General features: G+C 37.1%; 2 protein-coding genes across 3 annotated transcripts; both read right to left on the bottom strand.

Moving 5' to 3' along the window:
* Positions 1-41351: 41351 nt before the first annotated feature.
* On the bottom strand, positions 41352-73967 carry drm (odd-skipped family member drumstick). Of its 2 annotated transcripts, none has more exons than XM_028315440.1 (4): positions 73720-73967; positions 50392-50649; positions 43176-43252; positions 41352-42772 (listed from the first exon to the last, which is right to left on the bottom strand). In XM_028315440.1, the coding sequence occupies exons 2-3, from the start codon at positions 50607-50609 to the stop codon at positions 43228-43230; spliced, it is 243 nt and encodes an 80-aa protein (XP_028171241.1). In that variant the 5' UTR covers positions 50610-50649; positions 73720-73967; the 3' UTR covers positions 41352-42772; positions 43176-43227. The 2 variants fall into 2 exon arrangements, with proteins under 2 accessions (XP_028171241.1, XP_028171242.1); XM_028315441.1 differs by lacking the exon at positions 73720-73967 and adding an exon at positions 51273-51473.
* A 17373-nt stretch (positions 73968-91340) lies between these two features.
* AGO3 (Argonaute 3) lies at positions 91341-101443 on the bottom strand. The gene is made up of 8 exons (XM_028315439.1): positions 101268-101443; positions 100545-100722; positions 99435-99692; positions 97774-98001; positions 95987-96170; positions 95258-95423; positions 94338-94556; positions 91341-93611 (listed from the first exon to the last, which is right to left on the bottom strand). Exons 1-8 carry the CDS (start codon positions 101441-101443, stop codon positions 93347-93349), a joined length of 1674 nt encoding a protein of 557 aa, XP_028171240.1. The 3' UTR covers positions 91341-93346.
* Between the last annotated feature and the right edge of the window lie 3550 nt (positions 101444-104993).

Below are 104993 nucleotides of genomic sequence, written 5' to 3'. Positions count from 1 at the left end.
CTGAATAGAATCTATTAGTGTAAAAAAACTAGAATTGACTCCAAAACAACTGCACTAGATAAATACAAGTAGAAAAATTATTACGTTATTTATTTACTAGGCCTTTGCAATCAGTATCCAAATTAGGAGCTAGTCAGAATCTGTAACTTAATCGATTTACGTGAAGAAAACAATTTATATTTTTCATACTCTTATATGTGTCCAATATTTTTTGATAATGTAAAATTGACGGACCAAAAGTCTTTTTTAAAGAAACTAGCCTATTCCTATGGCCACATTCCAGCTCCATCATCAGACCCTGCAGTTTCCCTTAGAGAATTGAAGACTCATGATTTTCAAAGTAGCGTACCTACTTATTTATTTATTTATTTATTTATTAATAGGTACAGTTACAGTACATAGAATACTACTTATTTAGTAAAAAAATACAGCTACAAATCACTTACAAATCTATGGACCAATTACAACTGCACACAACTATGCCTAATAACTTAAGTGCTTAGATAAAACAACAAAAACTAATGTTAGCTACAACAACAACTAATCCAACAATCTAATCAGCATTTCTTAATTTATTTTTAAAAACCCGAAATGTATGCTGGAATATGTCCTTGTCAACGTCAAGACTATTGTAGGCCCTGCACATTCTGTAAATAGGGTGATTTACTGAGACATTATTTGTAGCGAGTGGTACATGAAACAGCTGAGGTCGACGCACTGAACGTTTTGGAACCCTAAACAGTATCTTTTGAAGCAGTGAAGAGTCGAGTTCACCATTCACTACTTTATGCAAGGTGCAAAGATCTACCACATCCCGACGGTAATGCGTTACACGACGGTCCTTACATAACATTAGGTACTTGCTTATACAGGGTGTCCCAAAAACAATGGATAACCCTTCAACCATCGATAGGCCTCGCCATGGTCTCCCTAACGTCCAATTTTGACCCCAGTAAAAATATCACCGTTTTCAAGATTTTTAAGTTTTTGTGCATTTTTAGAAAATTGTAATGAAATTATTTAGGTATAATAATAAATAAATACAAATCAAACGCGCCTTAACTCGATGGAATAATATCGTTTATTCCCGGAGTTGCTATGGGGCCACTGGCATTCCAGCTCTACCATCAGATCAGCTCCATGTCATCACAATATTGCATTGTCACCCGAATTACATGTATATCCGAAATTTGAACTCAATCAATTGATGAAGGATTTCTAATAAAAAGACAAATACATTTTCAGTTTATTCTTCATAAGTGATAGACAAAAGCAAAAACAAATGCTTTTTTAGGCCATAGACAATACTAGGTAGGTACTAATGCGTTCCAATAGGGATGATGACTGGGTAATGAAATCGAAATTCTATTTAGTCCGTCAGACAGATAATTAAAAAATTTTAGCATATTTTTTATTTTTTTCCATAATCGAATAATTACAGTATTATATTGAGTTGAAATGTCGCGTGACGTCACATTTGAGTAAAAATTCTACTCAAGCGTGGCGTATCGCGCCATTTCAACTCGATGTAGCACTGTTATTATTTAATTATGAAAGAAAATAAAAAATATGAGTCTAATATTTTCTAATTATCTGTCTGGCGGACAAATAATTGAAATTTTGTCATCTAGCCTAGTTGTCGTCAGGAAGTTGGTCTAACTAATTCAGCTTCCAACTAATTCAGCTTGCAAGATTCCACCCGAACAAACATTTATGTAATTACCTACATACATCATAAATTGCAAGCTAAATAAAAGCTTGTAATAAAGTCGGGTTTGTTCAAATTTCGAGAACGACTGAACCGACAAAAGCATTAGAAAATTTAACGAAAAATAAAATAAAATTTTATCCCGTACAAAATGTTCATGGATTTTGTTATTTTTATTAAATACCTTTACGCCTGAGTTAAATGACACCGACATCAAGGTTCATCAATTTAAGTTTAAAATAATAGGCAGTAATGTATGAAGAAAGAGCTTCTATTCTGTATCTACCTATGCCCGTGTATTTTTGATCGGTGTCAAATCGGAGTTTTTGGTGCGGGGTACGCGGGTGTTGCTCGCGGCGTGAAGGTCAAACGCCCAAGGTCATTGAGGACTCTAATCGCCTTAATTTAGGTAAGTGCTCTTCTACTTTCACACACATTAAAAGATGTACTTGGAGACATCTCGCATAAAAACGCGCATAATTCCTTGAACAAAAAGTACGACTTCGAACCCCTTGTTAAGTCCCCATCCGAGAACACGGCGCGGCTGATCGTCGCACGCACGGCCGTTGTCGCGGTGAATAGTGGTGCAACTCAAAATTTAAGTTTTTATAGTTAAAAATTGAAATGTCATTCACAAAGTACACATAACTATCCTTTATTGCTTGTGAAAGTGATTTTAAATTATGGGAAAACAAAGAAGAAGTAAGATGAGTTAGAATTAAGATATTAATTGATTACCTACTACATTACTTTATAATTTAATTTTTATGTGGTTTAAGTTTAATTTAATAACCTTGTTGGTGTTCAAATAAGTAAATAATGTAGGTATAATACAATTTTTGAATCAAGTAAGGTATTTTTTCAGTTACTCTTTTGAGTGAAGTGATACACATACAACCCGATCAAGTAACCTAGCAGCCGTGACCTCACATCGACGCTCTGGTACCTACAGACGGGGCGAACTTGTGGAGATTTGTGGGTTTGTGATTGTGTTTGTGAGGGAAAGTCGCATTCCAGCGCAGTTAGCTTGATCAGGTTACAAAATATGTATCCTCTGAAATCATATGAGCTGTATCAATTATTAATTATAATTTATATCAACTCCGTCACAAGTAAAAGTCACAAGTAGTGACTGAACAAAATCTATCACTTTAATAAATTATACTAAATTAAATATAATCATATCGCGTATTATGAAGGTTCGTTGCAGACGATCCAAGCTTTTGCTTACTTCAAAAATATCATTCTTTTCAGTTAGCCCATTATGCACCAAAGCCATCATCGTACTTAGGAGCGAACGATGTAATCGATTCGACGCACGATGCTTATTCAATAATCGAAACACGGCGATGTCGCCGCTCCTCTCGTAACTTTCTGCATGATGCGTAATCTTATTAATTTATGAGTTGTTTTAATAAAGTATCCCCTGGGCAAATTGTTGATTGGATAAGTGCATTTGTGTGTCGGTACTTTTTGGTACAACGTTTTTAATCTACAGAAAAGCTTGAGAGACAGGCTTAAGGTACAGTTATACATGCTCATTACTAGCAAGAAAGCATGCGAGTATTTGAGCAATTGCTACTTAGTAGCATGTGTGCTGAAACATTGCTAATGATAAGCATGCTCATTTTGAGTTATTCAAGCATGACATTTTATGAGCATGAGTATTTCTACCTTTATTGTATTTGGTTTGGCGAGCCGTATGTACAGACTTGTCTAATTCACCTCTCGTTTATTATTTCAAATAACCTCCTCCTTTTTTGAAGTCAAGCAATTCTGCGAGCTATGTCGGTCACTTTGGTTCTCCTGCGGATCTCCTCATTTCTGATTCGATCACGCAGGGAAACTCCAAGCATGGCCCGCTCCATCGCCCTTTGAGTCCCGGCCGCCCGGCAGTGGGCGGGACACATAGCTCGTAGAGACGATGGCCTTTGGGGCAGAAAAGTTCTCGAGTGGCGACCACGGGCTGGAAGACGTAGCGTGGGCAGGCCTCCTACTAGGTGGACCGACGATCTGGTAAAGGTCGCGGGAAGAGCCTGGATGCGGGCAGCGCAGGACCGTGCATTGTGGAAAACCTTGGAGGAGGCCTTTGTCCAGCAATGGACGTCATTTGGCTGAAACGTCTGGCTGAAACGTTTTTGAAGTCAGTTAAAAATACTCTGTGCGTAGCCTGAATTACAGCCGTCAATGATGGCTCCGGGAAGTATTTTGGGTGTAGAACTCTAGATTCTGCATGTGGTTTATAGCTTTTTTTTTAATATTTAAATTTCGATATGATTAAGCTTCGGACATATAATGAAAATGGTACCAAATAAAATAGATGCTCGAACAAGCAAACTTCGCAAAAATTGTGAACCAAACAAACACTAACGGGCCTTATTACAAAAAAGTTACTCCCTGGATGAACACTGGTTTAAAATGAAATTAAATGTCAATTTAAAGTAGAGTTCAACACTAGAGTTTACCTTTTTGTGATAAGAGGTTATAGACAAAGATCTAGTGATTATAAAAGCTAACGTTAGTAGAATCACAGTCTATTGAATATACAGAAAAAGCCACCGTAAAAGTTAGACTTACGTTATACCATAAAATCTGATTTTTATGTATAATATTGGGGCAATAATTAGAAGTATTTTCCCCAACAGACAGTTTTGACAGTTCCAACTCCTTGCCAGACAGTTTTTTAGGGTAGCTCCCAAATCCACGACGACCCAAACTTCATGATTCACCAACATTATATCCTATATTGGGAGCATACGCTGACAAATTTCAGCTTTTATAAAATAACGTAGGTCTGGCGTTCACTAGCTCTTAGTCTATTATGAAATCTACTGAAGTTGTAATAGATAGTACGATTTTCCAACAAAAACGTAATAACCTGTTCTGTAGACTGTACAAACTAATCACTCATCAAAATATAATACAAATCGCTTAACATATATTTTATGACGTTACCAAATTATAGGGGATTAACAAAACCTAATATTTAAGCTCATTTATAATAAGCAGTTTCGGTAGTAGGTAACAAAGTTGCGGTTCGTAAAATTATACCAGATTTTAATCTCGGTTTAATTATTGTTGCAGTTAACGTTAACGGGTGCAGTTTTTGCATGAAACAGTATAGTGTTAATGAAGTATTGTGATGAAACTGTTTCTTAGAAAACAAAATGCATGTGCAGTTAAATAAAAAGAGTTAGTAATCCGTATGTTAAAATACTAAAAGCTGTAAGGAAGCGAAAATTTAAATAACACAAGGATTTTCTTTTACAGGGTGAACCGGTGACCTCTTAAAGGAGGAAGGCGCTGGATGCAGCTACCAACCGAACAATATGGAATATATTGGAGCAGGCTTATGTTTAGCAGTGGACGACCTGTGGCTGAAATGATGATGATGTGAGATTTTCTGTAGAGTAAAAACAGTGCATGCAGGTGCTATTAAATTCAGATACTGACTCGATATAGTCTCCTACATTCAATTTTTTGTCGAATCTATAACCAATTCACATGTGGTTATAAAAAGATAACCCATTAAAGCAACATAATCACTCCACAACCTAGAAGGCTTATTTGCCTAGTTGACAAAAATGTTGGATCCAGTACTTTTCTCTGGCAAATCCCATCCCAACTATAATATTATAAATGCGAAAGTAACTCTGTCTGTCTGTCTGTCTGTCTGTCTGTCTGTCTGTCTGTTACGCTTTCCCGCTTAAACCTCGGAACCGATTTTGATGAAATTTGGCATAGAGATAGTTTGAGTCCCGGGAAAGAACATAGGATAGTTTTTATCCCGGTTTTTGAAACAGGGACGCGCGCGATAAAGTTTTTCTGTGACAGACAAAAATCCACGCGGGCGAAGCCGCGGGCGGAAAGCTAGTAAACAAATAAAATAAACATCCTTGGACATTTTACACTGCGCTTCTAGTCCCAAACTAAGCAAAGCTTGTAATATGGGTACTACTAGACAACGGATATTATAAGATATAAACTTACTTAAATACTTTTTTGTAAATACATACTTATTATACATAGAAAACACCCAGTCCAATACAAACAAATATGTTCATGCACACAAATGTTTCTACTGTGCGGGAATCGAACCCGCTACCTCCGGAATAGTAGTCCGTTTCGAACCACTACACCAAACGACCGAATGGTCGAGAGGTGCCTCGAGGTATCCGTCTTCTAGTCTTAAAGAATAACACATCATCCTCATATCAGCCACAGGACTTAGGCCTTCCTGCTGAACATAGGCCCCCCCAATGATTTCCATATTGGCCATATTGTAAGAACAACACATAAAACTAAATCACTGACATAACTACACACAGAGAGTAACACCCACCATCTAATTACCTTCGCACAAAGATCCACAGAACAAAATATCTCCATCATCGAATAGACGCAAAGAATATCGATGGTTTATTCGTTTTCGCGAATCGTAAACGCAACATTGACGATTGATTCTCGGACAAGAGTTTTATGACGATGTATACGACTGGATTATATTTCTCGACCTCGTTAAGTTACGTCGACGACATTGTTGTAAATGGTAATGCCCGCAAATACATATATCTGGGTGCCACTAGGGATGCCAGGTGTCCGGCTTTACTCGGACATGTTTGGCTTTTCACAGACGTTTCCGGCCAAATATTTTCTCGTCCGTCTTTTAATGTGGCTGCCGCGCCAGTCGAAATACGAGCGCATAAGTGAAGCCATGACACGATTGTTTTATTACGAGATATTTTTCAGATTTTCTTCTTGTTCCTCAGTCCCTTACTGATGAGGATCGCGAATTCGCGACCATATTATAGTATTCCTCCACAGACTGCGGTCATAATTTCAGATTTTAGAACAACACATTATCAGGGCTTTTCAAAAGCTATAAAAAAGGTATATTTGGCTTTAAGGTTTTAAAATGTCCGGCCAAATTAAGCACCGAGTCCGGATTTTGTGTTTATGGGCCTGGTAACCCTAGGTGCAACATTAATGGGCCTACAAGCTGTTATGGCTTCATCGTACTGCGAGCGAAGCTGTAATACTATAGTTTAAGTTATACTAACTGTTGGTTAGCTATTGTGTTACTGGCGTAGAATAATTGATATTGCTTACGTTTATTGGACTCCTGAATAAAATTAGTCAGGACTCGAATTCATGTAAAATCTTGCCCATTTTGCAGTTGACTCAGTCTTGCACAATTGTTGTACTCTTACCCTATGCTCATACCTATCAAAAGGCGCGTTTGTAGGCTTTAAAAAGAAACAAGTGACAAACTAATCTTATTGTACTAAATGTTAATATATTTATTTGATATTAGAAACGTATTGTAAGGATTTAAGTTACCCTTGCACAGAACTTATATCATTAGATACTAAAAAGTCATAAAACTCATTTATTTTTACAAGTAGGCTTTTAAAAAGCACTCGTCCCAGTATTAACCCTACCACTGCTTCGGAACAATAAATGGGCCAGTGCTGAGAAGAAGCAGCGCAAGAAACTCACGCCCGTATTCACAAACATTACTATGATGTCTCACAATGCGCGTGGACGCACAGGGTGATACAAGAACCAATAGCAGAGCTCTATTCAACGTTGTGGGTTCGATTTGCTGCTTCACTTAAGCAAGTATCGTTTGTGAATACGGGCGTAAGTCACTATAAAATGTGACGTTGCTCCGACTATTCTACATTTTGAACGACAATTTTGACCTTGTCTAGTTGAAACCTGCGCGGTCTACCTACAGCAGATCAGAGTATCATTTTTATTGCATTAACTACAACTGCGTATGTAAGAACCAAAGTATATCTTTTGCCTTATATCGCCTCGCCTAGCCTTCACTGTGCCTTATCCTTACACACGTTTTTATAAGTTTCTCCACTCTATTGTGGTGTCAAAATGTTATGGCATTTACTTCGGCAAGTTGCCTGTAATTATAGCAGCTGACTACTTAGCTGGGACGATGAGCCATCAATCAAGAACAATTGTTTAGCTATTGATTTATAGATGCGATGAAATCGTGATTATTTTCCTCTTAAAGGTTACTGTAGTAAAATCTTTGAGGTACAAATTAATTTAGAACACTGTAATTTTGTATTGAGATTAACGATGTCTTTGTTTTACTTTTTTATTGATATAGTAGACCTAGTAGGAGATAATCTAGGTAGGTATAATATTAATAATTGATAACAGTGATGCAATTTTCTATTTCTTATGCTGAAAGTCCTTTGTCCAGCAGTGGACGTAACGTCTTTTGGCTGTGGAGATGGAGAGAGACTAATAATGTTGTAAGACTCTGAAATATAGAATTTCAGTCAATACTTGACTCGTAGAGTTCGAAAAAGACACTCGTAGAGTTTTATAATAATAAAGATACTTAGTTTATAACACCCTAAAGGTGGGTAGACGACTTCATAAAGGTAGCAGGAAGGCGCTTTATGCAGGCCGCTACCAACCGGGCGATATGTAAGTCGTTGGGGGAGGCCTATGTTCAGCAGTAGACGTCCTGTGGCTGAAATGATGATGATGACATCTATAGGTTAGCTTTGCTAAGTCTTTAAAAATATCTAGATGACCTGAGAGTCTGTCCGGACCTGTCACCCACACGGCTGAACCATTTAAGAACCTAGTAAGTGCAGCGGAGCAAATTTTACAGGAGAGCGAAAAAACGCATTTTCATTTGCCCTGCTAAGATGCTTAAAGATTTGGATAACTTCCGATGTTTATATTAAAGATTAGTTACTAAAGTATACTTTATGGAATAAAAGAATATATTTAGTTAAAAATTGCAAGTTTTATGCTCTTTACTAACACTAAAAATTATTTTTTTGACTAAAGTGCCTCGTAAAAATCAAAATCAAAATCGAATATGAATCAGTACTCATGTAGTCCCCACATTTTGATATGGTTATCGAGTGTCAGCCAACAGAACTCGAAATAATATTTAAATTACAGTAGCATTTTACCTCTAGTAAGTCACATTGACCATTTTGAAACCTAGTAAGTCCATGCACTTACTAGGTTTTAAATGGTCATTGTAACTTGCTAGGTTTTGATAATGGTTTTTGCAGATTTGAATTGGACTTACTAGGTTTTTAGCAACGCGTTTCTCCGGTGTTAAGTGTAATAGAGCGATTTCTGTCTTCACATCCTGTGGAGACCTTAATTCTAAGGTGATTTATGACAAAAAACGAAAATCTGCAAAAGTGTCCCTTACTAGGTTCTTAAATGGTTCAGCCGCACACTTTCGACCTCGACTAACTTTTAGTTAGTGAAATGTTAATTATAATTATCTTAACACTCAAAACGCTTCCCATTAACTCGAAAGGTTAGTTCACTAGGCCGCTTTCTTCAGCCGAGTGACCTTTGACTAATGCGCTGTCCGTCTATAGGGATAGCCAATAGCCAAAACCAGTAATTAGCAAGATTAACCGTCAGTATAGCTCATCAAGTTACACAATTTACTTGCAAAATCGCACTTATTATAGCCAAATAAGATGCAACAGTGTTAAAATTAACGTGCTCAAAAGTTACGTCGTGCTCCCACGATCTCGAAAGATATTCTCAGAAGTTACTTCTCGCTTCGCCTAAAAGGTTTTAGATTAGATAATTATACGTAATAAGGGATGGGTGATAGCTCGATCGGGACTATACTGAAAGTATAGTAACGTTAGTGAGGTATTGTATTCGGAATGCCCCAGTTTTTAATTTACAAACGAGGTTCTGCTTAAGCGGTAGGTAAACTTTGTTTTCACGCGAATTGAAAGCTATTATGGCGGTGTATAATTTTTTTGTTGAACCCAATTTACAGGTTTTAAATCTATAATTTGTGATCTTAGGTTATTTGGTGTAACAATTCGTGTTGAGATTTTGTAAGTTAGAATCAGACTAATACGCTGAATTTTATCGTGGGTGTAAATTTAATATTAAGGCCTCTGATACACTATAGATTGGCACCACAGCAGTGCGAAAGTGGCTCTACATTTCCATGCAGTTTAGAATAGCAATATAGAAAATTGTAATGAGGAAGATTGAAATTGGCCCTGAATATATTCTGTTGTTATTTCTGTGTGGTCCTAGTACAGAAAGGTCCTAGTGCAGAGAAACGTCACAGTTAGTCGTTGTTACAGTTGAGACGATTTTATCATATCTTTTATACGAAATAATCGAAGCATATTCTTGGATACTATGTAGGTACACGCACACTCATTTACTGCTGGCAATTTTCAAAACCTCAATTTGGTTGAGGTTTAGATAAATCACGCCGCGTTTTGATCGCGTCACACCCGTGCCGGCTGTGTGTCAGAGCCTTAAGGGTTACTTAATTGAGGATGACTTTACATCGGTTATGCGGTAGCCTAATAGCTTTTACCTTTCAAGCATTGACGGGTAATTTAGTTGTCAGCCTTAAATTCCTCGGTGTTATAATTTCTGTTTGCATTGAAATGGCGTTAAAATGTTTGAAATTTTGTTTCGTGATGCTGATGATGAGGCAAAAGTGATTTTGTAATCTCTGATACCCCAATTTTCGGGTGAATAATTTTATTAAATATGAGTTAACAAAAAGAAGTAGGTTAAGATTTCAAGGAGGAGTAATTATTAAATGTGTTTTATACCTTATGAAAATACCTACGTGTAAAGTTAAATAACTCTACCACATTGCACCTATTCTACTATTTATTTTCAAGCTATTACTTGTTCAACAAAAATTTTAAAAGTAGCTTTAATTTATAAAAAAAATATCAGTACTGAACGGATTTTGATACTCGGATACTTTATATCCGAGTATCAAAATCCGTTCAGTAGCTGTCATCCATCCTTAGAAACTTTCACATTTATAACATTAGTAGGAAGTAGGTCGTTATCAAGGATTAACTAATTTTCCAGTTAAAACATTTCAGTAATTGAGGTGTGGCGTGATGACTAAACATATAATTATTTTATTATATCAATAAAGAATTGTTCACGCCTTCAGATAAGATTGCTTTAACAAAGCCCCAAGTTTTATTGCTTCAACAAACATGATGTAAAACAGCGTTCTTTCAACGTGAACTCAAGTACTTAATAATAAATTAAAACAAATTGGCAATTACGAGGCGAGTAATCCCGAACGGTTGGTGATCGTTTCAAATTGAACTGAAGAGGCAGACATTATTAAAGTTACGCCACAGCTCAGAGAGAACAGCAAAGCCAAGCGGAATAACCGCAATCGACGATCGGTTTGGATTGAACATACCAACTACAATACTTATAATAAAGTCTGTGGACAAGGACAATCAACAAAGGACGTTGAAATTTGCGCGTCAATTCTATTCGATGTCCTCTCTCTAAGACTCTAACCGTGTGAAAATTGATACCTAAGACATTAATTCCAGTCAGTTTTTTAGCACATTACCACCACATACCACTTGAATGTATCCTCGGTTTCCAGTCACCAATGCTACGAGTACGACTAGTGTTATATTGACTTTATTGTACTTACAAGCATTACTTTGCATAGAATGTAGAGCAAAACCTTATTGACCAAGTACAACAACATAAAAAACTTTACTATCAATGAATTTTATTTACCAAACAAGGTTAGTCGGTCAGGTTACTTGCATCAAACTATACATTTATTGTTACAAAATCACACGTATTAGGTAGGTACTTCCTTAACACTTTCCTGGACAGTAAACTGCTATTAGCCGTCATAATAATTAAACTTCTATTGTATTTGGGTTACTGTCCGTGAAAGTGTTAAGATGTCACAGATGATCTTTATTATTTTGTTTCAGCACCTCATCGTCGCACTGACTTGGCTGTTCCTTCCCGTCTGTGGTTAAGGGGCGATCATTAGCCCGTACCATTTGCGCCGGCTTCTGTTACGCCTTTTTGTGGAGTGAGCTCGATTACCCGCCGATAATATATCGACGATACGCATCTTTACAGGAATGCTTCATACAGGGTGCTGGTTATTGAGGCAATATGGTAAGATCGATTTATTTAGAAATAATTACTTACGTCATTATTTTACTAGGTCATAACAATGTAGGTAGGCAAATAATACGTTAATCTAGACTAAATCCAGATTGCGAGCAAAGATATGACGATAATATTAATAAACCATGTACGTAAACCAGTAGGTAAGCATTTTTTGTGGTTTTTGATGGGTTTTTTTTCAGGCAAACTTTTTTTGCTTAAAACCATAATAATAAAATTGATGAATTGACGGACATACATCATCTCTACCTTATCTCTAGCACTATCTCTCTAGTATAGATAAGATAGGTAGTACCTTTTCCCTTTTTGCTTACGATGTAGGTATGTATGGTTTCGAAAGTTCGCATATAGTACCTACAATGCAAAAACAAAAGACACGTCACAATTTCTAAATTATTGCAAACTCAATAACAGCACTGGCACGAAAAATTAGCATAAACCTTTTGTCCACACCCTGTATGTTCATGTTAGGAGAGGAATCCGTCAGTCTTGTCAAAAAGACGTAGTGGTCACGTCAGTCAAGCGGAGGCTTCTTAGCAAACAAAAAATAAAATCGCCAATTATAGAAGACTTACCCTTAATGGCTTTTAGTGGTACTGATTAGCGAAGGTGTTGTATTACTGCAAGTTTTTGAACAAATTCCTTGAGTTTTGATGGATCGGTTTCTTTTTAAAGGTATTTTTGCGATTGGGCAAAAAATCCCGGTTAAGTTTTGAACTACTCGTATCTACTTGCTTTATCTATACTCTACTTTTGTTGCAATTGAGTATTCTTTATTTAAAGGCAAAGATAAAAATAACTTTATTTACCTACTTTTCATTGTTTTGATTACCACATCCAAATTTTACTACAGATACAAATGAAAATCATATTTTTACATACCTACGTAGGTTGCGGGAAGCGCCCGGATGGCGGCAGGGAATGATCGATTGTTGTGGAAATCTTTGAGGTAAGCATTAGTCCAGTAGATATTTCCCGGCCAAAAGGATGATGAAGAATCCCAACTAATATTATAAATGCGAAAGTAACTCTGTCTGTCTGTCTGTCTGTCTGTCTGTCTGTCTGTCTGTCTGTCTGTCTGTTACGCTTTCCCGCTTAAACCTCGCAACCGATTTTGATGAAATTTGGCATAGATATAGTTTGAGTCCTGGTAAAGAACATAGGATAGTTTTTATCCCGGTTTTTGAAACAGGGACGCGCGCGATAAAGTTTTTCTGTGACAGACAAAATTCCACGCGGGCGAAGCCGCGGGCGGAAAGCTAGTTACTTTATACGTGCGAACCTTCATATCACAACTTTAATTAAAAGTGTAATGGATATTAATTAACAGACCCTTACTCAAAAGTAAGAAATAATTCCGAGAATAATAAAAGGAAGAATAAACAAAAAATGGTTTCACAATTTCATTAACAAGCCCCACAAAGGTCAATCCGATGTTCAAAGGTTAATCAAACTTTGATCTTCCGGCGTCCGATCTGCAAACACTTCCGTACACTACCTTGTAATTCGATTGATTAACCTAATCGATTGTTTATCAATCGATTATACTCGCGACAGGAAATCACGATGCTGACAATCGAATCAAATTGATTAGCAAAGCTTTTGTATGGTAATGAAATAAAACGCAAAGTTTAGTAGCTAGCGTACTTAATTTTTAATGAACATTGTGTACTGACTCACAGTTTGCAAGGTAAATTAACCATATAGATTTCGAACTTGTACTTAATAATTGAGCATTTCAAAATGATATCGCACGAACCCTATAACTGATTAGGTGGTTAAGAAAATGAATGTTACATTTCTTAGAAAAGATTTGGCGTTGTCTTTCTGTGAGAACAGAGTATAAATATTCAAGTCACTAAAATGAAATCCAGAAGCATATCAAGGTAAACACTGTGGCATCCAGTTGTAATAAAGAACGTGATTTTGCAATAAAAATGTAACGCGTCAGACATGACGTGTTGTCGACTCTACATAAAGGCTGAGTTGCACCAACTTACTTTAACCGTAACTATGTATTTTAATAACCGGAGCTTTTGTACGGAGTTTGACAGATTTTTTACGTCTATTAAAAGTACGATGGTGCAACGCAACATGACGTTTAACTTGCAACTTTGCTAAAAAGCTCTATACGGACGACAAATCAAGTTATGCACATCATATTTAGCTGTAATAGTAGCTGTTTTAAAAAAATGTTTAAACTGCTTAGTATATTTTACCATCCAACTATCTTCTTCTTCTCAGTCGGTACACTCTTGTCAGAGTGGTCGTGGTCATCATTGTGAATCACGATTCAGAGTGATGTTCCTCGTAATACGGCGCCATTCCTCGCCGACTGCAGCTTTCCGGGTACTTTCGCTAACCGAGCACTTAGTTGCGGCCTTTATCTGGTCCGTCCATCTCATTGGTGATCTACCACGTGGTCTGGTACCCTCAACTTTTCCCTGCACTACGAGACGCTCTATGGAGTCATTACTGCGCCGAGATACATGGCCGAAGAAGGTTAAAATGCGTCCAACTATGTATTACCTAAAAAATTACATACTCTTTTGTTTCCTGGAACGCAATGAGATAAAATCTATCTGACTGTACAATGCACTACTCTAACACTATAATTTGAATAATACCGTACATTGCAGCATCTGGTTTTGTTATGCCGCCTATTATCATGTACACTAATATGCAATTAAAATTTTTGTCGGTCTGTCAAAACGTCTCGGTGGCAATGGATGGACTCGAACCCACGACCCTTGATTCGTAGACACTATTATTACGACTTCATGTTGTAGAAACGGTAATTATGTGTGATGAAAATATTTATGTTTTTGTTTCACTTGCATAATGTTAAGATAGAGTTTTTGTGATAAAACTTGGAACCGGCTGAGGGTGTAAATTACGAAGATACTGTCAATATATTTATTATTCAGTTTGAGTAATGGAAAGTTTCACTAAGCTTTTTTGAAAACAGGACATTTGTAAGGTAAGCTCCTCTTAGCCAAAGTTATTTTAGCCACACAGTGATTACGTGCGACTTCATTTCCTTAAATACTAAATTCATCAGCCTGAAAAAGTTCCACAGGTGGCGCTCCAATCCAGTATCCCAAATGAAACTGTGGGGTCACATCCGTCCAATCGAATTCATAGAAACACAGCCCCGGGCCATAAACGGGCCATTTATGGCACCCGCATTTAACCCTCCACTCGCCGTAGCAAATCACACAATACGCTCCGATCATTTTGTCTAATCAGATCAGTACCGACACTTCCCATAAGCCATTTGATTAATTCAAAATACGTACAATGCGTGAAGGGTGCACTCAATAAAATTTGCTTTTTAATTACACTTTATTATCCTTTGTTTTTTCTCATAGATACCGTTCAGACGGCGGCCTTTGTCCGCACATCGGCCTTATTGATGATTTTATAAGGTCAATAATCATTATTGACTATGATCATATAATTAACTAGGGGATGGGGTGCAATAAGCCAAATTGTTACCGGTGTTAACGTGCGGTTCAAATATACCCCGACCATTTTATTAAATTGTGTGATTATTTTGTCTTTGAAGTCAGGTTTAACCCTTAAATGGCGTTGAAAAAATACTGACAAAAAATAGGATATTTTGAGATACACACGGAATATAACTTTATCTACAGCATATTGAAAATTAACTTTGTTTTCAGGTCTGGTATAAAGCTTTTTCTTTAAAATAAGTTGAGTCGTAGAATTTATGTTGTTAATAAATAAATAAATAAATAATAATAAATATCCTTGGACATTTTACACTGCGCCTCTAGTCCCAAACTAAGCAAAGCTTGTATTATAGGTTAGACAACGTTAATAGTGTCAAGTACTCAATTTAGGCTTACAATGCCACGTCAGAAGCAAGTTTGTAACAAAATACGTATTCAAAATTGTATTGTACGATCAACAAAAAAGCAATGGCGGATTTTATGCCACATGCAAATAATAATATACGTAATATCGTAAATTTGTTCAAAGGCATCCTATCTGGGGTCCATTAATACATGCACACCAAGGTGGTCACTCGATAAGCTTGTTTGGACAAGTTGTATTTATGCAGTGTTGGGACGAACACCTTTTTATCTAAATTACGGCGTTGGAAGCCCCGAACATATCTATTTAAATTCCAATCTCAATTAAGATTTTTCTGAGAAACACAAATCGTGTTTTTACGACGGACTAACTAGCATTTTTTAATCTATAATTTGTAAACAGATTCAGTGGTAAACAACATTGTAAACTGAATAGTGATTTTATTTTAGCATTCTAAAACCTCTTACCATATAGGTACTCGTATTATTGGCTCTCTTGGTAGTTTTTCTTTACATTAAACAAAATGTTGAAATTTAACTGATGGCGAGATGAAATAGTAAAGAGTGAGTCACAAAAGCCAATTATTATGTTAATGTCAAATTAACTTAACGTTCGAACTGACGAAAATGTTGCTAATAATAAATTTAGGTTAGTACATAATGAGTATAGTACCTAAGTTGACAGAACAAGGTTAATGATGCAGTGTTCAAGTCACGTAAACTAATAATAAATAAATACAGTATTCTTCATAATATCGCTACGAAAAAGGAATTTGCTATGTTAAAATCAAACTAAAATACCACCACTAACACAAGTGTTCTGATTTATCGCCAAAATATCAAGATAAACCGGGCTTCCCAAACCGAAATTTCGCTCAAACTCGACGGTGCCGAAAAATGTGTAAACTACACATTAATTACACCGAACACTATCAGCCAATCGGGTCGGAGACAAATTAATTTTGTTAATCAAGAGTGGCGCGGGCGCCATGCATCATGCGGACAGCGCAGATAACATGGTGTGATATACTGGACCCCGAAATGTACAGTGTATATCAAGCTATACATTTTTATGGCAAAATCAGACCTAACACCAATACATAAGACACCACTGATGCACCAGCTTGGTATACTGGACCCGAAATGTATACAGTGTATTATATCAATCTATACATTTTTATGGCAAAATCAGACCTAACACCAATACATAAGACACCATTGCTGCACCAGCTGGATGTGACCAAAAATGTACAGTCCTGCATAGGCTGCATATCCAACTATACTTTTTTCTGACAAAATCACACCTATTACAACAATTAAAAATGCCAGTGTTATAAATGTTATAAAGGTAAGGGTTCAGCCAAACCAACGCGATAACACGCGATCAGCCGGCGTGCAGCGATGGCGATCAATGCATTTAAGTCTGGTCGCCATCGATGCACGCCGGCTGATCGCGTGTGATCGCGCTGGTTTGGCCGAACCTTAACACTACGAAAAAGAGGAAAGTTTTATATCATTACACAGGTATTTTTTTCATTAAAAATTTCAGTTTTAGAATTAGAACGGGCTGTGACAGGGTTAACACTACGAAGGAGCACAGGCATGCATCAGTCTCTATTACATGTAAAATCGCACTTATAGTATACAGAATGGTTATGTCACTCACTTGACATGACGATGTAAGTTTGGATAAGCACTTCATTTAGCAAAACGAAAAACTTTACAGGTCGCTTTCCTTGATGGCCTTGCTGAAAAAGCTTCAGACTAGTCCAAAAACGCTGTTTTAACTATTATAACTCTAGGTGCCGATAATTTCATTGAATTTACGTGGCAATATTTCAGTTCAAAACTCCACGAAGTAACAATGTTACAAATTAAGAGTGTACCTTCTCAACTCCAAGGTTCTGGATTCGATTTCCGTGTAGAGTCAATTTGTTTTATTAGCATTTACCCCTAACACTAGGGTTATGCTTGTGACCCCAGTTATTATCTCACAAAGTTAGAATAAGTCGGTTACTTCATTAATTAAGTATGTAAGTTAAATAATAACTTGTTTATCATTCAACATTACAACATCTTACATAATATTCGTGTAATGATGATCAAAGTTGTGTCAATGATTTATCACAACACAGCTCATGTTACTCAATAGCACAAAAATATTAAGTTGTTATTCAACACGGGTTAGGTGAAGACAAGTGTATTACTAGTGATTAATTAAACTAGTATTTTACACGTTTTTACCTCTCAGTTGAGGAGCAAAAAGGTTACTCGGTTTTAAAGAAGAAAAAGTGGGAATTAACCTGAGGAATTAACCAATTGCTTTCCATAGCAAACTTCAGTCCTAGCGTATAAAAAGATACTATTTTATATATTTAAAATGTGTGTATTGTATTTGAGATATTTAAAATCGAAGAATCCACAGTAAAAATAAATATCAGCAAACAAATGCTTTCCTTAGAAATTTGTAGAGCTCTGGTTGAGTTTCCCAAATAAGTTCACATTTAATAAATCAATAATGTTTTTATCTATCTACTAATATAACACCGTTTTCGAAGGAGAATAGCCATATGCGTCATGTAATTTTTTAGGCCCAAATCTTGGGTCTTTCGACAAAAAACCGAAAAAATGTGCGACGTGAACATATTGACTACAAGCTTTTGCAATTTGATGGCGCTTCATTTAGGTAACGAATAAAGAAATCTTGGACATAATTCGATGGATTTATTTGAACATTAACGCCAAGAATGTTATATTTAGATACCAACATAATATTTATGGCATATTGAGAAGCAAAAATGTCACCTATATTATCCTTTAATGATCCTCCACCTTTTAATGAACTATTATTTACTGTATGAAAAAAGTCAATCAATACTTTTTTTATTAAAGTTATGCTTATAGTACTAAATCATCGCAAAATAAACGACCAAGTCATCGGCATTTGCCTCAAGGCTCACGTTCTTTATAATCTCGTCATCTATCAACTGATTGACGGATCGCTTATTGTCCTCCGGCTACCTGTGTTACACCTACACCCAAAAAACGACGCAAGCACAACAATCACCCAACTCAAATTGAGTCTAATTTCAAGAGTCCAAGAGAACAATTTCCTTTGGTAGAGCTTAAGTTAAAATATCTAAGCTTGCGTGCGCCAGCTACCGGTCTTACGCGCGATAAACTCGCATTGAAAACATAACTGTAACGGGATTAAAATAAGATTTACTTTAGAGTGAAGCTTTATGTGTTTGTTCCTCGGTGTTTGAGCATCAATTTACAGGCAGTGCACCCTACATTTAGGCCCGAGAATACGCATTGTTCTCACAAATATGCATGTCGCATCAGATACAACCTGTGAGTGCCAATTGTTACAATATAAATGTTTTGATACTTGATATCTATCGTTATGAATACATTCAAAACTTTTTGATAGACACTTTTACAGTTTACTTATATCTGAATTATAAAAATTTGGAAACATTCAAAATGTTCGAAAGAAGGTTGGTAGATTTTTGAACTGTAAAATTGCTTACGTAAAAAATGGAAGAATTTTAATGGCTTCGGCAATTAAAGACAAAAACTAGAAGAATTAATTGTTGTAATTTTAAATACTGAAGTACCAACTTTATTTTAACTTTTAATGCAAAGGATCAATCAACCCGAATCGCGGTATAAACATTGATTTAATAACATCACCGACCGGAGCCGATCGTTCGATTCCCGAACGCTTTTGATTTGCCGGGAAATTATTATAATCTGTCGCCGGGACAATGGGGGGCGGCCATGACGGGCAGGGTGCGTCCATTCATCGCTGCGCTTGTGCCCCGAGAGCGTAAAGGCTAAACATACTGATATTTTACTGTAAATATCATGCCATAATCTGAAACTGATTCGAAATTTCAACGTAATTAAAACAGATTATTTCATTGATTTTACTTTGCATATTCAACAAGTTACCTACGAAACAATATCAAAATTCTCAAAAAAAACATATCCTCATATCAATTTTATAAAAAGGTAAACTATTTTTGAAATAATTTAACTTCCTCCTCTTTTGGGGAAAATTGTTCCATTTGCATTTTAATCCTTTTGTTTGATTTGATCACCCACCAATGGGTCACACTTTAATGAGCTAGATGATTCTGAAATATTTTATGCTTTAGGCCTTGCTTTTTTTAAGTGTGGCAATCCGGCTTTACCCGATAAAAAATAGGTGGATAGAGCTATGAGATCAATTAGTATGTTGAACGAAATTACTATTCTTAAGTCCCAATTTCAATTAATGGTGTTTGTAAATACGCGCCCGCACATTACACAAGGACAGCGTTGAATCTCCATACAGTGAAATAATGATGAGCCATGCCAAACAAAATGTATGGCCGACAATCATTTTGATGGAATTACCCCCGTGCGGGGTGTAAATGATACGACTGCAATTCATTGTGTGTAGAAACTGTTTGTTATATTTATGAATAATGATTATTGAGAAAATACACGATGACTTGGCAGCGATGAGTTTAGCATTCTCAAAAACTTACCGTAAAATTAACTACAGCCTGAAATGTTTTAAGAGCGTTTACGCCGTTTGGCGCAAAAACAGCTTTTTCAACTCGTTACAATCATTAACCAGTAATACTACAAATATGTTATAGGCATAAATAGTTAGGCAATTTCGTCGTCTAAATAGTTAATTGAGAAAATATTGCGATTAGTTTAATATTTAAGAATTCTATCAAGATAAGTTCACACAGGTTTTGTAAATTTCCACTTTAGCGTCAGTTTACAAGCTGAAAATTTTATAAAAATACTGTGAAAACGATTTAACAAACATTTATATCCTATAGCATAGATCCTTGGGCAAATAGTTATCAGAGAAAATTTTTAGATTTAAGCATTTTACAATAAGAAATCACAAATTAAAAGAACGTGAAATACCCAAAAATCAAAGTGATTTTTTCACCAATATTCTTCCTTTATTCAACATAAAAATAGCTTAATATAATAAAACAACATCTTCTTTAAAATATTTACTTTGAAATGATATTTAATTCATTGTTATTGTTTTGCTATAAACATTTGAAAAATATTAAAAAACGCCGCGCGCGAATCATTTCCAATGATGCCCCTTGAAACGCCGCGCTTCGCGTAAACGCTCTTAAAAGCATTGTAGGTACATTTCTAAATTGACCAACAATATTGGTAATAATAATATGAAAGAGTTTTTCCGGTCCTGAAGTAGCAGTGATTTTTATTTTAAAGTTTATGTTTTTTTTGTCTGTTAGGTATTATAGATGGAGACCAAGCGGTCAATTTGAGGCATTAAATAGGTGTACCCTACCCCTACCCCTACTATGAAACCTTTTAACAAGAGGTTTCTTTATCTGCTATTTACCCATGGCCACTTGAACCATGATGTTCTTACATAAATAAAAGACACAGCATTTGTAAAAGACCTTTGTACGGAACAAATATGATTACTTTACATACTTACATCCGTTCTAAGGCAATTTTAAAGTTACCTTAGTGTGCAGGGAACATACACGTAGGTTCTTTACTGTTTACCAAAATAGGTTGTACATAAGCTTTTATCTATCAAGCAATTGAAATTATGTTGATGTTAATGAGCCAGTTGATTCACTGTTGTACAATGTCATCTCAATTCATGCCTTTATAAAGAGCTTGTAATCATAATCATTTATTGCTGTAAGTTAAATGTTGTAAAAAAATTAAACCATAGGTAATTTCAGCGCGTTTTTTCCTGAAGTTCACAATTTTTTTACACTTTGTAAATTATAATCTAATCTGACAAATATTTTATTAGTATTATTATACCTAACTACTTACACGTTTGTGAAAAATAAATAATAATGAGCATCTTCAATCATGGAATTGTTTGAAAATTCCATACTTCCCAACCACCCATTAGTAAATAAGCAAACTATGCATTAGGCAGCCCTATTTAATTAAAAGTAAACGGCAAACGCCCATACTACTAAGTGTAGTGTAGTGCAAGTCTTGCATTCACAAGTGCAGTCTAAAAATCATCGCTGCAAGCTATTCAAGCCTGCATGGGAGATGGCAAATGAAATGGCATTAGACATTTAACGTACAAGGCTATACATTTTAAGAGCCGCGCTTATGGGCCGCTTGTGACCTTATGTTGTCTGTCGCCACAGCCGCTACGGGTTTAGCGAAAGATTGCGCCTGCGCCGCGTAGGGATGCAATCGATATCTTCGTTTTTCGATATCGATATCAAGTTTATAAAAAATGTCCTAAGTAAAATTTTTGAATAAATAATGCGCGACTTGCTCAATTTTTTGTAGGTACTGCAAAGTATGGAACTACATACCGGAATCGGTTTTGACCATCTAGCTGAAATTGAAAAATCTGAAGACTCTTTTTTACTGTTTGTGGGAAAACTATTGTAAATAATATTAATTTAAAAATGACGTGTGTCTTTTTATCTTACTCAACCACAACTAAACTATGTTTAATTATAATAGTTTGAAACTAAGTATTCTAGAATTTACGTCCTACTACTATCATATCATACCGTTTACATTACATAATCATCAATTTTAGAGTAGGCGCACACCGTTGATTTTTAGTTGGCCGATAGTTGTGCCCGATTTTAAATTGTATGAAGAATCGGCCAAATCGAATCGGCGTAGAGTGCGCACTCCCATACATGCCCATACTGATCAACTGCCTGACTAAACTATCGGCCGACGAAAAATCAACGGTGTGCGCATAGTCTTACTGTTGCACTTAAGTTGTGATATTTTATAGTTTTACACAGTTAATGACATTTAAACTTCATTTCTTTCCCGAGTAATTTAATTTGATGTTTTTCCTCAATATTCCATTTCCAATCAACAGTTTTCATCGATTCTCGACATAATTTCTCAGGCAACGCACATCACTAGGAGGCCGCCCACGCGGGTCGGCGCGCGCGCCGCCCCGTGTTCGTGACATAACATCACCGGATCGTTCAATATCTTTCGCAAGTCCACGCCGCACATCCCCAACCTTCGGCACATAAAAATATAAGTTGCCTAATAATTGATATTCAAAATTAGTACTTACTTAAAATTAACCCACAAGTTATGGCTTAATTTTTAAAAATGTTAAAGCACTAGGTTTATGCCCAAAAATTACAGGTACTATTAATCTTTAAAATGAACGCACAAAGACCTATTTTCTCGTTCGTCTTGTTCCAACAAAACTGGTAAATTGTCCAATAAACCAAAAGAATGAACAATGAATTTGAAAAAACGAGTCCTGTCAATTTTGTTCATTAGTTACGATTCTCGATTGGCCTCTTAATTCGAAAAATAAACACTACCAAAATTGCCGCGGACGTCGCGACGCAACACCCACGAAAAACTATTATTAATGTCGCCGTATCACATCCATTCAGGCCTCAATTAATGTATCCATTGACTGGTCACCAACGGGACCGGCCAGTCACAATATTGTAATATAATATCAGATCATTAAGGCACTTAAACGCGGAAATGTGTGGGTGCGAAACCACCGTATCTAAACTATAATTTGAGATCTATCCGACGACATACTGCAGAAACGTTCAGCAGGCTCTACATTTACTGCCCTTATGAAATCATAACGCTAAAAATATTATGTATCTAAAGTTGATCAAGATTATGTGACATACCAAACACGGTACAGTTAAAGTAACTTATGAAATTTAATTATTAAATTTGCAAATGCGAATGCAAAAAAAACAAGCAAAAGCTGGCCTGTAATCTACGTGGGGACAAACGCGACAAATCTGGTAAATAGCGAAAAGAGCTTCAATTTCTAGAAGACTCTACTAGTGCTCAAATGAAGAACCAACCACTTAAAAGTAGCTGGGTATACCACCCACAGATGATGTAGGCTTCATTAATGATGTTAAAACAGAGCTTGTTTAAGTCGGAAAAACCCAAAATATCGACCACCAAGCATCGATTGCGACTGCTTAAATAGAAATACGGGATTTCGGGTCTTGGATTTCTACTAACTCATTATTAGATAAGGTACATGGTGATTCCTCCACGAATCAAAAAGAATCCACCTAAAGAAGCTATCCAAAACAAGACGTACAAGTTTAAGGATCTCTAGTATCTCTACCTTTTGCAGTTTCTACAGATTGTTGCAAGCAAGTATACTGAACTTATTTGCATTGCGTTAAGGTCCGTTATGCATCGATAATCGCCGTGACCACGTATAATTGTGAAGCGGTGGTTTGTTAAACCAAGGTTTTTAATTGTTAACACGTGCGTCCAAATTTGTATGCTTTCGGTTGATGGCACTCTATAGATGCTCTGGCGCAACTTTCTATTTGAATATGGTAGTTGTGTACCGTGAAAATCGATGAAAATTCGTCGAGCTAACACTTTACTTTTCGCTGACATTGGAAAAAAAAGGTATCGGAATCGAAAATATACCTGTGTCATTATTATGAACTTAATCCTTCTTTCCTTTAACTTTTCAGCTTGATAACCTTTTGAAGTCCTATGGGATAGGCAAGTAATATTTTTAGGTATTATAGATAATTATATCACGCATAAATATAAAGTAAGAAATACTGTTAAAACGCTAAAACAAGGGAGGAAAAATGTTTTCTGAAAATCATAAATTAATAAATAATTCCTAAATTACTACAGAAATAACCATTTACTTTTGCATAAAGGTAGACGTTATAGTGATAGGTCAATTCATTAACAAAATTTTAACTTTATGTTTATTTAGTAGAAAATATGCTTCTAAAACTGTTTTTTTCTTATAACATCATAAAATCAAATATTTCTTCGAAACTAAGCAAAAACAACTACTAGTGACTTCCGCAATTTTATACACCATAGTAATATATCTAACGATTGCAGTCATAAAACATGGATGTCCGCACTAAGGCAATAGTACACACTGTGCTATCTAGGCGTACTTAGAAGAAGCCCTACCATCAAACAAACCGTGCCGTCACTGGGAATCGAGCCTGGGACCCCTGAGTCTAATACAGGTGGTTTTACCACTAGACCCACAGTCTTTTGTCCCCTATAATCAACGAATGCATTTCTCCAATGGTTTCATTCATTCTAACGTCAGTTTTCCACGTCCACACGACGCAGTTGACCTGGTGATCTCCGCCCACCGGCCCTTCTTACCTAATTCCCAACTGTCACTGGTAGAAAGCAAAGCAATATAAAATTAATGTTTATGGTCGTACCATAATAAAAACAAAGGCAGAGAGTCCACTTGGAGATTACTAGTTAATCTACAACAAAAGTTACCTACCCACATGGTAGTTTTCCAGCAGGCAGCTACCAACCGGGCAACATGGAAAGCTTTGGGAGAGGCCTATGTTTAGCAGTGGACGTCCTATGGCTGAGATGATGATAATGACATGATAGTTTTACAATTGACCTTTAAGTGAGAATTGTTAAATAATAGAGTTAGGTATTTTAATAAGAGTAAAATTATGTTAATTGCACTTTGTCAGTGGCATCTATCGATGTATATTCACAAAAAACTTTTGTATTTTGACTGTGCAAAAAGGAAAGGATAATAATTCGTAATTATATCAATCAACTGATAATATTGAACTTTCAAGCTTTAATTTTCTTCTTCTGCCATTTAAATTGCTAACAATTTTACGTAGGCATATTTTTTAAGAATTTAAGGGAACAAGTCTACTGTCGTCTTCTTTATTTGTGTTTACCTCAGTCGCTTGCCATGTAAACCTAATAGACTCCTAATTATTATTGATTTAAGTGACGGAAATTAGAAACCTCAGCCTACTGATGCAAAATGTCAGCAATAAATATACGTGTAACTGTATTTGGGCGTGAAAATTAATATCGAACTTTGACACTCCAATATTTGCCTAACCAATAAAGATATAAAAGGAATTGATGTATGCAATTAAACAACGATAAAGATAAAAGATTTTATTGCATCTTTATTTTAGTTTAATAATAGAATGATATATTAGTTTTTCATAATTTGTATTATTTTAATTGGTAATAAATAACATAATGTATTCGAAGACGAAATTACATTAAAAAATATCAAGTATCAACCTGTCTGGTTGTTCGCGGTTTATAACGCTAACCACGTTTGCAGGTTCGAATCCCGCGAGTATTACGTTATAAAACTGCCATTAAACTTTTGATACAAACTTTTCACACTTCCGAAGCACGATGACGGTTGTGATAACAAACTCTTCTTAAATATGGTCAAAATGGTCACACATTCATTAACGCAGCGTAGGTTGGTAAGTGGGTTAACTATAGTGACCAAAACGCTGCCGCTACTTCAAACACCTCGGCTCTAGGTAACTAACAAAATGGTCTAGTTATTGGAAAAAAGAAACTTATAAAACTCATTTTATTTTTACAAGTACGCTTTTAAAAATCATTTTACACGTCCCAGTAGGTACTAACCCTACCACTGCTTCGGGACAATCAATGGGCCAGTGCTGAGAAGAAGCAGCGCAAGAAACTCGGCCACTATTAAGAACTAAATTGGTACTAAAAAGTTGGCAATCCCTGCAAATTCGGTACCGGACCGCCGTGGTAAGGAGGCACGCGCGTCCCTTCCCCCGTACAAAACATCCGCACTATTTATTCAATGGAGATACCTATTCGCTTCGGTTACACTCGTATTGATAGCCTACTCATTCGGTTAGGGTTAACGTAGCAAAAGCTATGTAGGCTTATCTGGAGTATCGTATGCATTGAATTTTTTTGCCTCTGGAAAATTGGAGAGTAGTGGAAACTAAATAACCCGAATAATGTTTTATGACTGTTCATCAAAAAATGAAATTTTACTTACAAGCTGTTTGTACCCTCTTAAATAAAACCCTAAGTCGCTGCGTGAAAAATGTCCTCAAGGTATTCAAAATGCGTATTGATCTAAAACTAAAAGTCCCGAATCAGAGATTATAGTGTGAAAAATGGGCGTTTTGTGCCTTAATGAAAAAGGTCTTTGGCAACCTTAAGAAGTGAAGCAAATACCATTTTTCTTAGTGAATGGAGAGCACTAAAAACCGCTTAGGCTCGCCCGCGTACGACAAAATGACCCACACTCCGCGGTACAGCGCGCAAAATGTCCCCAAGTTATTGAAAAAGTGTCATAATTTACTCATTTAATGTCCCTTTTACAGGTTATATTGATGTTAAAAGTGTATTTTATGTAAGTATTTAAGTTTAAGTTCCTTGGCAACCCTAAGCAGTGCAGCAAATACCATTTTTCCTAGTGAATGGAGAGCACTAAAGACCGCTCAGGCTCGCCCGTGTACGACAAGATGTACCCACACTCCGCGGTACAGCGCGCAAAATGTCCCCAAGTTATTGGAAACGTGTCATAATTGTCTTTTTTAGAGGTCAGTGTCATTTAAATGCGAATTTATGTAGGCTCTTGCATGGCAACCCTAAGCAGTGCAGCAAATACCATTTTTCCTAGTGAATGGAGAGCACTAAAGACCGCTCAGGCTCGCCCGTGTACGACAAGATGTACCCACACTCCGCGGTACAGCGTGCAAAATGTCCCCAAGTTATTATAAAAGCGTATTAATTTACTCATTTACCTAATGTCTTTTTGAGAGGTCAGTGTCATTTAAATGCGAATTTATGTAGGATCTTGCTTGGCAACCCTAAGCAGTGAAGCAAATACCATTTTTCCTAGTGAATGGAGAGCACTAAAGACCGCTCAGGCTCGACCGTGTACGACAAGATGTACCCACACTCCGCGGTACAGCGCGCAAAATGTCCCCAAGTTATTTATGCACGATAAACTCGCTTTGTTTTATTGTCCCATTTCAAAAATCGAGTCGGAGTCACTGGCTTTATACGATCAAGAGCGATGGCTGCAATCTCGTACTTTATGCGGGACATTAACAAGAACCGAATGAATATTGCGACTCAGCGCTCTATTTATAAGTTTCTCACGTTTTGTTTATGTTCCGAGCTGGATTTATAGGTTTTTGGTGTATTGGGCGGAACATGAATGAGGAATGCGAAATCATTCACTGACATTTCAAGAGGACTTTAGGGTTGGTCTTACTAGTTATTAAATGTTCTTGACTTGTTCCTGATTTCTAAAAATTAAGGAAGAAGACCACAAGTGGAAATCTACCGCACATTCGGGATTACAGTGTAGAGCTACAAAAAAGTTATTTTATTTAATGATAGAGAGAGATAGGAGAAACTACGTCACACTCACAATAAGTTTAAGGTTAAGGTTCTAACCTTAACCAAAAAGTAAAAGTAAGTAGTAACTTCAAAAAATTAAACCCTAATTCAGGTCGACACTTATAGTGGGTGTGACGAAGTTTCTCCGAATGGCACCGCGGCATTACGTTTAGTGCGACCACAGCGCGCCATTATCGCGATAGCATGACACCATCGACCGCACACTCGGAATCGGAACGTTGAGCTACCAAAGTCAGATATGGTATTCATTGATGTTGTGGCGACATCTACGATACGCCACTACAAACTAGTGTACCAACAGATGGCGCTGTTACGACTTCTCTATGGCATACTCCACCGCGCGTATAATCCTGCATCGCGGTGTTGGAGTTTTCTCAAAACCAACCTAATTCAATAACTAACAAGTTTCAAATGCGTACCTAATGCAGCAGAACGAAGCTATTGCAATAGTAAACACTATCAATGGCACGCTTGGAATTGCAACGTTTTATGCTATAGCACTGAACTAATTGAACACTGGCTCACCCAGAAGGTGGACAGATGACCTCCTCTGATTGGATGCAGCAGGCTACTTGCTACCTATCGCCCAATCTGAAAATTATTGGGTCTCCCCCTATGTTCAGCGAGGACATCCTGTAGCTGAAATGATGACAATGACAAAAAAATGGGACTATTCCCACCTCTCGTTCCCACCGCTGCAACTTCTGTGTAGCCAGGATCTAGCTTGACCGCCATAAAAAAACCCAACCAATGAAAGTCAAGTTTGTCTTGGGGGAAAGTTAAACTGTCATTGGACCCGCAACGAAATTAATCAGAAGAACATAGGAGGAGTTCGAAATTAAGGTTCGACTTCCCTCCATGATGATAATGACAGAATAAATTGATTCTTAGCTTACAATTGGTACAGTCTCACTAATAATTCGTAACATGATAATCTCTGTGGAACAACTTAGCTGCAACCAATAACTTTTTTTATTGCAGAACTAGACGGGTATTTGACCGCAATCGTACCTGATATTAAATGAGATGCTATCTAGGATAGTATATGCTTGCCCTGTATTTACTCCCGCCTAAAAGACCCAGATTATAATGTTCGGGAAAGACATTTAGTCAAATTAAGGTAGTAAAATTAGGCTGAGTTGCACCACCTAACTTTAACCGTAACTATAACGATAACCGATGTTTTTTGTATGGAGTTTGACAGACCTTTGACGTTTGCTCAAGTCAAAGTAAGATGGTGCAGGCCAGCCTTAATTTGCAAAAATTAATCTCAATATCAAAGAAGCTACATCCAAATCTTCCCAACTCCTGCGCATTGCAGACGCACGCCCCACTTTATATTGCAACAGCTGATTTACTGTGTATAGAATTTCTTCCTGCTGCGATCGCCGACATTATACGCACATCTATCTGTGTTATGTCTTAATCGCTATGTTTTGCATAATGTATGTGGACTGGCCGTAATTCAAATGTAGTCTTAATATTATTGCAGAGCAATAACTACCTGCTCCTTTCAAGGACTCGCAGTTAAGAGGTATCTAGGTTAATATAAATCGTGTTTAATTCAAACTAAACAGAACCTAATTATCATAAAGACAAAGAATAGAATATCACGTTATAAAGTAAATCTTCCTTATCAAATTTGAAATGAAAACGGTATTTTTTTTAAGTTACTTACTAGGTACCAAAATTATTAACTGATATTACAAGAAAAGCATTTAAGTTAATGAAGAAGCTTTGAACAAGCTTAAGCTGACCAATTGGTCAGCATTGAGTATAAAAATACATCCAATAAATGAACCAAAGTATCAAAAGTAATAGATTGTGCCCACACAATAACAAATGTGAAATGTTACCACAACCTTAACCTACACACTCATCGTGAAATGAAAAAAAAATAGCGACACAAGTCAATAAAGTGAAGCCCTGAATGAAGGCAAAGAATGTTAACAACATTTCAAACGATCAATTTGCACGCAAACCTTTCTTAATGAATCCAAACACTGAATGGGGTGTCATTATCTTCATTCAATAGAACCTTCCATTTATGGAAAACTGATTGCTTTGCGGTCAGCATTTTTTGCGAAATTGACCGAAAATTGGGATGAACATCAAAAGTTGTTTAGTCGATTCGTTACATGTCATGAATGGGTGTGATTTTGTCTAATCTAATAGATTATCTTTATTATCTACTAATACTCGTAGTTGATCAAGGTGTGGTCAGACGTCATGTTAAAAATATTAATGTAAATACAGGGTGTCCCAAATAGTGTCAAGCTGAAGTCCTTAGGATAGGATGGTGATTTTTGGTGACTTTTACTTAAGAAACATTATATTACGAGTATTACACTAAGTTATCCAGGATTTTTTTAAATGGGTTCCTCAAAAAAAAGGCGTGACCTCGTGAGATTCTTAATCTCTGAATACGTTTTCTCAACCCTTAAAATAGTAGTAGTTTGGTATCTAATCAAAATTAATTGCCTCTCCCAAAAAATCAGTCACGCTGAATCTTTCGATACATCGTTACTAAACAATTACTTCCTTTGGGATCACAGAAATGATCTGGCGCATGATAATTTGATATTTTACTATTACTAATACCCTCAACCGTGTCAGAAACAAAACTAAACAATGGAAATTAAAGTTTGGCCTCACACGCAACGAATGTTATTGAACTGTGAGCCGCTGTCATCTATTCCACAAAAGAAGTGGACGCAGTAGTGTCTTTTTGACACACATTTGTTCAGCGTCTTTATTAACTATAGAAGTTGTGAATTACTAATGATAAAGCTACTTACTGTACCCCTTCTACCTTGTCTAATTTTCATAAGAGCTGCACTTTCACCATTGTGGTATAAAATGTATAGTATAAGAAAGAAATAATTTGCCAAGTCTAAGAGTTGATAAAGTCAAGTACTGATCTATCAACTCTAATGCATAACAAATACCTCTCTATTCATCTAGCTAGTAAAATGACATATTGCCATCATACTAAGTGAACTTATTGTGTCATTTGGATTGGATTGTATGTCGAGTAAGCGTACTGAATAAGATAAATATCAAAAATTTAGGAACTCGATCCCTTCAAAAGCTAGCTTTTAACTTCATGGTATTAAGCGCCATACCAATACTAACCAAATGGTGTCTAAAACAGTACTTATTCCCTTTTTTACTGCACTGTAAAGGAAGTCTACCGAACCGACCTTTAGTATGCCTGAACCATTCACGGATCTTCCATTGATAGAAAACCAATTTACTTGGGGTTTGACTATAAAACCATTAAACTATAATTGCCACACTCTGGCAGCCGTTTAACTAATTTGTCAGAAAGAACCAATGGACCGAACAATTAATTTCCACTCTGTATAAATATTTCCTTTATGAAATTAAAACTATTATAGTTTCTAATGTAGGCGTAGGCGTAAGGATCAAAGATCGGGTAATAAAGACTTTTTATACGATATGGTCATTACCGTAGGTTTAAAACAGGGTGTTTTGATCCATAGTAGGCAATTGTGACTGTTAATACAAATTATTTTTACTTTGAAGCACCAGTCACAGTTCATTAAAAATCATTGTTAATTCTCTTGGTTACAACAACTAAACCAATTGTACATGGTAAATCACGTAGCATTAAAAAAATACAGTGAAAATCATTTTTATCAGTTTTCTCTAATTTTAAAAATACTAGTCAAGCTAGGTTTCAGGCAGAGTCACGAATCTTTCATAACAATAAAACTGAATTTGACCAATATAAAATATATCATGTTCCTAACGAACGTAATAAAAAAATTGTATTCGACTCTATTTTGGTGCATTTTGTTTCTCTCCAAAGCATCAAATTGTTTTCATCAAAACTTTTTTTCATTCCGTAGCCGTACTTAATTCTAACTCGTATTCAATTTCAGCCATTGCAGAAGCTGTATTTATCTAACACTAAAAGACAATGTGTGTGAACCAAACTCATTAGCGAGGAACACCTACGCTCGCCTACTCGCTGACCGGTCGGGATTACAAGGTATTACTGTAATACAGGGTGATTGGCAGCAAAAATAGCTTTAATTACTCCTTCTGTCACGACTTTTGGATTTTGAGGTATTGTGTTTTGTGCGAGTGCAGTGAACCCTTTTTTTGAGAGATTTTTTTGTTCGATCATTGTCACAAAACATTTAAAGATCATTGAAGTATTTACAACTTAATTCATTACTTATAGGTTCTTGTTTTAACAGTAACTTACTTAAAGACAATTTTATTGATTAGGAAAATAATCTTGAACTACCTATAACAACGTTAGTGGCTGGAGATCTATACCAAATCTTCAGTAATAAAATAAAATTTTGGGACTATTTTGTATTATTAGGACTGAAAGACCTGTCAATTAAATAAAACAAGATCAAATCTTCTAATATTAATATGGGATAAATAAAGACATTCCGTTAGCATCTACCCATCTCTTTGAAACACAGATTAACATTTTATAATGTTTAACAGTACATAGTGTCTAAAATTAATTTTAAAACAGCCACCAATTGTGTATTGACTTGTGCACTGTGGTCTTACTAAACTTCAAATAAAGAGATCAAAAGCGGCAAATAAATCATCTTGACCACTCGATCGTGCGAATAAAACAAATACCGATCTATTCCAGACTTCCCAAGTGGAAACAAACGCTGTGGGCTGCGCGCGCACAATGCGCGGAAGGCGCTCTGTTTCGCGGCGCCAGAGGTGACGCGTGACGCTCGTGCGCACTCGTGAGCACTCGGCTTGCTCAATGTCCGGGGTCTACATGATCTTCTAAAGGCGTGACTATAACGTTATTAGTAGAGCTAAAGTAAGTAAGTCAATGAAAACAGTCTGAATTCGAACAAAAAATTATGGTTTAAAGGCGCCAGAGGTGATGCTCGTGCGCACTCGTGAGCACTCGGCTTGCTCAATGTCCGGGGTCTACATGATCTTCTTAAGGCGTGACTATAACGTTATTAGTAGAGCAAAAGTAAGTAGATTTCTTGAATATTGTGTCAATGAAACGGTCGGATTCGGTAAAATTTTTATTTCAAGGCGCTCTGTTTCGCGGCGCCAGAGGTGACGCGTGACGTCGTGCGCACTCGTGAGCACTCGGCTTGCTCAATGTCCGGGGTCTACATGATCTTCTAAAGGCGTGACTGTAACGTTATTAGTAGAGCAAAAGTATGTTAGTCAATGAAAACAGTCTGAATTGGAACAAAAAAATATGGTTCGAAGGTGCCAGAAGTGACGCGTGACGCTCCTGCGCACTCGTGAGCACTCGGCTTGCTCAATGTCCGGGGTCTACATGATCTTCTCAAGGCGTGACTATAACGTTATTAGTAGAGCTAAAGTAAGTAGGTTTGCTGAATATTGTGTCAATGAAAACGGTCGCATTCGGACAAATTTTGATTTCAAGGCGCTCTGCTGCGTGGCGCCAGAGGTGACGCGTGACGCTCGTCCGCACTCGTGAGCGCTCGGCTTGCTCAATGTCCGGAGTCTAACATGATCTTCCTATTATTAGTAGAGCAAAAGTAAGTATGTTGTGTCAATGAAAACAGCCAACATTTGAAGAAACGTTGGTTTTCATTTAGCGTAACTATGGTACTATTAGGCCTGATTCGACCCAACTTTTATCCGAGAATAACTCTTGGTATAACTGGCACATTGACAGTTTCAGTATGGGAAGTATGTCAAAATGACAAGTTTGGTCGAATCCACCCTTAGTAGAGCAAACGTAAGTAAGTATAACGCGTCAATGAAAACGGTCGGATTCGGTCAAATTTTTATTTCAAGGCGCTCTGTTTCGCGGCGCCAGAGGTGACGCGTGACGTCGTGCGCACTCGTGAGCACTCGGCTTGCTCAATGTCCGGGGTCTACATGATCTTCTAAAGGCGTGACTATAACGTTATTAGTAGAGCAAAAGTAAGTACTCGTAGGTAAGTCAATGAAAACAGTCTGAATTTGAATAAAAACATATGGTTTGAACTTTGATGGTGCCAGAGGTGACGTGTGACGTGTGACGCTCGTGCGTAGGTACTCGTGAGCACTCGGCTTGCTCAATGTCCGCGGTCTTCATGATCTTCACTATAGCGTTATTAGTAAAGCAAAAGTAAGTAGGTTTGCTGAATATTGTGTCAATGAAAACGGTCGGATTCGGACAAATGATTTCAAGGCGCTCTGTTTCGCGGCGCCAGAGGTGACGCGTGACGTCGTGCGCACTCGTGAGCACTCGGCTTGCTCAATGTCCGGGGTCTACATGATCTTAAGGCGTGACTATAACGTTATTAGTAGAGCAAAAGTAAGTAGGTGTGTTGAATATTGTGTCAATGAAAACAGTCGGATTCGGTCAAATTTTGATTTCAAGGCGCTCTGTTGCGCGGCGCTTATTAACGCGCTTCAACAGTCGGAATTCAAACAAAAAAATATGATTCGAAGATGCCAGAAGTGACGCGTAACGCTCGTGCGCACTCGTGAGCACTCGGCTTGCTCAATGTCCGGGGTCTACATGATCTTCTTAAGGCGTGACTTTAACGTTATTAGTAGAGCAAAAGTAAGTAGGTTTGTTAAATATTGTGTCAATTAAAACGGTGGAAACTCGAACAAAAAAATATGGTTCGAAGTTGGCAGAAGTGACGCGTGACGCTCGTCCGCACTCGTGAGCGCTCGGCTTGCTCAATGTCCGGTGTCTACATGATCTTAAGGCGTGACTATAACGTTATTAGTAGAGCAAAAGTAAGTAGATTTGTTGAATATTGTGTCAATGAAAACGGTGGAAACTCGAACAAAAAAATATGGTTCGAAGGTGCCAGAGGTGACGCGTGACGCTCGTGCGCACTCGTGAGCACTCGGCTTGCTCAATGTCCGGGGTCTACATGATCTTCCTAAGGCGTGACTATAACGTTATTAGTAGAGCAAAAGTAAGTATATTTGTTGAATATTGTGTCAATGAAAACGGCCGGCATTTGAACAGAATCGCTTATTCCCTAAATATTGGTTGAAGGCGCTCTGTTTCGCGGCGCCAGAGGTGACAAGAGACGCTTGTGCGCACTCGTGAGCCACCTTGCTCAATGTCCAGGGTGCCTCTACAATTATACATGATCTTTTGGCGTGACTGTGGTGCTATTAGTGGAGCAAAAGTAAGTATATTGTGTCAATGAAAACAAATATTGGTGTTGTTAGTAGAGCATAGTTGCTTGGTAAATGTCAGGAGTGCCTCTACATGATCTTTTGGCGTGACTATGGCTCTATTAGTAGAACAAAATTAGTAGTGTGTCTATGAAAATAGAAGGACGTCTCTCTCTAATTTACTAGAGGCAAAAGGGAGTATTTGGCTGGTACACTTTTATAATTACATCCTTCTAATTATAATAACATTAAATGAAAAGCCCCAATGTCAGTACCTACTTACCAATTTAGAAACTTGTTCTATACTCTTCATTATAGCAACAGTCGTGACGATGGTTTACAAAGTAACAAACCGACACTTATCTTTACACTACCGCTGGTCTCGCTGTGTAATCTAATTCCACCTTTATAAGTCAGTTGAGACCCTGGTTATTGGTTAAACAATTACATTGCTTCATTGCGCCTGAGTTGCTGATTATCCTTAAAATGTCAGACGTGTTTATTTATTTAGAAGATGTAAGATATCTAAGCGAGCCCTTATTAAATATTATGATGAGATAGAAAAGAAAACGGTCAAAGATTTCAAATACCTACACGAGCACAAATGAGTAAGTGAGCTTATTTACCTACTCACTAAATTAAACTTTCGGCATTATCCTTGCACCACCAGCTCATATGGTACATGCTGAATTGAAGGTGACAGGATAAACTTAATAACTTAATAAAGGAAACTTTTCCTTAATATTGCAATAACATCGATGAATATTTAAAAGGAAGACACACACGCAGAACCTTCTTCGTCATTTCAAAAACACTAGGACACGATGTTGGTTAGAAGGACATTGCCAAATTATCTCACTACTTCTTATTTCTTTCTAGATTCATATCATACTCATCAGATTTATAATATTCATCTTAATCATCACAACTGAACCGTGAGAACTAGTTCAAGTTGTGAGTTACAACGTAAAAATCCGACTTTCGCCGGTGGCTTCCGTTGGGCGACCCCAGATAGCATCAAAGATGACCGATACCGTCGCGAAACGGGCGCTGACTCACGTCTCTGCAGGATCACGGATGTAGGATTGTGTAACTATAGATGAGAACTATTAAAGATTACTAACCAAAAGATTAATGGGTGGGGCACATAGCTCGCAGAGCTGATGACCGCTGGGGCTGAAAAGTTCTCGAGTGACGACCACAGGCCGGAAGACGTAGCGTGTTATAGATTAGATGGACCGACGATCTGATGAAGGTCACAAGAAGTGTCTAGATGCGGGCAACGCAGGACCGGTCGCTGTGGAAATCCTTGGGGGAGGCCTTTGTCCAACAGTGGACGTCATTTGGCTGGAACGAACGAAAGATTAATAAGCTAACTCTCATCATCATCATCATTTCGCCCACAGCACGTCCACTGCTGAATATCCCCTAATGATTTCCAGATTTAGCTGATATGACTAGTATCTCAAAACTATTTAAGTAGTGAGTGAAGACTCTTTCAGACATACAATACTCCATTTGATCTGTATATGTCTATACAGGGTGGAAACGATAAGTGATCTCACTCGATTATTTCTAAACTACTTATACAAGATATTATTATCCAAAAACTGGTTATTGATCCTGAAAATGCTTCACGAGCTCTTTCAAATGGTTCTTAGAAATAGGTTGCAGAATTAACTGGATCTATCCGAAAATTCAATGTTTTCAGGCTCCATACTAAATGTATGCCAGCCACACAATATTAGGAGTGTTATTTTTTTTTATTCAATAATAAACACTTAAATTGAACTCCAAATTGCATTCTTATTTAAAAATTATTCATGGAAAACATTGGTTTTAGACTTTATCTTGTTATAATATTATCAAGATATAATATGAGTGCCATGACTGTGGCAGTACTAAATGTATGGAAGCTGGAAACATTGAATTGTAGGATAGACCAGGTTTATTTTGTAACCTATTATTGGTACCGTTGGATAGAACTTGTGAAGCACTTTCAGGATCGGTAACCAGTTTTTGGATATCTTGTATAGTTTTTAATATTATGTGATTCTACTAAATGTATGGAAGCCGGAAACATTGAATTTTCGGATAAATCTAGTTTATTTGGTAACATAAATATTATTGGTACCGTTAGATAGAGCTCGTAGAGCACTTTCAGAATCAGTAACCAGTTTTTGGATATCTTGAATAGTTTAGAAATAATCGAGTGAGATCACTTATCGTTTCCACCCTGTATATGAAATCACATTACAGGAAAGTACTATACCTAATAATATTTATGGCTACTACTCATTAGCAGTTCTAGAAGGCAAGACCTATGTTAGACACAAATTACGAATAAATTTTCAGTAACTTTTGTTATAGGTTTGGGAAACTTTGAACCCAATCTTACCTTAGTTACAAATAATAATGTAGGTAGGTACTAGGTATGTTTGTACACTCACGCTCATCTCCGGGAGCAATGAGCACCGCTCACGGTTTCGTTACGTGATGTGGACCACAGAATAATGGGCGACGGGTGTCAACTCGTGACACAGTTGGGATGAGGCGTGCAACCGTACTGTAACATATCTAGAACTTCGTACAGTCACCGTCAAATAGTTCGTCGTTGCCAAAGTGGCCAAAAAGTTGACAACACAATTGTAACAAAGACGTGTCGCGAAATTTTTGGCTACTTTGGGTGTCACAAACTATTTGATGCTGACTGTACCTACAGTCGAAATCAAACTTTTTATGGTAAAAATATACATGTATAGGAACTAGTACCAAAATTCATGGCAAAGCAAAGCTCAAACCGGGATTTGGTTCATAAAACGGATCCAGTGCTAGGATACGGTAAGTCAGTGAAAAATGTGAGTATACGGACGGAGTACTTCTACTGGTTGAATAAAAATGCATAATATTCGCTACAATAGTAAGGCTGGGTTGCACCATCTTACTTTAACTTTGACAAACGTCAAAAATCTGTCAAAAAAACCCTATACAAAAAGCAACGGTTATTGTTAAAGTTACGGTCAAAGTAAGTTGGTGCAACTCAGCCTAAGTCTATCAATCAAATCTAAACGTTTTCATCTCAATGAACTCAACTCTAGACCGTGTAAGTATAACATAAAACGGTGCTCACTTATAAAAGAGTAAATTGATCACAGAATTAAAACATAGGTATACAAGTGTGATCATAGATTTGCAAGCATGAAACGAGCATCAAATTAGATCATCCGTTGATACCGGCGCAGGCGCAAGCGATGACTAACGTTTGTATCGCAGCCACCGCATTACGCAGGACAAGAAACCAGTTCTGCAAATGACCTAATATTATAGGGCTGCCTGTTACTTTGATGTGTGTATTGATAGTAGAAAAAAGCTTATGACCGACACGATGGAGTAATATCACTCCTGGATTATGAATAATTTACTTCTTTCTTTAAAACTAGGCAATAAAACTAAACTTCTATCAAGCTAGTGCAGTTAAGCAAAAGTTTTAGAGAAAAACTCGTAAGCAAATATTGAGAAATAAATAAACTACCTAGGCCAAATTCGACCAAACTTTTATCAGAGAATAACTCATAACTGGCACATTAACAGATTCAATATGGGAAATATGTCAGAATGTCGAAAAACTGACGATTTTTTCTGAGATTAATATTTACTCTTGTTTGGTCGAATCCACCCTTAGTTTCAAATTGAATTTCCTTCAGCTACAGACATATTTTAATAACAAGCTATATGTGCCATAAAAATAGTACTTACTTATACTGATTATTGCAGAGGTCGTTCCTCAGCTTGAAACTCCTTCTCTTTTTATTCTCCTGATTAATTTCATTGTATTATACCTTCACCGATTAAATTTTATTAGGGGTTAGGCTGTATGTGTGTGTATAATAATATCCTGGCCAGTCAGAATCTGCAGCGGTGCAATATACTACGAGTATTAACCACTTTTTTACTTTTTATTAGTGGCCAAGCTGTAGATCCTGGCCACACAGAAGTTGCAGCGGCGCGAATAGTCATGCAACCACTTTTTATTTTTTCCTTACCGATGTTCATTTGTTTTTTATAACGTTCGTTCTTCAAAATAATATTAGACGTTTATTACCAATTTTCGATGTTCTTTTTTTAAGTTTAATCAATAATGTTCTCATTTCAAAAGTTTGTTCGTAGATTACGCAGCGTGATGAGTGCGATGACTGAGGCTTCCGGCAACTGGGACCGCAATTAACTAGGACCGCGGTCCCAGTCGCCGGATCCATAAAAAAATAATAATTTTCTTCCGGCGACTGGGACCACTCATAGATAACATAAAAGAAAATATTATTCAATCCAAAATCGGTACAGTACTAAAATCCATGAGTGGTCCCAGTCGCCGGAAGAAAATTANTAATAATTTTCTTCCGGCGACTGGGACCACTCATAGATAACATAAAAGAAAATATTATTCAATCCAAAATCGGTACAGTACTAAAATCCATGAGTGGTCCCAGTCGCCGGAAGAAAATTATTTAATTTTTACGCATCCGGCGACTGGGACCGCGGTCCCAGTTAATTGCGGTCCCAGTTGACGGAATCCTCCGATGACTAACGCGAGCCGCGCAGTCTGCCACCGCGTTACGCGGGGACCAGTTTCGCACTGCAAATGACCGCTGGCTCTAGGGGTGTCAACTCTAACAAACAATAATAAAAGTTACTTTTCCTTTACATAAATTTACCAATTTTTTTTTTCAATAGGCACCAACAATCATTAGCACTAATTTATTAAGGTATTTGACAAGAAAGGTCTTCTTCTGTTTCTTTTTTCTATCTTTTTTTTTGGGATGGACTGTCCCGCTTTCTATCTTTAAGTTCTAGTTATTGGTAACTATGATTCTGCCAATGTGACATTCAATCAATTGACCTACCATTCACTAAAAACTTAATTTTTTTAATACGTTTAGTGACATTGTGAAAGGCAACTTTACATCTTATTTTTTATTGTAATTAGTAAAATTAACATCATTAAAGTATACGGGACCCTTATACTTACACACAACGTCTCACCGAAATCAATTCAAATCATATTAACTCCATTTTTCATTGTTGGCAACCCTGCGCAATACACTTGTGTGGAATTTATAAGGCTGTATAAAATTTATGTCGACGCCTTTGAGTTCGGTCAGCGTGTTAGGGCCCTCGTTATGGTTTGTCAACTTGATTGCCGATCTGCTGACTCATCAGCCAACGTTATTGATCTAGTGGCGCCTCTGTGGTCCAAAGGATGGAACTTGATTCTGGGTTCAATTCCCAGTAGGAACATTTCAAAGACAATTTTGAAATAACATTTTGACAATCATTTTTTGTCTTTTTATTGGGTAGAGTTGTTTATTCATAACAGGAGATTTCATGCATATGACCTTAGGTACATTTAGTGTCATATTCATCATTTTTTTAACCATAAGGACGCGTTTAACATGCAGTTAGACGGTTTATGTTCAGCAGTGGACGTCCTATGGCTAACGTAAATTACCTAAGCTGTCGAAAATAGAAGGTAGTATATTTTTTTGAAAGTAGAGACTAATTCTACGAAGCTATGTTGATAACGCTCAATATTTGCGCCTTCTTTCCATTAAAATGGATAAGTAAATCACTATAGCGCCTCGTCTGACTAGATATCTTACTTTTAGTAAGATCTGATTGATCTGAGATAACTCCAGCCTATATGAGTAATAGGAAATACCATTTTGATAACTGACGCATTATCTTATGAAAGAGAATAAAATATTTTACATACCTACTAACATTATTACTCATCTATGAACTAGTTTCTTTTTTCGTTGGCCAATGCTTCATCTTCTTTCGTTCACCCAGTATGTTTTTTTTTGTTGACAAATACTTATCTTCTTTCGTTCACCCAGTATGAGGACTTTACAGAGCAGTAGATGAATGACAAGAACAAACAAAATTTTGAAATAGGTCAAATTAATGTGTGTTAATAAGTCAAAATGGGATTCGAACCCAAAAGGCACAGCAAGGTCAACACTAACTTCTTATAGCATTGTCATAGGTGCTACTTTGCTACAACAATATTACTTGTGACCTGATGTGCAACTGTACATACGACAGCACATCAAGCTATACACAATGGCTTCTTATCTCGTTGTAATATAGAATATTTTGCAACTAAAATGTATAGTCTGTTATGCTGTCGACTGTACATTAATCATAGTATTAATCAGCCACTAGCAAAACACAGAATTACCATTACCAAGTCATATCCATCAGTTAACTTTCACTGGCAAGGGGTCAAAGATTTAATTTTCCATCATGATCTAATTCACGACCTTCTATGATCTGAGTTCACGACTTTACACTAAAACTAAAGGTAATCTTGTTAAAGTATACTAACAACAGGACTGATTCTATTAAAAGCTTCAGTTTCAAACATATTTTCATTAAAATTTAACATTTTTGAAGAAAAAAAACAATTTATCATTATTATTCAATCGTTTATTACCATCGATCTACACATAAAAGGAATACATACATATAATATAAGTAGTCAAAAAATATTAAATATAATTTTATACATCTAAAAACTATGTCAAAATATGGCTAACGACAGACTCCTGTCCATTTATTGGCACATGGGATATTTTACCATCTCTAGTTTTTATATAATTATTAAAGCATAAAGCGGTTTAGCTACTGTCTTATATGACAATTCATATATAACATATTTATATATCGTGTATACAGACAATTATAACGTGAAATATAATTTTTAATAACCTTACCGCATGTATTTCGCAAAAGCATCGAAATATGGCAAAGTTCACTGGAAGCCAATGGTTTTAAGATATAATTTTCCATGTCGAATGTTACAAAGTGTAATAAAAAACCTTATAAATCAAAGTAATTAATCACAACGTACTTTGATCTTTCGAGACAGAAAATTACTAAAAGCTTGATGAAGATGATGCTTAATTATAAGATTTAATACGTGGATAAACTAGAGCAAAACTATAGTAATTAATTATAATCATTTCTTCATAGTATGGCTTCCTTTTCCAATTAATCGTTAATATCAAAAGTACAAAAATCATTAAAATGTTTATAAACAAAACAAATCTTTTAAACAGTTTCCTTTTATAAAACATGTAAAATATCGTAAGTGCAACTTTTGACATTAACAATTCAAACAAGACATACAACTCGATACATCTTTACAAGTACCTATTGATACACTAACTCATTTTTAGGAACGACCAAAATATACATTAATACGTGAAATGTCAAATACAAATTACTGATTAATAAATACGATCTTTTCTTCAACATTTTTGTTAACTGGAATGCTTAGAACATACGTTCTACGTATTAGGCGCTTAAAAGTAATAACAATATTTTTAAATATAATATAAATATTACTTTACATTAAAATATAGCTAAGCAGTTAAGCTGTTTAATCGCTATCTTAACCTAATAAATACTATTTACAAATCACCAGAATGTTCAGCTGTATTCTGTCAACAGTTTTCCAAATAACCATATAAATGCATGAAAAAAAAGACAAAAATCGAAATAATTGATCAAATTCTTCAGTACTCAATCAGAAAATCAAGAAAAGAAGAAATAAATTATGCATTTGTATGATTATTTGTAACAATTTTATGCCACCACACCACGTAGAGGTTTTATGTATCACAAATATAATTTAAATTGGAATATCATGGAACCGAAATGCTAACACCCTTAACGTTATAACCAAATTGCAATTTCCCATTCTGGCGAAGTTAATGAAGAAGCACGAATACTGATAAAGAAGAAAAATATTAATTCCAATTTTTGTGGTGACGTCACTTTGGTGGTGGTTAGGCATCACCATCTTAGATAAGCAGTCTCCCTTGTTGAGTTGTAATGGATTTCTCTGTAACAAATAATATATTGTTAATTTCACATTTAAATAACATGTCAGCAAGTGTGTTAATTTTTATAGAAGATGTTATGAAGAAAAATCTAAAATGCTTGTAGGGCTTTTAGAGCACGATCATTTCGTACTATGTATTTACAAATTTTAACTTTTGCGGTCCTCAATAAAACTGATTAGTGATTTGTCATCAAAAAATTAAAAATAAATTGAATATATTACCAACCCTAATTCTTTGTCCTACTAGGGTTGCCAAAACAAAAATAATTAATCATAAAAAAAATACAAATGTAATTGAAGTTCAAAACAACAAAAAGTTATCAACCCTAATTCTTTGTGCTGCTAGGGTTGCCAAAACAAATGAATGTGTGTTTGTTTGTTTATAAAACATGAAGATCCTTACTCTATTGTGTAAGAGAGACCGCTGTAGTTGGATCGTGCTTACTCCATCACCTTCACCGCCACAAGCATTGACTACATCTACAACAAGTGAGAAAAAAATATTATTAGTTATTCCAAAGTACCATCAAAAGGACAATCAAATTAATAATTTTAAACTCAATGTTTTTTTAATATTTCTGATAATGATGATGCCCTTTTGACAGTATACATCACAACCATTATATTCTTCAATCATATTTTAAACAAAAACCCATTTAAATCATTGATCATTAGAAAGTTACAAGTAAAAACCGAATCTTTTCCAATTTTACAAATAAAAATGTGATTTTTACAGTTAATTTGGTGCAAAAGAAAAGTGTGCAAAGAATTAGTGACACGTTAGTTGTTAAAAAGAAGGTTTATCCTAAAACACCGTTACCAAAAACAAAAATAAACAGCTTAAAAACGTTTTTTGAAAACGGTAATTCTTTTTTGGACGTTCGTGGAATTTGAAATGCGCCGTTACAACCTAAAACAAGATTATGTTAAGCTTAAACAACTATGTTGCCAATATTTTGGTTGGTTTTAACAATGAGCTGGTCCAACATTTTAAAAGGATTAACGTCGTCCCAACGACCAATGTCTTCTTCAAAGCGTGTTAACCGTGTAATCTTTAAGTTCATTAAAAAACTGGTAAGGGTTCTTTATAAACTGCACCATGAGTCATTTAGCGGTGATTTTTTTCAACTTTGTTCAGATAAAACAAAATGTTTACGTGGTCTATTATAAGATTAGTTATTTGCTACTGTCAGGTTGTATTTTTGAAATCGTAAAACTTGAAAAGTTATTATAAAATCCTGTTGTCTGAAAGATTAATTTTCGTATGAAAGATACTACAACACTTAATATTAAACCCGTTTTCTGAAATAGTTAATTTTCGTATGAAGATACTAATGACAACCTCACATCATCAATAAGGTCCTAGATTATAACTATTATCTCACAGCTCAAATTATGAATTAAATTCGACACCAAATTCGAGCAGTCAACCCTACTACAAGGCTCACTCAAAAAATGTGTAACGTAATTAAAACTTTATTAATGACTCCACAAATTCGGTTTTCCTTCGCAACAATTCAAACACCACAAATCCTGATCCGATGCCTTTTCTTCACGGCTTTGCATTCCCGATGGAACATAGATTGTTTGGGCAGGTATACACGCTATCTGCTAGATATCGACTACACAATTGTTCGGCGAGGTGCTGCTTGCGGTTAATTAGGTGCTCCTTGAGAAATCTCGCTCGGTATAGAGGAGGTTTGAATTGCAATTAATGAATAATAATTAACCTTTTCGTAAATAAAATGGTAACTACTTATTACAATAATTATCTAAAAGTACTTATATTAACTACTCAGTTTATTAAACAGAACTCAAAACTGAAAATTACGTGAAACAAACAGATAAATAACCTAACCTCGAGAAACATGAAACGCACTTAAAGAGAAAAGTCAAAATAACCAATGACAAAAACAATTAATGACATTGCGATGTGAACAGAGCATATTCTACTGCCATAAGCTTTCATATCAACGCCGTAGATAAAATATAAAATCAAACAATAATACATACAAAAAATTAGATGAAACTAATTAAATGAAACTAGCACACCCTGTATACACCTGAAACAAAGAGTTGTTTTCCCACAGCCACATAGAGGGTGCTCACGAAGTGGCCCAGTGTTGCCGCGGAAGTGAAATAAATGCCGTCACCTACGCCCTTTGAGATCGGAACGATTCCAGTTCCACTGATGACAGTGCTTGGAACACTTTCGATTTTAGATGCATTAGAACAAAGGGTTAAGACAATCATGTAGTAGGAAATGATCTATCAGCATCCTTCATTCTAACTAAAATATTATTTCAACGTCACAGCAACGCAACAACAAAATTATCGTTTGAGCAAGAGACAAAACATTCATAAATAAAAACAGCGTTAGAATCCTTATTTGGACATTACATAAAAACAAAATAATTGCATGTCTTTTATACTTTGGATTTATCGTAATCAACACATCCCTGAATATTACCATGTAGAAGCTTGGGAAAAATATGTACCTCAACTTGTCACCAAACTAAATCCTATGCTGAAAAGACAGCAAAACTGTAAAAAAAACTTCACCAAGCGTTCTTCATAATAACATCAAATATCTGATCGGTCTTAAAATCTGCACAAGCCCAATCGATTACCGATTTAATCAGAACGTCAGCTCGATTCGCACGAGTCGTGAATCGAATGGATCTATCGGGATCGATTGCGATGGCGAATGTGCGGGCGCAGTGATGACCCAGTGCGCTAACTAAATAGGACATCGGGCTGAGACTGTTTCTAATCTTAATTAAGTGAATTGGATCTATTGTTTACGATCGTCTAGTTAGATTAAAGCTACTGGAGGTAATAATGAGTGGGTTTGAATGTATTGTTAGATTCACAGACTAGTCTGTTTAAGTTTTAGGTAGGCGTTATAAATAGAGAGATGATAGTTCATCTAGTTATAACAAAGTTACAATAGACACGTGATTTTTTTTGGCAATTAATTGAACACAAAAAGTAAATTAATCTAATCAGTAAATAACACCTCAAATACCCAAAGCCATATACAAAAACATATGAATACCTACTGAATTTAAAAAGTACCACAAAAGAACTAGCAAATTCAGAACCCAACAACACAATAATCTATTCAATCCGAGAAGCGTTTGATGTATCGATGATGGCTCTATCGCCAAAGTGGCACATCCAGGAAGAAAACACAAGCAATTTCACCAACGGAAGACATGTACGGTTATTTAGCAAAAACAATCAGTAGCGTGGCCGGGGGGGTTCACGGCGCTATCGACGGTTCGCACGCATCCCTCATTACGGCCAGTGCTTTTACCGCTTCTGGTTAGGGGGCAACGGTTGTGCTGTTGACCTTACTGGTTTTGACGAGGTGAGACCATTTGAGAGGTGAGAGAAATTTTTGGAGAGTGTTGCTGTGTTGCCAGTTTGTGAATTTTCCACTGAATCTGGCACTTAATTTTGACTATGTAGGCATCACTATCAATTCTATAATGACACGCCTGCACATTTTCTTATGATAAAATGCGTATGGTGCAAAAAGTTGGCAGCATTGATTTAACGCTAAATGTAGATTCGCAAAGATACGACCAATTACGTAGTAAGTACTTTATTGTATGAATTACAACTTCTACAAATCTATCTAAAAAGGAAAAAACCCTTCCCATTTTTCTGTATTGGGAGATTCTCAATATGAGGCCTTCTATTATTCAGCTACCTCAACAGAACATTAGAGTAACTGCACACCGTAACCGTTTACACAGTTCAGCCGGCAAGCCATAAAATACCCGAATAGGAAGTCTGCTCATCACCCACATATATGGCCGTCAGACAAATCGCGGCAATCATCGTAAACGGTTAGGCTTGATGCACAGTGCTGTTCCCTTTAAGGTGTAAGGTTGCCAGTGTTAATGATAAAAAAATTCAGGAAGCTGACGCGAAATGGAAGAAAACAAAAGACAGACAGTTATGATTATGTCGGAGATGATGAAGATGGAGCTAATAACAATGATCACTTCAAAATCGATTAAAAGGCTGCAGGAGATTGCGATGAAACAGAAATACATACACTCAAAAGCCTAAATATCCTAAAGCTTGGCAAAAACAAAAAACACTTGTAAAATATTTTGACAATTTTGGATTGAAATTCCAATATTAACAAAACTCACTTCTAGTACAAATCTCTTCAAGAATTAATTCATTATGTGCTACAAAATAGAATAAATTGAGACAAAGATCTAGAAATGCTACGAGTTAAACAGCCACGTCACAGCAACAAGAGCTAGTGCTTGCTCAGTTTTGAAATGTCCTGATGAAGAATTATGCAACGACAAATTCAGGAAAAAATGTCGCAACTCCTGGATCATGCGATAAAATATCGTAACTGGTAACCCTTCATGCCCTGCAAATTATACTGGGGCGGTCACGTGTTCTCTCTCGCTACCGTCCGCGTTCGCACAGTTTCGGAAGCATTAGGGCCCATTAAGCACCGTTAACACACGAACACGTCACGAGCTCACGACTCGCACGCCGTGATCTATCGACCATCTCGCGGTAGCAGGATCGCCCTCTCAACAGATTCACACGGAAACTTTTGTTGTTACGATATGTTGTTCCTGATTCCGGGCATTCCAGAAAGATTGTTTCTAAAGTCTATAATCCTGTGCCTGTCTGTCTATATCTGATTGATTCCCTTGTGTTTACTTTCTACAATCTATACAGATACAGACAGATGTCTGCGTTTGTCATCGTCGTTCCTAGACAAGTAAAACAATGCGCTTTCTTTACATTGAAAGCTCATTTGATTGGAACCATCCATAAACATAGTTATTGGTATGTTTGATTTTAAAATCTTTTTCTGTTTTTTAAAGTCTGTAGCAGGGTTTGATGGCTAATTGTTCCCATTCATAGCTAGGAAAGCGGAGAATTCGTCTAATTTTATAAAAAATAATTTCTGTTTTACGCGGGACCCATTCTGAGTGTAATCGAAATTCTTGTAAAGTGGGCGGGCTCCTTCAGAAATAGGAGCCCCATAATTAATATGTGAACCCATTCCACTTTCTATTGCGGTAATCGAATGGCATTTCATTCCTTGAAATGTCAACAAAAGAGGTTAGTTTAAATCTCGTGCGAAATCTCCATCGTGGCGTAACGGAGCGGATGGTACCGCGGTTACAAGCGCATGCAGAAACTAAGTAGACTGGTAAATCAATTTAAGAGATAAATTATTTCCTCGTACACTTGTGGGTTACATTATTTACAGCTTTGCTTCTTTGAGTGATGTATCACAATTTATTTGACTTTCAATTTTCGCACAAAATTTAAGTGTCACTGAAGCACGGTACTCATCATTCCACAATGTCCTTAACGGACCTGATCTTGAAACTTGAAATTTTGAAAACTGCAGAGCAGACTAAGCCTATGCAAGAAATAAAGCTTAGTAAATTATACATAGTGTCCCCAAAAGTAGTGTCAAGCCAAATCCCAGAGGTAGAGCATCACAAGAGCTATCCAAATTACCACCATGTATGTTCCGCGATTTTAGAAATCGTAAAAAAATCAAAGCTCGAAAACTATCAAAAGTCACGGTGATTTGGATTGCTAGTGATGCTCTACCTCTTGACTTCGGCTTGACACTACTTTTTGGGACTCCCTGTATATCTAGCGCTTAACTCAGTCAATACCTGAAGTATGGAAGCGGCACGGGAGGGGTGATTTTGATATGACGTGACAGAACATACAAATCTGAAGTCTCGCTGACGTTTGACATAACAAATACCTCCTGTGCCGCTCCTATACCTGACTCAGTTATACGCTAAATCTATTATACTACCCTACTAAAAACCCTTGATTTACACCCTAATAAGTAAGCTAAATAAAATTACTCAAAAAGCCGCTTTAGGGTCCGACGTCAGAATCCAACCCGCGGATCTAACGATCCTTCAACAAGCTGCTACCAAGTCATTGTATGTTAATTACAGTGACAAATGACAAACTAACAGAGTGACACCCGACGTGTGAATGCACCTTGAATTATGGAGTTTAACGAACTTAACTTGATGACTTTGTTAGATTTCCCTTTTTTACAGTAACACTTGATGAGTGTATCTTGCAAAAAAGATGTTGGGTACGAATCAGTCCTGACAATTAGGTATTAAATTAGACTGCAAAGAGACATATCTTAAGAAAAGCTTTAGAGATATAAAGTAGGTCTTGATATTTTTCGATATCTTTTACTTTTGGTACTTTCGCATTTTTTAACTTCAATGTTAACGCACCATGTGGACTCAACTTAATAATTAGGTATATTGCAGTAGGTACCCAGTAATCTACATGTTGACAAGAGATAACAAAACAAACATCAGCTATAAATTACAGCCGTCAATTGTGTACCGTTAAGCATTTCATTGCCACACGGATTTGATGTCGACATCATGGAAATTTTCAGCGAGGATGCTACGATAAATAGGACCATTTCAAGTTAGTCCTTTTTCTCCCTTCACTTCAGTACTTCTTTTGTTTTCTCTGAGCTTTTTCAAGATTGGGTACTTGTGTGTATCTTACCTACTTCCAAACATAAATTGCATTATCATTCATTTAAAAAGCTTTTATGAAAACATTTTTAGTATCCGTGTTCTTTTTGCTGTATTCCATGCTTCTTGTAAATTGTAACGATGCCAATAGAAGCAATTTAATTACGTAAGCTTCTATATATTTAGTAACACGAGATGTACCGCACGTGTCAGAACTAGGTTCTGTAATGCTAGTAGCTACGGTCAGGTGACAGTCTGTGACAGATCGGGCCCTAATTGCTTTTGACAGTCTGCCCACAACCTTGTCACACCTGACGGTGGTAACCGCGAGAATGCAGACCAATATAGGCTTTATTTACCAAGGTTTGGTATGGGATTTAGGTCAGAGGTGACGGTTTGGGATTTTGAGTACCTAATATTGAAGTTTTTGTAATAATCCATGGTGATTGGTGACATAAGGAAAACCAATTCGGCCACTACATACTTTAAATCGTGCGGATATGAATGATCATTACAATTTTAAAGTAAAAATAGGTATTCGACATTCATGACAGTGACAATAATTAGGTACTATTAATTTGTAAAGTTGAAAGCGATACTAATGATTGTATAATTAACGACAACTTGAAAGGGTTGTAACGGCGCATAGTTTTCTACAAAATTAATTAATTACACATAAACAATTTAAAATCGTAATAAAACTTTCCGTGAAATAGTTTTACATAGATTATTTATGATTAAATGTTAGAATATTTTGCTAAAATTGCAAGTAACTGTATGAATCTGACACAAATATTGTATCATCAGCACAGTTTTTTACTATCCACTGAAAAGTTTAAACTTTTAAAAGTCAGTCCTTTACTTAATATTAATAACTATTTTTTATCACAAAACTTAAAAACGGACTTATTTGGCAACAAAACTGCTAAAATCTTAGGTTGGGTTGCAACATATTACTTTAACTATAACAAACTTCAAAAATTTGACAAAAATCTCTACAAAAACATAGGTTATCATTAAAGTTGGTGTTGCAACTCAGCCTTATTCTTTGGATAAAGTTAACCAGAGATTAAAAAAAGCACTAACCTGTGCTGGCGTAGATTGTCCTGCCGTTTGAAACTCTTCCCGCAAACCTCGCAGCTGAAGGACAGTTCTGGGCTCTTATGCGTGCGCTCATGTATCATCAGGTTGTAAGACTTCGTGAAGCGACGTTGGCAATACTTGCAAACAAACTCGCATTTCGGTCGCAGCTTGCGCCTAAAATCCCGTGTGTGGTCTTCGTCAATCTGCATCACAGCGAACATTTTGTCTGGGCTATGATGTGGTGCGATCGGGCGGGGCGTTCTGCAGAGTGATAGCTTATTTATCAGTCGGCGCGCAAGCGTATTGCGACTCTATCGCGCGGGGAGTAAGGTTTTACGAGGCGGAGTAGGTATCGAGATAGTAGGTTGGACGACTAAGGTGGAACTAATTACTGTTTTTGACTCTCTTTTGGTCTTTTAGGGGACGTGAAAATACGGACTGAAACTATGTAAAATTGCGATCGTTTGATGAACGAGAAAAGATTTTAAGGGAATGAACCATGCAAAGAACGCGATTAAGAAAGACAAAAGAAGGTATGATTAGAAATGAAACATGAAACAAAGGAATCTCAAAGATTCGTAAATTAATAACAACAAACCTTTGAAATTCCTCACACAATATTAAATGACAATAAAGCACAGTAAATAAAACGTTTTATAAACTACATTAGCCGTGAATAAACAGACTAAAACCAGTAAAGGGCACTTGAATAAAATCAATTATAATTCAAGCACTTAGTGACCTGCGGGTCAAAATAATTTTACACCGCACTAAGAAACGTGTACTCAGAATATTAAGTAGCGACTTATCAATGCGATGTTTTACGATACAGCTCACTTAACAAGTTTATTAACTAAATAAAAATTCAAATTCAAAATACGCACCTTCGATGTAGAGATTAAAGAACTTTATTGCTTTAAAAGCGGTAATAACACTTTCACTGTCGAAACATGAATAAATGGATGGCTTTAAATGTGGTCACTGTAAGGTTGTGTATCGCGTGTGTGCGTAAGCGGAGGCGTGTGTCAATAAGATAGACGTGCGTCCGTGAGCGTGTGCGTTTGGCAACTGCGCGCGAGGGTGCCGAAACTACTGATAACGTTACGCGGAAGGCGCGCGCGCAGCCCCCACCACGAACAGGTAGCGCGGAAAACGACGAGTAGGCGGTATAATACGCGACATTATTCTGTTTAAGTCTGGGGTGACTCACCGGGTGTTTTGTGGAAAATTCTGGCTGGTTATGAATTTTGATCTTCGTTTTTTGGCTTGTAATTTTGCTACATTAAGATTTAACATTTTTATTTATTTATTTATAGAAACCAACAGCGATACATTGAAAATGTTAGTTATAAGATTTAGACTCACTTAATTTTTCAGATAATGCATATTTTGTAGCAGCTCTACATCCGAATTACTACTTTACTAGCTTTCCAGCTTTTTTTTTATGCACATATTTTTGAAAGAAATAAAATTTAGTACCAGAACCAATAAATTACTTTGATTTTGATAGCTTTTTTCCTGTTGCTGTGTAAAAATCCTGGATTTTGTCTAATTGATTGATTTATATTGAAAAATATGTCATTTATTGACTTTTAAGAATCATCCAGCAGAAAGCTCTGCCAAAAATTTAAAAAACAGCACATGGCTAACATATAAATTGAATTTAGATAAAAGAAGCCATTCAGCATTAGAAGAGCACCACAAGAGTGCCGCCAACGACCGTCTTACGACCAATGGTGTTTGGAAAGCGACACTTAAAGCCACAGGTATTAATATATCGCGTATCGCATGGCGAAAAGTGGCGATCACATTACTTTCTATCAGCTGTGGGAAGCCGCCGGTGGCTCGCGGCCCTACCGTGCGTCTCACTCACGACACCTCCACTTATTTCGGTACTGGTAAATTGATGATGATTTTCGGCTTCTGACATTACCGTGACTGGGGGGCATATGGTGTACTTTCTAAATGGCATTGTTTTGTTTGATTGTGATTAGGCTACTTTGTAAACCATTACTGGTTTGAGAAGCTTTCGGTTTGTGTTCATGATGGCTGACAGATTCTACTGTTTATAATGTAAAATGTTACTTTAATGTGACTTATTCTTTCCTTCGTATGGCTCCTTATCCTAGTTAATAAAGCTTTTATTGTGAAAGTAAAACTGAATTATAGCAATTCAAGGTAATATCCGCCAAAATGTGCGTTTCCTCGTGATATCTATTCTCTTATTTTTCACTTTCAAAAGAGTTCGAATCTAAAAACTTTATTTTATTTCACTGTAGCAAATTGCTCAATCATTGGAGCAACCACAAAGGACTATTTGGTAGAAAAATCTAAACAAATAAAGTCAGAGCAGACGTGATCAGGAGCTTTGTTGTACCTCTACGTTAAGTTCAAACAGCTCCTTCAGGGTCACCAAAGCACATCAGATTACAGTTCACAACTCCCATAAAACGTGTAAGCCGCCAAACTATGATAACTTTCGGCTAACCATCGCAAATTCACGAAACACGCTTCTTGCAAAAACTTTAATCTCACACAACTCTGTTTAAGGTACAAAGAATGCGACGTAAGGTCCCCGATAAGCATCAACTCACGAGATTCTACTTTATAAAGCATTAAAGTGGTTAAGCACCGAGATAAAGTCTTGAGCAGCAAAAGGAATAAGGATAGAAGCACCTATTTACGTCAAACATCACCCTGATGTCCTAACTTACACTAAGGCTGACTTGCACAACCTTATTTTAGCCATAACCGGTGTTTTTTGAGTGGAGTTTGAGAGAGTTTTGACGATTGTTATGGTTAAAGTATGATAGTACAACCCAGCCTAATTGACATCGCCAACTTATTACCATGAAGTCTTAGTAATAGTAAGTCCTAGTAAGAGATTTTCGTTCAATTTAAATTTAGATTTTTAAGGCAACTTAATACAGCGTTTATCAGAATTATTATAGGTCAAGGCTCTGTATCTTTTAAACAGGACTGACAAAATATCCCATGCTTTCCGTATAGCTATTACTATTTAGGCAGCAAGGACTGGTGAGAGCAATCCATCTATAGAGTCGATTTAAATGTTTGCTTTTTAAACAGCCCTAATGATTCCTTGTAAGTCTTACTATTTTTATTTTATTTTTATTTATTTATATTAGGGAAACAAACAATTTTGATATACAGACAAATAATCACACAAAAAATAGGACAGAAATACTGAATCTAAATATACGAATGCGACATTAAATAGGTTATGTGAGGTATCTTCTATGCTTTTTATACCATCTTGACAGAAGTTGGCAACAGCAGCTACGTCTGTCACGGCTTTCCGAAAATGTTATGTTTTGGGGTTCTTGTGACATAATACTCGTACGTTTGTGACAAACCGTTTGAGGGATTATCTTTAGAATTGTTTTAATCCTATACAAATGGAAAGGTTTTTAATACAAAAACTATGCGGGTCTCTGTGATATTTTGATGCGTTTAATATTGAATTTGTTTAGATATTTCCTATTTGTTTAAATATATTGTTAAAAAGAATTAAATCATCAACTATCCCTGTTATTTTTGGGGAATGTGCTGTTACTGGTCGTCTGAATAGACTCTACCTTTTCCTAAATTAATAATAAGAAATATTGCTCTTTATTATAAATTTTAGGTCTTATTTGGGTTCTTTTGCATCCTTTTAAGGTTTACTCTGTGTAAAACATTGACTGACTAAATAATAGAAAAAATCCTACTTAGTTCCATACAATCAGCGTCAAATCGATAAAATAACCAATAAGTTCGCAACACGTCTTTGATACAATTTTAATAAGGTTTTGTTAGCTTTTTGACCATTTTGCATGTCACGAACTATTTAATGCTGACTGTACCAAACTGATTTATGTTAAGTAACTAACGAGAAAGCGACCTTTGCCCTTTACGACTCATTTCCGAACTAAAATTTGAATACAGCACTCGCGGATCTACCATGAGTCACTAGACCGCAAGTTGTGAACTCAAAGAGCGATCTCAAGAACACACCTCGATGATTCACATCTCACAGGTCATGACGTCTGTCCTTTGAACTCCTGTCATATTTTCATAGAAGACTCAAAACTGTACTCATTGTAAAACCCGACTAACCTGGATGCGAAACTGAGTTGTATTCCACGAAAGTACTATTCCATAAAAAATAAGTCATAGTAACCACAGGTTGCAAAAAGGTATTCCCTACGAGAAACGTAAGCAATGATTGATTGGCGTAATACCTGAGCAATCAGAATGAACTATTCCATCAGGATAAATGATCGCATTCGTGTCAATTGTCACGTAGTGCTTTAGGCATTACCTACACGGTAATTAAGGGCATATCAAACTTAGTCATGAAAACAATAAACTTACGACGGTTAGTAATGACGTCATTAAGTAAATAAACAAAACACCATCGTTCCTCATTCATTTCACTTTCTCAACATTTATATTTCAGAATCAATTAAAAATTTAGGTGATTAATATAAGTATAAATAAACTAAGATATCTTCAATATTGTGTAGATAAATTGTTTTGACTTAGTCACAAAAACAAATTGAATTATTACCGCCAAACAACATACATTTTCATAATAGGCTAAAAAATGACATAAATTATGTCCTCTAAACCCATTACCAAGCTCCAAACTAACCTATACATACTTAGATGATACCTATAAATATAGAATCTACACTATTTAATTATAATTTAAATATCCACGTCTAAAAATAAATAATACACTATTCTCATCTTACTAATATCAATCACGTTTTACAGTGTTTGGTGGATGATAGAGCTTAATAAAACGATGTAATTATGAATCATTGCTGTATTAGAGTATATGAGTAGTAGGTAATATATCTTATCTGATATAGCTTCAAAAGCTTGTGTAATACAGTCGCTTGTATAACCAGTATCGCATAAATATCGCCATAACTTTATGCATCACGATTAAGTTTTGCCACGGTATAGTTAATTTCAAAACCTAGTCAATAAATGATTAATTAGAAGATTCTACCTCTAAAGGTGAACGCGTGCGTGTGGCTTTCAAAATGTCGTAGGTGTTGATTTGTTTATGACTGTAGCGTGATGTCACTTTTGTGAAATTTTTAGATGTTTTCCTGTAGAAATGCTTACGCAATTTTTGAATGATAACACAAATAAGTATTTTTGGTTTGTTACTTTAGAACAGGGGTTCCCAACCTGTGGTCCACGGACCACCGATGGTCCGCAAGTTATAAATGGTTCGCGAACGATTTTAAATTTCGTATCATGAAAGGGTTTAAGTAATTACCAAACTTAAACAGACGAATGAACGCTCAAAATTCAAATTAATACGATATCGTATTTGATTTTCTAAATCAATGTCTTCCTTTTAAATATTATCTATTTAGAGATTTTGGGTTCAGTTTTTCTAATAAAGAAAACAAGGTGGTCCCTGATCCAGAAAAGGTTGGGAACCACTGATTAACATCATCACTGATTAACACAGAATAACATCATAGCAGGAATATTTTGTATTATTATTTAGTTTCACTCAATTGAAGTGTGTTATTTATGGTAAATCTGGACAAATTAGACTGGCAGATGCAAAGACAATGAAGCTTATATTTTACTTAGTAAAAGCTCTGCTTATTGTGAGTTTCGTAATTGTTGTGATAGCTGCAATAATTTACAATTCACAATACCCATCTACTCTTAGTAGTACTTTATGATCATTAAGCAACATTGTAGGGTTAACACAACGTTGTTACAACCAATTTGCTTTAATAATTACGCACAAAAACTACACAAGTATAAAGTAATGACGCAAAATTCCTCAAAGTAACAAACGACTGTACTACTAAAACTATTGTGGGCAACATAGTAATAATAACTAATACGAAACTGCACAATACTACTCGTATTTTAGCGGTTAATACTGATGCTAGAGTATATTTCCATTGTATGTTAAACCTATTAAAATCATACTGAAGGTACCTACATAGGTAAATTTTAATTTTATCTGACTATAATTGTTATACCAACAATTTGATAATGAAACCACCAGCTCATCAGTCGACTAGAAATTGCCTATCTGAATTATCAAGAATGTGAAACTTATTCCTATAAAATACAAAAGTTTGTAATTTTACGATGGATAACCCTTTACTATACCTACCTGCAATTACTTCAGTATTGGTAACAACGATTCCAATGATTCGTACAAAAACATGATTATGTAGCTCTTATTTTACGTTCGTCCATAAAAGTTTCATTCAGTAATGTGTTAGTAGGTTTCAGTTACATTAGGCCATGCATTTTTACGAAAAAATAGCTCCTACTACAACGATATAAAGTTCCCAGAGTTTAGGTTGATGAAAGACTAGCTGTGATTATGATTAAATATCAGCTAGATCCTATATTAAAATAAGAAGTTAAATGTGACTAATTTGATACAATAGTATTGTACAGATAATTCAGATAGACCGATTTTTTGTCGCTCAACGTAAAATGGAAACGCGTTTTTACTTCAAGACGCAATAAACGCGGTAAGTTCAATAAATCTCCGGCTTGCCAAAGAAAATTAATGAATACAGATTATTGAATTGAGCTCATTAGGTTTGACAAGCTTGTCTACAAATAACTGACGTGTTTTATGTCTTTTTGGTTTTTACGATCTACAATCTACATCCTACTTAGAAACCATTGCACTCAAAAATCTTTGGCGGGTATTTTTCGTTAGGTACTAATTAGTAACTAGAGAATATTAGATAGAAGACAAGTTGTATGTAGAGCTTAAGCAAAACAATTGACAGTTAAAGACAAAGTTGCCAGAGAGAGTTATGTGCCAAAAATGGCGGAGTAAAATTGACCCTTGACTGACTTCTCTTTATTTCATCAATAGTGACTCTATCCTTGTGTACATTATATAAGAAAAACCCATTAAAATGCCATCGCTTCTGCATGCCATGTTGCACTCCGTAAGCTGAACATTAAACAAGAGTAGAGAATGTCAACAAACCACTAAGACTAAGGGCAATCTATCAGCACTACACTGTACAATTTGAACTTAGCGGAAACATAAAAAAGTTGTATGCTACATTTGTAATTAAAAATTATGACGTTGTAACTAACACAAATCTGTTAAAAATTTACTCAGAGATGCTTTTACTGAATGTTATAAAAGAACTACTAAAGTGTCAGTTACCTATGAAGTGAAAAGGATTTAGGTTACATTAAGACTTTACGCTTAAATATACGTCTGCCCTACAAAGGAAATACAAGTCAAAATGAGTTTAATATCATTTTAATAGAGTCGACTCTTACACGTCATTTGACAGGACACCACAAAACGGTGTGGAATGGTTAGATGAAAATCTCCGACACCAAAAACGTCTGTCTCACATATTTATCAGCCTATTGTTGTGCGCAGGCTTAACCTTTATATCGAGAACTAATACGGTCTATTACTCATTGAGCCTATTGTACAGCTTTCAATGAGAGCGATATGCCAAGTCAGCGTGAGTTTCTCTTCAATTTTCGGCTTTCGGCGCTCGGCTCTTTAGGAATTCGGGGTATTGTCCGATTGTGAATAATTGCGTAATCATTAACAATCTGTGTGTTTTGTGATTGAACCTTTAGTTAAGCAAATTGTGACTACGAGGCTTTTGGGTTTAGTTCAATAGCAGTGGCGGCGTAGCATAGGTTGGCACCCGGGGNCGTCATAGTATAAATTATAGCCTAAGGCACCCCAGAATGGCACCCCCCCCTGTCATGACATCACGACCGTCCTTGCCATGCAGATGCGTCAGTGAGTACTAATCTGCGCGACTTTGTCACCCCCTGATGCTTGGCACCCGGGGCGGACCGCCCCCACCGCCCCCCCCTTACGCCGCTACTGTTCAATAGCATCAAATGTTTGTACGTTAATGTTTTATCAAAAAAATGTAACGGTATCTTTTACTACTTAAATTTATGAATTAATGAAAGGCAAAATTTATCAAGTATCTTTCACCGCTTCTTAGCACCCAGACGATATGTCATGTTGTGCCGAAGTGATGGTATGGCAAGCTACTATCATACTAATTGAGAATTTAAAGACATGAGAATACTTTTCTTTGCTTAATTCAAGTTTGAGTAAAATCTAATAATGGATACTTAAATTAAAACTGTATACGGTAAAGCCTTGTTAATATACTGTAGTTATTCATTATTTTCGTAACATAACTCGAATATCTTTCGTCGAAACTGATTTGAATAAAATTATTGCCTCCGCATTGTTCGGCTCATCGTACATTTCGACACGATTTTTATGTTTATCATTGTATTTGACATTTTTACGAACAATGAGATGCGCCTGTCTCCCTCCCACCGATTACGATCAACAGCGTTGCGAGAGGGATGGAATGTAATTGTTGTTGCCCTTTAAAGTTTAAAATAGAACTTTATACGAGCTGAATCATGCCACTGTTATCGTATGATTTGTTTTGTAAATATTTGTCTTCAGAATTTATATAATTTTCTATTGAAGAGATTGTTAACTGCTGTATAAGATTGAAGCAACTTATAGTTATGTAGTTACATCAAATTAATAACATAATGAAGAGAAAAGCTATTCTCAATTAGTGAATTAAGAAAAAGTCAATTAATCACAAGATTTTGTTACATAATTTTATTACAAACCAAAGGCAACAAAACATGATGATAAACTGCACAGCGTTTGGGAAAATGTTTTGTTATCAATAATAATTTGGGAAAACCGAAGAGAAAATCTTGTAAAAATCAGACCCCTAACTTCATTTAATTCGGAATACAACATAAACATAACCAATTCAGTAAAAACCAGTCATCACAACTTATAACATCACAAAAACGCAATCTTTCAGCGGGATCAAAAGCATAGGATAATGGTAGTAATAATAACAATTATGTGGATTGAACCCGGCTGCACTAAGTCGGGCCAAATTATAATATACAAATGAACGGGTGAGCAGAAATAACGAAACAGTTTATGTCTCGATGGTTCCCACAGGAACGGTATGCGCCGGCGCAGCACAGAGTAGGCGTGGAATCGCTTTCAAATTATATTTTTATAGAAATAAAAGCAAAGAAATAAAACAATATTTTTTAAAAAGGGTATCACTTGTTTGAATAAAGTGTTATGTTTATCGAAAACAATTTAAAGGGAAATAAAGTGTAGAAAAGACGTTTCATACATCAGAACCCTAACTCGTTAGTCTAGTCACGACGGTGCAATATAATTGCTAATGTTATTCAATCATTAAGTAGTTTTCTTTATCGATTAACTTAAGTAATTATGTATTAGTAAGTAATTAATGATTACGTATCATTAATCAATATAGGAGGCTCCAATCGAATGAAGTGCACTTTCTGTGATTATTAAAAGAGTTGAAGAGCTACTACGCTTTATCTTTCAACTTATATTCCAATACATTAACTCTCTGAGAAGGCTTTTGAGTTTTGTTTATTAATTAATTAACATTTTAAATAACAATCGCCAAGAATTAATACCTGAACAGTTATTTAATGACCGTTTATTTTTTATTTTTTTATATTTTATGCATCGTAAGTGCGGTAAAAAAATAAAGCCATAGTCCACTCCACTCCCGCCTCTGTTCCTCCAGCGAAGTGTCTGTGAGTGCCGGCTGATATATTGGGGCTTCGCCCGTATAGCCCCCGGCGGCGCGCGCAGCTAAGCTCGTGGCCTTTACGGGGATTATCTCTTCATGCTGAAGCCTCGCTCAAAAATTGATTGCGCGCGTTGAAAAGTAATTTTGGTAAATGAATTCAAGTAAGATGGCCTGAAATAGCTGAGTTTTTTAGTTAGGATAATTAATTGTCAACTTTCTTTGGATTGTGCAAGGAAATTCTATTAAGCATACAGGATTTTTGGTTTTGTTTAAATGTTCCTCATGTATTTAAGTGCCGAAAAAAAAATCACCACTTTTGTATCGTCAAAAAACAACCCCTTTTTAAACGAAATTCGAATTTAGTGCGCTTAACATGTCCATGATTGGTTCCGTCACCCTACTTGATGGCATACTTTTAAGGACATATCACAGGTGAAAATAATCATACATGATGCGGGCTGCGTTTACTTTGACCTGACCGCAGACCGCATCCAGTATAGAGGTGGGCGCCACGCCGGCGCGCCGCCGCCGCCGCGAATTTTTTCACGCCGCCGCCGCCGACGACCAGCTGTCGGCGCGCCGATACTGATACTGTACAAACTATTTGAAATTTATTCCTCTCCTATACTGTACTAATTTGTGTTTCAAACGCAGAAGAACTATTTTTTTATTGAGTTGAGCGGCTATTCTAGTTCAATAAAGTCCTAGTATCACCGCGACCGGTACCGATCTATTGTGATCGTCGCTATTTTCCTTACAGTTCGCCTCCGAGTCCTGCATCCATTAGGAATTGCAGTATCTTTTGGGGGGCGATATGTTTTACATCTTGTGGGCTTAGGATGTGTTTGCCCAGGTGTAAGCTCCGCTTGCGCATCAAAGGTCCGCAGTCCGTGAGAATGTGTAGTGGCGTTTCATCTGCCTCTTGGCACATCCTGCACGTTCTTGATTCGGACAGTCCCATAGTGGACAAGTGCTTGTTTAAGCTGCTGTGTCCAGTGAAGGCTCGAACTGAGATGCGCATTTTGATCCTACTCAGTCCTATGATCTTTTTTGAGCATTTTCAGTCATAGGCTTTTATAAGAGCTTTGGAATGAGTTAATCCTAGCGTGTCTGACCATGCCTAAACGGATTTGTTTAAATAGATGTTCTCCAGGGTCATTCAAGCGAGACTTTTGAGAATGCCACAAAAGGGTTCTGGACCATATTGTGTTCCCTCCGCTCCCGCTCTGGCCAGTTCGTCGGCATTTTCATTGTCCACGATTCCCGCGTGACCTGGAACCCATCTCAGCGTTACTCTGTTACGTTTTCCTAGGGTATTCAGTCGACTCATGCAGTTTTCTACCAACTTTGAGGTGATTAAGTTGGAGTTTAAGGCCATCAGCGCGGCCTGACTGTCTGAGTTAATGAAAATTATGTGGTTGGCATATTTTTTTCGCAGGTTAGCTTCCGCACATTCAATAATGGCGTAGACTTCTGAAAGGTAGAGGCAAATTTACCCAGGCTTTGAGATAGCCTAAGCTTCGGCTGCTCTCCATACACGCCAAAGCCTACGTTAGGGCCCATTTTTGACCCATCAGTAAACCATATAACAGAAGAACTATAATATTTATTCTTTAATGCCATATAATTTGTACACAAGGCGAACTTAATGCCATTGATATACTAATATAATTGATTGAATACCTTAATACTAACTATATTAACAGTTAATCAAGTACATTATTCAAGTTACTGCTTGGTCTAGTAAATAATTGATCGCGAGAGGGACCGGCGCCCTCTTGCTGTCAAGAAAAAAATCCCTGCTTCGTCTGGCAGATAACCCACACTATTGGAATATACTTTAAGCGAATCACTCACACAGAGATTGGCAAATATGTCTCGGAATGCAAATGGGAACCACAACCTCTGGAAGGCAACAAAGTACCTCCCTCAAAGTGTTCTCTGCTTATTAGGTCCGGTAATACATGAGTGCGAACTGACAAGAAAAATCTCAGACCTTTGCTACATGATAAGCCGGTTTATTTAAACCCATTGACACGGATAATCCAAAAAATCCACAATTCAATCAAAAAAATTAATAAGATCAAGCATTGGACGTGATCCAAGACTTGCAGCTATGCCTGCCTTTGATTCCTACTGATGATGCTGATTCATCCGACCGATTTCGGTCATGGTGACCACTTCGACTTAGCTGTCTTAGCGGTGCTGGTGCGCCCGAAGATGGCTTACATAGCCGATCTTTGCGGCAAACTCCTCGCACATTGAGAGTAATTGCCCGCCGCCAACATAATTGTAGTGAATGGCGGCAGATGGACGGGATTTACATCATCGCGTTTTGCGCCGAGTTCAGTTGTGCGTTGCTCGTTGAATTCGCGAACTCGCCTCTACACAACACAATCTCCCGCCATTCTAGGTGCTGTGCTGCCAAACCTTCCCACTGTGATTTGAGAGGGCTCATTTTGCATCTTTTCGTATGCTGCTTCTGGATATCTTTGTACTTGACTATCTGAGGAGTTGACCGCCATGTTTCCGCTTACCCTCCTCAAGTCCTACTAAGCTAATTGAGGACGAAAGACGCAGGAGGACAAAGTGACTGACATAGCCCACAGAATCGCTAAAATCAAGTGGCAGTGGGCGGGCCACATATCTCGTAGAGCTGATGGCCGCTGGGGCAGTAAAGTTTTTGAGTGGCAACCACGAGCCGGAAGACGTAGCGTGGACAGGCCTTCCACTAGGTGGACCGACGATTTGGGGAAGGTCACAGGAAGTGCCTGGATGCGAGCGGCGCAGGACGTCTTCGGCTGAAACGAAAGAACTAACGCTAAGAGAGATGGCTAAGCTAAAGAAATAGCCAAAATGGACCCTCGTAAAGCACTTGCATTTGATCTGATCGTCTGAAGTCCATGGTCTTGACAATGACCACACTGAGTGAGAAGAACCTCGCAAGTCTCTTAACTTTGGAAATTATCCATAAGGCTGGCAAGTCGCCTAACGAATTCTCTTATCGCTCAATTAATCTGACATTTGTATTGTAAAAATTTTATCATTCTTGCTCGTTTATTCCCTTGCCTAAGTATGACAAATGTAATATAGTATACCCGACCATAAATTTTGGCAGAAACCATAATCAGTACAATGTTTGAAAAAGAAAGAATCCTGTACGTATGTTTCGCTGCGGCTTCAGCTGGGTTTATCATAAAGGAAATTAAAAAGTACCTTCTAGCACACTGAAAACCAGTGTCTTGGCACTTGGCAGTAAAATGTCAACTGCCAAGATGATACTGAGTGGGTAACCTTTTTGGCAACATTTCTTTTTTCTTTTTTCTCTTTTCTCTTCATTGTTTTTGTACTTTTTTTTTTATAATTGTATTTTTATATTGCCCTTTGTTTCTTTGTTGTTTTGTTGTCAAATAAATAATTTTTCTTTCTTTCTTTTTCTTTCTTTCTTTACCTGCTGATGGATTCTTATCTCGGTGACAGACAGTTTTAAATGAAACTCGGTGACAAAATCTTCTCTTTTTAGCTGCAGAGCTGGAGTACCCCAGGACTCTGTATTTGGTCCGATACTCTATAACATCTACTAGTAAAGTAGCCCAGACAAAAAGCAGATTAAAAAAAAACCTAATGAACAAAGGTCAAACAAGGTCACGCCGCCGACGCCGCCGCCGCCGAGGTCAAAAAGTCGGCGCGCCGCCGCCGGGCAATTTTATATCGGCGCCCACCTCTAATCCAGTATCGCAATTTGCAACTTGCAAATCCTTTAGGGACGGAAAAAGTTCCAGACTTTACCGCTGGAATTTTCCCTTGCTTCTCAATTAAAAATTTAAAATATTAAAGCAGGTAGGTACTTAGCAATAGAAAAAGGTTTGACACGAACTAGACACACACCATATTACCAAAAAAACATTTAAAACTTCTTCGATAGTAACAAAAGAAAATCACCGCAACTCTTCAACAAGCTCAGTAAATAAAGCACTCCCGAATTCCCTCCCAAGCCGTCCCCTCCCAATCCCTCAGGGCAAGGCGGGCACAGTAGCACGCATATTATGTGCGTGTGGAAACCGGCTACTGGTTTACGCGACGGCCAATCAAAGCAAAGTAAAAAATTGTATGTAAAGAAAGCTCGAGGTTTTTATGTGGTAGCTTTTTTAGTAGGTACTGCTCTTTCGTGGGTTACTGGTTACTCTTTGGAAAAGCAAATGTTTCATTTAAAAAGGATTAAAATATGAGGTGTTTTATAGGCTATTTCTAAAAATGGTATAAAGATAATACGCGTTTACTCGCTCTACTTTTTACCTCTATGTAAACTGTCGCAGGTAGAAGTTTGCCACGTTACTTTTGAATTGAGAGGAAAATTGTATACTCAAATACTGTACGCCCAATCTAAGCTACGAGTAAGATAAAGCAGGCAAGATACAGATTAGGATAATTTTATAATCAACAAGCTTATTGGTTTAAGAACTGACTCTACCATGTACAAATTCTTTGAACAGGGTTCCAATTTTTTGTCACGTAAAATTGTTTTTAACAAACAATAAAAAACTAGAATACACTTTATCGAACGATCGATCAAATGATCCACGTTGCCAATAAAATAGAATTATTCAATTTCCCAATATAAAAACCGCCCATACAAATGCTAATCAGTACACCGAGCACGTGCGCGCACGCATCTAAAAAGCGTAATCCAGTGGCTGCGCCAATCAGAACTCGGGGGCGGAGCGCGTAATACGGCGGCGTTCGAAAAAAGAATATCCGGTAATTCAAAACGACGCTATGTAGAGTTCGACGGCAAAATTAAATTTAGTTCGTTAGATTTTTGTGTTTCTACCGTCAAAAAGGGGCGGAGTGCGTAATCCGGCGGCGTTCGAAAAAAGAACATCCGGTATTTTGTGTCTCTACCGTCAGAAATTTTAAGCAAGATATTTTACAATAACTGCGCGAGGTAGGTTTTATGAGAGCCAACGAAAAGCAAACGAAAATATTTAGTAATAGAGCCTAGAAAAACATTCATTGAAAAATGAATCATTTCGACAGTAACGGTTGCCAAACAAGAACATACCTAATAAAATGATAAAATATACAAAAGTGTGTGAATTTTCTATAAATGTGCCTAACGGCAAGTTTTTCACACTTTAGCTACGACAGTCATAAAGCATTTACACTTTTATCGGTTGTAAATTGATGACTAATATTTTAGTCACTGCCATTACAACTTACGCCTCTTGCCAATTGTTATTTGACAGAAAAACTACCATCCAGGCACAAGATTTAGCTGGATTCTCGCCAAAAATGCGTATTAACTACGTGTTTAGTTCATGTTCATCATTTCTTGTTACGCATTCGACAATATCCGATGCAGAGTACCATGATACATGGCCATAAAGGCGTGTTACGCGATAAATTCTTAAATCTTACGTTACGCATCGACAATATTCGATGTTTTGTGTTACGCATCCGACAATGCTGAAAAAGAGGCTGACAATCATAGTGACTGAGTTTATTGCGCTGCTTCTTCTCAGCACTGGTCCATTTATTGTCCCGAAGCAGTGGCAGGGTCAATACTGGGACGTGTAAAAGTTACTTATTTTTTCTTTTTGTTTTCGCGACACCACCACTCGGGCGATGACGGAACGCCGCGGAGGTTTTAGTGGGTATACCCCATCCTTTTCAGCACGGAGCAGCGCCCTTTTTAGGGCGCCGGGAGTCCCACACACATACCACCCTGTCCCCCGATAGTGGTGACGGTGCGCAAAGCATTTCCTCCGCGACGAAAAAAATTGGACGTGTAAAAGTGTTTTTTAAAAGCCTACTTGTAAAAATAATTGAGTTTTATTAGTTTTAATATCCAACGTACGACGTACCTAAGCGTAACACGGCTGGAGCTCATACATTTACCGCAACTTGCCGTGTGGGTGGAACTTTCTTTGCCCTCGGGCAGTTCTCGTGGGATGCGCCGGCGCAACGCGTGAGTTATGTGAGATCTACGTCGGATCCAAATTGCTGGATATCGTCACGCCTTGTGGGACGGAATAATTTTGTTTAGAATTAGTCCGCTTTGTATGGGCAGTTTGTTCCGCTTTGGCATATTGTGGAAACGATCACGATGTTTGGATATAATGTACTTTATGTAACGATTATCAATTTACCTAAATGGCGCATCTTATTTCATTGCAATAGTGAGATTTGGCAACAAAAATGTGTAGACTGATGTACACAGTCAGCGTCAAATAGTTCGTGACACCCAAAGTAGCCAAAAAGTTCGCAACACGTCTTTATTATAATGAGAATAAGGTTGTGTACTTGTGTTATCAACTTTTTGGCCACTTTGGATGTCACAAACTATTTGACGCTGACTGTACTATAGACGATCATTTTAATTCGTTGTTGCAATTATACACTTTCTTAAATTGGTCCTTGATATATCATTTGTTATTTTATTTAACAAACAAAATCTATTATTATCTCAGAAATTCAATCCGCAAATTAAAGTCAAGACCAAAGTAACAAAAAATCCGTTTGAGCGCAAACTTGTCAATCTTTCACACCACAATTTAATTTTCCATCGACGGATATTGTCTCCAGTAAAAAATACGTTCAAAGCTGTAAAACAAACCGAGGCTTTAAAGTTTTAAACAGTCTAACACCCTAAGTACACATGCAAAAACTGCAGGTACAATACACAGATGTGTTTCACTAAATTGTATCTTATGTCCATGTATCAAGAACTATACTGTTGTCTTCTAACAGTGCTCCCTCCACACCTGTGGCGCTTCACGTTCGGATGTTTGTGGTCAAGTATGAGCAAACACCGGAGTGGAGTCGCCTCTATAAACAAATGACGATCAATGGCCGAAACCGGTAAGGTTTTGTGAATGGACATGCTGTTTGCGAAGTAGAAAAAATGCGAAGTGAGAACAGGTACCTACCGTTTTTTTGATCGAAGAAATCTAGTGATAGAGCTTGGATGCAAATATCATATCATAAAGTAAACATTAAATGAGGATATCAATCATTCAAAACACAACCTAGGTACATGTTATCATTGAGTTAATATAAATCTAAGCTATTACGATTGAGGGTAGTAAGTTTTTTAATGGGGCTATATGATATAATTATTCTCTATTTGCATAACATAAATGATTCTAGGGAATCCCCGGAAAACGACTTCGTAAGTCGTAAAATTGTATTAGTTACCCTTAAGCATTATCAATGAGGTGTATAAACTTTTATTTGTTCATGTTCTCGGAATGTTATCAGCTGTCGGGAAATGCTCAAAGGAAAACCACATAAAGCGTCGTATTTTTTACAGCAAAATAATCTTTAAGACCTTCAGATAAGGCATAGAGTTGCGTAGGTTTTGTTTGTGTAATCGATTGTAAAACATACACGCGCCCAGCCCGCGCAACAAAGAACTGATAAGGAGCTTTGTGTTTTAAATACCTATTTGTTAAAAAGTACTTAGCTAGTTTAAAGATACCACATTGCAGCATCTTTTGTTATTTTTTGCGAACTTTGCAACACACTGTGCATTGCAATTCTTTGGCTTCATATATCGGTGTAATTGCTACGATAATGTTCAAGAAAGAATGGTTAAGTTTTTTAAGGATAATAGCTTTGCAAAAACTATGACTCGTAATAAACCCAAATATTCGCTTCAAGAAACCCCAGACTTCAATCTTCGAAAGATTCAGTGGATTTTTGAGCGTTTCAGAATATGAGCTTAATAGTGAGAGGACTCAAAGCCTAGTTGTCAATTTCATCAAAAAGGATAAAACGAATGAATACAATTAAATAATTATGATTTTATAATATAAGAGTGGACAATAAGCATCGCAAGCATAAAAGAAGATAAGTCGAAATGTTATTCATAACGACGGTTTAAACGAATATTTCCATATCTTTGAAAAAACATATCAATCTCCTTTAAGCGCCAAAGGAAAACAACCTTATTTAAAAGCCCTTAACGTGTCACTAAAGTTCTATTTGTTGACATTTAACACGTCTCAAGAATGCGTCTATCTCGAAGATTACCAGATAACCAGCCCAACCTTTGTTTTTATCTCGTTCAAACAATAGTTTCCTGCTCTCTCTCGTTTGTCGGACAAATTATGTGTTGAAACCGTGCTATGTATTTACAAGGATATAGCTTATTGACACACAAGTTATTTTTAAGTCCATTCTGTATGTATTTGTAACTGTGAGAAGGGAACTTGACATTCTCGGACTCATTAAGCAAACGTGACAGAAACCTTCTGCATATTAAGGAGGTAAACTGATAATCCTTATTGCAATAGGGTTAAGTGGAAACTAATACGGATAACTTTAAATTATAGTCTTTACAAACCGCAAATGCTATTCAGTATCCACATAAAGTTTCTGCTCAAGCGCCTATAATTATCTTAATGTTGGCAATATCCACATATGCCTGACCTTTACTGTAACAAATGTATCTTGAATCTAAACTCTAAGCCCAAAGACTAAAGGTTAGACACACACATTTTATCACTGATTGTACAAACATAACAAATATTTTGAAATCCATAAAATATTGTTAACCGTTTGAAAAATCGCTTATTTACATAATATTATAAATGATCTAACATCGGCGGCTTTGTAGTGGAAGAATCAAAAGAATGTTAACGTCACAGTCGGCAGTAATATTAAAATGATTAAAAAACCACGAGGTATAATCAATTCTGTGTCCTCGATCAACTTTGGCTTTATAAATGGGTATGGTGTATGAGACGGGCGGCGTTATGACAAAAGCTCCCCGCACAATAAATAATCATTGTCTTCCACCCCGTGGCTCGTAAACATCGAGCAATGTGTTAATATAGAGTACGTATATGTGACAGAATCTTTTTGTTCGTGGTGAGTCGGGATCGTTGGTACACAAGACACAACCCAAGATAAACAGCAAACTCATGATTTAAGTTGTAAGAAATGTAGAGACTTGTTCAAGTAAATGAAATAGCTTTTTGCAACAATGGTAATTCTATTTTAGCCACTATCAGAATTTATTTTAACTCATAAAAATACAAGATAATGCCTGAAGTTTGATATCGTTCTGCCACAAATAGAGCTTAACGCGCTAAGCACGTTGTTAAAAATAGTTGAATGAACAAAGTAAGAGAAAAGAATAGGAATAGTAATCTTCCCATGGATGTCGCAAGAGACGGCTAAGGGAGAAATATGCGAACATCAAGCCTTTCCAACCCATTAGGTACTTGGTCTACACTCCCCAGGTCACCAGGGTGTTGGCCATATCCTCAATTTGTCTCTGGTAAATCATAGGGCAGTCCTCCTGCAGTGAAGACTAAATGACCTGATGATGATCATTCCTTAGTAAAATAATCATTTTAAAAGTCAAAACAAGCTGTTTTATTTACGCTGAGTGGTCAGATCATTGTTGGGTCGGCCGAGTTAAAAGGGTGGCGCGGAGACGGCGCCCCGCCGCGACTCGCGACCGTTCTCGAAACTTTCGAACGTTTATTCGAAAATTCGAATAAAACTCGCGCGAGTTATCGCACTTTGGCACTTTCGGCAATTTGATTGGGGTTTGAAGTTACGCGGTTTATTGTTATTATTTTATTTTAAGCTGTACGCTCGTTTCGCGTCCGCGTTTTTGGCATTCTTTCTTAAAAGGATCATAAATTCATTCATCTTACTTAACGTGATGATACTTTTTCTTTGCCAGTTATATCAAGATATGTACTTACAAGTTATAATCAAAAATGGATAACTGAAATGTTAGTCACTTCTAAGAAACTCTGCTTTGTTCTACACTTTAACTAGCCACTGACAGTTCAATGTTTTTAGTTTGACTGTTAACAGTGGCCCACTGTTAACAGTTAAACTAAAAATGTTGAATTAATAAGCACCACACATTTTTGGTGTATCGTACAACTATCTATGCCTAGTTTCTTTTATGTAAATCTACCTAAATCTAAAAACAATACACTGAACCTTAAAACAACGAGGCAGACTATTCTCCAGGCATTAATAACGTATAAATAAGTCATAAAAAACAAATACGGCTCGGCCGTCATATACAATTTGCCGTATTTGTACAAACTCCCAATTAGGATGTGCGGGGGCGGCGCCCGAGACCGCTACCGTGCTACGCGTATAGCACGAGAGCTACTGACTAAATTGGCTTTGTTTGGCTAAAGTATAACAAAATACATCCCAACTATAATATTATAAATGCGAAAGTAACTCTGTCTGTCTGTCTGTCTGTCTGTCTGTCTGTTACGCTTTCCCGCTTAAACCTCGCAACCGATTTTGATGAAATTTGGCATAGAGATAGTTTGAGTCCCGGGAAAGAACATAGGATAGTTTTTATCCCGGTTTTTGAAACAGGGACGCGCGCGATAAAGTTTTTCTGTGACAGACAAAATTCCACGCGGGCGAAGCCGCGGGCGGAAAGCTAGTTTATCTATAAGACATGAAAAACTCATAAAAATCTACTTATTTTTACAAGACTGCTGTGCTAGTGATATTAGCAGTAACTTCAATATTTTGCTTTAAAAAAAACTCCCGTCAGTTCATTGAAATAGGGCTCATTATAGTTTTGCCAAAAAATAGAGTTATTGCTGATATCGCTAGCACGGCAGAAGAGGACTTTTGAAAAGCACCTTTACTTTACTACACGTATTATTAACCCTACCATTTCATGTGTAACAAAATACACTTATCTATAAGACATGAAAAACTCATAAAACTATTTTTATAAGTAAGCTTTTAAAAAGCACCTTTACATGTCCCAGTATTAACCCTACCACTGCTTCGGGACAATAAATGGGCCAGTGCTGAGAAGCAGCGCAAGAAAGTCAGTCATTATTGTCAACTATTAATTTCCAAGATTCTAATAAATAGGTTAACTATCAATTAACAAATTATGATAATTAATGTGGATCACAGTCGAATTATGGGCAAAAGAAAATGTAAAATTTCATACATATAGACAAACTTAATAATTATTCTAGACTTTGGAGCGCACAAGCTTAAATTTCCAAATTGATCACAAATAAGATCAAAACCTTTGATAGTCGTGGTGCTAAAGCCGACTACGGCAATTAGTGTAAAATAGAGTTTAATTCCAATAATGCTTTGCAATAAATATTCCTAATGCTAAATCATGCTTAATCCAAACAAGACTCAAGTAGTCCTACGTACTTGATAGTAACATAAAATAGTATAAAAATAATGTACGCTGTCATTTCCCGTAGACATTACTACGCGACTACCGTGCTACGCGCTACAAAAGTTCCAATAAAACCTCGTAGTATGACTCTGTCATGACTTAACTTTTAAAATACACCTACACATTTATCAGTATGCCTTGTCATTGGTCAATTCCCAGCATTTTTCTTTACAATATCTTTTAAAAGATTAAACTGACAACTAGAATTGCAAACTCGCATGCAGATCACAGCTACCGCGCTACGCGAGACGTCGCTCTATTAATATTGCTATCTCTGAATTTACACCCACACTGTCATGTAGATTAAACCATGCAAGGACTGTCTAGACTGAATTTATGGAGCTGTTCGAATCAACCTGCTCGGGTTGTCTACTTTAATAGCTCTGGAAATATGTAAGCTGTGTACTGAAGAACATCAGAGTTTAAATACTCATCCAGGTTCTTCCCGCGACCTTTAAATCCTTTTGGTAAAGTTTAACCCATCAAAAATGTTATTTGATTTTAAGTTTTTTTTTTTGCCACTATCAATGCTTATTACTCGTATAGGCTCTAATATAGGCATTAATCTATTAATAAGAAACCTAACTAAAATTCTCAGGATAACTTAAGATGTCTTTAAAAATTAGAATAAAGTAGAAAGACACAAAAAAGAAAAACTTGGAAATAACAAAATTAGTAAACTGTTCATAACAAGGTTAATCAAACCATACGTAGTAAATATAAGGTTCCCAGCTCTTGGACTACGTAGTGGAATCGCGTATCGCGTAATTACGGATGTAAATTCGTTTCCCCTCCGGCGTATATTTAATGGCTGGAATTAACGCGCTCGACATATTGTAAACGCGCATTTGTACGCATTTAGAATGTTGTTGCGGTGTCGGTTTAATGATGAACAAAAGAGGTTAGGTGTAAGTCGTTAAGAAATTACGCAGTTTTCGAAACGTTGGAATCTTTTTTAATTAAATGAATTTTTTTTTTTTTAGGTTTTAGGACTTCATTTGTCTTATGGTGACTGACGATAAGTTCTAAGATGAAACAATAAAGTAATATTAGTAAGACTAATATGACAATATTTTAATCTTAAATTATAATGTCTACTTAAAACACAATATTTATACATCTTAGCACGCAATCATATTTAAATAGCAATTGTTTTTATGCATGTTTAAAAATATTTACAAACTGCTCGTACGATTCTACCATTATCTAGATATGAAGTCGTGATCGCGCAAAAAGTAAAAAATGCCTTGTAGATGAAAGAATGAGTAATAAGTTACTGACTGTGTAACTTAAGGTTATGGTTAAACACCGGTTTTCTTTATAGCACCACTTGGATTATGAACTTTAATTATGAACTGCGCATATTCAAGATTAATACTATCCATTTTTGATACGATAAAATCTGTTTTTAAATGCTCTTCATTGTCTTTAGGTGTACTATTTAAAATTGCATTTCCGTACCTTTGTTCAAGTTTAAGAAATTATTTATTTTTGAATTCATAATGTTATGAGTATGAGTCTACAGAAAAAATATTGGAAAGGCAATTAAAATGCTTGAGAAGACTATTGTTGGATTATTCAAGGTTTAAAAAACTGTCAAATGTGGGTGGAGGCAGGTCGATTAAGCAAAATCATTGCCATAAGGATACCATGGGAACACTTAAAGGTGTCATCTGTGTCTAATGATCCGTGCGATCCAAAGCTCCGAAACCGAACAAAAGTAAGTTCGAGGTATATTTCAAAGTTTTTTCTTCGGCCATTATTCTTATTGTTAAATAAACCATAAATCGTTATAAAATGGTCATTATTAGACACTGAATGGAGCGACCAAGTCGGGTGCTCGTGATTTTGGTAAAAAAATATCTGAGGACAATATTTTTCGATTCCTTTTATGTGGTTCTAGCGCCGAGAGAGGCGCTAAGAGCAATTTACATAATAATGATTTGGATTATTTAAATAATGCCTCTTTGTAGACACCAAAGGCTGGGCTTTTAATATGTCCAGTCCTTTGTAATGAATAGGTATTTATTGTGTAAGTTATGCTGATTGGAATTTTTATATGAAATATTTCGGTGAGCTTTTTACGAAGATGCGTATTTTGTTTGAATTTTAAACTTATGGAGAACGATTTCGAATAAGAATCTAGTGGTAAACAATTTAAAAACTAAAGAAAAATTTAGAAATGATTGCAATTTTAAGATGGTCGACTTATCTAGTTTTTAAAAATTAATTGTATAATTATTCCGAACACTCGATATTTGAAAACTTAATATTCTGATGATAATGAACATTACTAAATATTGCAATCACTTCACACATGACATCAAAAATTAATCACAAATAGTCAAATCGTACTCTCTCTTAATTCAAATAATTTTTCCATGAACTTATTGGGCTGTAAAGTGCAGTAACTGAGCGTAGATTTGAAGGCAAATTAAGAGAGAATAGATTGAACCAAAAAATAAGAACAGATGTTTATGTACTCACTGTATTCGGCCGCTAACAACTGCGATTATTGCTGATTAATGTTTATTTTTACGTATAAATTAGTTGGCTGCGCGGCGGTGACTGTTCTCAGTGCGGTAAAAAACAGTAATTTATTACTGACGACTTCTCGTGTTTGCAACTTGGCACTGGCTTAACGAGTGTGTGGCGTGCGGTGCGGTGGACAGAAAAAACTGGCTCGCTTGGTACGTAGCTCCATCAGTAGTGGCCTAAGGAAGAATAACCCCAGGAGTCGATGGGAGCTGCCACCGCTTCCGAACTTCCCCGCACCCCGCGCCGCCTCCGCCCGCCCGATACAGATCACGCATTCTACGAATACCTTTAGCCACGGCACCGACGACCGCCGGCCGTCCCTTTCTCTCCTTCGCGCTGGTGGATGCTCCCCGTGCGGGGTGGAGGGGTTCTAATGGACGTTTCACAGCGGACGCTAAGTTCACCAACTAAAGGTCACACGGGCTAAGCCGGACGCAGCGTGGAGCTCAGCCAGGCGAAGTAGCTGCGCGTGCGCAACACCGGCAGCGCCCACATGACCGACAGTTTCACTTGGCGCGCCGCCGCGGACCGCTACCCGTCTCTGTCGCACTTCACTAGTAACCCGCTCCTCTCGCTCTCGCACGGCGACGTGGAAAAATGTATCTAGTTCTGTGGAGGCGACGCGCAGTGCAGTAGCAGTTGATTTTTTTTTCGTTTCAATAAATTTGTGGTTGTTCGTCTCGCTTAGGCGCGCGCCCGGGGCGTCGGCGAGCGGGACGGAAGATTGCCACCGGGTTACGCCTTCCGCGCGTTCTGGTTATTAAGTAGGTTGCGGGTATTAGGCTCGTGTACACGCGGTATAAACATAATGTTGTAAATACGGCTGTTTGCGGCCGGTTGTTTATCTGCCCGCGGCTACCGGGCTACGCGCCGCCTCATCACTTCATTCCACGCTATCCCTCAATGATTACCACATTGCGTCTGTTTGTTTATTGAGTTAACGCGATGTTTACTTGTATACTTTTTTCAGTTGTACAGCTGATTTTCTTTTAATTAATCTTGTTCAGCAGATTTCTGGGATATTTTGACCCAAGATTTTGTTCTGGAAACAAATAAATGCATTACGTACCATGGCACAATATCCCTAGTAAGAAATCAAATAATTAAAATTTTAAATAATTTTTAAAAATACAATAAAATAAGATATGACTTCTTTAAAATAACCGTAGCTAACCCATAAAATAACATCCTTATAATATAATTCATATTACCGAAATTGTTTTGCACGCTCGAATCAAAAATTATGTAATCATTATTTTAATCTTAAATAAATGTCAATTATTTCAAATAACTGTTAAATTACACCTACAGTTACCATAAAATATTATCTACATTGTAAAGTTGCGAGAAGGAATTCCATCTTCGGCCAGCCAGATGTCAGATATTGGCTTTTATGGTGCCGGTAGCGTGGTCGTTAGAGCTTTCCGACTCGATGTAGTATCGATTCAATCGATGTTCTATCGACTGTTCTATTCGATAATTGACAGCCGTTTCACCAATATAACAGTTACGAGAAATACTGATAACCAAATAAAATACTTATTTCTCAGATATTTCCATTTTATGGTAACTTCTATCATCTTTTTCCGCCAATATGGACTGTCAATTGTTATTAAGTTATAATAAATATATAATTATTAAGTTGTTCGAAATAATAACATTTTTAAAAATAAAATAGCACAGATTTTTAACGAGTTAAGTAATTAATTATTAATTTTCAATTACTTTTGTACCTAAAATGAAGTTTAAAACATTTTCCTAAAATTAAAATTAAAAAAAAACTTTACAATTAATAAAACTTTCTTTACTAAAGTTATTTTAAAGAAATAAGTAGGTAAGCGATTTTTTTTCTACGATCCGTATTATTTTTTATCACAGGACTGTTTTATGGAAACTACTAATTAAATCACATCTCAGATCATCGCAAAGGCCTGTCTAATCACATTTTAAAATATACTTATTAAAAAAATGCTTATAGTGAAATAAAATAAAAAAGTTATTGTCTCAAGAAAACGACATCAACGCGTTAGACTTTAAATTGCTACAAACAATTAGTGCTAGGATATTTTTTATACCTTTGTCGTTAAGTAATATTATTTATTCTTATCTTACTCAAACCCACGGAGTTTCTTTTAACGGAAAGTCACGGTATTAATCCAGAATAAGACGCCACATGGGGCTAAAGTAATAACGTTTCCAACGAATTCCATTAGAAGAGGTTCGAAAAAATAGCGCCAAAGCCAACAAAACCAATTGTCGGTTTATTTAGAAAATTAAAATCGAAAACATTGCGTTTCGACACGTCCATCAGGTATGGACGTCGAATTAGCAACGCACGTCATCGTCTAGTGTGGTCGAAGACCATTCAACCTCCAACAAAGAGGTCTATCGAGTGCACTTTTTTCCCCATAAATGTCCCATGATTTTGTAAGCAAACATTGGTTCCATACCATAATGTGACAATGACACTATGAGCTACCCGCAGTGTGGCATAAAGACGTCCAATTTCGAAAACAATGACATCCCTAATATGTTTTGATGTTTTGTGTTTTATGTCCGATTTTCGAGCGTGACGGTGCGAGAATGGTTGCCTTTTGCTTGATATTGTCCTATTGTGCCAATTGTGTCCTTTGTCGATTGTCGCGTGGCTCCGTTATGCTCGTTGTTTGGGTAATGAGAAAGCTTTGGGGACATCTTTCATTAACTCTGGTATTTGATGGAAAAACTCAAACGTAAGACTTTGGTCCTCGGTCCATCTGTTGAGACCGTTGCATTAACAGGATTAGCTTTGGCATATCCTGTTAGTGTCCTTTCTTTTATGATTCTATTGAGCTGTCTGCTTCGGTGTCGTAAGCTATTTTTTATCCTGGGGATTAACAGTACTTGTGCCCAAATCCATTTGGTAGCTATTCGTCCACCCACAGCCACTAGCCTCGTGGTTCTCATACCTATACTGACTGGACTGCAATGCCAGCAGCCTTTGCAGTGTATATAGTATATTCCGTATAGGCCAAATGCAAGCATGCATGGAGTATTATACGTTTATTTTCGAATATATTTAGAAATGTATTCGAATATATTTACACCTTAGTCTCCGTTAACTAAGCATAGTTTGGTACAAGTTAATTGGTTGCTAATCAGAACAATATATTTACGGATAGGAATCGTTGAAAAAACTTATTTAAAATTATAATTGATCCTATCTATAAACATACATAACTCTGAAGCGAACACAAGTAGTGATCAGAATACGATCTATCACCGACTTCCAAATAAGGCGAATCGGCTAGTCTAAAAATAATGTTTTAGCTCATCATTAACCCGACAATACAACGAGATCGTTTCATGCTTTGTCTTTTTAGTTGCTGACGCAATGCATGCCGAAACGGAACAATAAAATAAGTAATCCCCCATTCAACACTCAACTATAAACAACATCGGTTAAGGTTGATTTTAACTTTGAAAGCGTCGTTGTTGATCTCCAAAAGAATTGTCCGTTGACAACAGAGACATCGATGCTGTCCTTTTTTTGAATATCGATTGTAAAAAGCATTCTCATGGCGCTGTGAGAACGCTCAAGAGTCAGAAATACAGCCGGGGTTTAAATTCCTTCTATTCAATCTACTGTCTTTGTGTCGGTTTAGCTTTGGCGTCATAACGCTTGTCAATAATAAGCTCGGAGGAATACAATGTCTTAGCCAGATCGTGGCCAGATCTACTCGTGTAGACATAACTATCGATTGTTTGAAAGTGATGATCAATCGAGGTAGTTTCTGTAAATTTTTCTAAAATCTTGTCAACTCTAGAGGTGCGCTAGCGCAAAAAACAGGAACAGATTTTCTTCCACTCTGTATTTTTCTTCCACTCTGGTATCAATTGATGAGATAACAAAGATTTATGCCTTTTTCTCCTCCATGTCATACGATCTTTTTTCCAATTGAGCATTTCAATTTCCAAGCTATCTTCATATCTGAGTAGAATGCCATTTATGGCGATTCTTGATCATGTTTATTCGTCTATAGTTCATAAACTGTACCTACCACTAGCAGTTGATTTCGTCAGTTGTATGACCATCATTCAAAGACCTGGATGTGGCTGATACATAGCCTCAGAATATGCCCTAAAATCTGGTTGATTTACCTAATAATAACCTGAATTGAAAATAAACCAACTGTTTTCATCGTCAAATTATCAAGTAGATAACCAAGCATAGGTGGACTGACGATGTGGTGAAGGTCGCGGGAAGCACCTGGACGCGGGCAGCGCAGGGCCAGTCGTTGTGGAAATCCTTGGGGGAGGCCTTTGTCTTGAGGAGTAGTGGACGTCATTTAGCTGGAATGAACCAACGTAGCATAATAAATTCTTAACTTAGTAAGTTAAAAAGTTATGAAGTTAAAATGGTGTCATCATCACACACAATTCCTAGCTATCTAAGAAAACTTACCTACTAACAGTGAACCGCAACTGCAAGGTGTTATCTAAAATATAGTTTACTGACAAAATTTTAACCTATTTTTCGTTTATGAAAATTCCACGTAACGAAATATCAAAGAATCAAAACAAGCGAAACTATTTTTAGTACTGCACCTTGCATCCGACTTATTTAAAAGAGAGAACCAAAACCTTTAACCTTGCATTTTCAAGAAGTCTATCGATCGGAGATCGATAAAAAAATTATGGAATTCAGTATTCGAATGTATCGAATGATAAATGTTGTTAATCTAATATCTGCCACCGGATTCCCGAATTCGCACAGGTAGTTAGGATACCTTATTAAATCATTGCCTTTTTATATTATTCTGTTTTTATGACCGCAGCGCACTGCAAGATATCTTCAGTAGAAACATTAATTGCTAATGTGTATTAAGTTACATCTCATAATTTTAAGAATTAAGCCATTATGCTGATTAGTATTGCTGCTGTTGTCGGTTTGTGCTTTGGAGAATTCGGAACATGTTGAGAAATGTAAATTGAAGACCAGTCCAGTCCAGAAATTGACCAGTTACAGATATCAATGGGTAGTGATGATTACTTACAATCAGTTGACCATCATGCTATTCAAGAAAGTCTAATTAATTTAGCAACTATAATTTTGTGATATGATTGAGACAGAAATTATTTTCCACTTTGACTCTATCATAGTCTTGGGTCTTAGTTAATTACTTCTTTTGTAACTAAAATCTACAAAAAATATTTACGTAAATCAATACTTAAGAAATATTATATTGCCAAGATATCGGAGGATGCGTGGGTCTCATTCCACCGATGCGGTCAAGAACCACTTAAAAGGAGCGAAAATTGAAATTGTGGCAAAAGATCGATTTCGAAGGACCGACTCGAATCAAATTGATTCGATCGCAAAAAGAAATCGAATGCATTCGGCCGCCGAATAATTGTGTTTTACAATCGATCCGAATAATAAATAATTCAATTTTGCGGTCCGACGATTAAATTACGGTCCTTGTCCACACAGGATCGTCACCGTTGACCTGTGCTCGTGTTTCTTATGTTGTTAGGTGTAAGGGTGATTATGGCGTGTCGTGTGCAACATTGCGGTGCTTAGTAGATGTTGGCGACAATAAAAATGCAAATGTTCGACAACGACGTTATAATTTACGGCACTGACACTAAAACAATCTGCCCGTTGTTAGTTGTTGACCGTTTTGAGGCAGATGGTCTTTTTGCTACTTAATTCCTTGGGCATTGATGGCCTTTAATATTTTAACAATCGCCAAACTACGCTTTATTGGTTAGGTTGAAATTGTTGAGTTAGACCTAGCAATTCTTCTTCTATTCATTTGATCCTTTGATCTTGTCCATCGAATACCTGGAGATAACTTCCATCAAATTAAAGGGTAAAGAGAAATCCAGGTTTTTAATAATTTTAGCTTTTTATACGTCAAGAGGCAAGAGCTTCCTTAAAGGCAGTATAAGGGTTTGGACAAGGACGCCAAGACAGCTTGGAGTCGGAGTGGTCGCCATAGTCGAAACCGGTTGGATGGATCATCATCATCATCATAGAGGTTTGATTAGTTCTGCTGTAAAACAAAGTAGACATAATATTTAATGTAATTCGCAATCTATGATCATTGTAGAACAAAAACGATCTAAAAAAGTTTAAAAAAATCTTAAAATACGAATATTTTTTTGTGATGACATCATAGTTCTAATAGTTCTCGTCTTATTTCCTTCCTTATCAGTTGCCAGATGTTTCTATTCCAAGCTGGATAGATGGACGGACAAAAAAACAATTTGCATGTTATTAAATGTATGTATTATGCAAATACAGTGGTTTTTATTCTTTGAATGTCGATAAATCGACTGAGGCGAGACAAATAAGTCATAACATTGGAAAACGAGGAGAGGGCAAGGTCAAATTTATATTTTTTGCATCGATTTGAATACAAGACACGACATGTTCTGACGTAAAAATGTGTAGATTTTATTCATTGAGCACATTTGTGCCGTATCTACCATAATATATGGCCTTTTGGACTTCAGCCCAGAGGCCCGTGGATTCATGGGGCCCCCAAATATTTTAGGGTCTCGTTTTTTTCTATCATCATCAACAGCCCTTTACAGTCCACTGTTGGACTATGAGCCTCATCCACTATAGTGGAGGGTTTGGGTTTTTTCTGTACTTTGAGTAATTAGGTGGGCCCCTAAGTAGTATTAGCCCAGGGCCCCCTAAACTCATAGTCCGGCCCTGGATAGATCTGTGACAGAGTGATGAAACTACCAATGACGCACTTGACCGCACTTCTTTATCATCATTCGTGTTCAATCAACTGACGTACTTTTTATGACCTGTTACGATGAATTTTCATACAATATTAATATGTCGGCCGTTTGGTGTAGTGGTTCGAAACTGACTACTATTCCGGAGGCAGCGGGTTCGATTCCCGCACAGTACAAACATTTGTGTGCATGAACATATTTGTTTGTATTGGACTGGGTGTTTTCTATGTATAATAAGTATGTATTTACAAAAAAAAAAGTATTTAAGTATGCTTATATCCGTTGTCTAGTACCCATAGTACAAGCTTTGCTTAGTTTGGGACTAGAAGCGCAGTGTAAATGTCCAAGGATATTTATTATATTTATTTTTATTAATATGCTATGGAAATACAGTTTGTGACGTCACTCCTTTTTGTACTGAACTGACCGGATTAGAACCTACTATCATGATTATTATTCATAGCACAGTTTTGTTTTCCACGTTAAGTTTTCACGAAAATTGGCGATGGAAAACTAATTTTAATGGAAATTCAATTACGAAGAATGCAGCAGCTATTTTAAAGCTAATTTGTCCAGTAGAAGTCTATATTGAGGAAAAAATACGTCACAAAGCTCAGATAAAGGATTAAAGCCTTTCGGCTATTTGACTTTTAAAATAAATTCAGATTTTAATTCAGAATTGCAAAACTCCTCAATCACTTACAAAAATGTCTGCAGCCACTTTTTTTCAAGCTCTATGAATTTGACTTACCTACTTATTAGTTAGAAAGTTTATTAGGATTTATTACTAACATCAAATACTAATGTGACCTTTGACAATGTATCAATTTTATTCGAGTTTAACTTTATTAATTATATTTAATAATAAAATCAAGCAATTTGTCACTGACTAAGTTGAATTTGTTTTCCGCAGATTGTGAAATGTTCCAGCAAAGATACACGAAGATACATTATGCGTAAAGAGATATTTTAGGGACACTTAAACAACAGATTTTGTTTCTTTTTGGGTGAAACCTGCTGTGCAGGTGAATATTCTGAATTGCATTTTGAAGCACTTACTAATTGACCTGGTTAATGAAGTCCTATGACAAACAGAGACTTTGTATAAAATCATAATTTATGCTCATTATTACCCTTGCATTTTCCCCAAGAGGATTATATCCACAGAACAAAGGTCGATGAAGGAAATCGATGAAGTTTACTACTAAACTAAGTTAATTACAATTCTAACTACCTAATACAACTTTCCATAAAAAGATGAACTCTTATCTAACATAAACAGTAGGTAACTTCAATTGATGAACAATCTATGACGATTCTGCCAATATTTCTCAGAAAACATTTGACACGCGTTTGAAATTTTCCACCATTGCGGCTGCTTTGTCGCTCACCACACGGGAAGTTATATTTATTTGGTTTATCTCCACACAATCACTTCAAACAACGCCAAAATAACTTGAACAGAATCAATATGCGTTCTGAGAACGCCGCGGAAAACCGATAGGGTGCCTTAGTAAAGTGTTACAACCACAGGTTTACTGCAAAACGATGCTGACGGATAGTGGACTTTATTACTTACTTGTTTGTTCGTTTTTATGAATCAAATTGCGTTGAGTGTTATGAGTCGTCGTTGGTGGTGACACCTTGCAAATAATATCGCTTCTCAGTGAGACCACCGACCGGACGCGGCGCGTTTGAGAGCCCGCGATGGGCGGGCAAAGTTTCCTATTTTGTTTCAATGTTTGCATGGAGATTACGTGGCTTGAATATGGATGTTATGCGAATGAAACGTCAGTTATTCAGGAAGTGTTATGGGACCGTTAAGGAGATGTGATGAGATTCAAAGTGTGCAATTATTTCGAAAGCAATCAAGACTTCACATTTGTTAGCACACAAAGTGGAATGGAACTGAAGGCTTGAGTGTAGGCTTTAAAAGATAAATGGAAATGGCTGGATGAAATAAAAAGGAGAGGTGTCGATCACGACACCTCTCCTTTTTATTGCGCTGGACAAAAGGCTTTTCCAAAGATCACTTTGGAAAAGCCTTTTATCCAGCACTGGACTTTCATTGGCTGATGTAAACAGAGAAGCTCAGTTTTGAAACTGGAGATAAATGCTGATTCACAATAGATGTTATTTATACACAACCACGAATACAGTTTTAACAAGGGTTCAGACCAGAATAGATGATGAATGAATACTAGTCTGGTATAATTGAAAATTCTAAAATATTCTAACCCAACCCACACACCCAGGCCAAACCGCCAGTCTTATTTCAAAAAAGTATTTAAACATCAGCTCAAAATATAAATTATATGAAGGCTAGCGGGCCTGTCCCCTCTTGTATGACAATATCATCTATGTATGACGATTTATATCGCGCGGTACATAATATATCTGCGGCGTCGCGATCGACGTCGCCCGACATGACGCGCGCGCGCTTATTTATACCGGCGTTATCACGTGACGACACAGGGCCGGACTCAGAATTGCCAGAGAAATTCCTCCTTACACCTGAGAATTTTTTGGCATGTTTCCAATTTAAATACAATACATAACAATATACAGATAGGCAGAAAGGTTCTGGAATGGAGGCCGCGTACCGGAAAACGCAGCGTGGGACGTCCACCTACAAGGTGGACCGACGACATCGTAAAGGTAGCAGGGAAGCGCTGGACGCAGACCGCTGCCAATCGATCAACATGGAAAGCATTGGGGGAGGCCTATGTTCAGCAGTGGACGTCCTATGGCTGAAATGATGATGATGATGATGACATAACAATATTAACAATTATCTAAATAGCATTGGAATAAAATTGTGACATAAAGCGCGTGCCCTTATTTTACTAGCACTTTCACGTGACCACACATGGACTCAGTGTAGGCAGATGATGAGACGTCAATTTGAGAGGTAAAAGGTTTTTATCTAACACCTAAAGAAGGCAAAATACCAACATTGAAACCATCACGTTAAATAGATGAATAAGATGTATTAGATAATTTCTGGATATTCAAATGAAAAATATAGGTACCATTTAGGTACACAGGGTTCTTAGGTACCTTCTACTTATTCTGGCGGCCTCATCACTAACGCTTGAACTACCTTTTTACGCTCCTAAGTAGCTATAATATTTTATGGCTCGTTCAGCTTGTGCCGCTTAAAACAAAAGCCGTCCTTTTCAATTACAGGGCGCAACTGTACGAGTTCCACTTTAAATTTACACCCTGAATCCGCCCCTGCGGCTTTATAAAGGGTCGCCGCCGCCATAATAGGATGACAGCGAGCCATTGAAAGCACATGTACACTGGACCATTCATCTCGACCCGTTGAACATCGAGTAATGGTACTCAGTACCCCATAACTCCTATGAGTTTCGCCGGCTGTGGTTAAAAGACAGTTTAAGAGACGGTTACTAATCTCAAGTGCTTCAAGTTGAATTTTTAATTCCATGAACTGATTTGAAACTGTAAAAGGTTTAATTAGATATTTTAACGAAAAGATAGAGAGAAAGAAACCTACACAAAAGAAACGGCACAATTTAGGCGGGTGTTTTAGCTATGAACCTACTCGTATCTCTTCCAGACAACCTAGGGATTACTTTATTAAGTCATAGAGTCTAATTTCCAATCCCTTTACTTCAATATTATTACCATCATCATCATCCTCATCATCTCACCCATAGGACGACTGCTGAACATAGGTCTCCCCCAATGCTTTCCATGTTGCCCGGTTGGTAGAGCGGCCTGCGTCCAGCGCCTTCCTGCTACCTTTATGAGGTCGTCGGTCCACCTTGTGGGCGGACCGAATATTGTAATTCAGTCTGACTATTTCCAGACTGTCAGCACATAAGATTCTACCTGTTTGTTGCAATAACGCACCTACTCGGACTACATATAGTAAGATTTTCAGCGTTTAGATTCATACTGCTGACGTTACTTTTGTAATGAAATGGTTCAATTCGAATAACTTTTTACTATTTCTCTACACCCTCTATCCTCCAATCAATTAAAAGTTCACATCACAAAATACCCATATTTTAATCTCGACGAGTACCGAGAACCGAGATCGCTCTTGGACAAGATTAACCCTTTGGTTCCCACGGCGGAGCGCCCGAGGCAACTGAAACCCTGAAAGCTGACAGACGCGAACAAGCAACTAGGAAATTACTCGCCAGGCTTGTTCTAGTTGCCGGTTAAGTTGTTGCTTGTAAATCTATAGCACAAATGTGCAAGTGGAGTAGGAATACAGCTTTGTGTGAATTCGTTTTGTCACGAAAATATGTCGCGTATACGGACCAAAATGGGCTTGGAACTTTTAGGCTGAGTTGCACCACTTAACTTTGACTATAAGTATAACGATAACCGGTGCTTTATGTATGGAGTTTGACCGACTTTTGACGTTTGTAAAAATTAATGTAAGATGGTGCAACCCAGCCCAGGAATGCAGATAGGTAGACATGAAATTAACATATCAGTAACCTATTTTACAATTGGGAAGGATGATTATGCTCATTCAATAAAATGTTACGCGGAAAGTGGACTCTAGCTAAGACAGCATCTTCTACCAATTAATTGATTATGTTTAAAAATATTACACAGCCTTCTGTTTTCTAAAGATCGATACGCTGATAGTTTCAATTCTCATAGCTAAACAGAATTTGCAGATCCCTAAACTTTATCAAAGCAACACGACGAATTCCTATAAACAAAACCTAGCGTCCAAAGAGTTAGCATTCTAAACATTCATTTGGTGCAAAATAAACGAGTTCGGTATTCGTACACGGGGGCATTCTGTTTATACAAACGCGGCAGGGCACCTCATGCCTCCCATACTTTATTGCGGACCTGACCTAGTCTTAGGATTTGCATCCAAGAAAACAAAACAAATATCAACCTTAACACGAACAAATAAAGGCTAAGAATTGTCTATTTAATCCACAGTATTAGAGGTCAGACTGCTGAATGAAGTGGATAAAATTATAACTCACATTTACTGCGAACTTTATGCGTTTTGGATGATGAAGAAGTAAGTCTACGAGTTATTGGATGCCCCTCACGATTAGTATTGATTTTGTTAATCAATTATCTTAATTTTGACAAAACAAACTATCTGAAAACTACTTAGATTGAAAGTTTATTATTGAAAAGACATCCATTATAAACATACAAGTTTAAAAATAACAGCCTATTATGTAGTTATCGTTTCATCTATGAAAAGCCTGAAAATCGTCAAACCGTGCCTATTACTATACTATTTACCTTAGAGGATTAAACCAACTTTTTCACCCATCTGCTTTTGGGACTTTTCTTTTAAATCTATAGAAAGTTTCGTTATTTATGGGTTTAACCCTAAGAAAACGAGATTATGCCAATACTTATCATTTCAGAAGACAGATAACATGTGAATATATTAATTTAGTCCAGAATGTAGAGTTATTATAAGTATCAATAACAAATATAACATAAACAAAACAATGTGTTTTGTTGTTCCCATTTCAAACGATGCAAAACAAAACACTCTGTAGAATTTTAGGTGGTTGGTAGAGCTAAATAAATAAAAGCTAGACATTCCAACTTTCTACAACACGAAGCGTCGAGACCTCCCTAGCGCTCACGCGTCGCGGTCTGCCGATAGAATTCCTCACATCCTACCTTTCATTCACAACTTACAAATGGCTACGATTCATTAAATGCGCTGCGGTGAAACTTGTCAGCGATTCTTCTAATTATCAAAGCATCTTTTTAACTGCCCACGTCGTTTTACCTTCCTCAACCGACTTAATCGTGTAGTAAGAAGACTCAAATTTGACTGTCCAATTTCAAACATCGTTTGTCCGTCTATACAAATATTCGTCACGGTGGAGGATCGCCAGATAAAAAAGGATAGACGTTCGCCATGTGAGGCCTAATTAAGATATGTATCCGACCAGCCCAGCCCTTCGCTTTCAAACACTATTGTCCCTAACATATTGGACAATCATGTACAAAAAGATGATCGTGTTATGTATTGTCTGAAACGATCCCCTGATAATGCCAGAATAAAGTGCTTGAAACTTAAAATAAGTTTCAATCACTTCAATACTTTGGAACGTTTCAATCATGTTAAGTGTTAAAAGATGAGCCAAATGAGCTTGAAAATGTGGTTTCAATAGAGCTATCCAATTAACAGCCTTTAAATCTTTCTAATCGCATGCTACATTATTCTAATATTAACATATCTTTAATGTAATCAACACTCATTGTTCACTCGCCTAACAAAACAACGTTAGAACATCCGCTTTTGTGTGTTAGTCCAATCATTTTTTTACTAGGCGTGTGCGGCGAACATCATAAACACATTTGCATCTCGAGCGAAGCCCACCGCAGAATCCACCTCAATCGATCGCTAAAAAATTCATCGCATTATACTCGACGCAACTACCTATATAACTGATCCCCAGTGAAATACGACCAAAATCTCAAAAGCAAAACCCAAACTTTGAGTCTTATTCCGACCGTGTAAAAGCCAGATCGAAGCCATCGACATGATCTTATAAGCTGTTATGAGCAGGAGAGATTCCAATACAATAATACGTGCATTGGGCCGGCGCGCGCGCAGTCTGATCTGACCACTACTGTGCATTTCCCACGGGCTGCGTATTCCTCCGTCCCGCTCACTCTGTATAGCGCCGTCTCGTTCTGCCCTGATGGACTGGAGCTCTTTCGTTAAACGCAGACACCCACACACGCTGTCGGTATTTCAGTTTGTTCCGAGGTGGAGACCGACATAGATTACGTCAGCCCACGGGTTGGTGAGCTAGAAGTTTGTTATCGATGTAACATCGCGCTTGTTACACGACTAACCCTATGTTTTTGAACAGCAAATCGTTTGAGAAATATCAATTTATGATTATAGGCGTAATGCAGCAAATACTGCACACCCTGACCATGAGTCCATCATTATACATCTTGACGTATCTGAAAGGGCGAAAAGCTTCCAAATGTAATTAAACATTTTAAGGCAAAAGAGAATAGGCATCTGCTAGCCAATAATAAACCATACTACCCTAAATAGACTGCTCCTCTACATATAACATCAGGTGAAAATGCAGTCTCACAAAATTTAAAATTTACCATAAAAACTTACGTATTAACATAAGCTCACATTTCTCACACATGTTTTCCGTCGACCAATAGACGCTCAGATTCTGAAATATAGCAATTTATTAATACATAAATAGGTCTGAGTCAAGATTAGGGTCATTATCTATTATAATTTAATTGCTTTACATACCCTATTTTCTAACATCCCCCGGAGCAATCACGCGCACGCCTAGAATTACAATGCTTAACCCAATTTCCAGAATCGTTCCACATTGGCAGGCAATAATTTCAGACACGAAATGAACTAAAAGAATTTCCCACCGACTTCAAATTGCAAAACCGTGAGTAATAGTGAGCCAATCTGCGATCCATTCGTAGTTTTGACGACGCCGTACTGTTTACGGTATCCATTGACGAGTTTGGTCTTTTATAAGACTTAATATCTGAGTAAAACGGTCAATGTAGACGGTAAATGTGAAAATGCGAACGTAGGTTCGTTGTAATAGAGCTGCCTTGGTACCGGGTTGTCTAATTCCCATCTGTCTAGAGACGCGTGCGCGTCGCATCCGCTGTCAAGCGTCGCCGCGGGCGCAGAATCCATTGCAACTAATCAGGACGAAATATTTCGGGCAGATTAGTTCTCATCCACAAAGTTAGCTGTCAAAGTAATTGCGGCAATTTTACGTCACTTTTTTACTGAAGTGTTTAACTTATACCCTATCGTTAGGTGTTGTTGTTATTGCAATATAATATTGCATAACTGTTTTATAGGGAATGTTACTATTATAGCGTCATTTTACCGAACTTTAAAAAATTTGGTTCTTAATGTGTTGTCAATGTTTTGGTGTTAAAATAAAAATCTAGTTTTATTTAATTATAAAAAAACTTTATTTTTCACTTATCACCTAAACCTGGTCTATACAGCATACAGACCAAAAACCGTTATCTTTCAACAACACATAACACTAAATCAACAAATACAAATCACTGACCCAAACAATTTAATTTGGCAATCATATTTTCACAATAAAATTATAGAATGTTTGCTTTACATTAATTTCGAGAAAATGTATTTGTCACCCTAATCCGATTATGGTTACAATTTATAAATTGTAATTAAATGTTAAACTAAAATTAACGATGGATAGAATTTATTTATAGTAAATAGCCTCAAATTGCCCCAAAAAATATTAGTTTTAACTGTAATTGATTCGGAAAATACTTGATACATATTTCTACAGTTAACTGCACATCAGAACATACATTTTTGCAGTTAAATAGTCTTATAACATCTTAACAATAAGCCGCAGCAGAACTAAAATCGCTGACATAGTCCGACGGATTAGCAAGCTGAAGTGGTAATGGGCACTGGGTAGGGCACATAGTACGCAGAAATAGCCGCCGATGGGGCAACAAGGTTCTGGAGTGGAAGCCACTTACCGGAAAACGCAGCGTGGGACTTGCACCCACAAGGTGGACCAATGATCTCATAAAAACGATGGATGCACGCCATTACCAAGCGGGCGATATAAAAATCATTAAGGGAGGCCTATGTTCAACAATGGACGTCCTATGGCTGAAATGATAATGATGAAGAAAGTTGTATTGAAATTTTAGTATCTGTCAGAAAACTTCTTATTTCTGACAGTAGCCGTCAGAAAACTTTTTATTTCTGACAGTGGCCCACAGTGAAGTCTTGTAAAGAACTAAGGATATTGAGCACTCTCAAAATTAATAATACTGTGCGTCACATACATTACAAACACAACAATTTTCAAATATAAATGTATGATCAAAACGTTATGTTATGGTTTACTTAAGTTCTATTATCGTATCCTTATAATTTATGTAATAATAAATGAAACCCGTAGTCAAAGAAAAAAAATAGACATTAAAGATAATAAGAAAATAATAAAAATTAATTCAAAGTAGCGACAACTAGCGAGATTCTAGCCTTAACCTATCATAATAGTAACGAAAAAATGGAATTTATGCACGGGATACCTTTATGAAGATAATTTAATATTTTGTCAAAGTAAGAAGTTACAATTATTTCACTAACTATGTATCATCAATAGCACCAACAATAATATGTTGTACTATACATTATTGTTAAAAAAAGGGGTTATTCTCAAAGGTCCACGACTCTTTTATTCTTATTTACCACTGGGTCCATGGAATTTTAAATGCTTTTCGTGGATCCATTGGGAATCAATGTATGAACTAAACAGTATAGCTGTGGACCTTTGGGAATAAGCCAAAAAAGTAGTATAATTTCACACGCTTTTCTTTATGCATTTTATGCAGTACCTACCACACTGAATAATCTCTTTTTTGAGCACCATAAAGAGGTATGTATGTTTTACAACTCGACTTAAAATAAGTGAAAATATATTCTTGTAGCAACGCTATTTGCAGTGAGCTTTTTGTTTTATCCTCAACGAAGAAGCTCTTGGCCTGCATCGCATTTGATGGAAAATTATTAAGTAGATTCTTATTACCGGTTTTATAACACCTAGTTCGCAAATTTTGTGTGTAAGCACTAAAATCTATTAGCCAATATTAATTTCAGCGTACAATTTTTTTTATGTATGGCAAGGCAGGTATTTCACCGCAATCGCACTTAATGTTAAGTGAGATGCAGTCTAGGATGGTACATATCTGCCCTGTAAGTGCCTATTCACTCTCGCCTTGAAAAGGCCCGGATTATAGTGTTCTGGAAAGACAGCAGCAGGCAGCGAATTCCAGTCCCTAGCTGTTTGCATTATAAAAGAGCCATAGAAACGCTTAGTGCGAGCTGGTGGAAAGTCGACAATGTAGGGATGGTACGCTAACCTGCGTTATTACATTATTGTAACATTTGAACGGATATTGAGTCATTTGAGAGAAGGTGTAAGGTATCAGTGGTAGTGACATAGCTCATAGAACTGATGTCCGTTTGGAGCAGAAAAGTTCTCGAATGGCGTCTTCCCGAGTATCTGGTGAAGGTCGCAGGACTGGGCTAGGGTGTTGAAATCCAGCCTTGGTCCAGGAAGCGGATGATTACCGACATTATTACTGATGGAAGAATCAAGATACGACTGTTCACCAACTACCAACCAACTACTAACAGCGTGCTATGGAAAGGGCTATGCTCGGTGTTTCTTTACGAGATCAAATCAGAAATGAGGAGATCCGTAATTAGAGAATACAATCCCGGTATCCCGATTCCCGGGATCGCGACCCTTTTCTGATCCCGAAAATCCCGGGACTATACTTGGCTAATCCCGGTATTTTCGGGATTGATAATATAAACAGGTCTATTTTGCATTCTACGATCCGTTGCGCTTTGACTATGACCTTGCCTAGATTATACCTTAGCATAAAATTATATAACGATAAAAAACAAACCTAAGGTACGATACGGACACGGACTTTACAGGTACGGCCCTAATAATATCTTTTTCGTAGACCTTAGAAGGGACTTTCCCACTCGGAATACTTCGATAAGGTAATTCGCCTTCTCTTAAGGTAACTCCCCGACGGGCTAACAGGGGTAACACCCGATCACCTCATATCAAAATATTGTTGCGGGGTAATTCCCCTTCGGGGATTCCCTGTACGAAAGTTTAAATACGCCAGGAATTTTTATTTTATTTATTATTCTGCCAGTGACAAGTTTACGTAGGTGACGTCATTTAAATTTGAAAGCAAATTATCTGAAATTAAGTATTTTAAACGGCGGCCATGGCGGGAGACTTTGTTAAACATAAAAAAGACAGTGATACGTCATCAGTGTGGAGTAATTTTTTAGTTGCGAAAGACGGGAATAGTGCTAAATGTAAGCGATACCCAGCTATTCTCAAGACTATGGGTGGATCAACTAAGGGATTACATACACGTCATTTTTCATCCAAACATAACATCAAAATTGTATCAGCTAACGTTATTCGTACAACAGCTTCCACATAAGGCTGATCCCGGGATAGTCCCGGGATCCCGGGATTACCCATCAAAAATCCCGTAATCCCGGGATTGAAAAACATGCTCGGGATTGTATTCTCTATCCGTAATCAACCGTGCGATGTGGAAGTCATTGGGGGAGGCCTATGTTCAGCAGTGGACGTCCTGTGGCTGAAATGATGATGATGATGATGATGATGATGATGATGATGATGAACCAACTAATAACTCGGGGAGTTAATAGAACGGATTTTACCAGGAATTTCTCTAAGAGTGAGCCATGAAACAAATGACCGATGGGATAGAAGAGATCTTGGATGGAAATCTCAATTTGGCAAGCGCAAGATACACGTTACTAGCTGTAGTTTGGGAAAATACGCCATATTTGATTAGTTGGCAAGCAATTTTGAACTGAGCAAAGGTTTGACGTATGACGAGTCAATAAACTTTTATATGTAAAAAAACCTTACAGAATAAAATAGGCGAAGAACTACATTTTACCCTGTCGCCGTTAATGTTATGTTACGTAATTATTAACATCGTAATAAACTACGCCATGAAAAAACGTTAAATTGTAAAAATACAGACTAGGTACTTTTTCTAACTATGTATATTTTTTTACTACACATTACGTTCCTTTTATAGTAATTAGAGCATTATAATATAATTACCCGGCTTAAAAGCCTACTTTTTTTTTGGAATGGTATCAAAATATCAATTTTCAATTTAGAATTTTTATTTTTAATGTCCAATAAAGTTACAAGCGCTTGGAATGGAAATAAAATGTTTACGATTCTTTTATGAACAAATTTTGTAGCAAAATCGCGCTTAATAAACAACATAGATGCCATATAAGTTTATTTCGATGTGATCAATCCCATCATATCCTTTGAAAAACAATGTCTGCTCTATTTTATAAATCTTTGGATAGTATAATTCTATCTCACACTGAACAATTACAAGTGTAAAAATACACGTATTTTCGAACAAGATATGGCTCATGACATTAACAGCAAATAGCTGTTTTAACTTCAATCTCAAATGAGATTTTTCACAAATCTAAATCTTACTGACGCTAACCATACGAACTTAACGAAAATGTAGTCACATATTCTAATTAATTAATTATCCATTTGTCACAAGGTACATAGGGTACTTAAAACTAAAAGAGTAAATTATTTGACATAGTCAATATAAGTACAAAAATAACAACCGACTGGTTCACCTCTATAAACTTTATGTTCTCTATATTTAATCGAATCTGATGTCTTTTTTTATTATAAGACACTATTATGGCACAGATGCCAGTGTGCCCACAAAATTCAATTTTTCAAGCATAAAAAGGCAATATTAACATAATAATCTCCCGGTAGCCTAAAAGAAATTATGACACCTAAAATTAACATTCATATTCTTTATAATCTATGCTACACCATAAAAATAGTATACAAATACAGTTATATCACGTCACTCATAGCGAATTGATCGATTCAATATCTTTTAAAAACTAATTTTGAAAACTGAATTAAAATTTAATCACACTAAAATGAATGAGTTCTTCTAAAATGCTTGTCTTGGAGTTAATTTTAACTGGTGTCATCATACTTATTATGTATTGTGGCTACAGGACAAATAAGGCTAATAAACTAAGAAAGAATTAAATTTAACTTTACCAAACTAGTAGTTATTCAAGCAATAATTCCTTCAAAAGGCATGATTTAACTCACAATCAACTTATTTCGTGGACAAACTGGCATATCAAAGGCAGTGGCGCTTTTAATCTAATCAACCTTAAATACACGCTATAGACTCTTCATAAGAAGTATAGTCTGTCGGCCAGTGCCTCTGACGGCTCCTGGTGAATGTTTTGGCCGACCAATGACGCCAGTTTGTGGGCGTATTGGCACGGGGCTGGCACTCTGACTGTGCCCGGCCAGTTGTAGTACAAATGGCACATTTTGTACGTCAACCGTTGGCACTGGTCGGGCGTCATTCCGCTGTCGTCGTGAATGACGACGTAGTGTGTCGGCGTTACCGTACCTTGGTTCACTTTCTGCGACACGATCAGGAAGTCGTACCTGTTGGACAAAATGTTTTGTTAAATTAACAATATTATAGGCTAAGCTTCACCATCTTACTTTAACAGTAACTGTAACAATAACCAGTGTTTTGTGTGGAGTTTGTCAGATCTTTGACGTTTGTTAAAGTTAAAGTAAGATGGTGCAACTCAGCCTTAGATATACGTGCATTCACATGTCAATAATAGGCCTCCCCAATACATGTGAAATAGATATGGATTATCCTTATCATAATTATGCAAAATAACAGCTTTTGCATGGACCTGAGTTTATAGACGATTAGTGCAATTTATTATTGACTTCTATGATTCGAGCTCAATACCGACAACAATCGGAAATCGGGCGAGGCGAGGTTGCTCGAAGCGAAGTGCATGTCTGCACTATCTTACTTCGATTAGCTTCAGCCACTTCGCAAGAAGTTAGGTCGAAAATTATAGATCAAATAACCCTACAGTCAGTCATAACATAATCAAATCTTTTTTCATTGTTTTTGGACCATAAGACAAGCGAATAAGGTTCAAAATATGGTGGGAACTATATTCCCACTACCTTATCAATAGATACAACACACAATCAAAGGTTTTTTTGGACCATAAGACATAATCATAATCAAATCTTTTTTCATTGTTTTTGGACCATAAGACAAGCGAATAAGGTTAATATTATGATGGAAACCATATTCCCACTACCTTATAAAGATACAAATACACAAACAAAGGTTCTTACCAGTCGCGGCGAGTGATGGCATGATCGACAACCGTGCCTGGGTACGGATTGTCGTACCCTTTGTGGTTCTTCATGAATATCCTCGTGTTGATGCGCTTTTGCACCACCACATACGTCAGAGTGGGCTTGTACGTCTCACCCATGAGCGAGAAACACACTTGCATTTGAGGGATCTCGAAATCTTTGATCACTTTGAATTGCCCGTCGCCTACGCCGTCTCTGTAAGGACAATATTCTTCGTCAAAGATTGGATTAATACTCGTAAGTAATAAACAAAATTTCCAACACACATGTACTCGTAGAGCTCTGACTTTTAAAATAATTAATGAAAGACGAATTCTTTCAAGTTATGGTTGATTTTTAGAACGATCTTGGATTGGCAGCCATTTTTGTTAGCTGTAACTCAGACTATTTTTTTTCAATCATAATAACCAATGTGAAAGGGAAGTTGAGTGCCCCCAAATCATACCGTTTTCTTAAATTAACTGAAGATTGGACTATACGTCTCTTTTGCAGCTTCAACTTTGACTGACGCTTATGAAAGAAAGATTACGCAGTTCCCAGAAAAACCGTTTTCCTTAACACTATAACCTGGGCCTTTTCAAGGCGAGAGTGAATTGGCACTTACAAGGCAGATATGCACCATCCTAGACTGCATCTCACTTAACACCAGGTGCGATTGTGGTCGAATTGAACCTGCCTTGTCATGTATAAAAAATAGCAAGACACGGGTCTTAACGCGACGTTTATTAATGAGTTACGGCTGCAGCATCGCAGCCGAAACGTCGAGTCGTGAGTACATAAATAATAATGTAACTCATTAATAAACGTCGCGATTTTAAATGAAATGGAACGCGAATGTTTAAAATCTTATATGTATAAAAAAAATCTGTCGATGTCGATTTCAAGAGGGACGATACCTGTATATGATGATCCTGTCAGGCAGGCATCCGTTGGTTCGCAGGTAGTACTTGAGGGAATCGACGAGGCAGATCTTGAGGTGGTCCACGATCTCTTGCCCGCGGTCTTGGAACACCGCCTTTGAGTACCAATGCGTCATCGGTTGGTTGTACGACGCTACGAAGGCTGGAGACAAAGAAACAAGTCTTATTTCTGAAACGATCCTGGGGGACTACTCCTTTACGCTGTTTACGTAGTTTCGGGTCTATCTGTCACTGTCGCTCATGCTGGCATCTCGCTTTGTGTGAGAAGGATGACAACATTCGAAACTTCTAAATTATAAAGCTGAAGACTTTGTTTGTTTACTTCAACGCGCTAATCTCTGGAACTACAGGTACGAAAAAATATTTTTGTGTTTGATAGATAGACAGAATCGAGGAAGGCTTTAGGCTATATAACATCACCCAACAGCCAATAGGGGCGGAGCAGTAAAGAAAAATGTTGCAAAAACGGGAAATATTATCAAACTATTTTCACGCGTACGTAGTTGCGGGCACAGCGACCACGAGCCGGAAGACGTTGAATTAGACGTAGTGTGCGCAGGCCCTCCACTAGGTGGACCGACGATCTGGTAAAGGTCGCGAGCGGTGCATGGCCATTGGCCGGTCGTTGTGGAAATCCTTGGGGGAGGCCTTTGTCCAGCAGTGGACGTCATTTGGCTGAAACGAAGTGTCTTTTATAATACATACCGCACACGCTTTTCTTCTTCCTGCTGGCATCGTGGTATGAGTCGATACCGATTATCATGGCCGACTTGAAGGGAATGGTGATGTTCCACAATGTGCCTCCCAGCTTGCAGTTCATTTGAAGCAGTATCTTTTGAGTGATCGCGCGAATCTTCTGTTGGTTCATTATCGTGCGCGCGTTGATAACCTGAGAAATAGCGTTTCATTAATAAATACGTATATGGGTGCATTTGGCGGAAAACAGCGCTTATAAGCAAAATGACGACCGCTACGGCCCAGAATAGACGGTGAAACGAAACTGCAACGAAACTACAACGTCTAGTTGAGTTGCATCTAAGTTTCTGCCATAGCGTCCATTGAGACCACACATGACGCGACCAGTTTGAAACTTTCAGTTTCATTAATCAAAATCATCAGAAAGTTGCAGTTTCGTGGCAGTTTTCAGCGAGGACACGTTTGTTAACATTTGCTAACTTCAATATTGAAGTGTTTCATTAATTTTTTAGCAGTGCAGTGTGTAGCCAAGATCTACAACTTGACCGCCAATAGGATAAAAACCCAACCAGTGAAGGTAGTTTGTCCCGGAAGAAAGATAAACTATCATCGGACCCGCAACGAAATTAATCAGAAGAACATAGGAGGAGTTCGAAGTTAAGGTTCAACTTCTCTCCATTGCAAAGCTGACAAAGAAACTGCCCAAAAAATGCATTTGAAAAATCAGAAATCTGAAACTTTTAACAAAATGGCCGCTCACTCGGTCGCCATCTTGATTTTCTGAATTTTCGGATTTTTCCCTTAATTTGGGTCGTATAACCGACCAAACCCCATTTTTGGATTTTTTCTGCCATATCTCCTTCTGTCCGTCCTTAAGTTTAAAGACACCCATGTCGAAAAAAATACTTTTCCCCGTAGCTGCCAGTGTTGCCAGGTGATCGAGATGAAAATGGTCAAATGTCATTTGTACGACCCTTTTGCAGGAGGCGTCATCCAAATTTTTTGACCGGAAGTCGTTATTTCCACTTTCGACATTTTTGGACCAAATCTCCCAAAGCATGGCAACACTGGAGGAATTTCTTCACCCAAGCGACACCTCTTGACAAGACACACAAACGCCTCATACAACTCGTCTTTCCCAAATGTTGCCAACTACTCTAAAAATGTCACCTTTCCGTTTTATTTTCACTTTACAAAATTCGACAACCGTCATTCAGGACTGATTTTTCGCAGGCAACCCTATACCACCGTGTTCATAATGAAATAATCTTTATTTTCATTTAAATTTGATTAAATTATCAGACCGGTGCAAAATGCTCTATCAATTTACCTGTTTATACCTGGCAACCCGAGAGTTATGACTGGAAAAGAATAGGCAACCTAACGTTTGCATATTCTATGGGCTTCATACTTTCGATTGGTATGGAGTTTGTTTAATAGTCAAACCGATGAAATATTAAAAAAAAATCTTTTTTTAATGATTAATTAATCATATCCTGGACTGATATTTATTAGGCAACCCTTAAGCAATATAATTATTGACATGTTAAATTGAATATAAAATATGTTTCATCAAATAAGCATCTCGGTGAAGGTCGTTGTATAGCGGGATCTTAGACTAAATAGCTACAGTAAAAAATCTACTCAAGCGTGACGTAACGCGCCATTTCAACTCGATGTAGCACTGTTATTATTTAATTATGAAAGAAAATAAAAAATATGAGTCTAATATTTTCTAATTATCTGTCTTACGGACAAATAATTGTGTCATCTAGCCTATTCTAATAACAACGTACCTGTGAAGCCACTGGCTTCTCAGCGCAGCACAACTTTTTTATAGTCGCGTATCGGTCGTCCCTGGCCGTCGGACAAATCACCACCACCAGTTGTAGCGCCGTCGAGAAGCATTTCCTCAGGGCTGCCGTATAGCAATCAGAGCGGTCGCTGGGCAGACATATCACTTCAGGGTTCCCGACGACGATGCCCATAGGACGGCATGATCTCTTGAGGGTGTCGAGGAAATTCTGAAAGTGTTAAAGTTCATTATGTTTATTACTTGCAATTAGACATAATCCTACTATCCTACTAATCCTACTAATATTATAAATGCGAAAGTTTGGATGTCTGAATGTTTGTTACTCTTTCACGCAAAAACTACTGAACGGATTTTGATGAAACTTTACAGTATTATTGTTTATAACCCAGAATAACATATAGGCTATAATTTATGATGATCTGTGACAAACTAAATTTCACGCGGGTGAAACCGCGGGCAAAAGCTAGTGTATATAAGCGTCTTTACATGTCGTTATATAATTTTATTGGTACTGCGTCGGGAATAAAACATAGGTCTGAAGAAAAGCAACACTAGAAACTCGTCAATTACAAGAGTATCAGAGGTTTGATATAACAATTGATTTTTAATGTGTCTCGATTCGAGGGTAGTTAAAGAGCTACGTGAATACTTATTATAAAAGACTGACAACAGTATATCAACTTAGTATTTTTTCCATATCAAATGCATAATTTATTAAAATGCCTAATAACAATAGGATAGTTTCTTAAAAAAAAAACTTAGTCCGTCTATTCAAAAAATATTGGACACGTATATTTTATTTGTGAATCAAATAACTTGTTACTTAGTTATGGTGCGTTGAAGTTCCGCGTTACGTCACTAAGTGCTACTGTTTAAGCACTCCTTGACGTCATGGGCCTCTCCTTTGGACTTTGGCGCGCTTTATCTCTTTAAATTTTCATTCCTTTGCAAAAGTGAAAAATACGTATCCAATACTTTCGATGAGTTAACTAATTCAAACTCTTGCTTTTTACTCAGAATACGTCCCTATTCCACAACTTGTCTTCTCTTTATTTAATTTTTAGCGTTAAGAGTCGCATCGTCATTCATCCAGTGTCTAAGTAGCTCAGTTGGAAGAGCAGTCGCCCGGCAAGCGGAAGGTCGTGGGTTCAATTCCCGCCTTAGGCAGTTCGATTTTTTCAAGTTTTTTTTTTTTTTTTTTATGGCAACCAAACCTCTCTAGGAGGTTTATTTCTGCCAATGTCGAGTGAAAATTGACATAGTTATCAATAGAACGTGGGTGTTTCAGTTCTATTGATTTTTCATGGATTCCGTGGAGTTAAGTATGCTCGTAAGCAGGTTTCAAGACGCCACCGGGTCCAAAGCGGGTTGTTCATACGACAACCCACTCGACACTCGATGCGCGCTCAAACTCGAAGTATTTCAATGTTTTTTGTAATTTACCACTTCACTGCACTTTAGAACACAAAATAACACCAAATTTGTACACTAAAATCCATTAAATAATAAATTGAAACCATTAAAACAGATCGACCATGCTTCCCGTTCAACTACCCTCCACGGAATCCCTTTTTTCAAGTTATTTATAATTTTCAAATTGTCTTCTCTTGTCTGTCACAGAGGCTGTCAATACAAACTCACCGTAGTAACATCCTTATCCCGAGGTGTGTGCAACACCACCCATCTAAGTATATCGACAGCTTGCATCACCGCATTCCTGGTGACTTCATTGTTCCACTCCGCCTCGGGTTTGCCCGGGATCTTGACGTTATTCCCGAAGTGTATAGGCTCGGGCGGCAGCGTTCGCGCAGTTATGTTTATTGTCTCTGGCGCTATACTGAGACCCCAACCGGCCAGGCGGTTTTTGGCCGTCTCGTTTTCCATCACGTTTTGAATGTACTGGAAAGGAAGATTGTTACAAATTGATGTTCGTCTATCGTGTGGACTGCAACAATAGACTCGTTCGTTCGTTCGTTTCAGCCAAATGACGTCCACTGCTGGACAAAGGCCTCCTCCAAGGTTTTCCACAATGCACGGTCCTGCGCTGCCCGCATCCAGGCTCTTCCCGCGACCTTTACGAGATCGTCGGTCCACCTAGTTTACGTACGTTCCCCACGCTACGTCTTCCAGCCCGTGGTCGCCACTCGAGAACTTTTCTGCCCCAACGGCCATCGTCTCTACGAGCTATGTGCCCCGTATTGCCCCGTAACAATAGACTATTTGACACCATTCGAAATCACAACTTCGTTGATCTAAGAAGGGGCAGGGTCCGGTCCTTATCACACTAATATTATAAATTACGGGACTATTCCCTCCCTTACCTCTCGTTCCCACCACTGCAACTCCTGTGTAGCCAGTATCTACAGCTTGACCGCCATAAAAACCCAACCAAAGAAGGTCAAGTTTGTCCATTCTACTAATATTATCAAGGCGAAAGTTTGTGAGTGTGTATGTTTGTTACTTATTCACGTCTAAACGGCTGGAGCGATTTTAATAAAATTTGATATGGAGTTAGCTGACACCCTGGATTAACATTTAGGCTACGTTTTACCGCGGCTAACACCGCGGGGCACAGCTAGTGGACACTAAGAATGAAACGGCGCAAATGAATGAGTAAGGCGATGAATTTGACGTGATGCGGGTATAAGCGGCAACGTCCTTCATGAGTCGGAATTTAGCTCGCTGGTCATCAGTCCACCTGATCAGCTGGTATAACTCAAGCACCAGGAATATCATCAGTCCACCATTTACCTTCTTGAAAGCCGCGTGGCGCTGGTTAGGCGTGATGCGGGTATAAGTAGCGACGTCCTTCATGAGCCGGAAGTTAGCTCGCTGGTCGTCGGTCAGCCCAGTCAGCTGGCACAGCTCAGGCACCAGGCATATCATGAAGTCCACCGGCGCAGGCTGTCCGGACATAAGCTTCGATTCCCTGTAAGATCATATAAGTAAGTGAAAAATCAAATTAACAAAGATTTTATCGTACATATTGTCGGAAAATTCAACGATAATAATCCGCTGTCTGCCGTAGATATATTTTTTTATTTTTCCTAAAGTTTACCTACGCTCGGCGTTAAATAAATCGCACATCCTGCGACAAGCACTTTCAAATGTATGCATCCCCACCTCCCACCAATATTAGTACCATTTGAAAGCCTAGTTCATTGGTACCCAAAGTGGGGGGGCGCCCCCCCATGGGGGGCTCAAAGACCTTTAAAGGGGGACGCGGGCCATCTCTAAGAAACCTGCGACCGCTGAGAGAATGCATTCCAGACTTATCGTTACGACCAATAAATAATCTTGACTGAAGGATGGGGGGCGCGGCATTTTTTGTATGGTCGAAAGGGGGCACGTCTCAAATAAGTTTGGGAACCAATGGCCTAGTTCTAAAGCCCGGAAACAAGGTTTAATGCTCTACTCTACGCCATCATTTTGACAACTATAAATAAACATAATTAACATAATATTATGCCTTACTTGGATATCAACATAGGTTGATCCCAATCCATGATTTCGATCCCGTAGTTTTTCTTATAGTAGTCAATATAACTGATCTTGATCACCTCTCCCTTTTCATTTTTCTCAAACGTCGATCTTGGTGTCATAGTATCATCAATGTGGTCCACACTAAAAATGAAATAATAACAACACATAGTTAAATGTCTAAACAAATGTTAAATGAAATTTGGTTCCGGTTTTTAGATAATAAAATACTAAAGGTTGATAATAATAAACACAAAGTTGACAATGAATGAACTGACAAGAAAGTTCAAGAAACACGTGGTCTTAGAACTCTAGAAAACAATCACAAGTTTTACTATGAGTGCTTACATTATCTATATAAATAAAAATGAATTGCTGTTCGTTAGTCGTTAGTCTGATTAAAACTCGAGAACGGCTGGGCCGATTGAGCTGATTTTGGTTTTAAAATGTTTGTCGTAGTCTAGGGTAGGTCTAAACGGTGAGCAAATAAGGAAAAAACCGGCCAAGTGCGAGTCGGACTCGCGCACCGAGGGTTCCGTACAAACCTGCAAGGTTTACAAAGTTCGTTCATTACGACAATCGAGTCATAACTATGGTATTTTTATTGCAAAATGAAATTCATAAGTTTATATTTATTAAAAAAATATATATTTTGTAATGTAACTAAAAATTTAAGGTTTTCGGAATTTTTCCTTTATGTGTGCTATAAAACGTTGCTTCATGCCAAAGAAGAACGGTCACGCCCCATACAAAAAAAACCCAGACCCGACAGAAACGAGACATACCTCAGTTTTTTTGTCATGTCTTAATTAGTTAAATTATATATTATTTAAATTCGAAATCTATGTATAACACCAAAATATTACCCTTTGTTTTTGTTTAGGCGTTATACAAAAACTAATACAAAATGCTTATGTACCACCTAAATTGGTAAATGTATGTACCTAAATGTCTATTACAGCTGCTATGGAATGTATCTAGGTGACCTAGAGATACAACCGGATTATACAGGGTGGTTATACATATGGAACGATAAGTGATCTCACTCGATTATTTCTAAACTATACAAGATATCGAAAAACTAGTTACTGATTCTGAAAGTGCTTCACGAGCTCTTTCAAATGGTACTATTAATAGGGTACAGATTATGGAAGCTGGTAACATTGAATTTTTGGATTTTGTAACTTATTATTTTTTCCACCCTGTATAATCCGGCTGTATCTCCAGGTCACCTAAATACATTCCATAGCAGCTGTAATAGACATTTAGGTACATACATTTACCAATTTTGGTGATAAATAGGCATTTTGTATTAGTTTTTGTATAACGCCTAAACAAAAACAAAGGGTAATATTTTGGTGTTATACATAGATTTCGAATATAAATAATATATAATTTAACTAATTAAGACATGACAAAAAAACTGAGGTATGTCTCGTTTCTGTCGGGCGACCATTTAGCTGGGTTGATGATGGAGTCAAGAGGTGACCATAGGAACTCTTAAACGAAACGGCGGAATCGCATCGAACTTGGGTTCGTTGGATTTGTCTTTTCGAGCACTTTAGTGCTAGATGATGCCCAGGGTCCTGATGATGGATTCGGGAGGTGGCCATAGGAACTCTTAAACGAAACGGTGGAAACTCATCAAATTTGGGTTTGTTGGATTTGTCTTTTCAAGCAAAAGTGCTAGATGATGTTCAGGGTCCTGATGATGAAGTCAGGAGGTGGCCATAGGAACTCCTAACCGAAACGGCAGAAACTTATAGAGTTTGAGTTCGTTGGATTCGTCTTCCCGAGCACTTTGGTCGTAAATAATGACAAGGGCCCTGAGATTGAAATACAACTTAAAAGTGTAAAATAAAATTATAATAAAAAAATTAGCTCCCCTGGCCTACCTGGAAATCTTTATAGACTTCGGACAGGTCTGCCGTAGTAAGGACAATCTGTTCAGGTGTCAGGTGGGGATTCTTGGGTGGATCAAACTTGGAGTGCAAGTGTGGTTTTGTTCCCCATTCGACGAAGCACATGATGTCGTACCCTGCCTGCCCAAAAAACTGCAAGCAGGAAGATTTAATGAAGGCTACTGACAACGCCACTCTTGTGGCGGAGTTTTGGGCTGGTCTCTGTATAGGTTTTTTATCGACACGACAAGAAAAAAAAAATATTTTATAGGTACAAGCAAGTTTTTATTCTGAAATGCAGTTGTACTAAAACGAAAAAAATAATGCAAGGTTCAAATAATTTCGAAATTTGTAGCGCAAACCGAAAATAAGAGGAATAAATTCCATGCGCGATAATAAAATAAAACGCTTTTCTTCAAATACTTACATCTTTTGAAAAAAAACTACGTTTTATTTAAATTAATATTCGAAAAATCCGGATAATCCGGATTTGTACGTAACACAAATCCGGAAAACCGGATTTAAAAAAAATCCGGATTTTGCAATCTCTAGTTTTAGGACAAATCTGGGTCATTTCTCCTCTATCAACAGGATTCAGTCACAATTTAGCAACCTGTCACGTTCGTCCGGGGCCAGCGTTGATATGTCATCTTCGCTACGTAAATTCAAAAAACAAATTTCTGAATTGTATACTCCGACGATTAGTTAATATTTTATTGTTTTGCATTCTGTCACTTTGGCAACGTTATTGTTATCCAACATTCTGTGCATGTCGTAGCAACCTTTAATTAAGGCAACACCTTAGCTTAATTTATTTATAAGGATACTGTGAATGTATGGTGTATGTTTTGTTGGTTGTCCTTAAATAAAATCCCAACTATAATATTATAAATGCGAAAGTAACTCTGTCTGTCTGTCTGTCTGTCTGTCTGTCTGTCTGTCTGTCTGTCTGTTACGCTTTCCCGCTTAAACCTCGCAACCGATTTTGATGAAATTTGGCATAGAGATAGTTTGAGTCCCGGGAAAGAACATAGGATAGTTTTTATCCCGGTTTTTGAAACAGGGACGCGCACGATAAAGTTTTTCTGTGACAGACAAAAATCCACGCGGGCGAAGCCGCGGGCGGAAAGCTAGTAAATAAATAAACACTATAATCGAAGCCTCTTCAAGATGAGTGAATAGACAGGGCAGGTATGTACCCATCCTAGACCGTATTTCACTAGTGAGATACAGTAAGTGACACTGTTAAATTGAGCNTAATCGAAGCCTCTTCAAGATGAGTGAATAGACAGGGCAGGTATGTACCCATCCTAGACCGTATTTCACTAGTGAGATACGGTAAGTGACACTGTTAAATTGAGCATACATAATATTATATAAAATATTGACATTGTAAACATTGAGTAATATTACTTTAATGATTGTAAATTGACATCGTGAACTTGACATCTTTAAAATTATGACATCAAGTAGGTACTTCCGGTTAAAATTAAGATTTTTTAAATATTAACACTAATTATGCATGCCGAATTAATTAATAAATGTTTGTAAAACACAATGTTGCTGTGCCCAAACCGGGTCTATGTTTGAGACTGTACAATATATTGTTTAAGACCTTATGTACAACATAGAACGCAATAAAGATATTGAATTGAATTGAGAATGTTACTAGGTATGCAAAATCACTTGAAACCTATGTTACAGTTAAGCTTTTACATTTACAAATACATTAGTTTTTATTTCATTCAAAAATACCCAGTAGTTATGATTTTATAGGCATTCAAAGTTCGCTTAAATATTGAGTCCCGCCGACGGTCAC

The sequence above is a fragment of the Ostrinia furnacalis genome, unplaced genomic scaffold (genome assembly GCF_004193835.3).
Source record: "Ostrinia furnacalis isolate ACB-3 unplaced genomic scaffold, ASM419383v2 OfSCF5121, whole genome shotgun sequence".
NCBI lineage: Eukaryota > Metazoa > Arthropoda > Insecta > Lepidoptera > Crambidae > Ostrinia > Ostrinia furnacalis.
The sequence above is the reverse complement of the archived record's forward strand: the minus strand, read 5'-3'. Positions and strand labels throughout refer to the sequence as shown.

Coding starts and splice junctions, on each gene's coding strand:
- drm (XM_028315440.1), bottom strand. CDS start 50,609: ATGTTCGCTGTGATGCAGATTGACGAAGACCACACACGGGATTTTAGG. Junction 43,253..50,391: donor GACAATCTACGCCAGCACAG/GTTAGTGCTTTT, acceptor CACTTGTTGTAG/ATGTAGTCAATGCTTGTGGC.
- AGO3 (XM_028315439.1), bottom strand. CDS start 101,443: ATGTGTTGTTATTATTTCATTTTTAGTGTGGACCACATTGATGATACT. Junction 100,723..101,267: donor CAACCTATGTTGATATCCAA/GTAAGGCATAAT, acceptor ATGATCTTACAG/GGAATCGAAGCTTATGTCCG. Junction 94,557..95,257: donor GACAGGATCATCATATACAG/GTATCGTCCCTC, acceptor TTGTCCTTACAG/AGACGGCGTAGGCGACGGGC.